The sequence below is a fragment of the Pelecanus crispus genome, chromosome 3 (assembly GCF_030463565.1).
Source record: "Pelecanus crispus isolate bPelCri1 chromosome 3, bPelCri1.pri, whole genome shotgun sequence".
Classification (NCBI taxonomy): domain Eukaryota; kingdom Metazoa; phylum Chordata; class Aves; order Pelecaniformes; family Pelecanidae; genus Pelecanus; species Pelecanus crispus.
This window is the reverse complement of record NC_134645.1, coordinates 92,748,394-92,858,975: the sequence shown is the minus strand read 5'-3', so window position 1 is coordinate 92,858,975 and position 110,582 is coordinate 92,748,394. Positions and strand designations below refer to the sequence as shown.

General features: G+C 41.5%; 3 protein-coding genes across 4 annotated transcripts; all 3 read left to right on the top strand.

The window, feature by feature from the left end:
* The first annotated feature begins 2,310 nt into the window (after positions 1–2,310).
* On the top strand, positions 2,311–4,855 carry RIPPLY2 (ripply transcriptional repressor 2). Its single transcript, XM_075708376.1, is given in 4 exon segments — positions 2,311–2,327; positions 2,329–2,650; positions 2,789–2,853; positions 4,667–4,855. Coding segments are annotated over 4 exon segments (570 nt in total). The 3' UTR covers positions 4,833–4,855.
* Positions 4,856–7,260: 2,405 nt separating this feature from the next.
* Positions 7,261–48,347, top strand: CYB5R4 (cytochrome b5 reductase 4). Of its 2 annotated transcripts, XM_075707185.1 has the most exons (16): positions 7,261–7,335; positions 8,589–8,742; positions 12,896–12,996; positions 15,108–15,192; positions 18,918–18,959; positions 24,422–24,476; positions 26,087–26,144; positions 26,248–26,341; positions 26,918–26,950; positions 27,640–27,762; positions 37,682–37,822; positions 39,596–39,748; positions 40,398–40,548; positions 45,697–45,783; positions 47,190–47,354; positions 48,248–48,347. In XM_075707185.1, the coding sequence occupies exons 1-16, from the start codon at positions 7,261–7,263 to the stop codon at positions 48,300–48,302; spliced, it is 1,572 nt and encodes a 523-aa protein (XP_075563300.1). In that variant the 3' UTR covers positions 48,303–48,347. The 2 variants fall into 2 exon arrangements, with proteins under 2 accessions (XP_075563300.1, XP_075563301.1); XM_075707186.1 differs by lacking the exon at positions 18,918–18,959.
* A 42,510-nt stretch (positions 48,348–90,857) lies between these two features.
* On the top strand, positions 90,858–104,115 carry MRAP2 (melanocortin 2 receptor accessory protein 2). The gene is made up of 3 exons (XM_075708247.1): positions 90,858–90,984; positions 97,883–97,982; positions 103,722–104,115. Exons 1-3 carry the CDS (start codon positions 90,858–90,860, stop codon positions 104,113–104,115), a joined length of 621 nt encoding a protein of 206 aa, XP_075564362.1.
* Positions 104,116–110,582: the final 6,467 nt, after the last annotated feature.

Here is a 110,582-nt window from a genome sequence, read left to right as displayed (position 1 = left end):
TCATCTGACAAGGTTTCACAGTAGCCATTTGGAAACAGAGAAAAAATAGATACAATTTTGCTTATGATCAAATTCAACTTATTGCACAAGCTACTTTGCTCTGTTCTCCATTTCTTAACTGCGAGATGAATATTTACTGGGAGTTTGAGCCTTTTGTTCACTCTGATTTTAATTAATCTGACTCTAGGCCACAGTGAAAATGAGGTGGGGAAAAATGCAAACAGCTACAAACATCACAGTGCAGTAAAATTACTCTGGAAATCTTATTCTTTTAAACATTTGGCTTAACCCTAATGTCCTACTAAGTTGGTCTTTCCACTGCGAAATACATTTTCCTTTAATAACTCCTAAAGTCATAATAATTATAAATTTTTCCAAGCGGTCAAATGGCAGAAACCTCCAAAATGACAGAATATATCCAGCGATGAAGTTGGAATGTATCACAGCACACGCAAGATTAAACGCGTGCACACTTCCATCTATTTCCCTTTCAGAGTAAGAGGTTGCTTTTCTTCAGAAAGGCAACTCAGCCTACATCTGCTTTTGTCTTAAAGATTGGGGAAAAATGCTGTTAATCTAATGTTATTAATCGGATTACATTTCCCACACAACTTCTAACACGTAACGTTTTTTACAACTGGCACTGCTGGTACTATTTAGTGAAATGGGATTGTGCTGAAGATACTGGGGAGAAGGCACAAGTAACCTTCTGCCTGCAGCTATTCTTGGGCAGCGCTAAGGTAGACGCACTCCTTGTGGCTACGCTCAAAGAGGCAAAATATTGTTCCAAAGAGTACAGTGCTTCAGTCTTTGTGGTGCCTCAGTAATGTGGGTCTTTAATGGGCCAATAAATTACCTGGGTTTAAAGCCCTTCTTGAGAATCTAGGGCAGCTCCATCCCACCTACCCACCTAGCTTCCCCAGGGCTGATATTATTACTGTTTACTAGCTCTTGTGCATTATCAGCATGTTGTTTCTGTCACACTCGCATGCATCAGTGACTGCAATCTCAGAAAAAGGAAAAAAAAAAAAAAAAAGAAAAAAATGGAAATAAAATTAAGCTCCCTTGGTACCAGGGAACATGGAAATGGTACGAATTTGGCACAAAACCTTGCACATGTAGCAACAGCATCTGATGCTGGCAGCGGAATGAAGTATCGGGACCACATGAAAAAGAATAAAAGGCGGCACGTTTCCTCGGTAAGTGCACCCTATTAAAAAAAAAAAAAAAAAGCCACTACGCTAACTAGGAAAGCAGTGTTATCTTAGGGGGAGTATGTCACGGAGCGTGTTGGGGGGGTGACGCATATTATGAAACAAGGAGCCCTCTAAGGAGCGTCATTTTCTCCAGCACCCCAGGGTGACATTCCTTTGTCCGTGCCTGCGCTGCCTGCCTGGGCGCCTCGGGAGGCGCTCCCGCTCCCACGGCGGCCCTGCTGCACCCACGGCGGCCCTGCTGCACCCACGGCAGCCCTGCTGCACCCACGGCGGCCCTGCTGCACCCACACCCACAGCAGCCGTGCTGCTCCCACGGCGGCCCTGCTGCACCCACGGCAGCCCTGCTGCACCCACGGCGGCTCTGCTGCACCCACACCCACAGCAGCCGTGCTGCACCCACGGCAGTCGTGCCGCTCCCACAGCAGCCCTGCTGCACCCACGGTGGCCGTGCGGCACCCACGGCAGCCCTGCTGCACCCACAGCGGCCCTGCTGCACCCACAGCGGCCGTGCCACTCCCACGGCAGCCCTGCTGCATCCACGATGGCCCTGCTGCACCCATAGCAGCCGTGCCGCTCCCACGGCAGCCCTGCTGCACCCACGGTGGCCCTGCCGCACCCACGGTGGCCCTGCTGCACCCACGGCGGCCCGGGACGCGGGCAGCGGCGGCCGCTACCGGTACCAGCGCGGCCCGCAGCGCCCGGCGGAGCCGAGGCCCGGCCCGGCCCGGCCCGGCCCGGCCCGGCCCTTCCCTTCCCTTCCCTTCCCACACGCCTCTTCTTGCCGCTTGAGGGGCCAAACAAACCGGGTTTTAACAACAAAAGGCCGCGCTTGCGGGCGGCTCGACCCCCGCCGCCGGGGCGGGAGGGCGGCCCGGGCACCTCCCCGCTGCTGCCTCGCCCCCCGCTCCGCTCCCACAGGGGCTCCCCCCGCCCCCGGCAGCAGCCATGTGTCTGCTCAAGTGCGATTAACACCCGCTTGCCAAATCTCCCCCCCCCGCGCCTCCCCGGGCCATTTGGGGCATGCACGCGTCCGCGCCCCGTGTTTACACAGCGGCGCCTTCGCGCGGAGCCTTTTTGTTGATGGCGCTGGCAAATGAGCCGGGGGAGGTGGGCTCCGCGGCGCGCAGCGCCCGCCGACGGCTATAAAAGCCTCCGGGCCCCGGGCGGGCAGGGCGAGGCGAGCGGCCGCGGACCGGCGGAGGATGGAGGGCGGCGGGATGGGCTGCGGCTGCCCCCGCCCGCCCCCGGCGGCGCGGCCCCCGCAGGGGTACTCGCCCCTCTCCTCCTCTTCCTCCCCTTCCTCCCGCTGCGGGGCCCGGCCCGGCCCTGCCCTTGCCGTCCTGCCCTTGCCCCGCAGCTCCGCGCCCTTCTGGAGGCCCTGGGTGCCCGCGCCGGGCGAGGGGGGCCGGCGGAGCGGCCCCGGCCCCGCCGCGGTGAGTGGGGGGGCGCGGCGTGGGGGAGCGCTGCCGCCGGCGTCGCCGTAGCAGCGCCCGGGGGGTGGCGGCGGCGGCGGGGTCCCCCCGGGGCTGGGTGCCGTGCCGGCGGGCTGACCGCTGCTCTCTCCTCCCCAGCCTCACAGCCCCTGCGGGCTGGCGGAAGCCTCCCGAAAGCTGGCGCAGTACACGCACCCCGTCAGGTAAGTGGCTGTCCCGCGGGGGGGCTCCGGGCACCCCGTCCCCTCGCTGCCGGGGCCCGTGGTGCTGCGCGGCCGGGAGAGAAGACCCCCCCCTTGCTCGGCAGTGTCGTGCCGGGGTGGCCAAATACCGGCTCCCCCGCCCCTTTTGATCCCACCCATATATTTATGTAGCTATTAAAGCGCCTTCGGAGTGATTTAGCCAGCTAAGCGCTTTCGAACTGAGGGGTCCTGGGGCAAATGCTTGCCAACACTTGTGGATTTACCAGATCTTTGAGATGTTGACATGCTTCTGTGGTGTGGGACTTAGACATGTTACACAGTTATGTGGGTGTTTTTTTCTTTTTTTTTTTTGGTGGCAGAGTTGGCTGAAGCACCTAGTTACTCATTCCTGTGCCCAGGATTAAAAAAGGGAGGGGGGTTAGTTCCCGGGCTGTCCTGCTGTGCAAACCTCCGGTGTCCTCCCGGTGCAAGGAAGCAGGTGCAGGCATGGGACAGAGTGGCAGGAGAGGGTATGGACTGACTAAGCCAGCATTGCTGGGAAAAATACTCATGTAACTACTGCTTTCGTGATGAAGGTAATGGTAGTATCTGCACTGTCAGTTCTGAAAAGGAAATAAAGGTAACTACAGTTGAATCTACAGGAGAGTCTGTACTCAGAAGTACTAGTAGGTGTTGCAAGGTGCTTAAAGTAATTGCACAGGCAGTTCTTCCAGACAAGTTGCAGCTTTGTCCCAGATCTGGGCTCTGATCCTTCGAATACTGATGCACAGGCTATCTAAGAACTGCAGACCCTGACTTCCCTGTGGTTGCTCCAGTGCTTAGGTAGGAGTGAATGCTGCAGGGAACACTGGGAACGGGGAGAAGTTATAAAGCAAGTGTCAGTCACTTTGTGCTGCAAAGGAAGCAGCGTTCTGTTAAACAGTAGCCTAGAAAGCACTTTCTGTAATTGCTAGAAAACCATCTAGTTCTGTTTCTTAATGTATTTCTATTATAAGCAATCTGTAGTCAGCATTTAATTATGTTGTAATGTGCTAGCCTCTTAGCTCTTGGGAATTCTATTGTCTGTTTCTTCCAGCTACTTCCAAACTGCAAGCAAAAGAGGATGCTAGTTGAAAAGGAAGAGGAACTATGGAGTGTATTAACTGCAATATATTATCTCACTAGCTGATAGCCCTCGCTAACCATGATATTATCAGCAATTTTTATGTTAATTTCTGGATACAACACAGACTACTTTAAAATCTAGACCCACAGGGCATCTTCTGTAAGGAACCTGTTGGATGATGATTCTTAGAAAGCCGGGGTGAAATATCAAGGTCTGATCCCCCTAGACCTTTATCACTCCTTTCGCTTTGAGGTTTGTCTCACACCACTGTAAACAACTACCTAGGTTGGGGACCTTCAGTAACAAAACTGCTAATTTAATCCAAATATTTTGGGGATCCTGTTTGACACCCATTATATTCCCTAGGAATAGTTCCAGTGAGGGCTGTATTATTTGGATCAGGTCCCCAGGTAATACAGTTGATGAGGTACTGGAGTGGTAAGTTTCAGATGCAGTAGATCTTGGGCTTTAGAGTAGTTTTGCTGCAAAACTAGCACTTTAAGTGCATCTTTATCTCTTCAGATGAAAATACAGAACCAGGAGAAAATTTTTTAATTTAAATGTAGAAAACAGTTTAGCAACTGAGCATGTGAGGAAAAACTCTGTAGGATGCTTGTCTTAACAGAATTTGACTGCTGTTTCTTGTCTGTCAGCCTCCAAGTAGAATATGTACTAACACTAAGCAAACCTATTGTATACTTGTTTCAGACTATTTTGGCCCAAATCAAGGTGCTATGATTACTTATATCAGGAAGCTGAAGCACTTCTGAAAAACTTTCCAGTTCAAGCTACCATTTCCTTTTATGAAGACTCGGATAGCGAAGATGATGAAGATGAAACAGAACAAGATTCAACACCACGATCGGATTGCTGATTGCAGGAAAGGCCAACGCAACTTCCAAGACTTAATTTAAACTTAATATAAAAATGTATTATAGTATTTTTAAAGATAATTTATTTCTATGTAAGTTATTCTTAATAAAACTGAAATGTTTTGTAATTTTATCGGAGCTTTTTTCTTTATCCTCTTCCTGTCCTGTTTTAGGCAGGGAAGGTATTGATTAGCATTTTTCATCTAAGGTCCTTTATTTTGTAGACCGTAACTTGGACATCAATTTTAGCCATAGAGCCAGGCATCCATTCTCTGTTCCTATGTGACTTCCTCAAATTTTGAGGACACAAGGAAAGCTTTTTTTACTGTTATTTAGTAGCTTCCATGTGGAAGCATATCACTGAATCATTGGATTAAGTATTCTCATGTTGTGCCTGCTGTTACAATGAAGTTTTAAACATGGAAAAGAAACAGTATAGCTGTTTTCCAGGTGGAGAGAAGGGTCCAAATTCTACTCTAGTTTTTGCTTTTAAAGCAGGGGTTTACCTAAGTCACTCATGCTCTCTCATGCACATGAGCTGTATTGTTATACATAAATACAGCATGAACCTATCAGTTTTGTCTGTAAACTGGATGTCAAGAAATGAGGAGGAAGGTCCAATGTGAGTTGTGTTGATTGTCAATTTGTTTTTGAGAAGCAAAGTTTGGTACCAATCATCATGCAGGCCAAAGCCCCTAACAGGACAAAAAGATACAAAACTGTAATTCAAATGCCAGTGCCTCTATCAGCTATGGCTTGTGTACATACCTGAACCTGTCCTTGCCTGAGTGCTTGTGTGTGCTGCTGTGGGCTGGGCTGGCTCAGCCTGTCAACAGCATCCCTGGAATGCTTGTCCCGTCACATCTTCTCCCAGTGAGCCTGACACAGCTCAGCAGGAAGAAGCAGGTCTCCACACACATCTGTTCCCACCGTTTGTGGTGGGTTGACCCTGGCTGGACACCAGGTGCTCACCAAAGCTGCTCTATCACTCCCCTCCTCAGCTAGATAAGGGAGAGAAAATACAATGAAAACCTTGTGGGTCAAGATAAGGACAAGGAGAGATAACTTGTCAATTACCACCACGGGTAAAACAGACTTGACTTGGGGAAATTAGTTGAATTTGTTACCAGTCAAATCAGGGTAGGGTAATGAGAACTAAAACCACCTTCTTGCCCCTCCCTTCTTCTTGGGCTCAACTCCCCTCCTGATTTCTCTACCTCCTCCCCCAGAGCAGCACATGGGGATGGGGAATGGGGGTTGCAGTCAGTTCATCACACCTTGTCTCTGCTGCTCCTTCCTCCTCAGGGGAGGAGGACTCCTCACACTCTTCCCCTACTCCAGCATGGGGTCCCACCCACAGAAGACAGTCCTCCATGAACTTCTCCAACGTGGGTCTTTCCCACAGGCTGCAGTTCTTCATGAACTGCTCCAGTGTGGGTCCCCTCCACGGGGTGCAGCCCTTCAGGAGCAGACTGCTCCAGCGTGGGTCCCCCACGGGGTCACAAGTCCTGCCAGCAAACCTGCTCCAGCGTGGGCTCCTCTCTCTCCATGGGTCCACAGGTCCTGCCAGGAGCCTGCTCCAGTGCGGGCTTCCCATGGGGTCACAGCCTCCTTTGGGCACATCCACCTGCTCCAGCATGGGGTCCTCCCTGGGCTGCAGGTGGATATCTGCTCCCCCATGGACCTCCCTGGGCTGCAGGGGCACAGCTGCCTCACCATGGGCTGCACCAGGGGCTGCAGGGGAATCTCTGCTCTGGTGCTTGGAGCACCTCCTCCCCTCCTTCTTCACTGACCTGGGTGTCTGCAGAGTCGTTCCTCTCACATATTCTCACTCGTCTCCCCTGGCTGCTGTTGCAGAGCGGTTTTTTTGCCCCTTCTTAAATATGTTATCACAGAGCTGCTACCACCGTTGCTGACGGGCTCAGCCTTGGCCAGCAGCGGGTCCCTCTCGGAGCCGGCTGGCATTGGCTCTACCGGACACAGGGGCAAACCCAATACACCATTTTACCTTCAGACCGTGGGTAGCAGCGATAGTGCCCGTTACAATAACCTTCAGGCTCGAGCACCGCACCTGGCGCTGGGAGACCTGGACCTAAAACCAGCTTCAGCGCAACGGGAAACAAACTCCGCGGGGTGAGACAAAAAGGCGGGCGCGGTACAGGGCCCGCTCTCTCCTAAGCACCCACCCGCGCTGCCCTGGGGGAGCCCGCTGCAGCGGGGCCCGAGGTGGCAGCAGGGATGCCCAGGCCCAAGCGGCTTGCACCGAGATCCCTTGAGGCGACCCGGCCGCCCCGGCACCGGTAGGCCGCAAGCGGGCCTGAGCCCCGCCCGGGCCCGGGCCCCGCCCGCCGCCGCGCCTGCGCCCTGTGCCGGAGCGCTCCGCCCGCCCGCCCGCCCGCCGGGGCGCAGGCCGCGGCCCGGGCCGGCAGGATGCTGAACGTTCCGCCGCAGGCCTTCCCGGCGCCCAGCTCCCAGCAGCGGGTGGCTGCGGGCGGCCGCGCCAAGGTAGGGGCAGCTCGGCTGCCGCCGCGGGGGTCGGGGCCGGTCGCAGCCGGCGCTGGGGCCTTCCCCGGCACCGCGGCCCTGCGGGGCTGCTTGTGCTCCGGCCGCGGGGCTGTCGGTGGGCGTCGCTGGGGAGGGGGCGGGCCGGCGCCCCGGCCCGGCGGGGTCAGCGGTTCCCCCGCTTCGTTTACGGCCGGCTGCGTGGCCTGGCTCCGCTCGGCGGAGCTGCTGTGGTTCGCCGGTCGGCTGCCGGTGGCGGCTGGGGCAGGGCTGCCTGCGGCCGCTTCCTTCGGGAGGTCTCGTACTCCAGCAGCCGCCGAGGGGGCGCGGCGGCCTGTGGCAGGGCCCCCGGGCCAGGGGCTGGCTCTGCTGCGTCGCTGGAAAATCCTTCGTACTTCTCGTTTTAGAAGGCGGTGGTGATGGCGCTTCCTGCGCTGCCTTCCCAGGCTGTCTCGGGGTTCCTCCTGTGCAGAGGCGGAGACTTTTTCAGCTTGAAATTTCTGCGCGCAGCTTGCACTTCACGGGTCGTCCTCTTTGGAGTGGTTCTGGGGGCCCTTGGTGTCTGCAGATCCCACTTGGAAAGCAAACTCGCACTTAGACTAAAGTAGCATCAAGCGATGTGGGTCTGTGTGCCCTTCAGTTTTCTCGCTTCTGGTTTTGCTGTGGTTTTGTAAGACTGTGATTCTTTACCCCTGCTCCCTCATGTTAGAGTTTGGATCAAAGGGGTTCCCAGCCTGTGGTACTGTTAAAAAGGAGGATGCTAGGCACCCTGAAGATTTTGCTCTGCCTTTCAGGCAGGCCATGGATAATACATCTGTGGTACGCTAGAAGACTTTGGCCCCAGCTTTGTCTGGGTGAGATTTCCAGTTGCTGTAGGGCTTTATGAATGCTGTGAAGGTGAAATTTCCTACCTGGCCATGATTTTCAAATCTTTCTTTGTTGCTCTTGGTTTTCAGGCCATAACTCAAATGACGCTGATAAAAACTTTTTACCATCACAGGAGGACTTGGTATCTGCAGCTTGCTTTGGGAAGAGTGGTCTAAATGTTTGTTGATGTTCGATAATTCCCTTGCCTGGGTTACTACGTAGGAAGCTTCCTAAAGCATCCTTGCTGCTGAGTAGGGCTCGCAAATATCAGTGAAGAATATAGGTTGTGTTATTTTTGGCCGAGTCCTTCTTGGGAGCTTAAAAAAGTATATCGAGTGGCTCTTTCTTCCTCTAGAGTTAATAATGTTTGTACACTTGTTATTTTTCAGGTACCTTTAAAACCAGGAAGGAGTCTTATGGATTGGATTCGACTAACTAAAAGTGGGAAGGACTTGACTGGTTTAAAAGGGAGGCTAATTGAAGTGACCGGAGATGAGCTTGCTAAGCACAACAAAAAGGAGGACTGCTGGATATGTATAAGAGGTTGGTTGCTGTGATGTTGCTTCAGCATTTTTTTTTTTTGTCTAGCCTCTCTCTTCTGCACTTAGAGAAGAAGCAGCAAAACCCAAACAACAAAAGCCATACCCCAAAACAAACTATGCGCCATCTATGTTTAGGCCAGGTGTAATCTTGACGTAATGGGATACAACTTGGTTCAAATTAGAGATTTTATGTTACAAAGCTTTTCTTTGCTTTCAAGCCTTTCTTAAGAAGTCTTCCAAGTGGGCATATTTTACCCCTATTTTATATTTGCATATGAAAATAAGAAAACACAAGATTGTAAGTGGTGCCTCAAACAAGGGCTTAGCAAGAATAACATATTGAAAATGCTGACATGTACTTACACTCCTCACTCCTGGACAGTTTATTATCCTTAGCAGTTGAATATTTTTAGGGGTTGCTGTAAAGCATCTAGAGACATATAAATATTAAAAATGTTACTGAAAGCTGTAGAATGGTCTTTGGGAAATAAGTGTGTAAGCCCAAATATTACTTCATAAAATTTAGTAAGGCAAATGACAGTTGCCACACAGAGCAGTTTTAATCTTGTCGTGGTTTAACCGCAGCCAGCAACTAAGCACCACGCAGCCACTCGCTCACTCCCCCCATGATGGGATGGGGGAGGGAATCAGAAAAGTGAGAAGACTTGTGGGTTGAGATAAAGGCAGATTAATAGGTAAAGCAAAACAATGAATTCATTCACTACTTCCCATTGACAGCCAGGTGTTCAGCCATCTCCAGGAAAGCAAGGCTCCATCACACATAATGGTTACTTGGGAAGACAAAAGCCAACACTCTGAACATCCCTGCCTTCCTCCTTCTTCCCCCAGCTTCATATGCTGAACATGATGTCATATGGTGTGGGATATCCCTTTGGTCAGTTGGGGTCAGCTGTCCCAGCTGTGTCCCCTCCCAGCTTCTTGTGCACCCCCAGCATGCTTACTGGTGGGGTGGGGTGAGAAGCAAAAAAGGCCTTGACTCTGTAAGCACTGCTTAGCAGTAACTAAAACCTCCCTGTATTATCAACACTGTTCTCAGCACAAATCCAAAACATAGCCTCATACTAGCTTCTATAAAGAGAATTAACTCTATCCCAGCCAAAACCAGCACAAATCTGTACCTATCATAACAAATATCTGTGGTAGCTGAGCCATTCTATTTATGTTGTTATTTTTATGAAATTTTAGCTCAAAAGTTGGAAGTATTGTATGTTATAAGTTAGAAATATGCAAAAGGTGGTTTGGAGCAATAGCCCTGGCTAGAAGAATATTTTCAGTGCTGAAGATGAAGTTCCTAGTTGTCTTACAAAAAGGAGTAAAATGTTTACTCTCTAGTTTAATTATTTAGATGCTAAAATACACTAATATTGCCTTAAATTTGTTATGAGATAAGGGCACTTCCTATGAAGATAGATTAATCTAAGATCAGAGTAGCTATTGTGACCTTTTCTTTCACTTCACATGAGTGCTTCATGTTAGTGTAAAAGTTAAGACTTTCTTTATGAGGGCAACTGTGTCTTTGTTGGGTGTTAAAGGGGATGAGAGTGAAAGTAAGGGTAAAATGTCATTCAGTATTGGCTTTTGAACAAAATAATAGGATTGTTAATGCTCTGTGTGCTGCTCTTGTACATACTAGCAAAACTATAGTGGGAGGAGAGCTAAAGAAAGCTTATTTACTGTGGAGATCTGTTCCTTTTTTTCTCTCACAAAAAGGGACGTCTACTACTGCAGGCAGAATCACTGCTAAAAATGTTTCTGTTTTGTTTTTAATCTCTTCCACCACCACCCCCCCCCCGCGATTGCATCTCTGAGGTTCATTTTTACAAGAACTCCATCATGCTGCTTCTGTATCTGTCTTTACATTTTCCCATCTTGGCCTCTTTGTTCTAGAACTACTGATGAAAAAAACCAGCATAACCGAGAATCCTGATGGATTATCTGTAGACCTGATATGAGGACAGGTAGTAAAATAACACCATTGTGGAAAAGCTAAATTAAGTCTTTGCATTGTTAGTTAGACTAGCTCCATATGAAAGAGCAGAAATTGATGAGAGGAATGTGAAGTAGAAGAAGATTAGGAGCTAACTTTGTTTAAACACCAGTATGGTGATCATCAAAGCAAGCTGTCATATAGAATCATAGAATGCTTTGGGTTGGAAGGGACCTTTAGAGGTCATCTAGCCCAACCCCCCTGCAGTGAGCAGGGACAGCTTTAACCAGATCAGGTTGCTCAGAGCCCCATCCAACCTGACCTTGAATGTTGCCAGGGATGGGGCCTCCACTACCTCTCTGGGCAACCTGTTCCAGTGCTTGACCACCCTCATTGTAAAACATTTCTTCCTTATATCCAGTCTAAATCTACCCTCCTTTAGTTTAAAACCATTACTCCTTGTGCTGTCACAACAGGCCTTGCTAAAAAGGTTGCCCCATCTTTCCTATGGGCCCCCTTTAAGTACTGAAAGGCCACAATAAGGTCTCCTCACAGCCTTCTCTTCTCCAGGCTGAACAACCCCAACTCTCTCAGCCTGGCCCCATAGGAGAGGTGCTCCAGCCCTTGGATCGATCATTTTTGTGGCCCTCGTCTGGACCCGCTCCAACAGGTCCATGTCCTTCTTGTGCTGAGGGCCCCAGAGCTGGACGCAGCACTCCAGGTGGGGTCTCGCCAGAGCAGAGTAGAGGGGCAGAATCCCCTCCCTCGACCTGCTGGCCACGCTGCTTTTGATGCAGCCCAGGATATGGTTGGCCTTCTGGGCTGCAAGCGCACATTGCCGGCTCATGTCCAGCTTTTCATCCACCAGTACCCCCAAGTCCTTCTCTGCAGGGCTGCTCTCAATTTCTTCATCCCCCAGCTATAAATATAGGCCATAAATATATAAAGTGGAATCTCAGGGGCATTAAAAAAAATGTGAGGGATATATATATATATATGAGAGATTTCTTTTGCTCCTGCAAGTTTGATGGTAAACTGAACATTCGGCTAATGTTCAAGAAGTCCTATCTGTGTAGATATTTACTTACATTTTCTCGTGTGCAGTTCTCAGTTCTGCACGCAAGATGGCATAGTGGATACATCCATCAGAAGATCAGGCAGTAAAATATGCAAAGATCCTTCCTTTGTTTTCCTGGGATGGTTGTTCTTACCACTAGAATTGTCCCAAGTATGTCTCCCCCTGGCCCAGTGCTGAATGCCAGCTCTTCTTCTGAAGTAATTAATGTACATTTCCTAATGTGTTAAAAGCCTCTTATGAAAGCACTGACATAGTTCCGCTTCTGGTAGCTTCCTGTTTTGATAATGTTATATATCTTTAAAAACTCTGCTAGGTAGGCCTGCCATAGTACCCTAAGCGGCAGTATGTAGTTAAATCTGTTTATAGCTGCGTTCTTCAGGCTTTAATTAGTCTGGTTGCATAGCAACAATAATTAGACTTCATCATTTCAGACCTATGAAGAAGCATTGTTTTATCTCCCTGGAAATGCTAAGAATACTACTTGTGCAGAAAGAATGCTGAACTCTTTTACTGGTACAAATTTGCTACTGGAGTTGTAAGCCTTTAATGAGCATAGGCTATGTTTAGTTTTTTATATTGCTGAATCTGAAGAATGGAAATTTTGTTGCTGATGGTAGCAGTTTTTCCTTATGGGAGACAGATCATTCCCATAGGCATTTTATTCCATAGGTGATGGCTGGTAGGGAAGCAACTATGACAGCACTTTAGGAGTAACTTAATTGGAAGGGAGAGTGAAAACAATTCTGTGTGCTAACTGGCTCAATTTTATGTTGCTGTTTAAACCAGCCTCTGGTTCTTTTACCCCCTAGCAAGGATACATCATGTTCAACTTCAAGGGTTTATTTTGTTAAAGTCTTAACCCTGCAGGTTTCTCCAGACGTTCACTGGGACAAGTGATATGGCATTGTAGGATTGGCCTCTCTATGTAATAAGATATGTCTTGTGCTCTATACGATTGTGTAACTTACGTTTCTGTTTTTGGGAAGTCATACTGTTTGTTCCAGTGATGTCTACTGTTTGCCATTGTGCTGTTTAATCTGCGCTAACCTTTCAGCTGGTTTTGGAGATGGGAGTGGTTGTAGTGGTTGTAGAAATGCTGCTCATGTTTCTTTATTCCATTTTCTGCAGGATTTGTCTATAATGTCACACCATACATGGAATATCATCCTGGTGGCGAGGATGAACTAATGAAAGCAGCAGGAACTGATGGTACAGATCTCTTTGATCAGGTGAGAACAACTGGGAGCGTAGGGCACTTGCTCACTGAAAGGTATTGTGAAAAATGCATGTTTTCTGATTATTTTTAGGGCATTCCAGTGGAAATGGTGATTTGAACCTTTTTCAGGTCTAAGGGAAGGCAATGGGTTACTGCTCAGAATGGCATTTACGTGCTGAAAGAGGCATGTAGTTTGAACTTTGTACCAAAAGACAATAATGAAAATGTGACTTTATGTTGTTTGAATGATGCTTCAATTTGACCATTTTATTAAAACAATTTTTTAGCAGAAATATACCAATAAAGGTAGCAACAACTTGAGATACCACCTTTTTACTAAATGACTAATTGCTGTTGTTTGAGAGGCATTTTCTTCTCAGAACTTTCACTTTTTGAAAAATGCTTGTAGTATTCTTTTGTCTATTGGCTGCTGCGTTATCAGCGAACAAAGTACTAAGGAAAAATGCTGGGGCTGCTATTAACTGATTGCGGACAAATCACAAGATGATGGTTTGTCTCTTCTGTGTTTAGCACTTCTTTAAATGTTTTGAAAAGACTCAGAAAATAAAGGGTCTGCAGATGGGTGTACTTTCTGTAAGGAATTGCTTGCAAACCTGGTGCTGTAAAAGATGATTCACTGAGTTGGTATTTTTTAGAAACAGACAGTCTTTGAGTCTCCTTGGCTCACAAGGTTTGCCTGAGGAACTGGGAAAGAGCAGAAAGGAAGTCTCTGTTTCTGAAAGGAAATCTGTTATCCCTTTACAGTTCATGCATCACAGTATGTTACGCCTTTATTTGCAACATGTTTTTAACAATTAATGTAAGTAAAGGAGTGATAATGTTTTAGCTTTATTAAGTTTGTCTTTGGTTAATCCTTTCATGAATTAAGTGTTGGATTTGGGCATAATTCTCTGGTTTCAAGAAATTTGGAGTTTCTCTCGTAAAAGTTCATCCAGTGTCAAGTTGTGGCCTGGAATTCTGTAGCTGGATCACTGTGAAGTATTGTATGCAGTGCTTGGAAACAGGAGCCTTGACATCAGGAATATTTGGGGAAGCCCCTCAAGTTGGTACTAAGTAGAGATACATACTTGCTACTTTTTTTTTTTTTTTTTAACTTGGTTTTGTGATGGGAGTGGAAAGCAGTGTTCAGATCCTTAAAATATGCTGTTCACATTTTTCCTTCTGGCTAATGTTTTTCCTGTTCTGGATGCATTTCTGTTGTTATTCCCTCTGCTTTAGCATTCTGTGTCTGTCAGATACTGATCTCTTAAAGAGTTTGGTAGGTTGCTAGTGTTTCTCAAATTTCCGGAAAAATTAAATTTCATTCAGAATCCTTCATTTCTTTCTGTTATCTGTATATGAGGAAACGACAACTTGTGGATGGGATTCTTTATCTCGTCTCCTTAGCTTGTCCAGTTTAAAGTTTTTATTTTTAAATCTCTACATACCATTCAAATTTGTCATGCAGCACTTTGTTTCCTTTTCTCTTCTTGTGATGTTATCCTGGATGCCCTATCAGAATTGGGTTCTGCCATCCATTTCCTCTGCAAGTTCTCCAGTTCTGGTCTGTAAAGCTACTGCTTTTTCTTCATTTTATTTGACTTTCTAAAATAGGTAATTTCCAAATAATTCAGTGATAGTAAGACAGAAACAAACAGAAGTACACCAGCTTGGTAGGAGGTGTTTGTTTGTCTAAACTACTATTCTTTATCTTTGTTTCATTCATCCCTTCTCCCTTCACTTGTATCTAAACAAGACTAATTACCCTTGTGGTAAAGACAAGGTCTTTGTTAATTGCATAGCACACATCATAAAAATGCTTTTCTGAAATATTTTCTGTAGCTCAAGGTTATGATGTTCAGATTCTGCAAAACATAAAATTAATTAATTAAACTATTGTCACTTTTTCATGGTCCTATTTTTTTAATTTAATTACATGCTATCTGTAATGAAGTAAAAATAAGTACCGAATGATGCAATAATGAATGTCTGTGTTCAAAAGAGAAAAGAATCTGCTAAATGAATTACATTAGCCACTGTACAAAAATGAACTTTTCTATTTCAGTGTGTAGAACAACATAGTAAGAATTACAAATTTTGTGAAAACCAATTTTGTTAATATAGGTTCATCGTTGGGTCAATTATGAATCGATGCTGAAGGAATGTCTTGTTGGGAGAATGGCTGTCAAGCCTATTGCTGCTCCAAAAGGTGAGGGTTTTAAGAATGACATAATTTCTATTACGCTTTATTCCAAAGTTGTCTGGAAATTATGAGAAATCTTAAATCATCATATTTACGAGGAGAGTCTCTCTACTTGCATAGAGATGAACCTGTTGCATATATTCAGTCTTTTTAAAACAGATACCTGAGGATGAAACTATTTTATGCATGAAGACTTTTACAAATAACATACTGCTACATTTCTTCTTTTGTTTTTAGTCATTGGAAGACAGATGTGTGTGTGTTAGGTGTGTATGTATACAGAAATAAAGATTGCTGCCCCCTGCCCCCAAGATCCCTCTTTCTTATTTTGATCACATGGGACAAACAAAAGTCAGTGTTTTCAGTCTGGTGATTTCAGCACCAGACATAGGTCTGGCAAGTTGCATATGTATTGAGATATTTGAATACACTTTATGGCCAGAACACTTTATTGGGTCCTTTAGTTTGGATTTGCTTGGAGAAATTTTGCTGGTACAACAGACTCCTCTGAGCCAGGACAGGAAGAGATGTAGTATGTTGTCTTAAAATACTAGTGATGGTTTCCAGAGACTTTAATCTCTGGTATTTGTTTTGGTTTGTAGGCCACAGCAAAAATTTCCTATACCTAGGAAGCAGATGCTGTTACTGTATATTGACGCTTAGTAAAACTGCAGTGAAAACATAAAAGAATTAATGTTTGCAACTGTTTTTCTCAAATTCCGCAGCATCCTTTAGTTCACAAATTCAGCCATCTCTTGTAGCTCTTCAACTTCTGACAAGGTGCACTGCATACTTGCTTAGCACTTAGATCGCATCGCCTAACAGTTAGGTTGAATTTGTTCTGTACGTGAAGGGGAATAGTATTTTACATCTCCATGTAGCTAGGTAGCTAATTCCAGTGTGGAGCTTTTAAGGTAAATGCTGCAAAGTATGAAGAAACCTCGACAGCGTAACTGCTTCGTGGAGTTGACGTGTTACAGATAAGTTACTGCCACTTTGTTAGCCAAGTTAGAAATTTAAAAATAAACCTGACTTTTGCTGATTTCCTTAATCTAACTTCTCTGCAACTGGAAGGAATTCTTGTGACAGCCAGTCAGTAAAAACCAAACATGTCTTTGCCCCTGCCAGCTATGACAGTCCATCTTCTGCTGTTTGCTTTGTTTTCTGCTTTCCTCTGTAATAGGACTGCTCTATCCATTTTGCTATAGTAAAATTTGCAGCATAAAGGTTGCCAGCTGTATAAAAAATGGTTCTGTTGTCTGTGTCGCTTTCGGCCATTTCAGGCTTGAAAAAATGTAACTTCATTAATTAAGAATAAAACTAATTAGACTCGATTTGCTGAAATTCTTCATTGTCAAATTCTCAAAGTTTACTTTGATTCCTGGTGGGCTATGTATCCTCCTGTTTTGAACAGTGAATTACCAAAACGTGATTGATTAACTTCACTGTCAGCCAGCAATAATTCTTGTCTTGTGCCCTTCCAGAAGACCATATACAGCAAAGTTTGCATTTGAAAATGGAATAATAAAATACAGAGTTAAGGTGCATGTTTTTTAATATAGGATTAAATAGGCCCATAAGTACAGAGGAAAGACAAGCCTTCAAATTATGGTATAAATTGCTTTCTTTTTGTGGCAGAAGGTTAGTGTTTGGCTGTAGGGCAAGCATCAGTACTTGCTGTTTGGTGCAGTCTCAGTACAGTGCAAGTAAGGCATATGTAGGTTTGTTGGGGTGCTGCTGGAAGATTTGTGGTTGTTTAGCTTAGTTTCCTGTGTTCTGGTGGTTTTTTGGAAGGTTGTACAATTATTTGCTTGCTGAACTGTTTAAGGAAGCTGAAGCTTGCCCTTGCCTACTCCAGGGCTTTTTGGGGTTTTTTTTTTTTTTGATGGTGGTGTTTGTTTGTTTGTTTGGGGTTTGGTGGTGTTTGTTTGTTTGTTTTTAAGAAAGAAGAGTCTTTTGAAGATGCTGATGATAGTTAATGTTTTGTCAACTTGTCTTGTGGGAATGCTGCTTGATGGTATGGTAGTGACTAATGGGAATTTCTGATGTGTCCCTTCTGTGATGTTACAAAGCAGTGGAGCTGTGCACTGAAATGTGTAGTGTTTGTACTTGCTGAGAAGGCCAGTGCAGCAACTACAGCAGTACCCAGGCATGTAAGAGATTATTTCAGTATCTCCCTCAGCAAACCTGTACAGCATTAAACTGCTTGCCTTCCCTTCAGGGCACTGAGCTGTAAATGTTAGCGTGGGCATTAGTTTGTTGTCTGGTATCTTTTAATACTGCTAATATTTCTCATAGATGCATCTTAGCATATTTCCTGATGTTACTTCAGTGGTAACATAACTTGGGAGTTGGAATGCATATTGTATATTGTTAATTCAGTGAGATTAGGCAGAGAGCTATAGTGTCATCCAAGGAAGAAAGGTAGGGCTGTGTCTTGGAAATGCCTCAAACTGTCCTTAAAATTGCAAAGCCAGTTTTGGTGCAGTGTGTTAAAATGTAGTGAAATGAGTAGGCTTTTGTACACAAAAAATTACCTTTAATCAGAAATGAGTTTTTGTGAATGACTTGCCTATCCTGGCAGAAAGCCTGAAGTGGTGTAGAGCAGAATATACAAATACAGCCTCAACCAAAAATTTTAGGTGAACTGTCCCATTCGTCTTGTGGAGTGTTTTGTTTTTACCTTATAGTGGCACAACATGAAAGCCTCTGATGAAGGCAATTCTTGGTCAGCTCTGAAGACATTTTGCAGTACTGTATGCTTCGTGCTTTGTTCCAGGAGCCTTTCCTTCACTTCTCTCACAATGGCATTTTTCTTCTAACACTGGCTGCTGTGATGCAGAGAACTGGGAGGGATTCAGAAGAACAGGGGAGAAACATTCACATTTTGGTTTTCATAAAAGGGAGCAGGAAGAACACATTGGTTTCTCCCACTTCCTCAAACCTGGCTCCCATAAAAGAGAATATAAAATGGGCCTTCATATTGGGACATTCTGAGATATGCAATCTAGAGAAGGCAGGAAGGGGCTTGGGTACATCCAGAGGACTAGTTTCCCCACAGATTTGCTATGAGCAAGAAGGATATGTGGCTGAGAGGTGCAGTGCCTTTCCCCTCGAGTTGAGCACCTTATATGTGAATTGACACTGTGTAATTCACCTGCTTGGTCTTTATCTTCTTTTTTTCTGCTAGTGTTTGTTTGTTTGGAGTAGTTGCAGCATACTGTAGATTTAATGAAAAACTCAGATAATAACTTGTCAAATAAAACCATTTGACAGGAGCTTATAGGAAGATTTTCTTTTTCCTGGGTTTCTGCCAAGGATTGGGTCGGTCGGAGTCAGTGTCTACTCTGTGTTGTTGTGAGACAAGTGTCATCGAAAGTCTGACAGATTTAGTGAACTTCTTAGCTATGAAGTTTATAATTGTACAAGATAATCTGTGATGTTTGTTTTGAAGTGCCAGAGTTCTTGCATTTCCTACCCTTTAGTGCTGTGCAACTTTTGGCATTTTTAACATAGTATTTCTTTAATTATACATAATCTTTTGAAATGGTAATCAGTGCTGCATTTATTTGTGACTTCTTGGTATCTGAAGCATCCTGGTCAATCTGTTAATGTTTTGGAAGGTTTATCTGGAGATCCATACTTTGGCTTAATTCTTTAGCATGACGTGTGCAAGTACTGTGCTGTAACTTCTTACTGTTGTGCTCGTTGTTTTTTCTTAATGCTTGCAGGGATTCCTTCTACTCTATCTGAAGAGAAGAAACAGCTTAATGGTAAGTATTCACCTGGAGTGAGGTGGGGAGTAAATCTTATACTTATTTGAATATTATCAAATGAGCTGTGTTTATCCAAACTTCTGTCTGTCTTTATATTTGAATCTGATGTTGAGGCTCTGGTGATCTGTGGAAATTACAGAAGGCAAAATGCTAATCAGGTATTGTGAATTCAGTGTTTAAAAGTATTCTAAGACTGCAGTAGAGTACTATAGATAAGGGAGGTATGAGGTGGACAAACTTTCTGCTTGAGTCAGACAAGATAGGTCTCAAATTAGTGTGTGCTATGAAATCTGCCACTACAGAATTCCCAGGCTTTTTCATCCTTCTCTGTATCAGGAAAGCTAGGTGGCGATGAGGCTGGAGTAGCAGACAAAAAACAAGATCTTGGGGAACACCTAAAATTAATAAGTCTCTACTAAAAAGCTGGAAGGTCATCACTGGGAAATGAGTAGAAAGGGAGGTGAATTAGCTGATGACAGCATGACTGAACTACTTGAGATGTAACTGTGAGAATGGCAATTGGTGTAGCTTTGAGAGACCTGTGAATGTATCCGGAGGTTGATGGTGGGGCAACCCATCCTGTAGAGGTGGGGAAACATTCAAGCCTTCCATGAGCTGTTCCTTGAGTGTAGCTTTGGTTGCTAGTGATCAAGAACTATGCACTTGATTTTGATGCTTTTAGGGAAATGTTACAGACTGATGAGTTGTACTAGTATAAGAGACTTCCTAAAAGTGTGACTTGTGAAGTCCCATCAGATGAGGTGTGATGGGGGTGTGTTGGTGGAGCAAATAAGATGAACACCTGTGAAGGGAAGTAATACAATTTGAACTCAAGGCTGACCTATTGACATGAAAGGGGACAGGTGCAAATCGGTCATGGAAAAGTCTAGGCTGAAACTGTGGAAAAGGAGTCTAGAACATTCAAATTTTGGAGTGGCAGGAGGAGCAGAAACCTAGCTGTGTCTTAAGATGAAGCCAGAGAAGTTCTCAGGGTGGTGTCCCAGCAAGTTCAGGCACAGTGAGGAGAAGATGACTTGTTCATTCTTTCTCTGGTGGATTTGAGTTCCCATTTGTTTTCTTTTTCATGCTGTCTTCCTTGCTGTCCCTTTGTGTTCTGTGAATGTTGTATTTGACTTCTAAAAAGCAGTTTACCTTTTAGTATGCACAAGCATTGAGCTACACAAAAAGTTAAACATACATCATATAAAAGTAAGCAAGACTGATATAATTTGTTCTGTTTTGCTCTGTAACCTTATAAGATGTTACACTAAACTTTGACTGGGACTGCTGTCTGACTTTCCCCCGCCCCCCCCCTCCCCCCCCCCCCCAGCAGCGAACAAGTTGTTGGAACCTGTTAATTTTGCTTTGAAGGACAGGGAGAATTAGAAAACAAATTCTGCTTTACTCTATCAGAATGCTACTAATCATTAAATACACCATAAATGTTTTGTATTCAAGTAGAAGACTGAATTTACCATCTATTTCAATGTTTTCCACCTCTTGGATATTTTGGTTCATGAATTCCTTACTTTTTGTGCTTGTCTAGCTGTCCAGAGCTTTCCTATGAATCTTTCATATTCACAGTGGATCCAGGTAAAGAGAAATAAGTGATATTCCCTCTGTCTTCCTTCTTGCTCCTGCTCCTAGCAATAACTTTTCTTGTCCAGATTACGTGTGACTTGTCAGGAGACATAGGAAATTATTCTGATGGTAGTATCCGATGAAATTGCCAAAATACTGATGCTTGCTTATTGTATTTGGTTTACCTGTCTGGCAAGACTTTTTCCAAAATAGGAGAGGTCAGTTCCTGAGGTTACCTTCCATGAGGTTGTTCATACTCAGTTGTTGCATCTCAGTGCTTAGCTCTTGTAAATTTAAGTCAAAATGAGTCTAGAAATAAGCATTGCTGTCTGAAAGTGGGCAAGAGAAGCCTGTGGCATGGGCTCTGATTTTTTGGAAGTTGTTGGCACTACTGGAGACATTTTTGTCTTATCAATCTAAAATGTATAAGTAATTGTATTTGGAGTGTGCTCAGATCAATCGACTTAAATGTAGTCTTGATTTTTGTGAACATCAATTGTATGTGATGTTAGGGGCAATTAAAGATGAAGTCTTCACAATATATTGCTAGTGATAACAATCAGTGTGGGTGTAGCCTGATGTAGTCTTCAACATCTGTTCATGTTTGAGTTTCAAACAAAAGGCATCAAAATTTCAAAACGCTGCCATTACCAAAGCATGGCTGAAAACTTCATATTTGTTTGAGAACAAACATGTATCAAAGACATATTTTAAAAATTATGTTTTCAGCCTTGCACTTTCGAGCTAAACTGCATTTCTCTTTCACCTAAACTATTATGATGATGATTTTTGTAATATTACTAGTAAAAAAAAAAAAAAAAAAAAAAAAAGACTTGGGCAGTTCCACCATCTGAAAACAAGCTGGTGTTTGAGTATATGCACATCAGACCTTGAAAAAACTTAGTGTGAAAAAGAGTGATGGGAGGAGAGTTTGAGCTAGTTTCAAGCACAGAAAACTAAATCTTGAGGTTCAACCAGCTGGAATTCTTTAGCGTAAGTATTATAGGTATTCCTATTTTTCTTAGTAATATTTGGAGTTTACAAATATGGGTCAAGCTTGTTCTGGACCTTCTAAAAACAAAGAAAACAGTAGGTACAGAAAGCTTTCAGGGCATCCTAAAATAGTTTAGATTGGAAGGAACATCTGGAGCTTGTCCAGTCTCCTGCTCAAAGCAGGGTGAACTTCAGTACTACATCAGATGGCTCATGAGCAACCCCACCCTCATGGGAAAGGAAGAGGTGTGGCATTTTGTTTTTTCCTGTTTTGAGGTTTTGTTTCCCCATATACATAACCAGAATTTTCACTGCTACTTGTCTATTGCCTCTTGTCCTTCTGCTGTGCCCCTCTGAGAAGAGTCTGGCTATCTTCTCTATACTTTCTTCTCACCCAACCCCTTCTCTTTAGGTAGTTGAAGACTGCAGTTGGATTTCCCCCTTTGCCTTTTCATCTACAGGTTGAACAAACACAGTTCCCTCAGCCTCCTCTCATATATCCTGTCCTCCAGCTGCTGACTGCCTTGGTGGTCTTTACCTGGACTTGATCTGGTATATGAATGTCTGTCCTGCACTGGGGAGCTAAAACTGGATACAGTACTCCAGATGTGGTCTCACAAATGCTGAATGGACGGGAAGAATCACTTTCGTTGAACTGATTGCTATGCTGTTGCCCAGGATAAAGTTGGCCTTCATCACACAAGGATGCAGTATCTGCCCACGTTCAGCTTGTCTACTAAGTCCCTGGAAGCTTTTCTGCAAAGCTGCTTTCTATCCAGTCAGACCCCCCCACTTGTTTTGTTGCATCAGATCCGCCCACCCCAGTGCAAAATTTTGCATTTGCTTTTGAGCTTCATGGAGCCATTAGCCATTTCTTCAGTCTAACTGGGTTCCTTTGAATGGTAGCCATAACCTTTTGTGTTTCAGCTGCTTCCCATGATTTGTTATTGCTCACATACTTCTTGACAGTGGGACAGTGTGTGCCCTTCAGGATGCTAATGACAGTACCGAACAGTATCCGTGTTCCCTAGCTGTAACTAGCCACCACTTGGGCTTTGTACTGTTGATCGCACCTTTTGTGACTGGCAGTCCTACTGTTTTTCTATCCAGGTTGTAATCCAGCTATCAAACTCTGCTCTCTCCAGTGTGGCTATGAGTATAATGTGAGAAACTCTGTCACTAGCCTTGCTGTCCCATGGGATTCTGCAAAGCAGTTCCCAGAACAAGCTGAAGTTTGCTCTCGTGAGATGCAGAGTTGTAATTGTGCTGTTCATCCTGGTCACCTTAAATTCCTTCATTTCATGCCTGCCATCAGCTTTTGGCTTCACCACCAGCTTTTCTTTATTTATGACCACCATGACCAGTAGAGCACTTTCCTTAATTGGTTCATTGATCACCTGAATCGTTGTCTTTTTATTGCAATGTGACTTCTTGTTTTCACATCTTAGAGTATTTCAGAATAATTCATAAACAACTTGGTTTGCCAGAATGTTCTGTTCTGTTGTGGCTGTTCATATATTTCTGTTGACCTGCAAAAGCAAAGAGGAGTGTGTATGACCATGAATCCCTCTTATCCATGGAGGCCAACCTAAGCATATATTATATGTCCTCAAGAAAGGCTTAGCCTTTGAGAAGGCTTTTGCCATTAGGTGATTGGTTTTCTTTTGCAATCATCTGACTGCTCTGCCATTTAGCTTCCTTGGCAGCTGCAGATGCTGTGTACTTAGGGGTAATTAAGGATCAAAGAATAAGTAATTCCAGTGAGTTTTAATTGCTTTTGGTTAATTCCCCCATCTGGATGATTAAATAGTTCTGACAGATTGGATTAGACCAGAGTGGCTCTCTTTGTTTTTATCTACTTCCCACATGGTGGAGCCACTCAGATTACTGTGTTTGAGCTTCTAGTCAAACTACAAAACGTACTGGCATTTAGAAGATAATCATCTAGGTAACTGAGAATTCATATGTTAATTATTTTATGCATAGCCATTTCAGGATTGCAAGGTTTGCCTTTGAATGGGCTTGAAACCAGCACTTACCAACTGTTATCTTAGACCTCTGCCTAACCATTGTCCAGGAAAACTGCTGTTCATGTGGTGTTACAAATCATACTATATTTCTGTGCAGCTTCCTCCATCATGATTCTATATAACTTCTTTGTGTTAAAATTGATGAAGGATTGCAGTTGCTTTTATCTGTCATATCTGCTCAAGTTTTTGCCAAATATGTTCAGTTTCTATTAGGCCAGAGATTAGTACAGTTGATGTTGTCAAAGACTGACCAAGTGTTGCCTCCCAGCAAAGGCTTTTTCAGACTGTTTCATGTTGTTCAATAATTAAAGTGAGTAGCTGAATTCTGTGAAAATTCCTAGAAAAGTGCAAAGTAGAGAGATTGAGGCTGATATCTTTGCTTAACTAACTGATGTGAAATTTTACTTGTGAACTAGGTTAGACCAGACATCCCAAATTGAATTTGTTCATCTGAGTTGTATAAACAAATAGTTCTGTTAAAGGAAATTCATTCAGACAACCTATTTTCCATGCCTCACTATCACAAAAGTTTGAAAGCACAAGCTAATAACACATGAAACGGAGACTAAGCTACATGTACCAGAAGGGCTGCACGCACAGGTTCTGTGGTATAAGGAACTCTTAATTTCTGAAGTAGAACTTCATGTTCTAGGAGCCTGCTTTCCGAGACAAAGTGCTGAATAAAAACAAAATTTAAAAAGTACATAGATATTTCTGGCTGCCTGTGGAAATAAAGCCACTAAATATTGTGGAGGGGTATTTAGAACATTCAATTTAAAAAAAACGAAACATCTCTGATTATGATTTCTATTAAGCGAGTCTCACTGAATATTTTAATGACTCTGCTGTTTGTAGGTATGCTTCCTGAGAAGAAAGTACTGGGTGCTTCTGCTAAAGATTTAACTCCAAGGTAAACCTTTGTCTTTCATTGTCTGTTGAACATTCTGTTTAATAATTCTGTGCAGTTCCTAGTAAATGCAGGCAACTTCTTCCATGGTTAGTTCTTCATGTTCCAGCTAAATGAGGGTATATCATTACAATTCTCTTATAAGTAGGAAAGTTGAGGTTCAGGTTTAAACAACTTGCCAAAGGTCATATTGACTGTACAGGCAGGTGATGATGCAAGGTTCTTGGCTTGCTCTGCTGGTTTCTAACACTTGCACTGCCTTGCATCGTATACAAATGTATAGCTTATATTTGCAGGCTCCTCAGCCTTGCTTCTTGAGAAAACGCCTGGAAAGTAATTCCAACTGGGCTGATTACTTTTTTTACTTTAGTTAATTTGTCCATAAACATATGAGTTGGCATGCCTTGGAAAAGGACTTCATTTCAAGCTGGAATATGTTAAGATGTGATAGCTGTATTCAAGTCTGTACGATATGCAAAGCAAAGCAGGCCCTAGAACCCCACTGTGAAATGCCCGCTGTTGTCACCAAGGTATCATTTTATTCCATGATGCCTTGAGTTGCCAAGGTTCAGTTTCTCACTTTGCATCAAAATCACCTGTGAATGTGTAATCTCTAGGCTAGTTATGTGCAGTCATATAAAATACTGTGGCTTGTGAGCAACTGGAGTGTGTCTTCTGGAGCGCTCTCCGAACGTTGCTGCCTTTCTTCCCGTGTATGTCTGGCATGTTCCTGTGTGTGACTGGAAGGTGCGCAGCCTAGAACGTGTTGGCTGTCAGGAGTGTCTGCTGGAGGGGGCATCCTCCCTATCTGCCTTCTTTTCTGGTCCAGGAGTCCAAACAGTAGACGGAAGTGGTTAGGACATTGGGGAAGGGAGAAGACAGTAGTAGCGTAGATGCGAGGGGTTAACTTTGTTGTGTGGACAGAGTTGACTTTCACTGGCTGGGATTGCAACCCAGCTGGAAGTCAAGTGAGAACTATAGGTGTCTGTGGTGGAGAGCCAGGCATGAGATTGTCAGATGTATGGTCCCTGTGAAAACAGGTAGAGAAAGGAACAGCTTTTCTGGGATTGGGTGGGTAAGTTACTTCTTGGTAAGTGTAAGGCCATACAAACAATTAGCATTTGAAGGCTTTCTGTTTCTTACCTTGCCCTGGATTTATTACAAGGTTTGGGCAGCTTGGGAACACAGGAATGTAAAATCTTGATTTTGGGAGATGAAGGGAACTGTGGTTTTGTGGTATGTGTGTGGAATCTGTAACTCTTGGAAGCCATGCTGGCTATTTAATGCTTTTGTCTGGAGTCAAGGATTTTAATCATCTTGTTAGGAAGGCTCATATGCTGCAAAGAGGATGCACGTGCTTTTTAAGTAAAAACAGTGCCATTTAATTTTAGCTACAATGTGCTGACTATCGGGATGCATAATTAGACTGTTCTTATTTTAATAGTCTTTTCAAAATTATTGGCTCTGGACTGAATCTCTTAAAAAAAAAAAAGTAAATAATGTATTTGGCTTGTAAATTCATGAAAGAAGCTCTGCTTGAAAACTGCTAATTAAATATATTTTGGTATGCCCAAAGTATATATTTTTTCTTCACTGTATTTTTTGATTTACAGCTGTGACTGGTTCCAAACTGATAGTTCAATCACCATTGTCATATATACTAAGCAGAAGGTAAGTGTATTTTATGAAAGGGAGAAATACAAGGTCCAGTTGTGATCCAGCTTGAATTCTGGGAGAAATTTATTAAAATTTTTTTTTTCCTTGCCTATGAAAGGTTATGAATGCAGAGTTGGTGACAGTTGACTGCCAAGGCAAACAATTAAGGGGAGAGATCATTGTGGATGACCACTCATATGTTGTAGAAGTTGGTAGGTACTGTAATTTTGCGGTTGAAAATACTGAATTTTCATTCTACTTTATTAAAACCTTCTCATCACATCATGTATATTATACATATACCAATTAATGTTTTATTACTCTTTCATTAGAGATGACTACTTTAAAATACCTTGATGTAAAGGAATTACATTGTTTATCAACTCACATCTTCATTTGTTTAGTATGTACTTAATTTTTTACACGTGGAATAAGGTGTAGTAAGAAATTGATGTAAAAGTCGTGTAGAGTTTTTCTTCAAGTGTGTTTTCGATGGTTATTAAAATGCCCATATTCAAAAAGGGCAAGTGGAATGATTAGGTAAATGCAGATTGGTAGCTTTACATGATTCATTGTTAAAAGTAATGGGGAAATGATGCCTTTAGGCCTGCAGAAGTCACTGGGAGTGATATGATGCACAAGTGAAATTTCAGGGCCAGATAAAGATGCATAGGGTTCTAGGCTCATTAGTTCACTCAGTATTTCTAGCCTTAAACTGTATGTATATATGATAACTAGAATGTAATTTTGGTTTTGTTTAAAATAGAGTTTGTTTCTTTTTATTTCAGACTTGGATCATGCAGTTCAAGAAGACTTGGCTGGTAAATTCCATCTCTTGCAGTATTTTGGTATCTCTTCTAATATCAGAATGTGGAACTTCAATTTATTTTTCTGGCTCATCAGATACTTTAGTTTTCGTTACCACAAGGTTCTGACACAGTCAATCAAATCAAACCATAACATTGAATAATTTTTTTTTTTTAAATTGTGGCATTTGGGCCTGTGAAAGTAATAAGTTGATGGTGCTCTGATCCCTCTGAGTATGACTGAATGTTAAAATGATTAGAAGTTAGTTCTGTTGTGTATTTCTAAACTGTTCTTTGCTTAGACTGGGATTTTTTTGGATTTAATTATTCATTCAAATGCTCTTGAAATGAAAGGAAGAAGTAAATAGTGGTAGTTACCAATTTCCAGTAAATGAGGACTCTGAATTCATGAGCATTCTTTTTGACAAGATGGGCTGTGAAGCTTTTCACAATGTTTTTAGTAAATAAGATATGTTAATTATGCATATAACAAGCTAGTGCTTGTTGTTTTAAATGCATTGTAAAACATTATAAAGAGATAGCTGGAAGTACATTTAATTTGATAGTTTAATTTAACAGATTAATTCCATGTGTCGTGAGAAATGACTAATCCTTCTAAAATTTCATTATAATGGAAGAGTAAAATTTTTTTTTTTGTACAAAATGTAACTAAATGTAGCAGTGTGAAACCTTTTCTCTTTTAGTGAATATTGCTGAAAAAGTTGGGAAAGTAGAGATTATCTTAAAGAAAAAGGATAACATTCATTGGAAAATGCTGGGACAGCCCTTGGAGAGTCATAATACATTTATCAAACGCATGGACAGAGGTAAGCAGTTTCATGGCCATGTTACCAGTTGTTTTAAGACTTTTTGTGGCATGTTAGGCATATTTGGTTTCTCCCAGGATTTTCTTTTCCTGTAGTCATACTTCATTTCTTTCAGGAATGTTCTCTCGTCTTGTTGAAAGCTGCTCAGGAATTCTGCTTGAAAGGGTTCAGTTTAGAGGTGTTTTTTTGCTTTGCTTTGCTGGTTTTTTTTTTGTCCTGCAATAGAATTGGAGGTCTTCCAGTCTTGTGGAAAGACTGGAAGAACATAGTAGAGGAAGGTGAAGACTACTTGAGTGTTGTTGCATCTCATGGCTACCTGTGTGCTTAATATGCTTTCTGTGCATATGAAAACCTCAGTAGACCATGAGGAGATAGTGCATGGCCTTGTCTCAATCATTATAGGCGTAACTGTAGTGAAGGCACAAAAACCTCTGCTTCCAACTGTTACTGTAATGTAGTAACATCTTTCAACACTGTAATGTTGTTACAGCACACTGCATCTTTGTTACTTGAGCTATGATTAAACAAGGCACTTCAAGCTATGTGGAGGTATCAAAGCCAGCTCTGAATAAGCTGATGTGTCTGCAAGAAGCCGTAGATGTTGTGTATGAGTTCATTTTGTGGTAACAGAATAGTGTGAACTTGATGCAGCACCAAAGTGTATTACCCTGATAAGCGTGCTTCTTTTTTTACAGCTAAATTAAAAATTTCTGTACAATTACATTATATAATATCAGCATGCTCCTGATGTTATTGCAGCTGTCCAGTTTCTCAAAGGCCCTCTTGGCCCTCTGTCTAATAATGCTCAAAAGTTGCTTGTTCGATGTTAGTCTGCCTTATTATGTGTGAAAGCAAAGCTGTACATTTTTAAGAGCTAATTAAATGCTGATCACCGTGTTGTACACCTCTTAGTGGCTCTCAGTTATGCTACTTAGGCCTTTAATTTGAGAGATTGCTGTGGTACAAAAAGGAAGACCGACTGCATAAAAAAGCACATCTCTTTAGCTACCTTTAGCTTATGTAGAATGTAATTTCATTATGAGAGTTTCAGAAACTGTTGAGTCATCCACTTTAATATTAGATTTTTCAATATAATCCTCTGTATTTAAGGGGATACAGCCTGGACTAATACGTTGTCCACTGTCCACTGCTCATTTTCTCCCTCCTTATTTATCACTTTTCACAATTATGGAAAACAAAATGATAAAATAACCAGAAATAACAAGAGGTGTAGAATATAGTGGCTTTATAGATCCTTTGCAAATGAGGAAGTTGAGGATGATTGGATGCAATGGTCAGAAATCTGAATTGAGCATGAGTAACCAATGCTTCCTAGATGATTATTCTGCAGTTTTTTCCAAGAAGTCAGTCTCCAATATATAGCATTTGTCATGTTATGGAGAGAAGTGTTATAGGTATGGGATAACTTTATTGTGTACCACTGACTGACTGCATTCAGATCCATTTAAATTGAATTTCCAGAAAACTTAAGTTAAAGGGCTTGCTGAGTATGAGTTTCTTCAGTTCTCTGATTACAAAGGTGATGAATCTAGCAAATACGTTGATTTCTATGGCTTTTTAATCCCTAGTCCAGAAACTCTTATTCTGCAGTTTTTAATTTTAAAACCCCAAAATTTTAAATTGAATGTGCCAGAAAGTTTATAGAGGAAGAATGTTCAGGCCTAGATGTCTTTCCTTTATTCCAACCCTGTGCTTTCAGCTCAGCCATAAAATCTATGTGTTGGAGGCTTCTGTTCACTTAGTTTAGTCTTAAGTAACCACTCTCTGTTTCTGCTTAGAATTGTGCTCCCTTACTCTAAATTGCAGAGTTTTCAATTTTGCTTCCACTTCTGAGGGAGCAAAATAATGTTATGGGTGAAGAAACTCATACCTTGCGCAGTGTGAGCACAGAAATAGTAATTAACAACTCGAGATAATTTCCTTGTCTTTATTGGCTGTGCAGTTGGTTTTGTATGCAAAACTGCTTTTTCTGAAGCAAAGTAACTTTATTCTGGAAATAAAATAATCAAGACTTCCAGCCTGGTAAGTAATTCTGACGTCATAAATGAATTGATGCATTTTGTATATGAAGTTAAATAGATCTTTGAAAAGAAGGTTAGATTGTTCTTTGCTAAACTGCAGAAAGGCTTAGTATGAAGTGTGTTGCAGATACAGAGGTTCTCCTTAATACTACTTACACTTTAGTTTATTTTGCATGCTGGGATAGTAGTATTATCGAGGTTGTACGCATGTGGTTTACCTATTCACCTGTGCCCTCACTAGGAGCGCTTTTAACTCAGGCAGAACATAATGTCAGGTACTAGTAAAGTACAAGTAAACCCTGCAGTAAGATAGCATAAATGTGTACGCTGCTGACCAGAGTCTGATTCACTATAGATACTTAGCCACTTACACTGTGCCAGGGATGAGAGAAAGATCATCAAGGACTATAAACAGGGCAGAGGAAGAACATTCTAGTTTTGTAAATAGCTGTACTTTTTTCCCCTTAAGCTGGGAAAGTCAGGTATGACTTTCCCAGATAAATTGCCTATGGACTCTCAAATTCCTGCTGAGTCTAGACTAACATTTCAGCTACTGTATCTGTCAGTTAATTGGGAGGAACGAACAAAACTGGAATTTCTTCAAAGTTGAGGGGGATTTTCTTTTTAAATTTTAATGTAATTTCAGGGAACTACACTGTATCTTAGAATGTATTGGTAGATTCAGAAGAATATTCAATGCTGCTTCTGCTCCTTAAGAAGGATTAAGTGCTTAGTTTTCTGGAGGAATAATTATTTATACCCAACAGTATTGCATAGAAAGCACAATCCAATATAATTAGATTGTCAGTGTAGGGAAGATGGTGACATTACTCTTAGCTAGCTATTATGAAATGCTAATGCTTCCTGGTCGTTAGGAAGCATAAACAAAAGCTAATGGTCATAGTGCCAGCATCCTGTGAAATTTAAATGTAATATTAAAAAAAGTAAGGTAGAACTTTCTCATTTAAAAAAAAAACAAACCAAAAACAAACCCAAAACCACACACACAGAGCACAGTGATAGAATGCAGTTTTTCTCGTACGTATGAAGACATGATTTTCTTGTAGGTTTCTTTTCTGGGAAATAAGATACGGAAGCCGACTCATGAGGGGATAGGTTGTGTTCACCACTGCGTATCATGCTTCTATATCAAGGTGGAATTGCAACCAAGTCTTGGAGGTGACAGGCAAGCACTGTAATACTATTACATGAACCTGCAGTTTATCACAGATTATTTAAAAAGACACCAACTGGAAGAACGTTTAAAAACTAGTTTTTGCTGTGGAATTACTTAAAAAAAAAAAAACCAAACTGAACTTGAATTTCAGCTGTCTTTGTTCATCTTGGTTGGTAAAAACAGATCTTTTGACTTTGATTTTTCTGTATTAGTGTGCTAGTTGTTTTTGTGGAAAAACTGAATTCTGCCAAATTAAAAAAAATCAAGACCTTCACTGCTGACCACTTAAATAAAACTTCATTGTTGAGTACAAATCTGTTCATGATGTCCCTTCAAAAGACTTCTTGCTCTGAATAAGAAAACATTGCATGTACATAAGGAAGTATTTCTGTGTATCTAAGGCTTTTTTATTTTTGACTTGTGGATAGCTGTACAACTGTAGTTGTGGTCAACAGAAAGTGAAACTTTGATTTATTTGAATTAATCACAATTTTTATATATATTTTCTGGTTTCTTAGCAGCTTTAGCCAATAGAATAAGCAGCTGATGTTGGGGCCATATGTGATAATACTGAATATCTTTGTCCTGAAATTTGTTTCTACACAGTAAAAGTGAAATTTAAGGGAAAAACTAAGTACTTAGCATGCCAGTTTGGAAAATGTTTTAAAATGACCATGTATATAAAAGCAGTAGCCATATGCAAGTAAAAAATGACATGTGGTAGGGATGATTTATGGGGGTGTGGGTATGTATTTTTTCCCCATGGAGAATAAACTCTACTTCTTCCTTCCGAAAGTGATTCTGAACATGTACTCAGACCCCTGTTTTGGAAAGTAACCTAATTACCAACTTCTGCTCTCCTAAAGAGTGTGCAACTATTGGCAGTTGTGTGCAACTATTGGCAGATGCTTAGAGGGTTCAGTAAAGAATCAAGGTGATGTTGCCTCTGAGGACTGAAAGGGATGTAATTTCATAGTTTCGTGTAGTGGTTTTAGTCCACGTTAAGTGGAAGATCATAGACTTTTTTTTTTTGTTGGAAGTAATAGAAGGGAGCAGAATGCTGACAGAGCACTCTAAGGTATATAAGCCAGACTTAGGATGTGACAGTGTGTTATTTGCTGCATAACCAGCGAAAGTTTAGAAAACATTGATTCAGTGGAAACTTTATTTTGGGAAGGGAGGGAGACCATCTGGGAAGAGCATGGCTGACCTCTTTGGATAATAGGAGCTAGCTTGTGAAACTAGTAATTAACTGAAGTATTTGAGGGTACTGATAAATTGATGGTCAGCATTAAGGGTTCGCGGTTGTCTTAACTCCAAGACTGGGCTGCTGCTAGGAGTGATAGGCAGTCACCTTCCTTAATCTGTGTGGTCTAATCTCCATTATGTTGGCACTAACAGTACTTGAAGCTCCATAATCAAGTAACCTGAACAAAATAAGGATTAACTTTCAGCTGGCTGACGGACACTGTTGGGTGGTACAAGCTTGTTGGGGGTGGGGTGGAACTCCCCTGCAAGAGATTGAGGAGCAGTGGAGGGATGCGGCTTTTATACTTTGAAACTGTATTATAAGCAAACAGGCTAAGGCTGCTGCCATAGTGTTACTAGGACTATGGCTAACAAGTAAGAAGAGAGAAGAACTGTCACTGAAGTATTATCATTGAAGAAAAGGAAGAAACATCATTAAAGGAAAAAATCTTAAGTTAAAATCCCATTCATAATGAGGAAGAACACAGTAGGCAAAAGGATGATACTCTCCAGAAGTTATCATCATCTGTGCAGCAGTTTTGTTAGTAAAAATCATTTTGTATGCATATGAATCTAGGTGCTGTAGCTCTTGATTCCAGCAGAGGAGGAAGTTCAGTTTAGAGGGGGACATCTCTAGGCTGTGATTGTATAGGGTTTACATTGGCAAGGCTTTGGTAGTGGGGGGGGGGGTGGGTGGGTGGGGGCTGCACAGGTAGCTTGTCTGAGAAGAGATCAGGAGCTGTGACGCTGACACTCGATGTTTGCAGAAAGCTTCGTCAAACCTAACCTCCTCCCTAATTGCTTTCTCTACTTTTAAATTTAGGAATTGCTGCTGGGCACTTGCATCATGCTCCAAAATTGAGAGCAGTGCCTGTTGCTTATGTGTAGTAGTAAATCATATGTCTGGCATCTGACAGTTATCTTGGCTTCAAGGGTTGCTGAAAGCAACTCTTCTCCTTCAGCTTGCTACTAGAGGCTGGTGTTCCCTTGTTGAAAGGCTTTTCTGCATTGCCAATTGTTTTTGCTTGTGGCTCCAGGTTTTATTGGGACCACTGATAATGAACTAATTTTGTTTAACATAGCAAAGAGGACAACCTAAACGGGGAGTTTGCTTAGACCTAGAAAGGTCTTCGTTTTCAAAATTCAGATTGAGTGAATCAGGACGGAAGTTCTGCATGGCAGATTAGAAAGAAAAAGGGGGAGGTAAAGGTTATTTCGTTACATGTGGAAAAGGTTGGAATTTGTCAGGTTGGAAAGGTCAGAAAATTGTCAGGAAACAGTGAATCAGTTGATGAATCAGTTGATGAATCACTTTTTTAACTTCTCTCTCCACTCCCAAACACCTGGAGGAGTATTAGCTGATCAGTATTGTGGGATATATTACCAACTTCCCATATCCTTTCAAGTAATTCTTAAGTCTGCAGAATTGACAGCAATCTTAGCATGTATATTTGTGTACTGTACTTTGCAATCTTAGTATGTATTGTTTCTCAAAAGAATGGTAGAAAAACAGATTACAACAAACTTTTTATAAAATTTCTTTTATATAGCTGGAGAGCTGCTGATGTTTTGCTCTACTTCAAGATTGGTATGAAATGGAATTACTGCCTTTCGTTTTTCAGGGCTGCAAATATTCTTTTGGTACATCTGAAATCTAGATGAAAGACATGAGAAAATATTAATGAAGAAAGATTTATTCCGTGTCAGAGGCTTTAAATCATGTCTCTGCAGATATTTATAGTGGATAACTCACTAGTAGGTATTTGAATAATTTAAGAAAACAAGTGTATGCAGAAAAATGCCATGGCCACCTACTGTGGCAACAGTGATATGTAATGAATTTGATGCTAATTTAGTCCATGCACAAATTGCATGTGCAGCTGAGATTTAGTAACCTGAATGTATATTTCCAGGCATAACTACATGTATTTAGATATTTGACCCTTCTAGCAGAGTTTATTTATACCCTCGGAAATAAAGCCAATTAGAAAGAAGCATGGCTGAGCTGGAACACCTTGTTTAAATCCTTAACTTTTAAGCATTTTGTGAATAAATACTGTTTGTTTGAAAGCTTTTCACTGTTTAAAATTCTTTTCTTTCTGTTGTGGTTGAATTGTCAGGCTGTGATCCTGTACTTATTGAAGAAGGGAATGTTAATAGTGATGGCTGTTCCTTTGGGCAGCAATTGACTGCACTGTCGCAGAACACTCTTAACAAGTCTCCAGCTGTCCTGAACTCTTTAGCTGGGTTTTTAATCCAGAATGTCTGGAAATAGCAGGATGTTTGGGGTAATAATGCTGCAATAAGGAAACTGCAGTACGGATATGTTACTTGGAAAATGATAATTCGTTAGATGACACTACTGAAATACTCAAAGCGGTCCTTAAATGACTCTTAAAGAACACTGGCAAAGGAGAATGGACAGGCTAGCTTACTGAGACCCTCTCAAGCCTGTTGGTTCTTTGTTTGTTTGTTTAAGTCCAGCAATTGGTGTCTGTTCTCGAACTGTACCCCTAGTTAAGAATAAAGTTCAGCCAGCCTTACTGGCTTGGGCTTCCCTTTGGTGGTGGTGTTGAAGGTAAGAGCAAGGAAGCAATGGCAGTGCTCACTTGAGCTGCAGCAGTGCCTAGAATTTCCTTTACGTTTTGTCTTGTATTTAATGAAGACTTCGCTGGAAACTTGCATAAGCCCTCTGTCAGCCAAGACTTGCTTAAGAAGAGTTGTTGACTCAAGAAATAATTTTGGCTGACTTCAGGATTTAGGCCACGTACAAGTGATGTACACTTATATATTTTTGTGGTAGTCCATCCCTGTTCAAAAGAGAATCAGCATGTGATTAAAGTCAGGAAGTAGAGGAGCATCTGCTGGTACAGTGGCAAAATACAAAAGATCAAGATGCTTCTACTTCTAACTATTAAGACCTAAAGAGATATTACAATCATAGACTAACTTAGTTGAAAGGGACCTCTGGAAGTCTAAGCTCCTGCTCAAAGCTGTCCAGTCAAGGCTTGAATATCTCCAAGGACAGAGACTCTGTCTGGGCAGCCTGCTCCAGTGTTTGACCAGACTTTCCTCATGGTGATGCCTAGTTGGAATTTCCTGAGTTGCAGCTTGTGTCCTTTGCGTCTCATTCTGTTTCATGAGTAGCTCAGCTATTTATGCTAGTGAATTGAGGGTTTTTCAATAACATGAGAAAAGGGGGGGGGGGGGGGAAGAAATGTCACTTCACTGAAATTGCTTTAGTGCAGAAAGTGTTGTTAGAAGGGTGTCATGCTCAAGTATTCTCATATATGAACCTGTCAAATGTTGAGAGGCTTTACGTGAAAATACTCACTGGGACTAGTTACAAATTTTACATTGAAAATGGTAAATGACATGGGATTATTGTAGGGGAGTGGTTTCTTCTCTTGGCCTTTTTTTTTTTTTTTTTTGGCTTGTTTTGGAAGTATGAAGTTTAGATAGTACTACTCATGGGATTTGCTTGCTTGCTTGCTTGATATTCCCCCACCCCCCCACCCCCTTTGCCAGCCCCTTTGCTGGGCTGAGCTTCCAATATCTTATATCCCATGAAACTTCCCTTGAGTTACAGGCCTGTTTAGGCAGTGTGGTACTACCATCACACTGATATTTCAGGTCAGAGCTAAAATACTGCAGTGCTGAAACAAAGACTTAGCTGAAAAATGCTCTTCTAAAGGTAGAAGAGGAAAACCGATTTCTGATCATCCTCAATTTACACCTCCGGTTTTGTATCTAGATTTCTACAATATGCTGTCACTTGCCTTATGCAGCAATTTTTATTCCCAGTGGTATTTTAGGGAAGCTGGGACACTTGTTCCCAAGTAGTCAAATACTAACCTATGGTGGCAATGGCAACAGGCTTATGTCAGTTAATAGAATACTGTAGTTGAGAGTTGAGGAATGCCTTCCTATATTTGGCATTTGTGGCTAGATTAACCTTTGTAAGAATGTTTCCTTCCAGAGTGAAAGCTACTAAGTGGTTGTTTTTGCATCCCTGCCCTTTGTTCTTTGAAGTAGTTCTTCCTTGCTACTTCACCCCTACTGATGTTCTGCAGTCCCTGTTTGTAATCAGCATGGCATAGCCCTCTATTTTGTTGCGTTTTCAAATCCTCTTTTAGTCGGTGAAGCAAGCGATGCAATGATGCAGATTACATAGATCAGGATGGCTGCTTAGTTAAAGCAGTGCAGGTCTGGCCAGCCTTACACTGAGCGCTTTGCCACAGAGATAATTTCCATAAAGTGATCAGTTATTGTCCCTGCTGTAGCAGAGACAGAGTAAATGTCTTGCCTTGCTCTGAGCCTGTTGTGGGTGTAGGGAAAATGTGTTACTTTAAGCTTCCATAAAGGTATTGGTGAAACTGTTACAGTTTATTTCCCTTTTGTCCCTGAACAACGCTAAATATTCTGGGGTGTTCCTTTCCTTTTCCCCCACTGTCTTGTATCCCCGTTGCTAATAGGAATGTACACAGGGGTTTTTTTTAAAGGTATTCTGATTAAGCCATGTTCTTTCCCTGATTTCTTTTTCAGGGTCTTGAAAAATTTTGGTGGAAGTGCAGAACTTGCATAGTGATTATTTTTTTTTTTAATGCTTTCCTTTTTTTCAGTTACCTTTTGCACAGCATTTAGTTGATGCACAAGTTGAAAAGCACTGTGTTTGAAACCCATGTCCTCACCTCCAAAACAGCTGTATCAACAAAAATTTGCGCTGTACATACGACCATGTAGTTGATTTAAGTAAGCATGTGAACGTATAAATGGAGTTCATAATTTCTAGTTAGCCAAAAGGCACCGATTCATGTCTAAAATATTTATTGATAATGCTAAATTGTGCATTGCCTATGTAGGCACAGATGTTAGTTTCATTTTGTCATGTATAAACATTTAAGTATTGGTGTTGTGTACCTGAAATATTGTGCAAAGCTGTATCAGAAATTCTTGTTGTGCTAATAGCAGTGAAACTGCTACAATGCAGGATGGTCAGCCCAGTGAATATCTGGGATGCTGGTGGGTTTAGGTAGTCTGTTGCTGAAGACTGTGGTGGTGTGCCTAGCTTATGTTTCATTTGCATTAACCAAGCTTGTTTTGGTCTGCATATATGCATTCATGCTGTAGTTGTACGGTGAATTTAGTGCAGGTGCAATGTAGTACAGGGGGTTCTGCTTTCTGCTAGTATTTGGTGGTTTTCTACTTCTTCCCAGTCAATGCTGGTAACTTGCAGATTCAGTCTGTTATAAGCCTAATGTAAGGCTATAACTGAGTCTTTAGTCCAAAATTAGAAAAATTATTATAAGTAACGATACAAGAAGCATTTGTTTATAGTCTTTTTATGACTGTATATAGTGAAATACATACCTTTCTCTATCTCTTATTAAAAGATGTATAAGAATAGAAAGACAGATTGAGACTTAAGTAACAAGTAAAACCATGTTTTTAGGACTGTTCTACAGAAAATGCAAGTTGGTTTCTAAGACAGAAGTTACCCACGACACCAAGCTCTTCTGCTTAATGTTGCCTAAGAGCACGCATCTCCATGTTCGCACTGGACAACATGTTTACCTCAAACAAATCATTGCAGGTAAGAAAAATTGAGAATGTAGCCATGGGTATATTAACATAAATCCCTTTTCATGGTCTTGGGAGAATGCCAAGTCCATGGACACTAGTTCCCTGGTTGTAGTTAGAAGGTCTCTGCTTCCAGAATCACAATCAGTGCTTAATAATGAACTGACTGGATTAATATTGCTGGAAAGCTAACTATCGAGGTGTCTGGCTGTCGTGGTTTAGCCCCAGCCAGCAACTAAGCACCACACAGCTGCTCACTCACTCCCCCTACCCCGATGGGATGGGGGAGAGAAGCAGAGGAGTAAGAGTGAGAAACACTCCTGGGTTGAGATAAGAACAGTTTAATAATTGAAATAAAGTAAAAGAGTAATGATGATAACAACAATATAATAATGATAATAATATACAAAGCATATACCAATATACAATGCAATTGCTCACCACCTGCTGACCGATACCCAGACAGTTCCCGAGAAGCGATCACTGCCCCCCGGCCAACCCCCCCCAGTTTATATATCGAACATGACGTCATATGGTATGGAATAGCCCTTTGGTCAGTTTGGATCAACTATTCTGGCTGTGCCCCCTCCCAGTTTCTTGTGCACCTGGCAGAGCATGGGAAGCTGAAAAGTCCTTGACTAGCATAAGCAGTACTTAGCAACAACTAAACCATCAGCCTGTTATCAATATTCTTCTCATCCTAAATCCAAAACACAGCACTATGCCAGCTACTAGGAAGAAAATTAACCCTATCCCAGCCGAAACCAGGACACTTGCATTTACTGTTGACCTCATCATCTCTTCTTCCAACTCTCCCTTTAAAACATTCTTTCTACTGAAGTAGTGCTGTTCAGCTTTGAAGGGGGTCAAGCTCATTGTATAGGTTATGTATTAGTAGTCAGTTCCTTTTAGTTTGCAGATTTTTTGGCATGCGGAGGGTAATGTTACAATTTTGCTTTGGGTTCCACACGCGCACACACACGCACACCTCCCCCCCCCATCTGAAGGATTTATAGCAGTCATGGTAACACTACTTTACACTCCAGTTGCATGATATTAATGGTAACATGAGGTTGTGAGAGGAATGCATCTTGAAAAGCATTGTTTAAGCACTATTCTTCAAAATTTCATAAAAGGCAAAGTTTAAAAATAAAATGGGAGGTCAAAGAAATATGTTTTATTTTTTTAAGGGTACTTTTTAAAATTTGCATATTAATGGTTATGCTGGTCATTGTACTTGCGTTGCACAATGCATGCTAGAGAGATTTCTCAGAAGAATTTTTAAATGCCCTTTCATAGCGAACTGTTTTGTTCTCCTCCTCCACCATATCTAATTCTTTGCTGGTGTCCAACTCTTGCAATCTTTCTTTCTGTCATTATACAATAGCTTTTTGAAATGATAGTGGAAGAAAATATAATTATGCAGTACTAAAAACCTGCTATTTCAATTCAGAAAAAATCAAGCTGTGGTACTTGAAATTAAATGCAAATGTTTAGATTTTCATGTTCTTTCAGGATGACTCTAGATCTTTTCTTCCAGTGCTTTGAATTGCTAAGTAGTATAGAAATAGCGTACTGTACAGTGGCCTGAAGATTTTAATTGGAAATGGAAGGCTACTGTAATAAGAACCAGTGCAGTGGAAAGTAACATACTTGCGTAAATGTTATTTTTATGGGATATGCAGATTATTTGTGTACTGTTTGTTTATTTTGGTATTTGCAGTAAATCTGCTGGATGTAGAGTACTTTTCATATTATTTCAGCTACCTTTTTGTCTTCTGTCTAGGGACAGAGGTAGTGAAACCATACACACCTGTACTGCCTTTTTTGCCACTGGATTTTAAAGAACCATCTCACCGTGATGGTGCACATATATATTTAATGATTAAAATTTATTCCTGTGGACTGTTCACACAGGCACTTGACCACCTACAAATTGGTAAGTATATGTTGGGTTTTTTTGTGTTTGGTAAAGCAGCGATTACTTTATCTTTTCAGATTCACTGTCTGGGTATTGTGGTGTTCTTATTGTTTACCTACTTATACATCAGGACATACTTGTAACTTTTTTTTTTAAACCTTATTGTCCATGCCCTAAATGTACAGGCTTATCCTCACTGTAACTAGGAGTTGTCCATTACATAAAGCTCTCCTGACTGATCTTCCAAATGTGTTCCTTTTGACTGTTCAGATGTGTCAACTGTATCACACATTATAGTTGATCACTTTGTATATACTCTTAGAACAACTTTTTGTGCTTTCAAATAAAGCTAGGTTTGTTTTATTAGACTTAAGATGCACTTCCTTTTCCATTTCAGATACAGAGATGGATTTTTTAATGCTGACTTTGCAAATGTTTGTGTACTTGTGTAGTGTAAAATCCATCAAGACGACATTTTAATTGAACATCTGTTCTTTTAACAAGAATGGTCCTTGTGTGAAATGTATAGTACCTTTCTGAAAAGAACCCTAATACGACAAAGATGAAGGCAATATGAAAGGGCCTTTAAAGAAAAATCAGAATACTAATTAGCTTGTTTTCATCTCATTAACGTTTACTTTTTTTTTTTTTTTTTTTTTAAATAAAGGAGACTATATTTCTGTCAGCAGTCCTGAAGGTAACTTCAAGAAGTCACAGGTTCAAACTTCAGAAGATCTCTTTTTATTGGCAGCAGGCACAGGCTTCACACCAATGGTTAAACTGCTGGATTTTGCTCTGACTGAAGTTAGTTGCCTCCGGTATGTACACTTCTTATGATTTAACCCCAAGCTAAAGTAATCCATAGGAAGGTTGAAATGTAATGGGCAAGCCTCAGTGTTAATAAAACAATTAACAAAATAAAATGGTATGAAACCATTTTTCTTCAACTTATGCCAAAAGCTGGCATGCTTTAGGGAAGAGTCTGTCACAGTCTTAAGGAACTTGGGTGTATTTGGTTATTGGCTATGATCAACAAAATGGACTGATTTGCATTTTGGATTTTAGCTGCGATACAAATGAGCTCACCAAGTAGAAAATCTGAAGGATTGGGGGGGGATTTTTTTTTTTTTTTTTTTTAAACTAGCTTTACAGTTGAGTGCCTTTTTTTAGTATTGAAATACTTCAGTGTAGATACTGTTTTTTGGACTGAGGAGGTTTTCAACTGTTTAGTTACGGCTTCTCTTTAATCTATTAGAATAGCTAACGTATTTTTGTATTGTTTTCACCTACTAAGCAATAGTAACACATTTTTACCAGATGAGTTCCAGCTTTCACAAAAGTGCAACTTATGTAAGCATAGTGTTAAGTATATTCAAATGCATAGAAAGGTGTGTATTGCATATACATTCTGTCCTCCACTTGTAAAATCTACAGAAGGAAGCATTACTTGTTCTTGGTCAAGTGAATGGGTTGTTTAGGCCCCTTATGTCCTTCAGAACCCTGGAACTAGTACTTCTGCTTGATGTGATTGTCCATTTACAACCTTAAGAGTATACAATAGCTCAACTTTAAAACGAAATGCAAAGAGTTACTGTAGAGGCATACTTTGATAGAGATGAGGTGTGCTTGCATTGCTTTTAGCAAAAATCTTCCTCTAGAATCACATCTTGCAGAATTTCTTAGCAGATTACGTTTTTGTCAATGAGCTATTGTAACTTGGGAGGGTATAAAAATGAAAAATATACCTGAACTGTATTTTCTTTAAAGCTGTTGCAGAGGATAGTTCAACAGACTTGCTACTGTTTTCCGGTACCTTCGAATTTGGACTCTTGTAATGGAGATAAATTTCTAATACTGAGTTTTATTCAATAAAAACACAGGATGTTTTGGTTCATTAGGTCTTTAGAAGCACATTTTGAAACAACATAGATTAATTGGACACTAGTCTTCATAGTAAAGCTAAAAAGGATGACATGTACTGCAGAAATCTGTTTTTAGAAAAAAAAATCTAAACCCAGACATTATTCTTGTATTGTTTATTGTTCAGCAATTGCATATAATCCTATTTTGTGAGCAGAGAGGCTGTGTACTGTTTGGCTCTTCCAAAGTGTTCTTTATTGTCAATAATGAATAACAAGTGGCTGGCTGGCTTTGTGAATCCAAAAGATAAATCTATCATCTGACAAAATGCTTGGGAAGCACTACTAAGTGAATTTGGAATAAATTTATTTTTTTTCTTCTTGAGGGGAAAACTAATACGTCAGGTAAAGGTGGTTGTGATAATATGAAAGCACAACTAAGGAGAGCATAGTAGAAGATGCAAATCTTGACATTTTGTCCATAACCAGAATAAACAGCATAGATAACGTGTGAAAGAATACCACTGCACAGATAGTGTTTGTATCTACTCTGTCTTTGAAAGATGACCAGAGTGGCTTGTTTTAACTCTCTTCAGCACAGTTTCTTACGGGAACTCAATGCTCACAGTTAGCTTAGGATGCAGCAACATCTGTTTTCTAGTTTTTTTACTAGTTGAAGTAAATGAATTTTTCTTTCTTGCCGTGGAGGCTTGTTAGGTGCTGGAATGACTTGATCTGGTACAGATTCTGTTTATATGCAGACACTTAAAGCTTCATTTTTCTGATTGCTCTAGGCAACTTAGTTTCTTGGCCTTATATTTGCTCTTCAACCCTCACTTTCTCTCTTCAGAAAATATTACAAGAGTGTCTTTAATATATGTGTGTTTGTATATATGTGTTTATAGATACTATTTAGATATGTGAGATTATATCTATATATAAACAATATAAATATAGTTTGCATAAAATTATATTACTGTGAAAAGTAACAATTGCTGTAAGCTTGGGTTGCACATGCTAGAACACGAATTGCAGAAAGTTGAGGAAGGATCTGAATAATGACTGACTTGTCACCTGAGGGTGCAAGGCCACCTCTGTAGTGCTGGGCAAGTGCTGCTGAACCTCTGGGGCTGCACTGCAAATGTTGGAGAATCCACAGCTTCCCTAGGCAGTGTTTGCTGTGATGTAATGGTCTTGGATCAGTGGATTTCCATTCTTACTTTCTAGCCAGTGTCCCTGTTAAGTCTGTTATTTCTTGCCTACAGTAAATGTGGAAAATTATTTATTCTCTTCCTGTCTGCAGTATCCTTTTGTGCATGAAGTCATAATGCTCTTCCTTCAGTCTTTTTTTTTCCTTCTCTTACAGGCCAAATACAATTTGGCCAAAGTATTAATTTAAAAAGAATATTGGTCCTCTATGCTGTTTCTTCCTTTTTAAGATGAGATTTTTGCTCCTTTTTACTGGTGGTGTATAACTGCAATCAGATGGATAGGTTTCTTAAAGAAGACTGAGGCCCAAAGGCACTAAACACTAGGTAGAGGGCTAATGCTCTTCTCAAGTGAGTATAGGATGCTTGCAGTCTATTCTTAATTCTCCTTGATAGTTGTATCTTGTTTTGTCTCCACCTTTTCATTCCTAAACTACCACTGTATTCTCAGATTCACTTTTAATATAGTCTTCCACTTTCATCATCACTTTTCTGGTTTTGCATGTGATTTTGTAACTTTTTCTATCTCCTCTTCTTCCTCTGTGTTAAAATCACCTAAGGATCTCTTTAACTCCTCTCCCTATACAGCTTTCCATAAGACCTTGCATACCCTTGCGTACCAGTTTTTGAGTTTATTAAAACCTGCATCCCTTGTGGTAGTTACCAGTATGTCAGATTCTCCCTATTGCCTTCCAAAGAGCTGATTAAGTTTCTTATTTGTTATCTAAACTTCTGTCATCATTCTCTCAACCAGCTCTTCTGTACTGGTGGGGTTCATATCTAAATCTCTACCTCTCCCTTTTAGATGTTTTCTCCCTCATTTCTAGCAAAACTGTTACCAGTTAATTCCAAGTTTTGGGGGTTTCTGTTCTCTTTATAGTGCTGAGTACTGAGCAATACTGCAGCAGATACATTTATCTACACTGGGGAGTATCAGTAAGGGTGTCTCAAAGCATTATTCTCCAAATAACCAATTTCGACCTTTGTGGGCAATGAACAAAATGCATGGCTTTCCTATGTACTTTTTATTGACTTTTTCCCCGACCTGAGTAACACTTGATGCTGTGGTGCACTGTGCCAGCTTTGACAGCACTATGTTCTTGAAATGAGCTTTATTTTCCATGTTTTCAGGGAAGTGGGCCCTGGGAAGCATGTAAGCAACCTAGATTTTTGGCACATGCTAGCTTCTGAATAAGTTGATTTTAGTATTTACAGACGCAGCATAGCTGATTTGGGGCTGTTTTGTTTTATACCAGGCAAGTTTTCCGAAGCTTGTACATTGTAACTTACTTTGAGTTGTAATGCATCTGGAACTACTTTCAGTAACACTACTGATGATGTGTATTATATACAATGGTCATACCTCAGTTTTATATTTTGGCAGCAGAAAATGAATGTGCTTCTCATAAGTAGAAGATGATCTTTTATCTTCGGCATCTGACGTAGCTTATAAGAGATTTCCTGGTATGTTGAAGTGCTACCAAACTGCAAAAGGGGAAGAGGTTAGAAGTCAGAAAAATGTGGTATCTTCAGACTGGGAGAATGTAGGCTTTTAAATTGCAGTTGAAGAATAGCTGGAGATCAGGAGCTCTCCACAGAAGCTCTAGCATATGTGATACCCATGCATGGAAGATGGCTCTCTGCAAAGTACAGAGGATGAGGTGATGGGGAATAAATAGTTTCAGCACAGCATCATATAAACTTACTGTGTCTAGTGCTAGTCTCTTAGAAGCAAGGTCAGCCACATGTAAAAGGGACACTGGGTAGTGGAGTGCCTTGTTATGGAACTGGAATTGCAGGACTGTGTGATGTGTGGGACCAGCAGACTTAGCTCAGCCTCTGTGGTGGCCCTGACAGGTGCCCATGTGGTTCTGTATGTGTTTTTGTGCCAGATACCCCGGTGCTCCAGCTTCCTGCAAGTACGGCACTGAACTTACTGCATCTGGCATCACAGCAACATGCTCTCTCTGCTCAGAGCTGTGCCTGAGTGGAAAAAACAACAGTAACTTAAAGCCCTGTGGGGGCTTTAACTGCTTGCATTTAAAAACAGATCATCTGTCTTATATCAGTTGTCACCAGGGTATTAGCCTGTCATTAGCAATAAAGGAGAAGTTAGGTTTATGTGGCTTCAATAAATGGTAAATTCTGTTTTGTAAAGTCAGTCTTCTGTGTTTTACCTCTGCTGTAGCATAAAAATCTGAAGAGGTAGTAGCACTGACCTTAATGACAGAACTTTTTTTTTTTTTTTTTTAATGTGAACTATCTGGCAAATACAATGCTTGTGAACAGTAGCTTTCCAGGTAAATAGATTTTATAAATCAACAAATAAGAGTAAGATAACCTGGTATAGAGCTGTAGTGTGCTCTTCAAGTTATGAGTTAATTTTGTCTTACTCCTGTGTTTAGATTCCATCTTTATGAAATTAATATTGACATAACCTTCTTGAAATTGCAGTTTCACCTCTACAGTGTGTATGTAATATTAAAAAGGTGTACAGAGCTCATATACTAGCTATTACTTGAAGTAGTAGTGCTCAGACAATATTGAGAAACCACTAGGTAAAACTTGACGAGCCATACTGTATTCTCAGTCAGGTCTTAGTAACTTCAAGAGACTTTATTTTTCTCAGGACAGCAGTTCCTGAATTAGAGGTTACAACCGCAGACAGAGTTATGACATTTAGAAGAGAGGTCACAAATTCAACAGACTTTCAGATACAGCAAGAAAGATACTGTATTGGGTTAGTGGCAAAAAGATTTGAGGATTGCAGAGTTGCAAAACAAACAAACAAAATGTAAGTAAAAGGCTTCTGTATAATGCATTAAGTTCCAATTCTTTAACAAGTGTTTCAAATACAGAAACAATCTGCTCTTTTTTTTGGTTGGTTTTTTTTTTTAAGGACAGTGAAGCTGATCTTCTTCAACAAAACAGAAGATGACATACTTTGGAGAAACCAACTGGAGCAATTAGCTCTTAAAGAGGAAAGGTATTTAAAAATCTTGCTGAGAACTACTTGCACAATCCCAACGTATAGAAGAACAAGTCTTGGGGCTTAGACTAACTGTACAACCTTAGCACAAAGACAGATCCCAATTCTGGAAACTCTTAGCTAAGAATTTAATGAGACTAGGAAGTGGAAGGAGTTGTGCTTGTATCAGTCACAGATGCATAGCAGCAGGCTATGTCATTGTGTTCTGTAGGTCCCATAGGAAGCCAGGGATTTGATATGACAGTGTTTAATAATAGATGTTTATTAGAGACAATATGTTAGATCATTAAAAGTGAGAAGCTTTTTGAAGGTGAAGAAAATTAGCCTTAGCAATCGAAAATACAGATATGCAAAAAGAAGCACCGAAGTGGTAGACAAGGATAGTGTACCCTTGGAGCAACATTCTGAATTTTACAGAGGAGTCTTGAAAAGCCTCTTTGGTGTCACTTAGTTGAGAAAATTACTATCTAGAAGTTCAATGTTTATCTAGAAATTTAAAGTTTAAATTAGGCCCGTTACTTCCATTTTTACTTACTAAGTGTTGCATTTTTTTTCCTCAGTTACAATGTAATTATGGATTAAAATGCACTAGTGCATATGTAATGTTATCTTAGTTTAGCAGGCAGTAGTTCTGTCAGGAGACATAGTAATATTAGGTTGCCTTTTAATTTCAGTACCCTTGTTTTTATCACTAGATAAATAGTCACTGCCTAGGTTTTATGTGATAGAAGTATTTTTTGTTTATGCTTACTTAATTCTTAGTTGAAATTGTATGAAAAAATTAACTTCACTTGTTCCTTCACAACATTGAAGTGAAAAATCAGTATTATTTCATAACCTGGTGGTGTCTGGCACATTCAAAGCTTCATAGTCTAGACATTGTGCAAATTTACAGTAAAACCCCTTTCTCTAGGAGCCCCAGATAACACAAGTGTTTTTTACTTGTTTTTTACTGAATAACTGTGCTGTTAGTGGGGTTTTAAAATCAGGTATAGTGTTTTCTCATTAATGAAATTGTACTGACATTTTCACAAGTTTGGCTAAGCATTCTTATTTCACTACTTGTGTATTGAGCTACACCAACATTTGTATAAGTGAATAACAGAACAATAAAATCTGTGTTTTACTATCTTAATTGCTACCAGCTGTTTTTCTTTGTAAGGTGAAATATACAGCTAAAATTTTTAAGATTGAAACATCAGGTTAAATAATTAAATGCACAGTACTGGAGGTGATTTGATTGACTTGATTGGTAGGAACCACTAAATGTCTGTGAGATCTGATACTGTGCCAGTGGGAGCTGAGCAGAACAAGAAAGTAATCATAGGACACAAAATCTATATTTTGTGTGGCAGATTTCTAACCAGAGGCAATATTTCTGAAATAATTCTTCTGCTTACCAGGTTTGAGGTTCAATTCATTCTTTCACAACCAACAAAGGACTGGGTGGGTAAACAGGGGAAGATTTCTTCATCTCTTCTCTCTGAGGTTGTGAAAAGAAGCAGAAGAGACTCCAAAGTGCTTATCTGCATCTGTGGTCCAACACCTTTTACAGAACAAGGAGTACAGTGAGTATTTTAAATGATGAACTAGCGAATGAGGAATTTTTAAAAATTTGTTCACCTAACTAGCTATAGTATTTCTGACTTGGTAGTCTTTCAAAAATGGCCTTCCATTTTCTGCTTTGAAAGAAAAGGTTTTAAGTGTGTGTGTTTTGTTTTGTTTTTTTAAATGAATTTTAAAAAAACATCCTGGCATCATGCTTTAGGAATATATTTAGTGTGTAGATAAGTAAATATCAGCAATATGTAAATTTCGTGAGCTGTAGTAAGTGGTCCAAAACTTTCTAAGAGCATCTCTTTAACAGTGACGTGTTTTCCCCAAGGTTTTAAATGCTGCTTTTAATTTGACATTCATAGAAGAGTCGTTATAATAAGAAATGAGCTTTCTGTGTCGGTGTTAGCTTGACAAATTAAATTATTAAAAGAAAATTCAAAGCACTTCTCTCAGTTTTTATTAATGCATTTATTCATGTCTGTACCTAATACTTGCCTTATTTTATCTGCCATATATTTAAAGATAAAAGGTCCTCTAACTTTTTTTTGCCCAGCTTCAAAATATTGAACCAATATGGACATTGCTTGCATTTCTGCAGCCCTACTGAAGTCGTGGAGGTGGAATTGGCCAATAATTATACTACCTTTTGAGAAATCCGAGGTGCTTTAAGTAGATACCTGTGTTTAGTTTTAGAAATTCTTATACTATCCTATAAGGTAATGTAGTACATATGAGCTCCCAGGCATGAAAAGTTTTCTAAATGTATTTGCAAAGGTAAACTTCATTGAGTATGTCTGAATAAAAACAAGATAGTGGTGCTGAAATTATGCTTTTGCTGTGTCTGTGGTGGGTTTTGAGTTCCAAGTATTAATACTACAAATTTGATTTTTTTTTGTACTTTCAGATATCTGAAGGATCTTGGATACTCCCCGGAAGAGATACACACTTTTACTGCATAAACCCATATGAGGATATCAATGGTTGTTTGTATAATTCAATCTTATTTATTTACCTTCATGAATTTAATTGAGACACACACAATTTTGTAAGACTTGAACTTTCACTCTTGGTACCAAACTGTTTCTTGGAAGAAATATATCTTTGAAAAAATTTTATACTGTGTTTTATCTTGGTTTTTGTAAATATTTTTGCTAATTCAGGGTATTAATTTATTGTAGAGGCAAGCAAAAATGTATAGTATACATTATGTAAGATATTTCATGTTGGTTCATGAGAATTCTTAAATTTATGACAAGCACTGATTTAAGTTTTGACTTGAGAAGCTTATTATTTCTTACTGTAAAAAGTCTTAAGAGCGATACTGTCTGAAATTAAATATTGCACTGTAACTCAGGTAACCGATCATTGAAAAATGTTCTTTTTTCATCTGAAATCTCTGTTTGATTTGCAAGTGATCCAGATACATTTTTGGCTTTGTAAACAAAGAATAGAAGTACCTTTGGTAAAACATAAAAAATTTACATCAAATAATAAAATTTAATAATTTTACATTAATTTATGAATTTTTGTAAATTTTTTTGTATTTTCAGTTTATAGTGTCATACTGGAAGGTTTGCACAAACTTAGGACACCAGCTGAGAACTCAGAACAGAGGCACAGAGTCTTGTTCTGCCACAAAACTTTCTGTGTGACCTTGCTGGTACCAGGCATCCCTTGTCATGAGCCATTCTGAGGGTAAAAGCATGACAGCTTACAGCCTGCTGATACCAGGGTAAGGACCATAGGAGAGCCTAAAAATATTTGACAGGTTGCAGTAGTATTAAATGAGGTTATTTGAATCAGTGGGTTTTTTTACTCCATTACTAAAAGTATGTTATCGTGAGGTGGTAATCTGCTGTCTAACCGTTTGGAAAAAAAAAAGCAGCAAAGCAGCTACCCCCCTTCTAGATGTTGTCAGTAATATCTGTAGGTATTGTTTCGTCTGACACCTAGTACTGTTTGCATCCTCCTGTTGTGTTGAATGGATATTTCTTCCTCCTAAGAAGCCAGACTTGCAGTTGTGGCATTAATACTTCAGCATTCATGAAAAATGTTTTAATAATACCCTTTAAAAAGGTTAAATTGCTATCATGAAAAATGTTTTAATAATACCCTTTAAAAAGGTTAAATTGCTATCTGACAGTGACTGGCTATGCTAAACTGAGCTGTCATCTCTTCAGTGCCCTCTCATTTATTAGACTTGAAGTTAGAAAAGAATCTGGTTGTCAGTCATTGCCTGTAGGTCACAAGTTATTTCAGAAGAGACAGTGGTAGTGTCATCATTTTGCCATGTAGAAGGATCTAAATGTTTTCAGTTATAATTTTGCAATGCAGTATTTGTGGAGATTTGTACTACAAAGCTCTGAACAAGTTTCTTTTCCGCTGAGCAGAAACACCAGTGCTACACTGGAAAAATAAAGCACTCATTGAATTTTATAATTTTTTCTGTCACAAACGCAAGATTACTGTGGTGACTTAAAAAATTACATTTTGGTGTTGACGACTAAACCTTACATCTTCCATAGGATAATGAGGAATTTCTCACGTTCCTGTCGACCAAGAGCTGATGGGTTGGTCTTCTGTTTAAAAGAATTTCATTAATTGCCTCTCTCTCAGGCTTTTTGGTTTTAACAGGTTACTTTGCCAATATCCTGCCCTTTGTGCTTTGATTGTCCTTATCTGCCTTTATCAGGAAGGACAAAAGAAAGTGTTTTGGATAAGTAGCTGTTGTGACACAGTACATCAATGTCTTTATCCTTTGCTTTAGGATGTAGGCCATATTTCTCAATAGATGACGACTTCTTGAAGGCTTTGTGCAGTCCAGGTGGCAATCATGGATATGGAACTACTTCAGAGTAGGTCTAGAAGCTTGTGTAGTTAGTGTGCATCACCTTTGGTTTCTGAAAGTTCGTTTCCAGTCCGGTTACTAGTGGTAACTGTTCTTTACAGTTGCAGCTTGAAGGAAGTTGTGCTCTTGGAGGCTTTAGGACTGTCATCCTGAAGCAAGGAAGACCCTGACGCAATTTGTTATGTTTGGTGTTATAAGGCATGTGGATTTTAAATACTTTAAATATGAAGCAAGGAAAGAAACCAAATTGGTAGCTGACCTTGCAAGTCCCACAAGACACTTAGTGCAGAGGTGTTCTGCTGTGGTGGTTCTTCCAGGTCAGATCTTCATGGGGTTGGAGTAGACTTCATGGATCTTGGGCTGTGTCTGTCCACAGGGAAAAGAGAAGTCTATTTACAAAGCTTGTTGAAACTGTATTTTTCCTGGAAATCTGGCCTAGTAAAGGGGAGAGGCTGGAGATTCCTGCACAAGATCATCCATGAATCAACATGAAGTTACCATTTCGACCAGTGCACTGTGGGGATCCCATTGCACTGGGGAAGAGAAAAAGGTTGATGATCCTGAGGTGCGACATGTTGAGCATTAAGTAGTGAGCGAGTGTTTCTGCTTTCTTTTGGGATGATTGAATAGGATTGTCAAATTGTTTTAAGTAATACAGAACTAGTATTCTTATGCAGAGCTTCATACTTTGGTATTTTGACTGTCACAAATTATAATCAATTAGTGTGGGTAACAATTTGTTCTCTTTTTTTTTAAAGTTTTTTTTTTTTTAATGTATCTGCACTACAATTGTGTTGTGGTGGCATCTAGTTCTCAGCAAGTACCTAAGGTTATCTTGCAGCTTCTGGTGGCTATATTCTATGTTTTTTTGTTACAGAGGAAAAGATCAATACTTTCTGAAAGTTAAAAAAACCCCATACATACATCCAAAATTTGTAACTGATTTTTTCCTAGCTAGATTGTCAGCCTATGTTGTAAATTTTTAAGAATTTGCACATCTCTGGGAATGCAACATGTTAATTTCAAAAAAAAGGGGTTTCTTTTTTGTCCTGCACTGGTACAACTTTCAGTTCTTTAGCATTAGTTTAGTGGCTTGCCTTGTTGAAATTGAATGGATCTTCCCATAAGCTTTCAGTTGGTTAAAATTACTTTTACAGTAAATTTGTGCTCAGCAAAATGATACAATACCCATCTTCTGTTGAAGCTGGCTTGCAGATTCAGAGTTACTGGATGGGAAGAGGAGAGAGGGAATAGGCTCTCGTGCTTTGCAGAGATTGATGAGAAGAGAGCTATGTTTTCCTAGGAAATAAGACTAAAAGTGGAAGATGACATCAGAAGAATATTCTCCTATTACATGGTTAATGTCAGATAAACAGTCTCGAATTGATGCTCTGTGCCATCTCTGGATGGTATTTCACCAAGAAACAAACCCTTTTTAGTTTTCCAAAAGGAAATTTGAAACATTTATCAGAAGGCACTGGCTTAATTACTGTGTTGCCAGGGTCAAACAGGGAACTTTTATGGAAAATCCTTTATGGGGGAAAAAGGGACATTGCAGTCTCCCAGCTCTTTGGAACATATTCTTGGATAAACTCTTCATGTAATTTGTTACGTTTAGAGCTGTAGATACATATTTTGTGTAATTAAAACAGTAGCTTGAACGAGTAAGTACTTGAGTACAGAATATTAGTAATAAGTCTGCCAAGAGACTATTCATAAAATATTTAAGTTTGTCCACATGAGAAACATGGAAAATACAATAGTTAATATTGTATTTAGTTGTTGAAGATATACAGATTGAAATCCCAAGTATACAATGTAATCCATTACTAAGACTGTTTTGTAGCTAGCTGCTGCATGCTGCTGATAATGAAAAGGGATGATAAATGGTAACAATTATTTGCCAGCTGTATTTTTAAAAACTCAGCTTCTTGGCTTTTGTTGCCTCTAGTAAATGTGAGGAAGACAACTGCTTATAGGAAAACTCAATTTGCAGAGCTATCAGTTCTAGTTCTGGAATACTTACATATTCAAAGACTGATTACAACAAGGTCAGAGGAGCCAATGTGGAGCAGCATAGGTGATCAGTTCTCTGCTGCTGCTCAAGGAGACGTTTGTATGTTCATTAAGAGAGAATTGTTTACAGAAAAGCATCCTTAATAAAACCACCCAGTAAATATAAGGAATTTGAAGAATGCAATCATTCAGTAGGTCTTCATTAATTAAAACAAAACCATTCTAATGTTTTGTTTACACAGTGTTTATTATTTCACTGCATCAGTTGTTCTGACTCTTCTGGAGGAGGTTCATTACATAGTAAGGTGGAAAAATTTGCTCTATTGTCTCCTCCCATGTATTTTTTTTTCCTGAGCAAAGTTGATTTTTGGGAGAAGCCACAGAAACATCCATGTAGGTGTATCTTTTATCATACTAGCCCTTACCTGCTTTTCTAGAAAAATTCCTGCATTACAAAACTGCAACACCCACCTTATTTTAAAAGATTGTCATAAATTTTATGTGTCAGTGACCTTTTAACATCAGTGGCTCACACTACATGCAGTTGAAATACACAGTTTCTTCTCTCAGAAGAAGGTATATTATCAATTGTCCTGGTTTCGGCTGGGAGAGAGTTAATTTTCTTCCTAGTAGCTGGCATAGTGCTGTGTTTTGGATTTAGTAGGAGAAGAATGCTGATAACACACTGATGTTTTTAGTTGTTGCTGAGTACTGCTTATGCTAGTCAAGGACTTTTCAGCTTCCCGTGCTCTGCCAGGTGCACAAGAAACTGGGAGGGGGCACAGCCAGAATAGTTGACCCAAACTGACCAAAGGGCTATTCCATACCATGTGACGTCATGCTCAGTATATAAACTGGGGGGGGTTGGCCGGGGAGCAGCAATCGCTGCTTGGGAACTGTCTGGGTATCGGTCGTCGGGTGGTGAGCAATTGCATTGTGCATCACTTGCTTTGTATATTATTATTACTATTATTATTATATTGTTATTATTTTACTTTATTTTATTTCAATTACTAAACTGTTCTTATCTCAGCCCAGGAGTGTTTCTCACTCTTACTCCTCTGATTCTCTCCCCCATCCCATCGGGGTAGGGGGAGTGAGCAAACGGCTGCATGGTGCTTAGTTGCTGGCTGGGGCTAAACCACGACATCAATGTATTGGAAATACATCTTCTGCCTTTTATATCAGACTGCTGCATCCTGATTTTGCAGTTTTAAAAACCAACCAACCAAAACCAAACTAAACCATAAACCCACCACACAGATTTGTGGAAGTTACACCCACAAAATCTGCACATTAAATCACAATTTTAATGGGAATTTTCAGAAACTATTTTTTATGAACTCACTATCTCATAAAATGCCGCTGTAGAAGACTGACACATTTCCCCCCTCTCATTCTTCTCTTGCAGATAGGTCTGTAACGTTGGCTCTTTGAGCTGCAGGGTTTGGATAAAGGAGAATAGTCCCCAAATGTTTTGATTCTACCTACAGTCTTCATTGCTCTGACCTTGTCAAGCATGATATCCCTATGGTAATCCTTTCTAGACCACTTCAGGAGGACCTCTTTAAGCATGGCATTCTACATTTCCAATTGGGAAAATACCTATTTAAGCATGTTTTTGCAAAAATTGACATCCAGATCACATCCAAGCGTGTAGTTGAGAGCAGTCATAATTTGACATCTACAGTGGAGGGATGCTCATTTCCAAGTTCCAGAGTGGGCTTTCTGGTGAGATGAGCAGAGTTGCTTGTTTCCCCTAAGACAGGCTCTCAGAACTTCAGGCACTTTGAGGATTTTTAAGATGTAATTTAGGATGAATTGTCATACTTCTGAAAGCCTCTGATTTCCTTTGGGATTTTGAATAGATCTGTTATTACTCATAACTTGCTTTGCACGAATATCTTAGCAACGAATGGCCATCTGACATTATTTTAACTTTCTAATCTAGATATGATACTATTTGTTAAAAGTGGCTGAAGCATAACTTTAAGTTTTACTTATATTGTTCTGATACTTGAAGGACTTGTTGCAGATTATAAATTTTATAATAAATTCCTGAAGTGGTGGAATCAGGCTGAAAATCTAAAATCAAGGCTAATTTATATTAACAAGTGAAAATGTTTTTTTGAGGGCAGTGATGCTCACAATCTGCCTGTTTGCATTAGGTAGCATCACAGCTTTATGTGTGTTAAAATGGAGCTGCTGACAGTCTAGTTTTCTTTTGTAATTAACATTTATTGCTGGTGATGTGATCGAACTGGCATATTCCTGCTACTGTTCTGTGTTCCTGTGTGAGCTGGTGTTTATAAGGCATATTGCAAAGCGGCTTCTGTGACTTATAAAACATGCCAGAGAAATACAGTAGTTCAGATCTTCAGATGAATGCTTCCAGTGTAGTTCTTCAATAGGATTCTGCAGAAACTTTGGCTGGAAGAGCCTGCTGGAGATGTGGTGCAGTCTCTGCCCTCCGGGGCTTTCAAGACCTGACTGGATACAGCCCTCAGCACCCTGGTCTGCACTAGAGACTTCCTGAGGTTGCTTCACACCCAAGTTATCCTTTGATTCTATGAATGCGTGCACAGACTTACTTTTTCATGGTAATAGGTCCTGTTGATCCATCAGTTTCATGCAGATTCTGTTGTTAGAGAGTATAACCCACCCATCATATTCTAAAGACCACATACCTCCTTTGTTTATCATAATTTTTCACATCTGTTTTCACTTAACCTATTGTTCTGCAGTAAGGATGACAGCAGCAGTAGCTGATTTTTTCCTTGAAGCATACAGCCATTGGAGTGTTGTAGCCATATGTGTATTTTTGTAAATAAATAACAAGCAACTTTGGCTATGGTATTGGATTACTGGACAAAATTTGTAAATTTGGATATTTGAGTATCCAGCACAATGTATTTGCTCCATCACATCCCTTTACTTATAGTATGGTAGCTAGTCTTCATAGGAAAAATTATATTCATAAAAAGGAGGCATTCTTATGATTTAGAGTTGTATGGATATTCAGTGGCTGTGTCTGGCTTTTTTAATGTCACTCTTTTAATACCTGCAAATCAGGTTAAGACTGTGTATCATATTTAATGGTTTTAGAGACAGAAATAGTTAATAGAAGGTAGAGAAGTATTCTTTAGGGAAATTAAAAAAAAATTTAATTCACAATTCAAGTGATTTTCTCTTTGCTGAAAGGAATAGAATGTAGGTACTGTTTATGTATGCTGATGACAGGTTTTTACGAAAGTAAATCCTAATAGACCAGAACTGGGTGATTAGAGATTACAGATGAAAGCTTGCAGAGACAGTAATAATCAAATAATATAGCTGGAAAGCAGTGTGTTAGTTTATATGAAACTATACTCATGTATTACAAATAAGAGGGGGGGAAAGCTTTGTCAGTGAAGTCACTGGACTCAGCTGAAGAGTTTTTCTTTGATAAAACAGTGAAGGGATAAATTGTGTGCATCTCTAATGAGTAGGTCAAAGGGAAGACGACCATTAGTAGGAACCCATGGCAATTAGCTATGGCAGGTGAACTGCTGCCTGTGTTTCCTCACGTGGCTGGGCTATGTGTATGCAATACAGATTTGCCTCTTAGTTAACTACCTGCCTTTCCTTTGTTGATTTTTCCTTTTATCGGCCAAATTTCATGTTTTCCCAAGCTGAAGTTTCAGCACAGGCCTGGATGCTTTGTTCCTATGGAAACAGATGACTGTCTTCACACAAACTGGGCATGCTGAGTTGCTGTGGCAACACAGGTAAGAAATTCTGGTAGGTGCAGAAAAGTGTCGAGCCTGTTCTGGCTGCTAAGTCCGAGCATCTGGCATCTGCCAGGAGCCAGTGCTGGATGCTCCAGAAGGGAGTGAAGAGTTCCCTAGGATGCAGATGATGGTATTAAACCTTAAAATGGCAGAATACTCCTCCCAGCTTGCATATCCGTCTGCATTCAGCCATGAGGAGTGCGCTTGCCTGGTGTGTTTTGTAGCTTCCCGATGGATTTATTGATTCTGTTACTGATGATTTGGCTTGTAGATGTCAAAGAGTAATGTCTGGTTTTTTGTTGGCAACTTGCAAATGTTTGTAATTTAAATGTATGTGCTTGGCAACGCTGTCTGTATCTGCAGGTAGAAAACAAGGTCCTGTTGGAAATATTTTCTCCTATTTGAAATAAAGAACCCATTTAAAATGCACTGAGATGAGGCGAGGAAGATCTAGTCATTGTGAATATAAAAGCAAGTAAAACAAGAAGTTTGAGTCACTTGCAGGGAGGTACACAGATATGTATACATCCACCTGGCAGAAAATGGGGGATGGGGAATAGACGCTAGATTATGTGGCAGAGGAATAACTTCATGCTGCTCAAATTGACCAGACTGTTAGTCATGCAAGAGAAGCTTGTGGCAATGTGTTTTTAAAACCAGGTATGTTAGTTAAAGCACAGTATGATATGATCTTTCTCCTCACTAAGAAGAAATGCCTGGCTCATTCCCAATAAAGATGCAAAGAAGTTGCTAAACCGATTGACCAGCTCAGGATGGGGAGAAGGGGGTCATCTTGCTTCCCCTTCTGGCCTTGTTGATCTCTGCTTTGAACTGTGTCCCTCTCAATCAAACATTGGTCAATGCAGAACACAAAGCACAATTTTGAGGATCAGCTCCAAAAAAGGTGAAGGGGAGACAAACCATTTTAGAGAGGAGTCATCTGCTTCAGTTAAAGTTGTGAAAACTATGCCCTGGATGGTGCTCATTGCGAGAAGCACACAGGAGAAGCCAGGGTGGTGCTGCTCCGATGCATGCTCCAAGATGGCAATAAGGGAGATATGAGTGACAGCTCTAAACATCAGCTGTTTGGGAGGTGAAAGGAAAGAAATGATAACCAGGAAGGTTATAACTTAGGGGTTTCTGTGCACTATAAAATGAAAAAAAGCCTTTTCTGTGTTGAATGTTCCATATGGTTGTTAATGCTCTCAATTATGAAAGGCCTCCACAGATGCTCGTAGACCACTGGGAGGAGAGAGAAAAGAGAATACATAAAGTATAACTGTGCTTTAAACTTTTGGGTCAAGACTTCTAAAAATTAAGAACCTGAAGGCAGGTACCCGAGTGCGGGGGCAGAAAAGCTAACTCTAAGAGGCACAAAGAGCAGCTGAGCACCTCGGTGCCCACCAGCTTGAGCAATTGCCATGCGTGTCTTAAGGAAGAGCTATCTTCTACCTCCACAGCAGGCTGAACCACTCTTCAAAAGTGCATCCAATGCCTTTGATAGCTCAGACTGTTTGGAGCAGTGGGGTTTGCTCCGAAGTGCCACAGTCACTGTGAGTTTTAAGTAAGGTGGTTTTCACCTACCCTTTGCACTTAGCCATTCAACAGGATGAATGAATAAAAGCAGAGTAGATTCTATATGGCAGCATGTTTAAGTCCCAAAAAAGTGTTTAAATAACCATCTTAAATCCATCTACTGTCCCTTCAAGGTTCTGCATCATCCCTCCTAGGAAAAGTAAGTCTATTAACAGGACTTCTCCAGTACATTTGCTAAATGAACTATGTTCTTTTTCAGTGCAGAAAATCCTGTGAAATTATTTTCCTGTAAAGAATAGTGAATACTGAAATCTTAAATAATAGATTTCCTGGGTCGTAGGGCTTATAGGCAGAGATTCCTCTGTGTATTTTGAAACTAGTGAAACAAGTTTAATAATTTAGTATCTTCCCTGTTGTTCTTTTCACAAACCGTAGAAAACTTGCCAGCAAAGCTTCAGAGTTTACATGCCGAATTCCCGCTATGTCGTCATCTTGAGAAACAGCCAGGGACTTGACCAGCCCTCCCAAGCTTGCAGCCTGGAAACCATGCAGCTCTGTGGAGGCTGCTTTGACTCTGTTCAGGCTCTTAATGTGAGGGATACTGGTTCTACAGGAGTGGTCCTCCTCTACCTTTGGACTTTGCAAATACAGTAAAGATGGACACTGACAAAATGCTTTGCAAACCTTGTACTCCTCTTGCATCTACTGAAGAGTGGTCAGTTGTGTGAGGAGAAGTGCAGGGCTCATCTTGCAGTCCTTGGGAGCTGGGACTGATGCACAGAACATGGAGTGTGCCAGCTTCCACAGGAGGCCGGTTTGGAGAGCAGGTGTTTGGCCCACCATATGCGCTGGTTTAAGCAAACCGCTCATCCCTCTAAAAGAGCAGACCTAGTGGATTTTCAGTCATATAACTTTGGTCTTCTCCTAATTGGAAGCTAGGGTTTCTCTTGGTCAATGATGCAAGCAGCTTTATCAGGTGTTTTATTCACATTAAAGAAGAAGAAAAAAAGGTTGTTTTAAATGTGAACCTATGAGGTTTTGGTTGCCTTCTGAACTCCTAGACAATTTGAAAGATGTTTTACAAATTATACTGTTTTGTCACTTAAGTGACAACATCTGCGGAATTTCGGTAGTAGGCTTTCTTGTCCCCTTGCATATACAGGACTGAATCCTCTTAACTGGCGAAACTCAATTCGGGTAGGCAAGAGTTGCTGAAAGGACTTTACATGCTGCATGGGAGAGGAAGCAGACTGGAATGGCTGGGCAGTCCACCATCGTTTTAGAGTTGCATCGATCCCCTTTCAGGGGGAAATGGTTTACTTTGCTTCTCCCCTTTTTGCAGGACAGTAGCACAACATTGACAGCATTTAGGATTTCCTCTGAGCTTTAGCTTGGATTGAAAGAGTTTACTTTTATCTGAGACATTGCCTCTCAAAAAAACTCTACTCAATGGGGCCTTTGATCAGGCCTTTGCAATGGTGTCCTGCAGAACCATAAACGGTCAGTGAAGAAGGATGAGGGAAGAAGGGAATTCTGTATTGAATAACATACCATTTTCTGTTTATACAGGGTGTTTTCGGTGAGTTGTTTTTCAGATTTGTTTATACATCATTTTGTCCGGCGCAACCAATCTCTAGCTTAGCTTACCTCATCAGTGCTGCTGTTTTAAAATGCCTCTCTGCACCTACCCCCTCCAATTTAAAGGCTCCAACCACCTCATATACATGAATATAGCTTATGTGTTCCACGGCACTAATGACTTGTGTGCGTCTCTGTCCCCAGTGACTAACGCTGTGCTCACCGTTCCCCTCGGCACTGCTTGCTTTCCTTTCCTCTTAAGCTGAGTAACAGATGAACAGAATCAGTTAAACTCGGATCAACCATCTCAAATCTCAGCTTGAAGTCTCCTTTTTCTATTTCAGACGTAAAGCTGGTGTGCCCTCATTTTTTTTCTATTTCAATTTGTCTGAGAGAAGAAATAGAATCTTCCAGCAAACTACATCTTGTTAAGATTAAAAAAAACCCTACAGCCCTTTAGGACATCTTGAAGACGTAAGAACATGGTGTCTTGCCTATTTAAGGGAGAGATTTGCCAATCTCTCTCTTGATATGGCCTTCTAATGAAGTAACTTACTTTGGTGAACACTTAAATCCACGTAGAGTTCCCTGGCATTCTCTTAGTAAAATAAGAATAATTTTGTAATAAAATGTGTCAGTGTATCTATAGCTACTAAAGAGCTTTTCCCAGCCCAGAAAATAATTGCTTTGGAAAATAATTTCTTAAACATTCACAACTAATAAAGATCTGGCAACAAAACTTGTAAGGAGAGTCTGAACTTTTGCGTAGTTTCTTTCTGATTATTACTATGACTACTTCGAAGTGATGCCAAAAAAAAATCAAGTACAGCTCCTTTTCCTTTTCATCCTTTGTCAGAATTGAAGAAAGCCCATGAATCCTGTGCATAATAGCTTATTTTTCTATTAGAAATTCTAATTTTGTTCATTCTTCAAGATAGCAGAAAAATTAATGAAATTTGTATTCTGCAAGCTAAGAATGATTAAAAATAACTGAACTGCTTGAAATACATTTTCTTCAGTTATTAACCTTTTAATGACTACTAGTACTACAAAGACAACTGTTTCAACTTCACCAGCCCATCAGTTACCACTGAGAGAACTTACGGTGAACTCTACCTTGATATCCCAACATGTCCTCCAGCAAAACCGGGCAGCCGATTTAATGCTCCTGCTTTTGTCTGTGCTGCATCAGTGGTTGGTTTCATGGTGTCGTTGAACTGTAGTTGTTAAACTGGAAGCCATAAACTGAGACCAGTGGACAGCTTGGATTACATTGAAACAGTTTAATCTGTTAGAAAGCCAAATGGTCTATCAGAGCAAGACGGTGAGGTGTCCTGATCTGACAGGCAGGCTGAACGCACCAGAGCTTTTTTAAGGTGTCTGGCTTTGATTTTCAGTATTAGTTTCTGTAGTCCATCCCTGTAGCCTTGCCTCTGCATACGGCAGAGATCCCTTGACTGCATGGGATGTGGGTTTCTTGGCAGTTGCAGGGTTTTGTTTCTTTTTGCAGGCATGGCTATTACAGAGGTTCAGTAATTAGTGAATATTTATGCTCCCCAGAACATATATAGATAGAGCAGTATAAGCAAGGGTTCCTTTGGATGTGAGGAAATTAAGAAATAATTACCAAAAGTGATTTGCTGCCCTAATCCTATAACAGCTGGATAGTTAACATAGTAATGAAAGTGGTGTTCAGTATAAGAGAGAAAATAGCTGGGACATGCCATGGGTGGTTTGGAACAACACTTAGTTCAGATTCCCCTCACTGGGAATAAAGCCAACAGAAGAATGTCGTGTTTAATAAAACAGGACACTGACAAGACCAGAGTATGTCTCAGGTGAGCAAAATCCTACAGGAAAGAGGCACAGTTGTATTGCTAATGGCATGCACTGGTTTTGGCAGTCCAGCCAGCTTCCTAAGTGAAACTGTGTTTGCTTTTATTTTTTCTTTCAAATAGACTGGTATTGTGGCTGTGTTTGCAAATAAATTTTATGTACTCAAGAGAGTATGAGTGTGAGGCAAGTTCAGAATTTATATCCTTTAAAGCTGTGTACAGTGAAACCCAAAGACAGTGAATTTTTACTCAATAAATAATGATTGTATACATTTTTTTTTAATGCAGTGGAATCTCCGCTTGGTAAAGCTATTAAGAGTTAATCTAATTCTAAGCACAGCAACAATGCTTGTGAGTTGTGTATTGGGGTGCTCACACAACCTTGAACACTAGAAAAAGGAGCTGACAGACCAAGACCCAGAGATCTGGGAGTATCTCTTAATGTGTCCTGCTTGACAGGTGAGCATGCACCTCGTGCAGGATAAAGCCATCACTCGGGCACAGGGGTTTCTCCCTTCCTGTTACACATTGGAGGTGACTGATCCTGCAACTGCAGAAAGTCCCCTCATTTTTTAGGCTGGGGCTCTATGCGTATCCAGCTCAACGCACATTGAGTCTAGGAAGCAAGGGTTTATCCCCACTCTGATGGGGTTTTCTGACCTTGCTGGTCTTTTGTGAGGCCACAAATGACAACGTCAGCAGGACACTCCTCTTTCATACCCAGTCCTGACCTGCAGCTGATATCTCAGATTTAAAGCTAGGTTGAGAACTTCATTTAACAAAGGTGCTTCAGTCTTCTCATACTTGCCTCATCAGATTGGCTACTTGTTCCTCACAAAATGAAAAATTGCTGGCCATCCCTTGCCAGCAGGTACTGGGGAGCTTTGCCAGGGTGCCAAGAAGGTAACAGCCCTCTGACAGCATGCAAGGTGGGACCTGCCATCCTGTTGTTGACCTTACACAAATATCTTGGGAACCAGGCCCCAGGCAAAGATTTTAGTAGAAAGAAGGCAGGTAGTCTCTTGGGAAGAGGGTCCTCAAAGACAGCCCTGTTGTAGAGAAGGCCTTGCCCCTAGGCTTGTTAAAGATTGCTTCCGTTAGCCCAGAGAAGATAGTTAATGCTGTTGCTCAGCAAAGCTGCCTGTCCTGTTTGTGATGGAAATAAACATTAGTCAAGACTTTCGTAGAACAGCTGTTGTACTCATTGCTCTGTATGATGGAAGGTAAGGCTGGCCCACACTACTTCTTTGGCACTAAAGCATTCTATGATTCTATGATTAGGATGAGATGAGATGAATCCACTGTTTTCAGGAAGGGGTGGTCCTGACCAAATATGGGTGTGTTGTATACCTCAGCAGATGCTTTGGCTTCAGACTCTTGGAAAAGCAAACTGAGGTACAATTGGCTTAGCCTAGCTTCTATGCCCACTAGTCATCCATCCCCTTGGAACTAAAAGATGCTCCTGATTGTAAGGCTTAGTGAGTGAACTCTTCTTTCCAACCCAGGTTTGTGCATTGCAAAGTGGTAAAATAGTTTTAGCGATGGTGGCACCAGCAACTAGAAAAAAATGCTTCTGGCTGACGCTGTGGTAGTGTCTGTCCTAGCACTTGTGAAGCTGCTTAGTTTGCAAACACTACTTCTTTGGGGTAAGAAAACTGTTAGCTGCCTGAGTAGGGCAGCATCCCTAAATGCAGGAGACCTTCGGTCCCTCCTGCCTGTGGAGGAATAGGATTGGCATGTCCTGCTTCTCAAAGCAGTCGTGACCACTGAGCTGTAGGACAGCAGTGACTAACCTGTGACCGTAAAACAGTCCAAGTGTGGTTTCTGTCCTGGGACTGTGCTGGCTTAGATGTGGAGAGGTATGTTCAGCTGAGGCACTGTGGCTGGGACTCTTTAGGGGATACAGTGTTCCCTCATTTAGTGCCTTTTGGAGAGGGGCTGGCTTCATGTGCATCTATGAAATCATCAGCTAGCTTGTTTCCTGCTGAGCACACTGATTTTGGTGAATCCTTTTTGAAGAAACACAATTGACTGTAGAGATGTCTGCGCTGGGACTGAATGTACTACCCAGCCTGGCTGGTAGTTAAAACTGGAGTGAGGATGGGAGCTGCAGTGCACTTATCTGAAGTTGACTTGGGCTCTTCAGGATCTGTCACTTATGAAAATGTGGACTTGAAAATAGTGCTCACTGTCTTGTTACTAGCTTGGGATGATTTCATGTGTTGGTGGAGGTGAAAGGCGGCAAACACTTTATTTCTTTTCCTCCCCTGCCTCAGCCTTCACTGAAGAGAAGGAATGGCAGCGTAATAGAGAAATACAGGTGTTGAGGAAAACATGAACTTGACACAACCCCCAATTTCAGAGTACCTCAGAGCATTGCTTGAAAAAATGCCAAGCTAAATAACCAGAGAAAAGAACTGAGCTAAATATAAATGTTTTGACTGGCGAGCCTTATTTTGCTGACATGTTCACAAGCATGTTTAGAGATGGGAATGTGATGCTTTAAGAAGTGTTTGAAAAAGAAAATGAAATTGTCATGAAATTCTGTAATGTGTCTGCAGAAATCCAGGGGTGATGCCAAGGTGCAAAACGTTACCTTCTTTTTTTCTTCTGTTTCAATGAGCCCAAGGTCAGGCCCTGAAGGCATATTCTCCTGTTGTTGTCTGTCTGAGCCTATAAGGGACTCTTTTGACAAACTTAAGCAGTAAATGTATGTCTTCTCCCTCCCTGCTTCCCATTGGGCAAAAACATATTTGGCATGACAGAATTTAATCAAATTGCTAATTTGTTTCAGATCTCCCCTGCTTCTTTTGTAAGAATGGTATTTTTTTTTTCAAGTCTAGGTTGCTGTTGAAAACAAGCTTCAAAACTGGTTTTTAATAAAAACTATTGTCTGTGAAAATAATCTGTTCTGTATTGCAGAGGTATAATTACTGTAGACACAGAATGGTATAATTTAAGTCCTTTATCTCATGGAAGAAAAGGAACTAATGATTACAAGCATTCCCATTATTTAGGAAGTGCTGACTTCTTAAAACAAATTCAGTTTTTTGGTGGCGAGTGACTTTTCTCATCCCAAGGAGCACTGCAAAGTGTACACATGCTCATTTGTGTGAACCCCTGGGAGGCGCGGGTGCGGGGACTTTGTTTCAGCTTTTGTTGCAGGTAAGTGCAGGGATCTGAATGTATACACAGCATTTGCAGAAAACAGGCTCTGTGTACAACATCTTCTAAAGTGGAGTCTCTGCTAGTGCTCTGAGATGATAGTAAACCGTGTTCTCCTGGAGCAGTGGCAGCAGGCAGTCTAGGGCCATAGTTGCTGCTAAGGTGTGTTTGGGCTGAGAGATGGAAGATTTGTTTCTTTAGTATGTTCCACCTTCCCTTCAAATTTATTCTTGGATATTTTATTTTATTGCTGCTGTCAAGAAACTCTGATCTGTTCAAAGGGCCTGGAAGTCTGAAGTGAGCATCTTGTATGTCCCACCTGCCTACCATTGGTCATTGGCCTCTGTGTCTTGGCAAGGGGCTAGATCCAAAACGTCTTTATTCTGCCTTGCAGCTACACCTCCTGGGCAGCTGTCTTATATTTATTCCAATTACTGTCTGTGTGTCTTTCACTCTCCTCACTCTCAGTAAGGTACTTAACAGAGCAAATGTGTCACGACTGTGTTTACGCTGCTGTTTGCTTCTACAACCTACCATTGAAGAGTTATCATTGACACTATGCACTTATTCTCACTGTCTGTGCCAGTCACTTCCTGAAACATCTGGTAAATAAAATTACTTGGCTGGTATTGCCATTAGTTCTGTTCAAGAAACACCAGCTTGATATTTATATTTAAATCAGCTTGATATTTATATTTAATTGTTATTTTATCTGCTATGCAGCATGATACTTTTGTAAACCAGACTCTGGTAGGTTGCATTTGCAAGAAGTTTACTTTTAGCTAATTTTTCCTGTCTTCTTTCAAGACAAGACATTTTTTCCAAAGTGATCATTGCCCTGTAGCATGGACTACTGAAAATGTATTTATTGAGTCTTGCTGGCCTGGAGCTAACTGTTCTGGAAGTCTGTTCACCAGTGAGCCTTCAGTGACGAGGTGAACCTTAGTTCAGGGTAGATCTTCAGCCATCAGGGTTTTCCTGGGGCTTACTGCTATCCCTTCTGATTTCCATGTTGCCTTCCCAGCTGTAATTTTAACAATCTTCTCCAGAGTGAAAAGGTGAGTAAGTACAGAACAGACCAGTACGGACAAGGAGATGGGATGCGGGCAAGAAAAGGTTGAAGTAGTGAAAATGGGCTGAGTGCCAGGACACACACCACCTTTTTTCATCAGTTGGTTTTGATGTCTTCAAGACTTTTCTTATTTATTGTCAGTTGCATCCTGTAGTTATTTCTAAGAGCTAACAGTTGTAAATCTGCTATTGCTGTAAGTTAGGCAGTACCCAGACACTGTCCATTAACTTGGTTGATAAATGATCGTACTCAGCAAGCAGATGAGTGGACAACTGCTGTTTGTTGCTAAATTGGATAGAAGAACTTTGTGCATGAATCTACCAGCTGAAAAGCCCAAACTGTAAGATTTAAACATCTGCGAGTTAAACTTGGCATTGATGGATAGGCAAAAAAAAGATACTTTTGCTGTAATAAAGCAAAGATTTAACAGAACTGAAGTTTCTTATTCTTTACATTACAACTTAAGAAAAATTGTCCCTCCTTTTGGGATGGGAAAATTGTAAGCTGTACAACATACCCTGCTCCTTTTTAAGTATTATGGCATCCCCAACAGCAGGGGGGAAAAAGGCTCATTCAGAAGTAAATCTAATATTACTCTCCCCTTCTTCTCTCCTCTTTCCTTGCCCCACCAGGGGTAGAGGGGGAAGTGGGTGAGCAACTGTATGGTGCTTAGCCACCTACTGGGGTTAACCCACAACACAACATTACCATATTGAAAAGACAGCTTCCACTTCAAATCACGCTGTGTGAGTTTTTGAAGCCCTGGTTGTACACGCCTATACAAGAGCTGAAACAAGTCGAAAGAAAAAAGGAGCTAGCAATGTTGATCCCAAGTTACAAGCCCTCCATCAGTATGTCCCTGCTGCCCATACTAAGCATATTTCAGCTAGTAGCAGCTCAGCTGGTAAGTACACACAGCACTAGTTTATATTGCAAAAGCTGTGTCTGCATGGCACTGAAGCTGACTCATTAGCCATGTCTCTTACTAAGGCTCGTTATTTCTAATATATAGCCACAGCAGCATGGCTGCAATGTTTTCATCTCCCAGAGGTAACTCATTTCAGACCTCACAGTATATGTTCTCCACAGCGTCAGATGGTATAGTAATCCTTAGCATGTATATAGCAGATCTTTGAAGCCATTGAAGCCAATCAAGTCTTATACAATGGATCCTACCAGTGCAAACACTAAGCAGCTGTCTTTGGTGAAAGTCATAGAGCTTCTGAAAATAAACAGGCATGAGCATGTAGGCACATATATATGGGTCTGGGTCCTGTCCACAGCTGTAGCCATTGACTTACAAAGCCCCGGTGTTCTTCTAGCGCTGGCTGTTTTGGGATGACCAGTCTAGTCATGCCAATATGTAAGCCAGAGTCATGCAGGAGTGAGAAAGAATGGTCTCAAGTACCAGCTGGTTTCAGCTCATGGTTTCCCAAGTACCGGCTGGTTTCAGCTCCTGGCTTAGCCACAGACTGCTTGGGCAAGACCCTTCAAATCTGTGCCTCAGCTCCACACCGTCTGCTCCAGTGGTGTGGCAGTGGGAGGGTACCACAGAAAAGCTTAGTATCAGGCTCAAATAACCATACACATTGTGGCTGCAAATAATTTTCTCCTGTGCTTTGAAGCTGACTTGCCCAAATTGCATGCTGAATGAAGGAGGATAGAGAGCTCTTTATCTCTTTTCCCCTGTCCAATGATAAATTTCCCCCCTATGGTTTCATTTTTTAATTAAGGCAATTTTAATCCATTGCATGCTCTCTGCACCTTTATTTCATTTCCAGCCTCTTGGCATTTTCCTTTCACTCTTCTTCAAAATTAGTCATGATTTTTACTGTCTGATTAAATTTATTTAGGGCTCCACCTATCACTTGTTTATTGTCTGACTTGCTCCTTTCACTCTCCTACTATTTTAATACTTAGTACACATTGTACTTCCCAGCTTTAGCAATCTTTTCTCCACCTTTCTTGGCTGTTGTCCCATATTTTGCTTATGAATAGTTTCATGGCATAAATTCTTCCCTGTGTCATCCATCAGTGTTGGAAACCTTCAAGTCAACTTCTCAGCCAAGAAACAGACTTTGTGCCATCACTCCCCCAATTTTCAGTACTAGCTAGTACTGTCATGACTAGTTCAGCCACCACATTTGTTTCTTTTCTGATACCAAATGCAAGGTTTGAAAAGACTGTTCCCAAAGATATGTATGTATCCTAAAGCTACAAGTAAGGAAAATAAGTTCAAATCAGGTCTCAGTGCAAGAGCATTTCGGTGGATTCTGTAAGTGACTGAACCCTTGCTGAATACAGATGATGTCTGGAGACGTCTTGAGAACTGCGAAAAATCTCTGCTTTTGCAAACCAACACATGGAGCTTCATCTATGTCTTCTTACTGATAGATACGTTATCCTGCAGACTGCATATGAACTACTCACTTAAGCTATATTTACCTGGTTCCTAAGAGATACTAGCTCATATTCACTGATATACTATCATGGCCAAATAACTTCTGGTTGACATAGTGAGCAGGCAGAACATGGTCTTTTAGCATGCAAAAAGCATGGGGACGTGTGTTTAACTAGCCTAATCTTCTCCTAGTGCGTAGTGGTTTTGGCTGAGATAGAGTTAATTTTCTTCATAGCAGCTCGTATGATTCTGTTTTGGATTTGTGATCAAAACAGTGTTGATAATACAGGGATGTTTTAGCTATTGCTGAGCAGTGCTTACACAGAGTAAAGGCCTTTTCTGCTTCTCACACCACCCCGCCAGTGAGTAGGCTGGGGGTGCACAAGAAGGTGGGAGGGGGCACAGCTGGGACAACTGACCCCAGCTGATCAGAGGGATGTTCCATTCCATATGATGTCATGCTCAGCAACAAAAAGTTGGGGAAAGAAAGAGGAAGGGGGAAACATTTGGAGTTATGGTGTCTGTCTTCCCAAGTAGCTGTTGCATGTGATGGAGCCCTGCTTTCCTGGAAACGGCTAAGCATCTGCCTGCTGATGGAAAGCAGTGAATTAATTCCTTATCTTGCCTCACTTGACACACAGCTTTTGCTTTACCTATGAAACTGTCTTTATCTCAGCCCATAGGTTTTCTCAAATTCACCTTTCCCATTCTCTCCCTCATCCCACTGGGAGGAAGTAAGTGAGCAGCTGGGTGGTGCTTAGCTGTTTACCAAGGCTAACCCACAACGTGTTGGCAGTGAAATTTCAAGTGAGCATTTGACAGGCTAGCCAAAGCTTTCATAGTCCCTTGGGATTGATATCTGGGGTGTCTTTCCCTGGACACAAAGTGTGACTGTATTTTTCTACTTTGGGCTTCTCAATTCTCTCTTTGGGAACCTTGCTGTAACATTCCCCCTCTCCCATTCAACCTCTACATGCTTCAGGACAGGGCCTGCCCCTCTATGTGGACTCATACTATGCTTCCTACAATGAAACTTCAATATCTTGAGCTACTGCCAAAGCCTATGTTAAAAAAAAAGGAAATGAAGAACTGAAGTTCTTCAACTTCATTTGGAGTTCCTTAGCTCTCTTTTCTTGTACGTCAAGTTTTTTTTCTGGATGTTCTACTCTACAAGCTCAGAAGGTATCTGTCACTTTTCATTACCATAATGAACTTATTAAAAGATGATAAGTTGCTTACCAGGAACTTGAGTTATAAGAAAGATGTAGGGATGTTATCAGTTTTGTTTTCATTCCCTCCCATGTAATCCAAAAACTATTCTTCTTGGAGATATGTAAAAGTGGCAAGAAGTTAATAATCAGCTCTTGCTGGAGAGAAGAGTCTCAGCATTAATTATGTCTCTCATGAGGAGACTTCAGGCGTATCGCTTCCACCCACACTAATCATAAAACCACTACTGTGAATTGTTTCACAGTTATATCCCTGTCAAGCCCATGCCAATTTATGACTGTTACGTTCTTTTAAATACTAAAATCTTATTTTCTTTTGATGAGTCCAGGTAAGGTCTGTTAGTCTTGTTACAAGGTGTATAGTATGATTCCATAAAGCTGCCTATTATTTATATTATTATGTTTGAACTTCACTCCCTTCTCAAAGACCAGCCTAGCATGTGAGCTAGTGTATCAGGCCTATTGTCACTGGAGGGCCTTTTCATATTTGACAGTTTAAATGTACCTGGTATTCAACATTTAGCTTAGCTTTCTAAACCATATAGTATGTTCTTGTGGCTGTGGTTTTTGTTTTACTCTTTCTTGGGAATTGTCATGCATGTGTTTGTCTGGAGTACACAGAAGGTGGAATGGTGCTCGAACCCGGTGGCACCCACCTCTGTCCCTCGCTCTGCTCTCCCATTAGGTTCCAGTTGAGAACAAGTTGCCAATGAGGATCTCAGGAACAGTGCTGACTTGGAAACACAGTGTTGCTTGTATTAGGTCCAGCAGAGTCAGTGGACTGAGTTTTTGACCTAAGTGAGCTGAAGAGAGGTGTTTTTTCCCTACCAAAGAAAGATCCTGAATGGATACAAAAATTTCCTTATTGAGCACAGACTTATAAATTCCATACTTGTATAGCATCTGACACAAGAGACTTTCACTGCGGTAAGGCTGCATGCTACCTATTGAGGTTTTCAACACTGCAACGAAAAACTTTTCCATACTGTGAAATAATCTTTGAACTGTTGGATGATCCAAGTGCCAGACCCTCAGTTAAGAAAGGCCTGCAGGTTAGCAAGTTGAGCCTTTTTTATTTACTAGCAAGCCCTCTACGATGGGAGCAGCCTTATTCAAAGGAGCAGGAATGAATATTCCTCACTGAGTTGCTGGTAAAAAGTTCTGACCTCCCATCCTTGTGCTGGCCAGCGGGATTCCTGTATCGATCATCCTTGTTCTCCATGCTCTCCATCTGCTGAGATTGTTTGACCCCTGGAGCACTGTAGTTTTCATCATGCAGAAGATAAAACAGTGTGTGGTCTTCTCTCTGACACAGTAGGCAGCTTACACGTACTCTGTTGAAGTCAAGAGTCAGATTTGAAGCTGGCCAAAGGCCTGAGGCCTCCAGATGAAAGGTACTTTGCTATTCAAATAGCACCTACTTAAATATTAACAGCTATTTCTGAGCCCTATCCTAGTCCAAGCAGAAAGATTATTTCTTTGAAGAAACATGACTCACAAAGATTAGAGGCTAAAAAAGCCAATCGTAGTGGAAGTGTACCTAGTTTTATCAAAGGAAACTTTTCAAAGCTGAAGGTGGGTAAAAGCCAGTATGTTACATACAGACTACAGTGAGCTGTGATTTTATACCAACTGAGGATCGAAAATGAATTTTTTAAAACAGCAAACCCATTAAAGAGCAAAATTTTCATTGGAGGTTAACTGGGAGATGAGTTCTAAAGTTCTGTTTGGTATTTTAAGCACCTAAGAGAAATGGAAACTGTTAAAATTTTACGAGTCTCTATCGATCACCTTGAGGGAAGGAGGCAATTCCTTCCCACCAAGGATCTTTCCTTTCACTATAGATGGTGATTCACTCTTGATTGCATATTTCTTCCATACACCCACCAGTATTGGTGCTATGTGACAACTGTGCATGTATCATAAACAGGGTTTATTTTTGTAATATAGTAAGCTTTGTTTAAGGGGCTCCCCAAAACTGTGATGTGTTACCCTAGAGGAACATCCTTCTTAAATGAATGTTGTCGTTATAGTGACTGTTCAGTATCTGTACTGGTCATGTTGGACAGTTGCTATTTTTGTAGAAGTGGATGTGCTGGTCTATGAATTTTGAAGAAACCAATTTGCCACTGCAATCAGCAGAGAACAAACACATCCTTACTGTCATACTGTCAATATTTTCAGAGAAGTGTTCCTTTCACCTCTCTCATGACCCTCAAGGTATTTACCTTAACCAGAAGAGTCTGGTAAGTATAGTTCATAACCGTACTGCATACTGAAAAGCACAGACTGAAAAGAAAGCTGTTTTTGTGGTACATACTGCTTCTGCCTGCTTCCCACCCTCAGTTTACCCCTTCATATCTACTCCGTGAGGACTAAACTACTTCTGTCTCTTTTTTTGGAGCTACCAAACTTACAGCCTTATCTCTTTCTAGTATCCAACTCTGCTTTACAGGTATCGGCTACCTTTTCTTTCAACCCATTTAATAGATTCATATAGATCAAGTTAAAATCTCATTCAAATTGTACTTAGCTTTGAGGATGTAGCTTCTCCTTCAGACCAGAAGGGCTGCGTGCATGTTAGTTTGCCTGTCTGATTATATTGGTTTATCTAACAAAAGAAATTGTCTCTTCCAGCAAACAATGCCTCACAGAAAGCATTGTAATAATTTTTTACGGCAAGTTGTGTGGTGGTTCAATGACGCTATTTCTCAGGAGGTGCAGCCCTGGTTGATCAAGATCCTCTCTACAGCAGTGAACAAGTGATTGTGAATCTTCTAAGAGCAGACACATTTCTGGCAGAGAGTGTGTAGGTTACATGCTCTCCTCTGCTAAGGAGGAGCCAGCAGGAAGGAAAATACTACAAATTCTAGGCTAAACTGAAGCTTCGCAACCTGCTCTAAGGGTTGAGCATAAGATAACAGCCTTTGTATAGGACCAGAGAATGAATACCTGAACGTCATTGCTGTCATGTCTAAGGGAATGAGGAATTGTTTTCATGTCCTGCCTTTGTGGTCTCCATCTGTCTGAGCACATGCCCATTTATCCCCAGCAGGAGAGAATGCACCGCGCTCAGGCTCACCTGAGCTATGACTTGAGGCAAAAGAGGGAGAACATGCACTGAGCAGGGCAGTGGGTGAAGTAAAGCCTATGACAATCGTAACTTCTGTGTCAGTACCTGCAAGGCATGCCAATATTAATATGCTAGGCAGGTCATCCCTGCCTAGGAAGAACATGAATCTGTGAAAAGAGAACAAAAGAGCTGCAGAGAGAGCTGCCCTTGCTAGGAAGTCTGGGGATACTTCCAGTGGAAAGATTTCCTTCCCTCCAGCCTCAGAGCAGGCAGTTCCTCACAGACAACTTCAGGGACACTTGAATTTCAGTGCAAGGGTCTGTGAGCGCTTGTGAGCCTGATGTCTGAAGGCAGAACTGAACTTAGGGTCTCTCCTTCCCTTTCAGAACAAAGCCCCTGGAAAGACACAACTGCCTCGGCTTCTACTGCAGAACTGCTCCTCTGTGCAGCACAGCAGAATCAGTGCAGTAAAAGCAAATTAGGTTTACCTGTTTCTTAGTCTGTAAAATAAAGTATACGTAACCTGGAAGAGCTATTGCTTAGGGCAGTTAGGCATACTTGTGATTTCCACCAGTTGCCGTGGCTTATCAAATACAGAGGGTGAACATGGCTTCTGGTAAGGCTTTGAACTATATCCTGTAGCTTATCAAATTTCAGTGACATGGAGCACATTGCTGTGTTGCTACTTACCAGTGCTGGGCTTGGCAGGCACTGCAGATTATTCTGCTCAAGTACAACAGAATTGTAATCTGTAAAATAAACTAGGATATAATGCCTGTGACTCATGAGTAGTTTTGTTGGAATAAAGCTGCTTCATACCCAATGTAATATTTAGAAAATAATACCTGGAATTTATTGGAACGAAGTCTGCCTGTCCCTCTCTGCTTGCTTTGCATACAATAATGAAACAGAAACCTTTGAGGGTTTTTTTTTGTCTCCACTCCTTCCAGAAACAGGAGCTGTTCCAGGAACAAGAAAAGGTGCTCCATAAATTACGGTGGAACATGATAGCTGAAAAGATTTTATTCTGTGATCAAAATACCAAGAAAAAGGGACGCTGTGCTAATGCATTGACAAAAGGACTAGACGAGAGGATCTGTATACGCACAGCCTAGATAGCTTGCCACAGGTGGGCAAAAGAGCATAAAGACTGGCACAGGATTAATCTAATAAATTAAAGCACAGACTACAAGTATTGTGGGCAATTTATTCATTCTTTTCCGAAGTTAAAATTGACCGAGAGGCAACTGCAAGTGTTGGGGGGTGGGACAATTTGACAATTGTCAAAGAATCTGATTACTGATATTTGCTGGCTGTCAGAGCGAGCTGTTTGTTTTAACCACTGGCAGTAAAGAGAGGCATGGGTTTATTCCAAGCCTAAGTATCACTTCATATTTTTAAGGCAATTAGGGTATATCTAACAATTATAACTCAGTTTTAAATTAGATTACAAGTTTGGCTCATAAAAATAACTGCAAGTTACATATACTATCTGCACTGTATTCAGATAAGAAAATTAATCACATTAAAATGCCAATAAGCACATATCAGATGGGGTCAGAGCTGGCTGAGGTTTTAAACAGCTATCAGTGGCACGGTAGCATAGGCATGAGCTTACTTGATTTTTTTATTATTATTAAAAGGTAATTCAGAACATTCAGTTTGTAGAGAGAGGAACACAGACTGAAGGTCACACATAAAGAAAAAAGGAGTGTATGCTAGAAATTTGTAATTCTGAAGAAGTTTTAAAGGACAAAACTGTCAGCAAAGGACCTAACTGCTGTTATGAAAGAATTATGTCAGCTCTATGCCTTACTTAGAAGGGGAATACTCAGGATCAGTAGAGAGCTGATATTTACCTCTCCTGTGACTGATGCTGGAATAATGCCTAAGTTCTGATCTACCTTCCACAGAGCGCAAGAGCTCTCAGTCCCCAAGTGTAAGAAATCAGGCAAGGAAGGGAAGAGACCAGCATGGCTGAGTCGAGACCTGCTGGTCAAACTAAAGAGCAAGAGGGAACTGCACAGGCAGTGGAAGCAGGGATGGGTGTCCTGGGAAGAGTACAGGGAAGCTGCCCGGTTGTGTAGGGAGGGGGTCAGGAAGGCCAAGGCACAGCTAGAGCTCAATTTGGCAAGGGATGTAAAGAATAACAAGGCCTTCTACAGGTATGTCAGCCAGAAAAGGAAGGTTAAAGAAAGCGTACCCCCCTGATGAACAAGAATGGTGACCTAGTATCGACAGATGAGGAGAAGGCTGAGGTACTCAACAACTTCTTTCCTTCAGTCTTCACCAGCAACCTCTCTCCTCACCCCTCCTGAGTCGACAGACTGCAAGATGGGGACCAGGGGGGTAAAGCCCCTCCCACTGTAAGGGAACATCAGGTTCGAGACCACCTGAGGAACCTGAATGTACATAAAGCTAATGGGCCCGATGAGATGCATCCCAGAGTCCTGAGGGAATTGGTTGACGTAGTTGCCAAGCCACTCATCCATGATATTTGAAAAGTCATGGCAGTCAGGTGAAGTCCCTGGAGACTGGAAGAAGGGGAATGTTGTGCCCATTTTTAAAAAGGGAAGAAAGGAGGACCCTGGGAACTACCGACCTGTCAGCCTCACCTCTGTGCCTGGGAAGATCATGGAACAGATCCTCCTAGAAGCTATGCTCAAGCACATGGAGGACAGGGAGGTGATTTGAGACAGCCAGCACGGCTTCACCAAGGGCAAGTCCTGCCTGACCAGCCTAGTGGCTTTCTATGAAGGAGTGACTGCATCAGTGGACAAGGGAAAAGCAATGGCTGTCATCTATTCAGACTTCTGTAAAGCGTTCGACACAGTCCCCCACAACACCCTTCTCTCTAAACTGGGGAGATATGGATTTGATGGGTGGACTGTTTGGTGGATAAGGAATTGGCTGGATGGTCGCATCCAGAGGGTCATGGTCAATGGCTCGATGTCCACATGGAGACCAGTGACAACTGGAGTCCCTCAGGGGTCTGTATTGGGACCGGTGCTTTTTAACATCTTCATCAATGACATAGACAGTGTGATTGAGTGCACCCTCAGCAAGTTTGCAGATGACACCAAGCTGAGTAGTGCGGTTGACACGCCAGAAGGACGAGATGTCATCCAAAGGGATCTGGACAAGCCGGAGAGGTGGGCCTGTGTGAACCTCATGAGGTTCAACAAGGCCAAGTGCAAGGTCCTGCACCTGGGACGGGGCAACCCCCGGTATCAGTACAGGCTGGGGGATGAAGTGATTGAGAGCAGCCCTGCAGAGAAGGACTTGTCGGTACTGGTGGATGAAAAGCTGGACATGAGCCGGCAATGTGCGCTTGCAGCCCAGAAAGCCAACCGCATCCTGGGCTGCATCAAAAGCAGCGTGGCCAGCAGGTCGAGGGAGGGGATTCTGCCCCTCTGCTCTGCTCTGGTGAGACCTCACCTGGAGTACTGCGTCCAGCTCTGGGGCCCTCAGCACAAGAAGGACATGGACCTGTTGGAGCGGGTCCAGAGGAGGGCCACAAAAATGATCGATCCAAGGGCTGGAACACCTCTCCTATGAGGACAGCCTGAGAGAGTTGGGGTTGTTCAGCCTGGGGAAGAGAAGGCTGCGAGGAGACCTTATTGCAGCCTGTCAGTACTTAAAGGGGGCCCATAGGAAGGATGGGGACAATCTTTTTAGCAAGACCTGTTGTGATAGCACAAGGAGTAATGGTTTTAAACTAAAGGAGGATAGATTTAGACGGGATATAAGGAAGAAATGTTTTACAATGAGGGTGGTCAGGCACTGGAACAGGTTGCCCAGAGAGGTAGTGGAGGCCCCATCCCTGGCAACATTGAAGGTCAGGTTGGATGGGGCTCTGAGCAACCTGATCTGGTTAAAGCTGTCCCTGCTCACTGCAGGGGGGTTGGGCTAGATGGCCTCTAAAGGTCCCTTCCAACCCAAAGCATTCTATGATTCTATGATTCATTGAAAAATTGAAATGGGTTACCAAAAGGAAAAAAGGGATGCAGTGTTCAAGACTGTGAACCTTACCCAAAGAATGTTAATTATAATTACACAATTACCATAAGAATATACCGGGAAACAACTTGCTTTTTAACACAGAAATGGTACTAAGCTTCAAACTCCAACTGGAAACGAGACAGCATTTTCAGTAGTCGAGCATAAGAGCACCGAAAGATGCTCCAGTGGAGGCAGGTGGATTCTCCCACTGCTGCTGCGGGCAAGGAGGGTCTCTCAGAAGCTATTGCACTTGCACAGCACAGAGTTTCCCCATAGTTTTTCTGCAACCACAACTTACTATTAATTCCATCTTAAAAAATTATCACTTGTGAAAGTGATACAGCTACAAGATATGAACACAGTTCATTACTCCCTCACTTTTTATTAGTGTTAGTTAATATACGTAGATTTGCATCTAATTTCTACTAATGTGACTGAATTAAAACCTGCATGGGTGGCTGCTCTTAAATCTTCACTCTCAATTCATCGATGGTTTAGTTTTAAATTTCATTTCATGTTGTAAGTTACATAAAATATGCTTTCCCCTATATTATTTCTTTCAAAACATGACAAACAGAGGAACTCTAACAGAGTTTGAGAGAAAAACAAGACCAGTTTTTGGCAACTTTGAACCCCAAATTTCTAAGTACATTTGTCTATAAACAGCACTGGGAAGCCAACTAGGGCAGCCTGTCTGCAGATCTGCAACATTGAGGCATTTTTTGAGAGTGCAGTACAGAAAAGTCGTAAATATGCTGAAGTTTGTTTATACAATTTTTATTAACATACAAATGCAACCAAATGACTTTATTCTTGTAACATAGTCCTACTTGTCATAAGTGGTGCAGTAAAGTCTTTCTGTTGCCTTCAGTTTAAACCACCACAGATCTGGAAGAACTGCAAAGCTCTTAACTCTATAATAATGTTCCTTTTCAAGGCTGCTTTTTTTCTGTGTCAATTCTAAGCAAGCTACTGTGAAGAGGTTTTATTTTTTAATTTGCTATTGCTGTCTAGATGGCTGCTAAACCCCAGGCAGCTACTAGCTATACATGAATCTAAAGATTTGGCAAGTGAGAAGGACCGGTAGAATGAATTTCTGCAGAATTTGTGCTTTAATTGTAAATACAGTCTCTAGCTGTGTGTCACTAAACCCTGGGCTGATGCTGCAGCTGCTGAACCGTAAGAGGGCAGCTGCTATGGATGAAGCCCCATCCTCATTCTGGTCAGCCGTGATGTGAATGCCTGTGCTGCCTCTCCTCTTCCCTCAGCTGAATTTCTTTGCCTTTTAAAAATTCCCACTGCTGGCTCTATTAGGAGGAAGAGACACTAACAATGTGCATGAAGAGACAGAAAATGAAATGGCAGGAGGAATGGAAAAAAGATTGTGCAGCACCCTTATCTACACTTGGAGTTTATGCACCTGCAGTTCCACATCTCATCAGGAAAGAACACTGTATTTCTTCCACCGTAATCTCAGCCACGTTGCTGTTACTGAATGGTGATTAATTCTGCATTTTCAGTAATAATAAGTGTTAGAAACGAAATTAAGAACCTTGAGAAAATGCTACAATTCTGTTTCATTAGTGTAGGTGTGGTTTGTTTTTGTTTAGCCTGTTCTGCATTTGGTATAAAAGCTCCAAAAATCTTTCCTTAAAGGACAAAGCACAGGAAATGTGGTAGAAGTTGAGTATTGGCTACATGAGGCTTCTTTCTTTTAGAGGGAATTTGAACGCTTATTTGTTTCTAAGGTTAAGAAAAACGAACAAAAGCCTGACTCATTCCGCCTTTTCAACAGCAGTGGAATTAGCACGAGATGGCAGGTTCCCAACTTCCCACTGTGCTTACTCACTCTTGTGATCATAAGCACAATGATGCATAAGCATCAGTTCTATATTTTTGAGGTGAAGATGACAGTATTGATAGCTTTTGACTGTTGCTGGAAAGACACAGCACTGTCCAAGATCACAGTCCTGCCTGGAAAGAAATAGATGAAAAACAGTGGCTTCATAGATGCCCTTACTTGCACACGAACTGCATTCAAATGCAAGAAGACAAATGGATATGAACCACATAGAGAGGCTGATGCTAAAGAGTAAGTGCCGGAGCACTAGCAAGGATCCGCTGTAACATTTGAGCATGGGTATTGCAGCAGACTGGTGGCTTTGTTGGATAGGTGTGTGAGACTTGTTTCCTAGTATTGGATTGAAAAATTAAGTCATGTCATTCATTCCAGCACTTGATTGCCACGAAGATGATTAAAAGCCATGAAGATGGTGAAGAGGCTGGAGTGTGTGAGGAGAGACTAAGGGAGCTGTGATTGCTTAGCCTAGGGAAGACTCAGGGTGCTCTTACCAATGTGTATAAATAACTGATGGTGGGAGTAAAGAACATGGAGTGCAATTCCAGCGACAGGACAAGAGGCAACAGGCACAAACAGGAACTTCCAATAAACATGAAAAAAAAAAAAGTTTTTTTTGCAGCGAGGGTGATCAAACACCAGGCTGCCCAGAGAGGTTGTGGTCTCCATCCTTGGAGATACTGAAGACCTAACTCACAACCTGAGCAACACAGAATCATAGCTGACCCTGCTTCAGCAGGCCTAGATGATCTCCTGATGTCCTGCCAGCCCTCAATGATTCTGTCAGTTCCTGTTCTTTGATAACTGCAAGCAGCAGAGCGAGCTACTGACTTCGCATACTCTTAAAGGCCTCTTTGTTTTAAGCAGCTGCAGTTCATAGGGGTGGAAACGGTGCGAGACGCCATATAATCCCTGTAGTTTTAAGGCACTGCCCTCCACCTCCTGGCAGCTAAGGCAGCACCTCCCACAACCCTCACTGCCCCCCGCCCTGGGAGCAGGCCTGGTGCCAGCCGGCCCAGCTGTCCAGGGCCAAGGGGCCCACTCGCAATGGCTCCCCATGGGGGGGGCCTTGGGCCTACCCATGTGCAAACGCGCTGGCCCCTCCAGCAGGCCCAGGGAACCCAGGGGCAGGCCGTCCTTCTCAGCTCTCCTCACCCTTCAAAATCAACGTTCCTCTTTGAGCTGTGCGTGCTCCTGCGAGGCAAGCGCCGCGCGTGGGTTACTGCCAAGCGCGCTCCGCCCCCGTCAGAAGCCGTGCAGCTCCCCCTTCCCTTCACGCTCCCCCCGACGCCCGCCGAGGTGCACCCCGGCCCGGGGCGGGAAGCGGGACCTGTCCCCACCGAGCCGCGCCGCCCGCTCCGCACCTGCGGCCGCCCCCGAGCCGCTCCCGCCCGCGCTGCCCATTGGCCCGGGCGCGTCACGTGGCCGTGCCATGCCGCCCGGGCGGGCTGGGGCGCCGCGGCTGCTGCTGATTCATTGGCTGTGGCGGGGCGCGGGGCGCGGTCCGGCTCGGCTCGGCTCGGCTCGGCTCGGCCCGGCCCGGCCGTTGCAACCGCCCTGTCAGGTAGGAGGCGGGGGCGGGCCTCATCCCGCCGCCGGCTTCGCCCCGCCCGGCTCCCCCTCAGCGCTGCCTCGTCCCGGCGCGGCGCGGCGGGGCGAGGGCGGTCCTGGGCGGCTGCGCCTTTGCCTTTCGCCCGGGACGGAGCGGCGCTTCGGCGGGTTGCGCCGCGCCTAGTGCGGGTAAGCGCGGTGAGGGGACAGCGCTGCGGCGGGGGGGGAGCGAGCGGAGGGCGGGAGGGACGGGACGGGGCGGCGCGGCGCTGCCCTGCCCTGCCTCGCCTCGCCCGCTCCGCGCCGCCCCGCCGTGGACAGTGGGTGGGTGGGTGGGTGGGTGGCCCCGGCTGGGCGGCGTGGGGAGCCCCGGGCGCGGCGTGGGGTGCCGCTGCGCCGAGTGCCCCTAGTTCAGCCTGCCTTAACAGGCGGCTGCGTGGTTTCGAAGCCGAGACCTGTCGACTTTCGCAAGCCTTAAGGTTCTCAAGTACTCCTCTAATTTTCATTTTATTTAAAATAATAAAACAAGCTTGAGGTGGCCACTCTTCCTTGGGGTGACGTGGGGAAATGCCACCTGCAAGAAAGCTTGTGCCACGTTTCTGAATTTGGAATGGAGTGAGTCCTGAGGTTAGGAAGTCTGTGTATTCAAAAGCAAAACAGCTAGAAAGCATGTAGCTTGCTTGGAATACATGGGCATTATTTTCAGTCCCCGCAAATTGTATATTGTGTTCTGCCCTGACTGCTGAGCATTTGAATGAACTTAAAAATTTAACCTAAAATGTTTGGGGAAAAAAAAAAAGGCAAGATAAGTTTGTGGTGTGTTTGTTGTGTTCTTTTTTCTTTTTTTTTTTTTTCCTCCCCAGATGGCATCTCCTTTTGTGATTTCGGACTGAAGGGACAAATGTCTCTCATCCATGCAGCCTTAGATTACTTCACCTATTCTCAGTCTTCCCCGCTTCGCTTTCCCCCATGTTCTCTTCCCTAGTCTTCTGCTGATTCTCATACTCTTTTTTTTTTTTTTTTTTTTTTTTTTTTTCCCCCCCCCTCCCTTCCTTCTCCCTTAACAGTCTCTTTCTTAACAGGCTTCACCTTAGCAGTTTCATCCTCTGGCGAGCAGCCTCTGTTGACACGGACTGATAGGGTAGGCAGTTCGGGTCCCTCTCCTGAGCTGTCTGCCCTTCTTTTTGCTGGAGGCGATCACCCCAATGACAAGTCACCAAAACTTCCCTCTGAGCAGTCTCTGTTCCCTGACATTTGCCTTGCTCGTCCTGGTGCATCAACCTTGTCCAGCACTTAATTAACGTTGGGCAGTGACTGGAAGCATAGGCACACCATTAGTTTGACACTTTTGTGAGAGGCGTAGCTGGTACAGGGATGGGACAGCAGTGGCAATGCTGTCTTAAACTGCCTCAGGAAAGCTGGCTGGGGTTTGTTTATGAGAACATTGAGGCACTTCTGTTTCCAGGTGTGTTTCCCAGCCAGCTGCTCTGTTTTGAAGTCGCTCCCTCTGCTCCTGTCTGCTACTCTCATTTGAGCTCCCAAGAGGCTGTATACACAGGGGTGCAGATTTACGTAACTGCTGTGGAAATAAATAGATGTTTTGCTTTCTGCTTGGAGATAATCAAGTAATAGTCTCAAATACTGCTTGTTTTTTCTTGTCCATTTGTGGTTTCCTATTCAGCTTCCTAATCAGAGAGTCAAGATAATTTTTTACCACAGGAATAAATGCCTGGAAGGATGCCAGGGGAACTCTCGGTTGACTGAGGACAGTCTGGCTCCATTCTTGCCGAAAATAATGAGACATTCTGGGTGTATCAATCGCAAGCAAAAATGTATAAAATAAATCAAGCTATTGCAAGCTTGATTTTTTTCTTTGAAGGAAAAAAAAAATACCCAGAATGTTAAGATCTGGACAAAGTCGTTTACTGCCTATTTGTTTGCTGGTCGTCTGGGTACACTTTGTGGTGGAAGAGGTTTTAAGGCGAAGCACAGATCATACCTGTGCGGCTTGTTCAACAGTTTACATCAAACTTCCAGTCTTTGAACCAATAATATGAGCTCTTACTGGCAAAATTTTAGTACAAATTTTAGTATGAAGCAATGAAGGCTTTATTCTGCATACTCACTGCAGTGAGCCTTGGCTGTACTGTTTTAATGATGCTTCCTTGGTCTCTAGTTACTTGTTCATAGCCTGGTGTAGCACAGAGACATGGCAGGGGTTAAGGATGGGAGAATTCAGATGTGTGCTTGTGAGTTGTGTACTACTGTCTGATTTACCTGAAAAGAAATTTGTATTTGAGGCACTACAATACATTGTTTGCTTTTTCAGCAGTACTGGAGGGAAGAATTAGATCTAAGGACAGGAAAAAAACAGTTCTGGTTTGGAAAAATCCCAAACCAGTTTGACTTTGACAAACAGCTCCATTTTAGTGACTGCTCACTGAATCGATTAAGGCAAAATTTCTGCATTGTATTGTAGGCTAACTACAAAAGTTGAGAAAACGTTTGTTATTCAAGCGTAAAAGTTTTCAAGCAAAGCTGTATTTTTTTATTTTATTTTGTTAGTTCTTGAGGAAACATAATACATAACTGACTTTTCAAATTGAAAAGCTCAAGCGTTACTTCACGTCTGAGAGATTATGGCTTTACAGACCTTGTGTGGGTGACAGCATAAACCGAAGAGTTTTCCACCATAGCACAGTCAAACCATGGCTGTGAGACACCCAAGTGTGGAAGTAGCTCTGAACAAATGGTCTATCGTACCTGGTTGGTTTGGTTGTTTTTTTTTTTTTTTTTTCATCTCTCACAGTTTATCTTCCACTGGCTTCAGCGTAGACTGGGAACAAAACTGTTTCTGTGTGGGGAACCACTGCAAAGTGAAGAGGTGCTATGAGAGGTATGCTGTGGCCTATACTTCAGACCAGATGGACATTATGTGAAGATTAGAGTCTTATTTTGTAATGGGAGAGGGGAAATGTACTCAGCTTCCACTCTGCTTGTCAGCCTCAGTGCTTTGGTGGGTTTTTGGTTTTTTCACTGATGCAAAGCCAAAACAGAGCTATGAAATGGGGCCTGAATGCACTCATCCATTTTCTTGGCTGTCCAACCCTATGAACATCTGCTCTGCATTTAAACCCAGGGGCCGGCACGTTGCGATGGGGCGCCCTGCAGATTTGGCCAGGCTGGCCTCTACAGCAGCAGCACCTCTGCTGAGTGGCATGGGGCGTCTTCCAGCCCAGGTAACTGACACAAAGGGAGCCCGGGTAATTTCAGCTGTTAATCAGCACCGAGTTTCCCAGAAGCAATCACGCAAGAGAGGTTCCTTCTTTCAGCCTTGCCTCTGTTACAAATGGTCATTTTTGGTGTGGTTATTTGAAATACTCCCTGGCGCCTCTGTTCTTGGATTCAGTTGTTCTTTTGGCTGTGCTGAGCACTGTGCTTTCAGTGTTTCCTCATGACTTGCAGACTAGCCAATTTGAGTAAATCTAGTCTAGTAAGCCTATGCGTAGGGTTACGTGCGTTGACATAAATCCTCTTCGCAAAGATTTTTTTTTTCTTTTAAATTTAATGTCTAGTTTTAGCTTTTTAAAATAGGTTCTTATGTTATAACACACACAGAAGTTATTTTAAAACAACTCTTACAGCTAACTCATCTTCTGATGGAGCCATTCCAGTTGACCTGCGGTCGGCTGATCAGGAAGAGTGTGGTGGGGGTGAAGCTTTTCTTTCTCTCTCTTCTCCGAATAAGGCATTGGAGTGAGAGACTTCAGGGTTAGCAAGGAAACCAAAACGTCCCCATCTCAGTGCTGAGCTTTCTGTGGGAATAAAGCTGATAGAGACATTTAATAAAAAAAAAAAAAAAAAAAGACTACTTTGCCAAGCCAGGAAAATTCAGGAAGATAGTGCAGCCCAAAAGCAGAGGCATTCGGGGCTGGCCAGTTGCAAACTTGCTCTACAGTTTACTCTTACCTCAATAATGGATATGCCAGAGCTCCTTCACTTGAGGGTTTTCTATAACAAATCAGCCTGGGACCTCTGAAAGGTTGAAGGTTAAAAAATTTGTAGTGTGAAAGGTTAAAAATGGCAGTATTATAAACACCTGAGGGAAGGGCAGACTTTCTTTTGGAAAGTGTTGAATACATGTACCATTAATGTCAGCATTTGTAATGTTATAGGACTGAAAGGTCTCAGTACCTTAGTGCTTACTGATAGGGCTTCTTCTGGTCTGGTTGGTCTTGAGGGAACTTGGTTTTGAAGCTGCCATATGTGCATATCTGAGAGGAGGTCGACTTTTAGTGGGGCGAGGAAGATGGGCTCAGCAATCCCCAGGGCTCTCTTCTGACTGCAGCCTTGCTGTGTCTGCAGCTGTGCCCGTGAGCCTGCTGCCCTCCAGAAGCAGGTTCAGTGGAGAGTCAGGTGGGGCTTGTCTGCTAAAAGACTGTTGAAAGGATTCTCTTCCCTCTTTAAAACATGCTCAGAAATTTAAGCCTGTTATTCAGATAAAGTTTTATCTATTTGTTTTCTCTTTAGAAAAATAGACTTTGCTTAAAAGGAAGGTTTAGTCTTGTTTTCTTTTGTGACTACAGCAACTGTCAAGTTGTTGGGTTTTTTTTTTTGTGTAGAGATGTATTATTTGGGTGGAAGGCTGAATTCTTGTAATATATCAGTTTTTGCCATCTTGAATGTCAAAATGAAATGTTTTCTGAGCTTGACTGAAGCTCAACTTCATATATTGAAGCCAGATGATGGATTGATTGTGTAATTCTGCCCTAGCTGCAGGAAATAAGCAGAATTATGGCTAACATCTCTTTATTATTTGTAGATAATACTGTCTCTTAAGACTGTATATTCTGGCTGTAATTTTTAATTTTTAATAGAGTTCATTTTCTTACGAGTAGCTGGTATGGTGCTGTCTTTTGGATTTAGTATGAGAATAATGTTGATAACACTGATGTTTTAGTTGTTGCTAAGCAGTGCTTACACTAGTCAAAGACTTTTCAGCTTCGCATGCCCTGCCAGCAAGATTCTGCAAGGGAGCACAGCCAGGATGCTGACTCAAACTGGCCAAAGGGCTATTCCATACCATATGATGCCATGCTCAGTATAGAAACTAGAGGAAAAGCTGGCTGGGGTCTGCTGCTGCGGAACTGTCTGGGCATCGGTCAGTGGGTGGTGAGCAATTGCACTGTGCATCACTTAATTTGTATATTCCTTTATCGTTGTTGTTATTATTATTTTCCCTTCCTTTTCTGTCCTATTAAACTGTCTTTATCTCAACCCATGAATTTTACTTTTTTCTTTTTTTCCCCCCAATTCTCTCCCCCATCCCACTGTGGGCCAGGGGAGTGAACGAAGGGCTGTGTGGTGTTTAGCTGCCTGTCGGGTTGAGCCACAACAGGAGCAAGTCGTAATCGCTCTATACTAATTGTTCCATGTCCCTTTACTGTCAGTGCAGGACTGAAACTTTTTAAGAGTGGAAGGAATAGATAGCTTCTGTGATGCCACGTTAGGTATAATTCAGCTGTCTTCTCAGACAGGGCTTATGAGTGAGCTTACATAATGTTTGCTCTATCTGTTTTCAAATCCATATAGTTGTCTGTCAACTCATAGTACAGTATGATTTCATATTAGTTTGTACTTTTCTTCCAGGTGGCCCCTACTGAGTTGAACTACTAAGTGGGCATTAGTGCTTGCATATATCATTATTATCTCTTAGAATAATACTTTGCAAACTGTTTTGGTCTTTGATTTGTTAAATTTTACTTTAAAGTCATAAAGTCATTGCTTTTAAATTAAATACAAAGTGTAGCTATACAATTAGCATGCAAATTGTATATAACGGTGTGGAGACCTCCTTTTACACTGCAGCACACATGGTGCAAGACATTAAGCATTAGTACATGGAAAATAAGACATTTTCATGAGAATTTATATGCATCATGTATAAGCAGTCTATTGTTGGAGTCTAGTTTACACTGCAGTTATAAGGATAATAAAATGTGTGTTGTATGATGCATAATAGAGTGTTATGAGGCACAGATGTCTGTAACTTTGTCATTTCTCATCCTTAGTTCCCAGGATAAGCAGTGACTAAACAAGCATTTTTTCTTACCATTGTTAATAAAGTCCTTTTGTGATGAATCCAACATCATTGTTGCTATTTTAGTGCAATAGCTTGTGCATATGATGCTGTTGGTGAGCATCAATCATGAACATAGCCAACGTTAATACTGGTACTTTCTTTTCTCACCAAGAAAAGTCCCAGGTGTTACGTACTTACAGTTAGCATGTATGATTGGTTTTTATTTCTTTTGCAGTTGTACAGTCAGTTTTCAGTTATCTTTCTGTTTTTCTTGCTAAATTTCACTTGTTTAGTATAGCTTGCTTTCCTCTTTTTTTATTGCAGGCAGGAAGATTGGGTATTCCCCTGAAAAGGCCACAAGTTTGATCTCAAATCCTGCACATCTACAGTCTTGAGAATTAGCAAGGAGCAAGGACTATTTGGTTAAGTATTTTCTGCAGACTTCTTTCTCATCAGTGGTTGGGAGTGGCACAGCTTGTTTGAAGCAATAGCCGTGTAGTAGGGTTGTAGAAAGATGGGGTCTGTATTACCTTTCAGCTCATGCAGTGCAGAGTAAATAAGTTTGCGCTTGCTTTCCTCGTTGTCTTCTTTCCCTCTGACCGCACCTGTTAGTCCTTGGTATGGAGTAAAAAGGAATATGGTGGTGGTGGGTGATTCCCTTCTTTTGCCATGTAGAATATTGTTGCTGGTATGGTGACTTTTTGGGTATGGGAACAGCCTGGGTTGTTAACTTCTCATAGGTAACAACTTAGCTATGGGTTAATTGTACTGCCTAGCTGATGGAGCTGATGCATCAGGGTGTAGTGCTAAGCTTTCTCAGGCTAGGACTTCTCACGCTTTGAAATGTCGATACTTTTTTTTTTCCTGTCTGGCTTTTGGGCTTTTGGGATCTTCACGGTTTGCAAGGGGCCAACAGTTTGTTCATTTATTCTATGAAGACTGTAAAGTGCTTAGACTCTATGGCAGTAAGCACATTGGAAGTATGTTGAATACAAATGTAGGTGTTGATTGTAAATTTACCAGGTTGCTTATGTCTACCATATTGGTAGTTTCTCTTGCTCCAGAAATGAACAGTACATTGACCAGTCCACCTGGATTTATTCTTGTGCATGCAGGTCAGGTTCAGAGGTGGTTGTTGCTGGTTCCATACAAGGCCAGTTCCAGATGTACACAAAACCAGATTTGCCTTTGTGGCCCCAGTGGTGCTGTAAGCCATGAAGTTGTGCTTCGTATATGGTGTGTGTCCAGTTTTGCCTTTACAGTGACTCAGTTTGAAAGGTAAGTGGCTGTAAGCATTGTGCAAGGTGCCAGTGATGTCCAGATTGAAGCAAATAGTCCAACTGCAGCAGTGTTTGACACCCCACTGCTACAGTTCAGAGATGTGGATTTTGTGCAAATATAGCCCAAAAGTCAAACTGGCTTGCTTGGGTACCACTAGCAGGCAAGCTGTGACATTACAAACTTTCACACAGGTTACAAACGAGTTCTCATAAAGCTATAATTCAACTCCAGGAGTTGCAGTTGTGTTTCCTTGGGGAGTGTCTGGGTCCCTGTTGACATCCTTTCTCTGCAGAGACCAGCCCAGTGCTCCAGAAGGCAGCCATGAGCACTTGCCCTTTTTAGTTTCCAGGAAACTGACCTGCCTGAATTTCCTGGCTGGCAGCACTCAACACAGCCCTGCTTTGGGGTTTCTTGAGTGATCAAAGTGAAGCTTTTTGTTGCTCACTTACTTGCTCCTGAAAGAAATGAGCCAGGGTGAGGAAAGGCTGTCTGCATACATACACATCAAAGTCAACAGAGGGGCTTTCATGTTTGCCTTAAACAACTCCTGTGCCCCCAAAAAACCCATCAGCAAGGTCAATTAGAGGAGCTCCCTGCCATGCCTCAGAGCTGTGGGATGAATCACTGCTGTCCACTCCTGGCAGAAAGAGTGCTTGAGTGCATCTCCTACGGGAATGCCTTCCCAGAAGCCCTTATCTGTCACCCGCAGTCCCTCCATGACCTGCTGCAGCCTGGCAGGTGCATGTGACAGGCTGCTAGCATGGCAGCTCACCCTACTTTGCTCTTCTTCAGGAGGTGCAAGGTCTTAAATGTTCACTGCTTTCATTGTGCTGGTCCTTGTTCCACCATACTAGGCTGGCTTTTTAAGTAGAAAAAGGTTGCTTTAACATGTCTTATGCTGAGGTTTTGGAGGCATTTGGACAGACAAAGCTTACAAGTGAGCTGTGAGCTAGTTTGGAGCAACGTTTATGCTTAGCTGTACTGGCTCATTTAGAGGCACATTCTGTATTTCCCACAACTCCTGAGGCAAAGGTTTAGCCTGGGGGCTGGTGACCCAGGTTTCAGTTAGCACCTTTCCCTCTGATAGTGTCTTGTCTACAATGGAAGTAAGTCTAGAAACGCTTGTAGTCGGTGGCAAAACACTGGAGCTTCTAGTCCTAACCGAAGACTAAAACAGGACAGATTCTTTGTGTTGTAGAAGTGGCTATTCTCCCCATAAATCATAAAAGGACACTAGTGACTAGATCGGGAGAGAGATCTGCATGTGGCCCAATTAATCCACTCTGCCTGTAGTTGAGGTGGAAGAAGCAGCATTTTTTGGACTGTTCATATACCCTATTCTGAAGTTTTCTGCCTGCAGATCACTGTTCAGCTCTTTTTATAATACTAAAAGCAAGGAGGTGACAGTGAGCATTGGTGATGCCTTATGAGACATATTTAAATGAAAGACTTCCCTAGAAGGCTATAAAAGAGAAAAGCAGTCCTTAAACAGGAATGTGCTAATAACACTTGGCAAGAGACACATCATCAACAAAACAATGAGAAGGGGAAAAAGATGGTGGGAACCCTGTGCGGCACCATGTAGTCTCTTAGGGCTTGGTCACAAAATGAAACACAAAGTCCTGTAAGAGACAACTGACAGAGCTGAGATGGGAGCAAACTAGGACAAGAATCTTAATTTATTCTCTGTGCCGTTTACTTTTCCCAGAAGGCAGCAGTTACCTTAGTTGATTAAAAACAAGAAAAGCACTGCCTAAATCTTAATTAGACATTCTTTCTTTGATTCCAAGAAATAAGAAGGGTGTCTAGTCATGGGGAAAGCAAAAGAGGAACTTTACTGTTAATACAGTCATTTAAAGTTACAATTCCCTCTTTGTCATGTTCTTTAAGGGTTGGAAGTAGAGGGTGGAAAACATCCTCAGCCATGAACTGGATTGTCCATTACAGCCATCTTTTTTCTTCCCCCTGTGTGCTTCAGGCTATTTATTTTCACTGGGAGCATTCTGGTGGCTAAAGGAGAGTGAGGTAATGTGAAGCTCCTTATCCTGACCCAAGCAAATGGGTTTGGTCACTTCTCTCCCAGCTCTCCCCTGCCTCCTTCCTGTTGGCAAATTGCTCATTGTGAAAACTAAGTTGGTTTGAGTTGAGAAATAGATCAATTTCTTGTTTTAAAGGATTTATTACTTGCTAGTCAAGTTTAGTATGCGTTTAAGGTCTGATCATTGTAACTGGGTATGAAGTGTACTTTTTCAGGCATACTTCACTGTTTATTTAAAATTGTTTTGAGACATTCCTGCCAGCATTTACTCATGGTGAAGTAGTTGCAGAAAGAACTTCCTTACAAATTTGAAAAGCTGTATTCTCTGGGTGAATATGTGTTCCTCATTTTGTGCCTGATTCCTGTTCTTTATGTATGGCCCTCCTAGCACTTGAACAATGTGCTTTACTTGCACAGTCTTAGTCAATCTAATTGTCCTTAGGAAGGACTGAAGATTCAGTTATTTTGAGTGACATGGCTATTTAGGACCCTTCTTTTCAAGAAATTTTATCTGGATTTGATGTTGTGCTCTGAGAAGCTTCATTGTCCACAGAACAACTAATTGCAATGATTTTATGAATTGCATGAAGTCTTCACCCTGCTGGGTTTTAATTGATTGCAAAATTACCCAAAGCTCAATTTGCTTTTACAAAAAGTATTTTGTAATATGTTTCAAGTTGGATGTCCTGACTCCAGCTGCTGCAGCAGATGTTTTGCGCAGAGATGAGCTCTCTTTTGGTATGCATAAAACTGTCTTAATATTCTGAAAAAATTACTCTGCAAAACGCAAATCCCTAGTGCAGTGTTGTGGTAATGACAGAAGTATCTATCAAGACAATTTAATGATGCTTAATATTGCGTTGCAGTTCTTGTTAATCTGCGGGGAAAATCACTCCTGCTTTATTTTCCTTCCATAGTGGCATAAACAGCAGTGAAGCTGTTTATTAGCAGAGAGAAATTTAGGTTGGAAGGGACCTCTGGTGGTCATCTGGTCCAACCTCCTGCTCAAAGCGTGTTCAACTAGGTTAGGTACATTTTTCCTTGTATCTAATTTAAACTTTCCGTTTCCCAATTTGTGTCCATTGCTTCTTGTCCTCTTACTCAGCACCTCAGAGAAGAGTCTGGCTCCGTCATCGCTGCACCCTCTGACTGTAGCTGTAACTGTAGACAGCACTAAGGTCTGCTGGGAGCCTTCTCTTCTCCAGGCTGAACAAACCCAGTTCCCTTAGGCTCCTTAGTGGAGAGTAGAGAAGAATAAACACTTCTTTTGACCTGCTGGCTACACTCCTGTTAATTCAGCCCAGTACACACTTGGCCTTCTTTGCCACAAGGCATATTGCTGACTCATGTTCGGCTTGTTGTCCGTCGCAGGCCCTTCTCTGCAGAGCTGCTCCCCAGCAGTCAACCCCCAGCCTGTACTGCTGCATGGGATTATTCCCTCCCAAATGCAGGACTTTGCATTTGCATGGGTGATCCTCATGAGGTTCCTGTCAGTCCCTTTCTCCAGCTTGTCCAGGTCCCTCTGAGTAGCAGTCTGCCCTCCAGCTTCTTGACTGTCTCCATATAATCCGTGAACGTGCTACAAGTGCACTCCATTTTGTTGTCCAGCTCTTTTAAATGCTATTAGCCCAGTATCAGTCTGAGGGGTACTGCTGGTAACCAGCTGCCAGCTGGACTTTGTATGGATGATATAACCCTTTGAGCCTGGTGGTCCAGGCATTTCTCCATTCAGATTTTCATGGCAGCTTTCACCCTAAGCTGCTGAGGCTGGCGGTCTTTGGTATTTAGTATTTTTGAGCTATAAAAGCTATATTCAATCTGAAGGAGCCTGGGTTTGATACCTTTGTAAACTTACAGGCGTCTGTGTGGACGTGAACATAGATTCTCTTCTTTCCATTGAAGAGAAGCTCTGTGTTGACCAGTGGTTGGCCAGCAAAGACTGGGGAAGGAATGGGGGGGGAATGTGATGACCTTGTCTGATGGGGCAGTGATACTGGATTTCAAAGGAACAGATGAGAGAGTGCCTTTCTAAGTGTGAGTGGCTCTTCTTGGGAACAGTGGTGAGGAAGAGATCCCATAAATTGAAAGGATTCTGTATAAAATCAAAAGATGCACTAGAAGTATGTAGTCTCTATTAACACACTTTGTATCCACAGGTGTATATTTATTGAGGTGCAAGATGTCTGCCCTGAGGCTGATTTCTAACAGAACCTCGCAGCAGGCCTTGTCTAACTCTGATTACACCTGGGAGTACGAGTACTATGAGTATGGACCAGTGTCGTTTGAAGGCCTGAAGGCTCATAAATGTAAGTTTAGTAGAGATATACTTTATTGCAGCTGAGCTTGCCCATCTTAATGTTCTTACTCTTCATTTGTAACTGATTATTGAACAAAAATACCTCTATCCTAATTTTTTGGATTCTCAGCAATTAGAGTTATTACTCTGTTTATTAGATCGTAATAATTGTGTATGATTCTATGTCTTTTTATTGACTGCTTTTCTTGTGCATGAGAGAACCTTGGATTTCTTGGCTGTGGTAGAAATTTGTCAATACTGAGGAATATCAGAGGATTAGGAACAGTTTATAACAGCAAATACAGCCACTGTTGCTTCTGGTGACTACTTGGTATGATCCATTTTGCTCTGTTCTTCCATTAATGCTAAAAGGGCAGTGGTGGGCAGCCTTACTGCTTTTGTTTTTCTTCATAGAAAATAAATTTAAGGCTACAAAAGATTTAAAACAAAAGAAGAAATTTCTCCTTCTGAAGAAACTTTTATTATTGGGACTTCATAGGAGGAGTGTGCTAAATTCAGCATTCTGCTAATACTGGAGCTGTTTTACAGTAGAAGTGACAAGTGGAGGACAGGGACCAGAGAGATGAAAACTGTGGGTAGGAATTGAGAGGAAATTTAGCTAGGACAAGCTGAATCATCATTTATCTAAAGTCTACGCAATGGCTTTGACTTCTATGAAATTTCTTTCTTTTTTGTGGGTGGGGAAAAAAAAGTAACAGACTAACTCAGAATTACTGGATGTGTTTTGCAAGCACTTTGGCAAAGAGAAGGAAATATTTTTGTTTCTTTGTTTCTGAGCTGGATACACTGTGGGAGGGTTTGAGCATCAGTCTTCAAAACCTTGGGGAAGGGTCTCCATCCAGTGCCGGAGCACTGGTCCAGGGTGGAATACACACTTTCTGCCTCATTCATCATGATGAGGATTCAGACTGGGAGAGGGGAGTGCTTGCAGTGGCTATCAGTAGCCCAGAAAGGCTGATCTCCCTTGGATCTGCAGTCAGGAGGTTTTGGGGAGACTCTAAGGGTCAGAAGAAACTTGTTGAAGTTTTTACAACTTCTAAAAGAACGAGAACTGTAAGGGAAGATCTGGTTCAAGACCACATGAGGAACCTGAATGTACATAAGTCTGTGGGACCCGATGAGATGCATCCCGGAGTCCTGAGGGAATTGGCTGATGTAGTTGCCAAGCCACTCATCCATGATATTTGAAAAGTCATGGCAGTCAGGTGAAGTCCCTGGTGACTGGAAGAAGGGGAATGTTGTGCCCATTTTTAAAAAGGGAAGAAAGGAGGACCCTGGGAACTACCGACCTGTCAGCCTCACCTCTGTGCCTGGGAAGATCATGGAACAGATCCTCCTAGAAGCTATGCTCAAGCACATGGAGGACAGGGAGGTGATTTGAGACAGCCAGCACGGCTTCACCAAGGGCAAGTCCTGCCTGACCAGCCTAGTGGCTTTCTATGAAGGAGTGACTGCCTCAGTGGACAAGGGAAAAGCAATGGCTGTCATCTATTCAGACTTCTGTAAAGCATTCAACGCAGTCCCCCACAACACCCTTCTCTCTAAACTGGGGAGATATGGATTTGATGGGTGGACTGTTTGGTGGATAAGGAATTGGCTGGATGGTCGCATCCAGAGGGTCATGGTCAATGGCTCGATGTCCACATGGAGACCAGTGACAAGTGGGGTCCCTCAGGGGTCCGTACTGGGACTGGTGCTATTTAACATCTTCATCAATGACATAGTGGGATTGAGTGCACCCTCAGCAAGTTTGCAGATGACACCAAGCTGAGTGGTGTGGTTGACACATCTGAGGGACAGGATGCCATCCAGAGGGACCTGGACAAGCTCGAGAAGTGCACCCATGTGAACCTCATGAGGTTCAACAAGGCCAAGTGCAAGGTCCTGCACCTGGGACGGGGCAACCCCCGGTATCAGTACAGGCTGGGGGATGAAGTGATTGAGAGCAGCCCTGCAGAGAAGGACTTGTCGGTACTGGTGGATGAAAAGCTGGACATGAGCCGGCAATGTGCGCTTGCAGCCCAGAAAGCCAACCGCATCCTGGGCTGCATCAAAAGCAGCGTGGCCAGCAGGTCGAGGGAGGGGATTCTGCCCCTCTGTTCTGCTCTGGTGAGACCTCACCTGGAGTACTGCGTCCAGCTCTGGGGCCCTCAGCACAAGAAGGACATGGACCTGTTGGAGCGGGTCCAGAGGAGGGCCACAAAAATGATCCGAGGGCTGGAGCACCTCTCCTATGAGGACAGCCTGAGAGAGTTGGGGTTGTTCAGCCTGGAGAAGAGAAGGCTGCGAGGAGACCTTATTGCGACCTTTCAGTACTTAAAGGGGGCCCATAGGAAAGATGGGGCAATCTTTTTAGCAAGGCCTGTTGTGACAGCACAAGGAGTAATGGTTTTAAACTAAAGGAGGATAGATTTAGACTGGATATAAGGAAGAAATGTTTTACAATGAGGGTGGTCAAGCACTGGAACAGGTTGCCCAGAGAGGTAGTGGAGGCCCCATCCCTGGCAACATTGAAGGTCAGGTTGGACGGGGCTCTGAGCAACCTGATCTGGTTAAAGCTGTCCCTGCTCACTGCAGGGGGGTTGGGCTAGATGACCTCTAAAGGTCCCTTCCAACCCAAAGCATTCTGTGGTTTTAGAGCAGAAGTTGCTTTTTAGCCTGAATTGTACTTTACCTTTTTTTTTTCCTCCAAAGTCTGCTGATTACTGTCGGTATTTTTAGAAATGTTAGGTACTTGAAAAATGTAGGTTAGCTTTTATCATGTTTCTAATTTATATTCCATTCTTCCACTTAATCAGAGGCCAACTGATTACAAAGATTAAAGATTACTGATTACAAAGATTAGCTGCAGTGTTATGTACATGCCGCCAGTGTGTCAAAGAGTGTGACAGGAGAAAAAAATATAAATGATAAGTTACCTCTGGATTGCAGAAGGTAGAGCGGCAAAACGGATCTTGGATTGCCATCGAAGTAATTGCCATGCTAAGTGTGGCAGCTCAGCTTCGCTGTCTGGCTGTGCTGTTCGTAGAGCAGGAGGCTTCTGGACAGCTCTAGTAAGAGAATGGGACAGAAGAAACAGCCGCTTGTCAGGTGGAGCTTGGTGCACTTGGGAAGGAGGGAGGTTAATAGTAGTATTGAATAGGAAGTCCCTTCTGTGGGGTTTTTTGTTTGGTTGGTTTTTGGGGGGAGGGTTTTGGGGTTTTTTGTTTTTTTTTTTTTAATTAGTAGATTGGAGTTGGTTCTGTTTACTCTGGTGTTACAGCGTGCATTCTCAGAGGGCCGAGTTTAACCCAGTAAAGGAACAGCCTGTGTCTGTGTTGTGTATGGCACGGTACTTCTTGACATGGTATGTTCTTGGTATGTTTTCTGTTCTAGCTATTTCCAGCTGTGTTGAGACTGTCAAGGAGTGTGGAGGTGGTGTGGTCAGACATTTAACTTCACTGAAATCCTAACCTGAGGAGAAAGGAGGAAAGATTACGTTGGGGTTGTTAACTGTAACTTACGTTAGAGAAGTTAAAGGGGAGCGACTCTAGTTTTGGTCATGCAGGCTGGCAGTGACAGTTGGCCAGCTGTAAAACATCACTGGCCCTTAAATTTAGACGTGTGTGGTGATTTCTTTTTTTTTTTTTAAATTTCTAATACACAATGTATTTCACCCAATATGAGAGGGCACTGTTTTAAACCATAATGTAAGATGAATTCCACAAGAGAAAGTTGGAGGCCACTTTCGGATTAATGTTGATTTAATTCATTGTAGGCAAGTGGAGGTTCCTAATAATTTAATGCATATGCAAAGGAATTCAGAAGCATGATATCTGAAAGCAGAGAAAAATTTATGCAGAGTGACCTGTGAAGAAGAATATTCACAAAACAATCTAATACACAAAAATACATTTCTTAAAAAAAAACCAAAACAAAAAAAAAAGTGGAGATGGGGAGAAGATGAGGTGTTCAAATGCCACAGTGACTTTTCAAATATATGACTGAAAAAAAAAAAAAGCTGTTTTATGAGCAAAACTGTGTTCTGCCTGAGGAGAAGTGAAGGCAGGAACTAGAAATTGGAAAATCCAGAAAAGTAGGTGCCAGATGTTTTGTAAATTAAAATTTAGAAAGTAAATAGACGAAGATAACCAGGAGATAACTGTGACTGGCAGAGGTACGAACAAAATCCTTTTTTGTGCCCTTGGATCAGAAGAAACCTCAGTAATGTTAGAGAGGTAAAATAGGTAGGAATGATCAGGGGGGTCAGAACTGCTGCCAGGATGTTATGAGTCTGTGTTAGGAAGGAAAGGAAGGCTGATACTGCAACTTGAGAAAGTCATGGGATACTGTCCCAATCTATTTGTAACTTGGAACAGTATTATAAATGTAGTCCTATACACTGTATTTTTGAATAAATGTTGTGTTACGTACTGTTTATTTTGAATAAATGTTTAGAAGTCAGTAGGTTTGGATAACTTGCACTTAAATGAGTGAGACCTAAATGAAATACTAAAGAGAACTCAGGCCACTTGCTTTAATTTTAAACAAATCCAAAGAATGTAATTGATACAGCAGAGGGTTGGAAATGTGTCAGGAGCCACAAGAGAGCAAGGAAGGTGCGGCTTTAGGCTCAGTAAACTTAGGAATTCTGTTGGGGGCAGAACACCAAACAAACAACAAGACAGGCTTGTTATCTTGCTATTCATGAATTACAGGAGCACACAATGCTGGCAAGTGTGATTTTTGTGGGGAGTAGTAGTTTATCAAAAACATAACGAAAAAACATTAATCAAGATTCTTTCCTTAGTTGATGTGTTAAGTTTTGCAGCTTGATCAATGTAATCTATGTGCATATTTTTAAGACATCTTACTTGATCAGACTTTACATTCTGGTTATCGATGCAGTTGCATATCATGGAAGCATGTCTGACTAATTGGTAGGTAATAGTAGCTGTAAATAGTTGAGGTGAATTTTTTAATGGGAGTATTTCTTTTTATATGAAATTTTCAGGTACTACAACATCTGGTAGGATGGTAGATAATCATGAGCTATTGTCTCTTAGTAAGGCTAAACACAATATGCATCTTGAACCACTGAATACAGGCTATACTTATAGAATGATACTGAAAATAAGTTAAGGCTCATAATGCATGGAATTACAGAAATAAATTCATACCAGTGTGCTTTAAGCAAAAGGGAGTATTACAAACTCTCTCTGCCCCCCCCCCATCATGGAAACCTATACTCAAACCACCCTCTAGTTATTATACAAAGAGTGTTGAGAGGGGCAGATGTGGCAGAGGAGAGATGGAATAAACCTTGCAGTGAGAGACTTGAAACTTAACCTCCTTAGCTTACCAGAAAAAGGGATTAAGGAGTGACTTGATTGTGATAAAGTATTTTCACAGGGAGAAAATCTCAAGTTGCAGCAAGCACTTTGACTTTGCAGAGAAAGAGCAAATGGTTTGAATTTATTTCCAGTTTCTAGATCTGCCTTTTAATGTGGGGGATATTTCATAGTGGGAGTGTGATTAACCATTGGGGTCAAGCACCAGGCAGGGTAGCTGATTTCCTTGTTCCCTGGTGTCTTTAGTTATGCTTGTAGGAGATTCAACATGCTGGCTAAAGTTCTGTGCTGAGCCTGCTGCACCGGGTCAGACGGATCATCACGTAGCTTTACAGCCAGTGAGGATCTTTGAGATTCAGTAGTAGCTGTGTAATGAGAGGTTGAGGGTAGATCAGATACCTGTCGTGACCAAGACTTCCCTCTTGGATGTTTGTATGTTAATTTTTTGAACTCTCACAGTGGAAGTTTTGAATGTTTGCTTAAACAAAAAATAACTGACTGAAGTGACAGGTGAAAAAGCACCTGTATACTGTGGGTCCTGGACCAGGTCATATTTTGGGTTGGTGCTCTGTAGCTTTGGGCCATGCTTATCAATTGATTGTTGTCATTGGAAATATGTTCATCCCACTTATACCTCTCTTAAGCTCAAAGCTTCCAGGAACTTGATTCCTTCAGCAGCAATTGTGGATCAATTTTGAAGTCATAAGTGGGCATAGCTTTGTTTTAAGTAGGACTGATGATTTATCTATGGGTCCATTTGCTATGAATGAGAACAGTAGGTGCATTTTATGCACACAGGCAAAAAGCCACGCTCTTCCCAATTGCTTCTGTATTTGGCTATTGCATTGGTGCTTTCCTTGTAATTAACTGATGGTTTGACTTTTTTGTCCAAACCCGTTTGGCTCCTCTGACACTGTATTGCAGTTTTCTGTATGCATGTTGGAAGCCCAAATTAAAAATTACTCAAAAATGTCTTGTATGTGTAGGTTATTGTTATCTATTGAAGTAGCAAATAGTTTTATCTGTGGTTCTGTTTATTTCAGAACTCTATCTTACCACTGAAAGAAAGCTAGATCTTTCTAAACCTATTGTGTCAAAGAAATCCATCAAAACCTAGAAACCTCATGGTCTCGGGCAGAAAGAATTTAAAATAGCAGGAGTTCAGTTCTACGGGGATAGAGGTTTTTGCTGAAAATGAAATAATCTTCTCTTCTGAGTTCTAGCACTGAAGTTGTTTCCAAAGCAATGCTTGGACATGGGCCAGGCATCACAAAGGGAGCTGCTCCTATTTTACTAACCAAGAGAATTTGGTGTCTTCCCTCTTTCAGCTTGTTTTTGGTTTGTCCAGACATCAGTAAAATTCGGGCTAGAAATGAGACCTTCAGTGGCAGCTTTCTGTTTAAAAATAGATAAAGATAAATCTGATTGTCCTTCCTCTTTGCCATCCAGGAATAAGATGCAAAGTGTTTTGGCTTTTGCAGTCATGCTGCATGTGGGAGGGGACTTTTTGCAAGTGCAGGTAAAATACTGATGAACTTGTCTTCTCTTTTTCACCAGATTCCATTGTGATTGGATTTTGGGTTGGTCTTGCGGTTTTTGTCATCTTCATGTTTTTTGTCCTGACCCTGCTGACGAAGACAGGAGCACCACATCAAGAGTGAGTCTGAAAACTGGAATAACAAATCCAGCCTGCTAAGTGGCATGTCTGTTCTTTCGCAGCGCCCAAACAATCCAGCGACAGTGCTGATATTGCACTGACTTAGCACCATCTTGTTCTACTCTGTTCTTACGAAAGGGTTGCCGTCTATCATTGTTTCAAATAATCTTTGTTCTGAGCACTTCTAGGAGACCAGTTCTGTAGAATTTTTATTAATGTGTTCCCTATTTAGCAAACAGTAGCCACTCATTAATAAGGGAATAGCTGCATGTATGCATTTTCATGCTAAAATGAAGTTGGTGGGTAGGCTGCCAAACAGATGGCTTCAGATTACTGTTTTGCAAATAAATGGGGTCATTCTAGGTAGACTCACTTTACGATGGAGTGGAACAGAGAAATGTGAATATTGACAGAGTATATACAAATAAAATGCAGTGCAGATGTTAAATTAAGGAAGTTGAAGTCTGGAGGGTTTCCACATGTTTCTGTGTTCAAGTCCAAAAGGTAGATATTGGTAGTATTTACAAAATCTTCCCTTAATCCTGTAGCTCCACTAGTGTCAGTGTCTTAGTTTCTACTGAGAAATTCCAGTATGCTGAAGTACAGATTAGCCCAGATGTGTTTAACACCAGGGTCCCCTGAAAGTCACAAACTAATCTTTTTTTTTTTTTTTTTTTTTCCCTTGTTCTTTCCAGCTGATAAGGTATGGTCTGCACATACTTGCCTCAACCATTTATCTGCATTTCCACAGCACACAAGCTGTCAGCGTCCCTTCCTCTGAGAAAGTTTGAACCCACATCTCTTTTGAGGCTTGTGTGCCATAAAGTAGAAATAAAAAGCCTCTCTGGAGAGTGAGATTGCTTGCAGGCAGGTAGCAATGATGAGAAGCTGATTGTGAAAGGCAATTGTTAGTGCTTATTGCTTCCTAAAGCAGCCCACCTGTCTGCCTGCTGAAGGCCCTTTACTGTTTAGTCATATATAGACTGGCTCTGAAACTTCATGGAATAGCACATCTCTAGAGGCAGAGCCATGTTAGGGAGGGCATACATATATTGTGAGCCTCTTCCATGCTCCTAAATTTTTGCTTCTGTGAGAAGGAAATAGAGGCAGAAGAATTCAGCTTCTCGGAACTGACTGAATTTCATGGCTGGCATTTTTGCTTCCCTTACAGATTGCCATAAAGTAGCCAGACCCTGCTCCCAAAAGTGTTGGTGTGCTGCTGCTTTTCCCTGGAGATCTTGTTTCTTAGTTGAGCATCTGAGTCTGTATCCCCTGTGAATAATATGAGAGGGGAAGAAGTCAAATATACAGCAAAGAGAATTTAATACGGATATTTGTCAAAAGTTTTACACTTGTAAAAATGTACTTTCAGGTAGCAGAGGGCTGCTTGATATCTCCCACTGTGTTTCTGCTTTCTTCATCAATTTTCTTGGAATAGATTGCCTGGAGGGTTTGTGAAACCTCCATCTTTGGTCTACTTCTACATCCAGATAAACTGATTTGAATACCGAGTAGGCCTTGCCTTCATCAGGGCATTAGGCTATAGACCACCAGAGGTTCCTTCCAACCTAAATCTTAATATGATTTCAGTTGCTGAAGAGAGCCCAGTCATTTCCATTCTGTCTTTGTTTTAAACTTCCTTGCAGCTTTGGGAGCTGTGTGCTTGAATACTTGCCCACTTATTATGCATGCTGAGTTGGCACCTTTAACAAATTTGAGCACTATTTTTTTTGAGATTTGGTAACCCCCTGTGTACAGTACTGGAAATAGAACATCCAGGAATACACTAAGGGCAGTGAATACTGTTGTTTCCTCTTATTTTTGATACACATGTATAAAAACTGGAGAACATAAATACCTACCTGTAAAACCAGTGCAAGACTGTGGTTTTAGTTTGCCTGCATCTTCTGTCTTTATACCTGACTGAATTCTTCATGACTCATCGTTTCATTAGTGGGCTGTCTTGCAGCCCTCCTTTAGAAATAGATGTTAATGGGGTTCCTAGGTCTTGGGAGAAAGCCAGCCTGATTGATGGGCATGTCTCTGACTTCAGTAAGTCAATTTGGCTGTTCTTTAAAGTACCATTAACGTGAAAGATTAAGTGTAACTGGGTTCAGATGGATGGATCCAAAGTAGAATACTTTGATTTTTCTAGTAGTACGCTTTTCTTGGCTCGATATAAAGGGGTATGATAGCATGTACTTTTCAAAATTGTACAAGATGTTCAGAATTGGGTACATTCTCAGACCAGAAGGAAGGGGTCAGGATGTGTTCGTCTAACCTATCTGTACAAAATCTTGTCTGATGTAATCTCAAAACTTCATGCAGCTATTGAGGCAGGTTGTACAATTAGTTGCAGTAAAGGTGAAATGACTTTTTTTTAAAGAAATTGGTTGGTTTTGGCTAAGGATTCTGGGGTGAAATCCACTCGAGAAATGCAGATCCAGTGAAACAAAAACTTCTACAGATATATGTGTTTGCTGAAAACTTCTTCAGGAAGGTTTCTCAGGTTCCTGGTAGCACTTCTGGATTGGTACTAAGGATCTGTTCAGATCCCTCAAGTTCCCTTTGGGATGCCAAACCCTGCTATTTTGGAGGATTGGTTACTTACTCCTTTCTGTGGCTTGCCAAGTATCCCAGGTCACTTCAGGGAGTGTTGAGAGAAGGGGTGTTTAAGCTAGAGAGGAATGTCAAGTGTCAGTCCCAAACCAGCATGCAAAATGGTCTGTACCCTGACAGTGCACTCAGGTCCAGTGGGCAGAGTCCAGAGCTTAATACTGAATCCAGCAGACCAGAATCCAGCATCATAAACTGGAAGATTCCCAGAAAAGGCAGCTTGGGTTAGTTCATTGGCAACTGCTTGTTTTGAGTGGTTTTCAGCATGTGTGATGCTCAAGTTTCTGGCATTCACCTTCCTGCTCTCTTGTTGGCAGCTTCTGGGACTCGGAGAGTCCTGTTGGCCCAACTATTGCAAATGGGATTTGATTGTCCAGGTGGCTGTGCTCCATTCCACAGTAAAACTGGGATTGCTTATTTTGTGTGTTCTGAAAAGATATATGCTGAAGTATACTTGCATACTATAATGAGCAAGACTATGCAAGTTTCTAGCCTAGCTTAAAAAAAAAAGAATTCCTCCCCAAAATACAGGAGGATAGTGTTTGTGAATTTCAGAATCTGAAAATATGACTGTGTATTAGATCATGTGTTCCCTGTTCATTAGCACATGATTGTTCTCTATCATATGTCCTCAACATCCTGGGTCATTATAAAGTTTCTTTGCATCTTCTATTCTTCCATTTAGATTCGGTTGCCATTGCCAGTCTTGTGTGCCCCTCTGTACAGTCAGCCTTTGCTGCTTCATAGCTCACTGGATTATAAAGCACTTTCCACACTTATGAGTTAGTTTTACTTCTCTAACAGATGCATTTTAAGCTTTCTTCCGAAGTAATTTCTTCCTAGGCTTATAATGCTTGTCCTTCTTTCTGTGCTTATTTCCCACCTCCACTGTCTGTGCCACAATACTACATAGAACCTGTTGGTGACAGATTTTCAAAACTATATATGCAACTTGAGTGGTGATTTCTGTTGCATTATAAATACATAAATGTCAATCATCAGTTCTGAAGGCTACCACAGTATTATTCCAGTCTGTTTGCCTCTTGGTGTGTATTCAGTAGATTATTACTTAGTTACTGGTCTGTCTTGCATCAATTTAAGCATTATGCTTCACTTCAAAATGCAGAATGAGCCAATACAGTTTTGATGAACTAGGGGACTGCTTTGATTTGAAGGCTGGGGTAACTGACTTTGTTAGGACAGAATTCTCATATCATGTAATGGAAGTAAATTAGCATTTGAGAAGCAAGGATCTTTAGTCTTTCAGTGAGAGATAATCTTAATGTCAGGTATCTGTCACGATCCTAACTGGGCTGCCCAGAGAGGATGTGGGGTTCTGTGATTCCCTTGGGCTAAATTAAGGTGAAATGACAGTAAACAAGCAATTAAATGCTTTATTGACAGTGAACACTAACCTGAACTTGGAAAGCATAACGGTAGGCAACCCAAACCAGGAACGTGCAATGATAGGCGACGTGGGTTCTAATCCAAATACTTACAAAAGGAAAGGAAAAGGAAGAAAGAGGGGAGAGAGATCCCGCAGTGTCGATGGTAAACGCAGCAGTCCTCCGGCGGTGGGCGCGCTGCTCTTGGAGCGCAGAGCCTCTGGCTGTGCCGGCAGTGCCGGCACCGGGTGGGAGAGTCAGGTCTGGAGCAGCAGCAGTGTGGGGTCCTCCGGTGGTGGGGGTGCGCCTGTGGCTCCTCAGAGTTGTGTCTTTAATAGGCTAATCCCTGCCTCTAGTCTCGCCCCCCCCATGAGGCTTGTTCCAGAATGTTCTTCATCTTCTGCACAGGTGCCACTGGGGGGTGGGGGGCGGTCGTGAGGGGTCTTTCTGGGGTCTTTTGGGTGGCCCCTTCCTCCAATGAACGCTGCATGACCTTTGGCCATCAGAAGATGGAACTGTGAATCCTCTGACATGCCTCCTGGCTCTGTGCCAATCGGCTTCTCTCCTGTGGCTCAGTGGTGCTATGTAGACCCTAATTTATTGCTATGGAGACCTTAACTTGTCTCTGTGCAGACCTTAACTTGCCTCACCATGATGTTTGATACATTAACTCTTTCAGTCTCTCACAGTGTCCTCTGAACTTGAATGTTTTAGGGGTAGATTTCTGAAGGTGCCATCTGAGGCTTTCAGAAGCATGTGGGCACTTACCTCCTACTGCAGGCTCCAGGGAATTAAATTACAACGTTTCTCTGAAAATCTCTGTAAGTGCTGTGTGTACCCTTAGGACTCCAGCTATCTGGCTCCAGTGTCATTTGCTACATGTTCACATGTAAACAGTATGATTTATTAACTTAACAAAATATATTCTGCGAATATGTTTAGATTTTTCACTACTCATCCTCTGAATGCCTCTGCTGCCTTTCAGACGCAAATAACTTGCATTTTGTGATGACAGTATATAAATTCAGCCTGACAAAGAACGTCTAGCTTGAGCTTTTCTCACCCCCAGCTGTTCATGGCTCCTGCACAAGTCCATGCAGATTGGAGCTGGTTTCAGCTAGCTCTTCTAGAAAACTCCAAGATGTTAAGATGTCCTTTCTGGGCTATGTGTGTTGAACTATTAAGACTGCCAGTCTTTATAGCAGTCTTTAGTTCCAGCTCTCCTGATTTGGAAATCTGAATGTCATTGACTGAAGTCAGTGGAAAAGATGGTTTGAAGTCTGGACAACCAACCACTCAAATTATGCCTTTAGTGACAGCAGTGCTGCCTATGTCTTGGAAAGATTTTCTCTATCAAAAATTTTTCTCAAAGTGTTCTAGAAGCCACTTTAAAAAACTTGTTACTACTTGACACTATTTGATGTCAAGAGGAAATACTGAAGAGTTTTTCTGAGCTCATTCAGTGAGCTGATTATTAAAGTATATTGATTACTAGAAGTGCCTTTTAAGAGTGCTGGCATTGATAACTTAATCCCATAGAAAATTATCATGACAAATCAAGACTTAAAATAGCTTCAGCAGAAGGCAATAAATAGTGCTGGCTTTTAAAGTCTGTTGTTGATAAACTGTAGGGTTTCCTTTCTTCCTGATCATAATGGTTGCTGAAACCAAATTTGCTGTTAAGAACTCAAATAGTTCTACTTTCACGCTTACTGTATCTTTTCTTTTTCCTCCTTAGCAATGCAGAACCTTCTGAAAAAAGATTTCGCATGAATAGCTTTGTGGCAGATTTTGGAAGACCTCTGGAGTCGGACAGGGTCTTTTCTCATCAAATAGCTGAAGAATCCCGGTCACTTTTCCATTTCTGTATTAATGAGGTGGAACATTTGGACAAAGCAAAACAAAGTCAGAAAGGTCCAGGTCTGGAGAGTAATATCCACTTCCAGGAAGTTCCCAGGAGCAGTGGAATGTTTGAGGAGGACCTAAATTGTCTTACAAAATTTAACATTCCTAACTTTGTGAACACTGAGCAGAACTCTTCACTAGGTGAGGATGATCTCCTCATCTCAGAGCCACCAATCATTTTAGAAAGCAAATCAGTCATGCAATCTTCCCATCGGATCCTTGACTGAAAAGTCTTTTACTTTGAGGTAAACATTTCTGTTACTGTCCAGTCTGAAGCCTTTCTTGGCCATCTGGTATTTTGATAGAAGGTATTTCAGACCTGTGCTTTTTATCGTAGGTAAGACTGGCTGTGCTGACAGAACTCAGTTTAGACAAGTAAAACACTGAATGCTTTATTCTGATGCCTTCTGTGGTCTAAACCTTTCACCCAGCGTTATTTTTGCTTCCTGGTATTTTTTTTTCTGTTTTTATTTTGTTCTTCGCTTATGTCCAGCTTCTGAAGGATACCATAATTGCAGGGGCTCTGAAGGCCTGTTCCAACCTGGTTCCAACCTGGCATTGCGAGGTGTATGAAAACTTGTTGGCCAAGAAAAGTGTAAACGTCAGATTAAGACTGAAGCAAGGAATACACAGGCAGCCCCTGGGGAGGTTCTGCAGCGTCTGCCATGCCCAGAAAGGACACCTGAAACTGAGCAGCACAATGGATACCTGCTTTGCATTAGCTTCAATTTCTGATTCCTAACTGCTTTTTGGTGCAGGTTAAACCCAACTTACAAAGCTTCCAGAGGGAATACCTTGCATATTAACTTGTTTGGTTACAGTGTTTACCAAATCCTACCACCACCTGCTGCTGAGTAAAAGCAAATTGGTCTTCAGTAGTACTTCAGAGTGACACTCTGACAGCTGCCCAGTGATGACCTGGAATTAGTATTCTATACACAAAGAGTATTTTTTTTTTTTCTTTTCTTTTTAATTGCTGATGCAAACTTCCAGTTTGGTAAGTGCAGGATTCAGTAGCTAATCACAGGAAATCAGATAAAAACTATTCTTCTTTTGCCAATAGAGTTACTATATGCAAATGGTGGTGGTATGTTAAGCTGGTGTTATGCTTTGCTTATAGGCTGAACCTTCCCATGCTTTTTGGCTCTATAAATGGCCCTTTTTTGCCCAGTGGGCCAGTGAAGGGCTAGCAGGCTTTGAGTTGTTGAGAGGATGAGCTCCAAAAGCACAGCTGAGCTGCACTTGCTCCATCTTCTTCTTGTACTCAGTTGGTATGGTGTTGCAACCACAGCTGTTCTCCCAGGGAAAGGTTTGTTAAGGAATTGAATAGGTGTACTTTCAACCTTTAAGTTTATTTTTTAGAGAAAGAATAAGGTTCTGAACCTTAGCCAGTACTTAAATTACATTTCACCTTTCTTCAAAAGGTGGTAATGGCCAAATGGTTTTAGAGCAAGCACATAGGATGCAGAGGAACCGGGTTCAGATCCTTTGCTGGTTTGGAGTAAGAGTGCTCTGCAGGAAGTTCTTAAGTGAAATGAAACTAGTGCATTCAAGATACTGTGACTAACTGGGTTTTCTTGAAACTAGCGTGCTTCGTATACAACATGTTTGTGTCAGCGAAAATGTAGCAATGGCCTGCTGATACATTCTTCAGACACTTAAATGCTGATTAATTCATTCTTCCTTCACCTGACAAATAGAAAAAATAGTGAATAGGTTGTGCATTTAAAGAACACAAGAGTAGGGGAAACTTAGTTGTTTTTTATGTCTTGTGCCCTTATTACAAACCACTTATACCTAAATTTCCTGTTTTCAAATGTAATTCTTGCACTACTTCCTAGTGTTTGAAGTAATGGGATTACACTTAAAACAAAGCAGAGACTGTTTAAAACTAGCAGGTTATTGTTGAAAATGGTTCCCAAGAGAAGACTGAAGTGAACCCTGTTATAAATGAGCATAGCTGCACGGGTTGCAATGTCAGTCTCCAGTATGCTGGCCTCAGGTGCAGAACAGGCCTCCTTTTGCAGTAAGTACTGAACCACAAGTATGAAGGCTGTAGCTGTGGACTTTTCTTTTCCCTTCCCAAGTTAAGAAACTTGGGAAATCTGCCTTCAGAATGTGGCAACTGCTTCCTGCTGAGGTACCTCAAACAACTGTTAGCTATCTGATGGTTAAGCTTTGTCTGAACTGGAGCTCCGTATTGTTCTTGCTTACAAGCTCTGGGACTTCTGCTAAATGTGGCTTTTACAGCCTATTTCTGGATGAGTGAGCTGCCCTCAGTGGTGTTTGATCTACTCTTTTTTTATTTTTTTGCTTGAAAACAGAAATGCTGCTTAAATGAGGGGGAGGAAATCTGTGTAGAATCCATCTCCTCTGCAGTCAAGAAATGAAGCTTAGTTTTAAAGCATTTAAAAGTAGGTTAATAATGCAGGTCTGGTTTTAGAAAAAGAAAAGCTTGCTATTCCCTCTGGGCTAACCTAACCTTTTCTTCTGCTACCTTAAGTCTTTGTGGCTTGCTTTTGGGTGCATAACTGCTACTTTGGAGAGAAAGGAGGAGTATTCATGTGTATGGATGCTGGTGACACTTAATGCCTAGATGAAAGGTATTTAATAAAATGATCAAGGGGCAATACCAACTTAACTTACAACACATTAGAACTGTATTCTTAGTGTCCTTCTGATACCTGTATTAATCCTGTAAAGGTACTTAAGCATTTGGTTCATGTTTCTGTTCTTCCCTGATGGTTCTTCTACTTTTTCCATCTTATCTCCCCTCCCTTCTATCTTTAAATTCCTTCACACTGCTTTTTACAGAAAAAATAACCTGGCCGTCCCTGCTGCACAGCTCCCACATGACTTCAGAAGCACTGTGGCAGCAACGCAGTCTGATTCAGATTTTTGCTTTGCCTCTGCATTAGAGCAAAGGCAGAAACTTTCTACAGTCTTCAAAAGCAGTTATTTTAAAGCTGTTCTTTCTTTTTCCTTTCTAACTAACAGACATGACATTTTGCCTCAGGGGAAAGGGGACTGATGTAATGACCAACTTTGTATAACATGTTTAAAAAAAAAAATCACCTTTTCCCAGAAAACCAACCTTAGTTGGTTTACTAGAAGTGAATAGAAAGTGTTTTGACCAGAGTAATCCTTCAAAAGGAGTACTCGGAATTTAATGGTGTTTGAAAATAGAATTATTGCAAGTTTTCTTACTGCTTGGGCTGGCTGTTTCAGAGTCTTTTCTCAAAACTCACTATAAATGCATCACCTGTGGTAGACAGCTTCATGGAGAGTTCCCCCAAGATAATTACATATGTTTGTTTGCATAAACATGTGTTGTATTCTGTAAGAGCTTACTAAATCAATTTATATATTCCAGTTTTCAGAGGTGAATGTTTGTGCAATGTTCTTCTGTGTAAACAAGTTTTAGTTGTGTAGCTTTCTTTTTTTAAAAAAAAAAAAACAAACCAACATACAATGTAAAATCAGAAAATGTCTGCTCAGAGAGAAAAGGGAAAGGTAAAACAATGAACTTCTCTACTAAAATCCAGTGATACACAGTCTCTGAGGCTAAAAGGTGGAGTAAATGATGTGTATTTGTCATGCAATTTAGTATTTATGCACCTGAGCTGTAGATCTTGGAATACTTTAACGTTGACATTTTTTTGCCACTCTGTGATTAAAAGAACCCCACCAAACCCTTCACAAGCCACTGGCAAAGGAAGAATTCAAGTCTGCTTCCATTCTGCCCTATGCTCCTGGCAGTGAAAGATGACAAAGCTAAATAAATCAACTGGAGATACTCTGCAGAGCTGGACTGAACTTACTGGGTAGCCTCAGGTATCGCAGGTAGTAAGGACAGTACAGAGCCAGACAACCACACGTTCTCCAACAAGAGCAAGAGTTGGAGGCCTGTGCTGTCTTAGTTTTGGACATGAGGTATGGAGTTAGCTGTATGAAAGGCTAAACATTACCATTCAAAGTTATCAGAGTCAGGGCTGCACTTGATCCATGGCCGTGCTTCCCTGCAGAACTGGATTTGCACAGCTAAATTTAGTATACAGATCTGTTTTCCAGAGTAGGTTAAATACTAGATGTAGTGGCAGACTTCAAAATGTATTATGTACTATCAGATAAAGTCTTCATCCATGATAACCTATTCGTTACACAAACAATTTTGACATGTATTTCAGAGAACTTGAACTAGAACACATTGCTTATGTCTCTGCCACAAGTGCCGTGATGAGATTTGATACTTTTCTGCACACCGTTTTCCTCTCTTGAAGCAAATGTCTTTGCTGTAATCTAGATCACTGAGTCACCCAGCCAGCTGCTCACTTGATCTCCTAAAAGCTTCAAACATGACAATTCAAATTATTATACTCCAGCTGCTTTGCTGTAAACAAATGAATTCCAGCTAAACATAAGGCAATGATTCAAAGAAATTATGTTGCAGATTTTTTTAATCCATCCATTATAACAGCTCCCAGAAATGCATGATGAAATGGTATGGCATAAGAAGAGGAAAAAAGATACACGAGGAGTATATAATTCTGTTACTCTCTGAAAGATCCCACTGAAATCCTCAGTGGAATACAGTAAAAGCTAATGACCTGTTTTGTCACCCTTTGCTCTGTTTCAGGGTATTTTCCCCCTTCTGTACAGTTAAGACTGCTGGAGAGTCAAGAACTATAACTTTAGCAGAGAAGTTAAAACTTGAACCTTAGTTCTCCAGAAAGAACATCATTCCTACAGCCATTCAGGACCAGAGACAGTCTGTTACTGTGCAGAGTAAAAACAGAAGACCACGCTTCAGTGGGTGTACAACTGCATCAATACATGTGAGAACACAGTATAAACCATGTTATAGCTTACAGTAATGGTAAATAATACTGTCCCTGCTCAGTAAAAAATAAGACTCAGAGGGAGAATTTGAATTAAATTTAAAATTAAACTATGTAAGATACCAGCAAATGCTGAGAACAGAATATAAGAATTTTAAAAGGTGTCTGAATGAACTGCATGAACGCTAAGGCAACCCCCCTCTTGATGCCCTAAGGATTGGATGTTTGAGGGAGACAGTTTCCAGCAAGCAGAAATGTTTCCCCTAGGTCTTCCTGTCCTAGGCAGTGCCCTGGCACACCTACACCCAGGGCCCTGCCTCTCTGGCAACACAAAGGTTGCTGTAATGTAAAAAAAATCCCATTTAAGTCACACACTTTAATACCGCATTACATGTATAACAAATTGTACAGGAAATAAATGGTAAATTGGAATTATTCAATTTTATCCTTTTCATTTGCGAAACAGTCCCAAATCAAGAAAATACAGCATATTTACACATAGCTGATACAATAATGCTTTGTATATAAAGTATTTACACATTTTATGAATACAGACTAATACTTCATTACTGGGGGGACAAAACATCCATATGGAAAATACTGAAAATACCTGAATATGAAACAATCAAGATTACTATATTAATTGCCAACTGACCATTCTTTTTTATATCTATCAATCTATATATACACACTCTCACTTTACATTTGTGTATGTGTTGGCTAAAAAAACCAAAAAACAATCTTTGCACTTAATTCCTGTCTGTGCCTATATGGTATTATTTGTTATACTGTTTTGTTCTTTATGCATGCTCAGTCACATGCTTGTCTAAGACAAAAATGCATGTTTAACTGCTGGTCCCTGAAGAAGCATGATACATAAATACATAAACACAGACCTGACCTATTTCACATTTGATTTAAATACTACAACCAATACTACAGGGACCTGAAGAGTACATTCTAGCTTTTATCTTCTCTTTAAGCGTAGCTGATTGAGCTACAACCTTGCTATATGTGCGATGGAATTCTTAAGGACTTGCAGTGCTGAGGCTTCAAACTAGTAGTTTACTGATTTGTTTGAAAACCTGTCCTTCCAGCCAGCAAATAGCTATCAATCTTGAATTTTTCTTTAGTTTGATTTGCTGCTTCTCCCTTTTCTATCCTTTTAGCAGCAGGTTTTTCATAGATGACAAGCGTAATGGCCATCCTCACCTTCCCTCCCCAGTCTCCTCTCTGGAGCAGGGCAGCCCCTGTGGGTTCAGTGGTTCCTAAGGCTATGTTTTCTAGATTGCTGATTGTTCTTTTCCCTCCAGTTGGTCCATCTCTTTCTTGAAACAAGGGACCAAAAGCTTGGCACACCAAGTTATATGTTAAGTGAAGCAGCAGGAATCGCTCCTACGGTATCTAGTATCTTACAGGCTCTACACTTTGGTGTGTAACTCCAGCCGGGCATAAGAGGAGAGGGAGAAGGCAACAGTCTCTCTAACACTCATCTTGCTACCTGTTATGATGCCTGTCAGTTCAGCAGAAAGTTATATCTACATTCGGTGTTTGGGTGGTAGATTATTCTATTCCTGTTCAAGCAGACTAGTCTCCTTTGTCACTCCTGAAGAGTATCGCTTTTCCCCCCCGCCCCCACCCCCTTTTCCAATTTGCTCAGTATTTTAACTCCAAATTTGCCCACCAACATATCCTTGCAGTTGAGCGTTAGTACATTGTCTTCACATTTGATTGGCCTCTTTATTCTGTCAAGATCATCTATGAAGATGGTACTCTGTCAGATCCGGAACAGCCCCTCATAAAAGTCTTACTCGATACAGCCTTCCCTTTTAAAAGGGATACCAGTAACTACTGCA

What these genes read in the sequence shown, in the direction of transcription:
- CYB5R4 (XM_075707185.1), top strand. Translation starts at nt 7,261, where the DNA reads ATGCTGAACGTTCCGCCGCAGGCCTTCCCGGCGCCCAGCTCCCAGCAG. An exon ending in CTGCGGGCGGCCGCGCCAAG is followed by an intron (nt 7,336 to 8,588) that starts GTAGGGGCAGCT and finishes GTTATTTTTCAG; the next exon opens with GTACCTTTAAAACCAGGAAG. An exon ending in GTACAGATCTCTTTGATCAG is followed by an intron (nt 12,997 to 15,107) that starts GTGAGAACAACT and finishes TTGTTAATATAG; the next exon opens with GTTCATCGTTGGGTCAATTA.
- MRAP2 (XM_075708247.1), top strand. Translation starts at nt 90,858, where the DNA reads ATGTCTGCCCTGAGGCTGATTTCTAACAGAACCTCGCAGCAGGCCTTG. An exon ending in AGGCCTGAAGGCTCATAAAT is followed by an intron (nt 90,985 to 97,882) that starts GTAAGTTTAGTA and finishes CTTTTTCACCAG; the next exon opens with ATTCCATTGTGATTGGATTT. An exon ending in ACAGGAGCACCACATCAAGA is followed by an intron (nt 97,983 to 103,721) that starts GTGAGTCTGAAA and finishes TTTCCTCCTTAG; the next exon opens with CAATGCAGAACCTTCTGAAA.